This window comes from Heteronotia binoei, chromosome 5, assembly GCF_032191835.1.
Source record: "Heteronotia binoei isolate CCM8104 ecotype False Entrance Well chromosome 5, APGP_CSIRO_Hbin_v1, whole genome shotgun sequence".
NCBI lineage: Eukaryota > Metazoa > Chordata > Lepidosauria > Squamata > Gekkonidae > Heteronotia > Heteronotia binoei.
In genome coordinates, this window is record NC_083227.1 from 120,797,404 (window position 1) to 120,941,582 (window position 144,179).

Consider the following 144,179-nt stretch of genomic DNA (forward strand, 5'->3'; position numbering starts at 1 on the left):
TTACAAAAGGAATTATTAAAATGAGAAAGTTGGTGGATCTTTCGACTGAATACATTAGAACCTCAGGGACTGAACCAAGAAATGGATTTCTCTTGTTATCTGTGAAAATATCAAAACTGAAGTATTATGGAGTATGAGTGTATGAGCAGCTATGACTGATTATCACAAAACTCTATTTGCATAGTTTGACTTTGTATTCATGTATGGAGAGATCACATGAATTGCTAAAGGTGAGTTCCTATCCTGAATGTTTAAAAGCTACATGGGGAATTAGTTTTCTGGGTAAGTTGTCTACTTGTATGTAGTCTGTAACATATTATTTTTACCTTAATGTTGTTAACAAGTGTTTATGGAAGCACACAAGGAGAGAGTGGTTTTCTGAAACTGACCTTGCACGCAACTTTTACAAACTTACCAGCTCCAGCTGAAAACATCAGAAGTGAATCTGGACATGGTTTTTGGACTTTGCTGGGAGTCTCCCAGTTTCTCCGGGATTGTAAAATTTGATGGAATTAATGACATACTTGACATTATTGTATAATTTGATGGAGCAAACCATATACTGGATATTATTTAAGAGTTACATACAGCTTTTCCGAAGGTTTATTACAGTTTTTGATAAGCAATATAGTTGCAACCTTTATATAATTAAAAAAAGAACAATAGACACCTTAGTCCTATAGAACTTAATTGTGTCAACACCACAGTTTTTGGGCTGTGATCCCCTTTTTGTTTCTCTTCCCTCTATTGGCTGAGGCTCCTCCCTTGGGGGGGGGAGAAGGGAAAGAGCCAGAGCTTGTTTTGCCAGGCTCTCTTAATTGCACAGCAGAGAGACTGAGCCAAGCCTCTCTTTCCTCCATTGGCTGAGGCTCCTCCCCCTCATTCCCTGGGGAGGAAGAAAGGAAGAGGGAGAGAAAGAGCTAGAGCTTACTTTGCTTAGTTCCCTCAATCACAAGGGAGAGATACAAGGAAAGCACTTATAAGACCAATAAAGTTTTATTCAAGGCATTAGTTTTTTGCCTTGCTACAGAGGAGGGTGAGGGAGAGAGAGAGAGAGAGAGTTTTGTTGAGCTGTTATGCCAGGGCTCTGTTAAGTGCAACTGGGTTCCCCTTCTCTTTTTTCACTGTATTCATGCACTCATGATCCAGTCTTTCTCAGTAGGAAAGCAATGTGGATGATTTAGATGAGGAATAACAAGCAGCCAGTGAGGTGGATTAGGCTGAGAGCGTGTGTCCAAACCAAGTTCACCCAGCACATTTCCTTTGCAGACTGGGGAATTTAACCTCAGTTTCCTATATAAATAAGCTGTACTCTTGCCACTATACATTGCTGTCTCTCTATTCTTGCACTGCCACATAGGAGTTGTAGTTATTTCTCTGGGGAAGACTATAGTTTTGTAGACAAACACATAGCCCTCAGTCTGTGTCATGGTGCCTTCTCTCGTACTTGATCAGCACACAAAGCAATTTATGTACAAAAGCTTGCAATGCCCAGCCATTTCATGTTTTCCCCTGGGTCTTAGGCTAAGAGCATTGAGCATGAGATTTCTCTAATGTCAATAACTCAAAAGTAGGTTTGCAGCTTATATACACCTGAACAACATACTCAAGATTGCTACAGCACAGATGTCTCCAGTTTTTGATGGAATAATTTAGAACAAGAGGTGTCAGTTATCAGAGACAGTTAAATGAACAAAATATTGCAAGACTACTAATGTTTTAAGCAGATTTCTATTTTTTTGTAAACCAGGGGCTTTCCCCAACGTTGTAGAAAGACCTGTCTTGTCTGTTAATGGCTCGTTTCCAGATTTATGTATACACATTTGCCACATAATAACTGGATATATTAATGATATTCAAGGTATCCAAGTATATTTGTGATTCCTATGTAAGTATTGAACAGATAAACTTTAACTGTTTCTCTATGTAAATAATCATGAACATCAGGTCAATGTATGGTGTAGAGTCAGGGCTGAGCCTGTACAAGAGGGTGGTGAGATTACACGTGCTCCCAATTCAGGATATCTTATTTTTTCAAAGGATTTTCCCACAAAAATCTTGGTAATTCAAGACAGGACACTTTTACATGTCATCAGAAAAGACACAATAAAAATTTATTTTAAATATATTATAAAAGAAAGTCCATTCAATTCTTAGAAACACTGCACTTTACATCCAAATGATTTCCAGTTTATCAAAGCTACTACATTAAAGTGCTAGACAACCTTACCTCCCCCTAACACACTTGGCCTTTGCTTCAAAACAAAATAAATACACTGATTTATGCAGCACATCCAATTTCAAAGAAATTGTTAAGCGTGAAGTTCAAGGTGTGAAGCAACTTGTAAATTCTCTGAAGACTTCCTCAACAGGTCAATCTTTTTCTTTCTTTCCCCAGTAGAACAAAGCTAGACAAGTGCACCTTTAAGACCAACTAAGTTTTATTCAGAATGTAAGCTTTCGTATGCTCTTAAGCAGACTTCATCAGACATATGGGAATGGACGCAGCAATTCTTAATATAAATTTGCAGTGTGGAATGATGGGAATGTTTTTAGCAGATAAAAAGACTCAAATAGGATCTGTGTTTCTTTGTGGAGGAAAAAATGGCTGAAAAAACACTAGGTGATAAAAAGCAGACTGCTGCCGTAGGAGTGCCATAAATCTAGGTAACATTCTGGCTTTGTTAGTTTAAATAGAGAGCATGTTTACTCAAGAGATTATAACATCCATATAGTTTGCCATAGGATGGGTTGGTATATGCAATAAGACAAACAGCCAATATCCCCCATTTGAGTATGTCAATGCAAAAAAAGAAACACAAATTCTGATACACTGTTCTAAAAGAGGAATAATATAAGTTAGCCCTTAGAAAAACAGGGTGCATTAAAGTATAGTGGAAGGTGGGTTAGTATATGTTTGTCTCATTACATATACTAATCCACCTTCCACTATAATCTGCCATAGCTTGCTTTTTTTATGGCAGAGGTAACCAATTTGTGCCAGCTGCCATAAAAATATTCAAAGCCAAAGTGATTTCACAACTTCTGTATGGCATCCCAATCTGGACTGGATCTTATGAAGGTGCTATCGAACGTGTCCAATCCAAATTCTTGCGTAAAATTCTGGGCATGCCAAAATGTGTCCCATATGCAGTTATCTGCTTAGAAACTTGCATGTCTTTAATGGTTAGTGCATGGCTCATGACCTTCAAATTCTGGCTACACTTGCATTACTACTCAGAACCGGGGAGCCATATCTCTCAAATGCTCTTTGAATTTAATTTGTCAAATTGGTCAGCACAAATTGAGAGAAAAATAAAAGCAATGGGTTTATCCCTAGAACTATTGTCCATGCTGTCCTTCACCACCGCAGTCCAACAAATTAAAAACAGGTTGCTAGATATTGAGCGCCAAGATCTATACAGTCTGGCTAAGAAAACTTGTTCCCCACTGAGTTTTGAGATCTCTCTTAGTACTGGGAAAATGGCCTCATATCTATCCATCTTGCAGGTGCCACAGCAGCGTAGAGCTTTTTCCCTTGTCAGATGCAACGCCATGCCCTCTGCCATTCTTTATGGCAGATTTAACAAGACAGCCTACTCAGTCAGATACTGTCTCTGTAAGCAAAAATGTGTGGAGTCAGTTACTCATATTCTTTACTGTAATTTGTATATAGATCTTTGTCACAAGTATTTACATCCTCTTTTAGTTAGCATGGTTGATTGTTCTGATGCACTTAAGGTCTATAATCTTTGGAACGATACTTCACCTAGAGTCACTGAGAAAGTGGCCAAGTTTCTTTATTCTGTTTTAAATGCACGTCAGAGGATCTCATAGAAATAATTTATGTTTATGCTTTTGCTGATGTATATGTATGCAATCGTTCCATTTTATCTTTTTTTTTTTAAACTAATTTGCTCTGATATATACATCTATATATTTTATGCCAATAAAGGCTAACTTGACTTGACTTATTTCTCTTTTAGAACAGTGTATTAGAATTTGTATTTTTGTTTTTTTGTATTGACATACTCAAATGGGGGATATTAGCTGTTTGTCTTATTGCATATACCAACCCATCCTATGGCAAACTATTTAGATGTTATAATCTCTTGAGTAAACATGCTCTCTATTTAAACTAACAAAGCCAGAATGTTACCTAGATTTATGGCACTCCTAAAACAGCAGTCTGCTTTTTATCACCTAGTGTTTTTCCAGCCATTTTGTCCTACACTAACACAAATCCTATTTGCAATTCTTTTTATCTGCTAAGAACATTCCCATGATTCCACACTGCAAATTTATATTAAGAATTGCTGCCTCCATTCCCATATGTCTGATGAAATCTGCTTAAGAACATATGAAAGCTTACATTCTGAATAAAACTTAGTTGGTCTTAAAGGTGCACTTGTCGACTGCTTTGTTCTATTGCTTCAGACGGCTGCCTACTGGGATCCTTCTTTCCTCAAAACATACTAGGTCACTGCATCCTACTGCAAGAATGAGCTAGTGTTTTAGCTTGTTAGATACATGGTAATGTCATGAATCTAGTTCATAAAATCTGGGACAAGAAAACAATTTTGTCTATTAGAATTATAGGCCTGATTAGCTCTAGACCAGGGGTGTCAAACATGTGGCCCGGGGGCCGAATCACCCCCCCCCCCCCCCCGAGCAATTGGCTGTTTTTTGCTTCCTCTCTCTTGCTTCCTTCGGCATCACAGCTTGGTTTGCCAGGCTTGCTCAACTGCACAGGAGCTACAGAGTAAAGCCTCTATTTTCTCCATTTTCTGAGGCTCCTCCCTTGGGAAGGAAGATGGGGAGGGAGAGCTTGCTTTGCCAGGCTCTCTCAATTGCACAACAGAGCTACTGAGCCAAGCCTCTCTTCCTTTTATTGGCTGAGGCTCCTCCCCTTCCTGGTCCCCTGGGGAAAGAAGGAATGAGCCAGAGCTTCCTTTGCCCAGTTCCCTGGATCTCATGGGAGAGATACAAAGAGAGCACCTTTAAGACCAACAAGTGCTAATGTTTTAATCACGTTTTATTTTTTAAAATCTTTTATTGTGTTTGTCTGTGCCCTTTATAAAGTTTATATCTCTGCTACCTGGCATTAATTACATTTTATGACACACATGGCCTGGCCCAACAAAGTCTCATGTCAGATTTGGCCCTCATAACAAATGAGTTTTACACCCCTGCTCTAGACTATGCAAATTAAAACTGTTTAGTCTGTTATAATCTGGAACCTTTTAAGAACAGAAGCATTCAGATGGCTCAGAATAGAATGTGGTTTCAACAACCCATTACCAGTGAGCCTCCAAATAGACAAAATTTGATCTAAATGGCCATCTTGTTCTATTCATGATTTGTATGCTGACAAACAAAATGGTTAGCAATTCTCAGCATTTTTAAAAAAGCCATGCTAAATATGTCTGTGACAGGGGCTATCTGTAAATGTGGGTCTGCCCCAATCATGAATAAAGTGGGTTCAATTTTAAGAGAGAAAAAAATCTACACTGGAGAATGGTGATGAACCCCAACCATACAAAGCGCCCACCTCCAGGTCTGTCATCATGGTGTTAATTTTCCATCAAGAAGGCTCTGGGATATGGACCAAAGACAGAAGAGGCTTAAGCTCTGTAACATTTTCTTAACCTGAAATAGCCTTTTGGGCCCTTCCATTTGCTCCTCTAGGAAAACTGAAACATACAGATAGGTTATTTGCAAGTTCCTGCCATTAGGGCAAACAGTAGCTCCCTGGGGACATTTCAGGTAGGGAAAAGTCCCTTCTCCCTCTGGTCTTGATCAAAATTGGGTCTCCAAGTACCTGAGATAGGACCTGGGGCAGATACATGGGGAACATGAAGACTTTGTAATGTACGAATCAACTCACACTGAGTAAGACATAAAGCAATTTACTATGAACAGTTTGCTATTTTCATCTGTAATTCTGTTGTATCACAATTTGGTAGCAAAGCTAGAAGTAAAAATAAGAAGCTTAATTTGGTAAAAAAAAATTACATTTATGGTGAAAATATGTGTTTGTGGCCTGTTATGATGATGATGCATCTACCATTACACCTCTTGGCCTACGGTAGCACTCCATTGTGCTGAAACTGCCAAACACTACTTCACACCTATTGGTTTTAGAGGGTTTCAGATTCTGAAGCTGCCCTATAATCATTTAAATGAAATAACACAATTGTGAAAAGTAGTCAAAGACCTATGAGAATGGAACTTTCTCACTGCTCCTGCCAAGCAGTTGACTAGGTATTGGAAATTTATCTAATGACTCAAATTCCATGGAAGCTATTGTCAGCTGTTTATCCATTTAACTCTGAAGACATACAAGTGCAGAACACCAATGGGAATGCCTGTGTATGCTTCTATGCCACCATCTTGGATCAGCAGTCACTCTGGAAGAATTCTGCCAGGATTAACTCTATTTGTGTGTGTTTCTTGCTTGTTATTTCCTTTCTCCATACTGAATGATGAAAGTGAAATATGAAAACCCACAAATATTTCCTGTTTTCTAACCCAAATTTAAAATGGAACATTTAAACAGAAACATTTCCTCCCACACAACCCCAAACCACATTAATTCCACCCTTCACTGTACCCTCTCACTCCATTCTTATCCAGCAAGGCACTAGGAAATTGTTCAAGTTTAGGAATTTGCTGTACATTTGCATTTCAAAAGGCACTTCTTTATTTTAATGATGCTGTTTAATTTGATTTTAATACTGATTATTCCTTCATTATACCACAGAGAGCATGAGATTCTAAACAGGGAAATCTCCAGCTAAACTACTGAGCTGGCTTGTTAGGATTTACTACTGATAGCTACATATTTCAGTTCATATACTTCAATCACACCCCTGGAAATGTGAGGAGCCAAACTGGCTTAGCCAAGAGCCACTTCATACAAACTGCTTGCCCTATGGAATTATATTACTAGGGTGCATTTCACACATCAACCAACCATGCCAAAAACCAAATTGGGCCTGGCAAATCTGGACACATTGTGAGAAACAGTTGTGTAAATCAACATTGTATATTTCTTTCCACCAAAGCAGCAGCAGACGTTAGCAAGAAAGTCGATCCTAAAAAAAAGGACATAAGAATTTTATTTCCAGTTAAATTCATTTCTAGCATTTATCCACACGACCATTTTACACATTATGCTCATCAATAAAACGAGTAATTACGGATGGGTTTAAATGCAGATTCATTTCTCAACCAGCAGGTGGCTCTCTGACAACTCTTTCCACTAAAGTCAGGCCCTCAAAGCATTGCATGTATCATAATGCAAAGAGATCGAGGAATGCTGCTCAGCCAAATCAGTGGGAAATGTTTTTAAAAGCTCTGTAAAAAAACAAATATTTAAAACAGCTGCTGAGAAACTCCTAAGATTAATGTTTCACTCCTTTCTTAATTTCTCATATTCATGAGTTCCAATATGTCTGTTATGTAATGAGAACTTCTGTAGGGTAGTTGCTGAGAGCTCCAAGTTAAAATCTTGTTTCAGGACCTGCAGGCAACATGGAAGAACCATAATTAATATTCTTATTTTTTTAACATTAAAAAAGCTATTGTGGTTGTTTGCAATTCAGTCTGGGACCATGGTGCTAGGGAAAGGAAGGAGTTAAATTATTTTCTTCCTGAATTATTTTCTTTCATGAATCACTGCTATTAGCTGCAGCAGCAATAAAAAAATGTGTGCCTATAATGTCATATGGCACTCAGGAGTTAGGTAAGCTGGTGTCATTGCTTAATACTGATCCATTTTACAGAGTTTATTTTATCCCCTGCCGCCTGCAGTTTCAACAATGACAACAAAACTCTTGTCTACAAAATGGCTAATGGCCATGAAAAACACAATTATTGAATAAAACATAATTTTAATTGAGTTCTTGACCTCAGCAGAATTGAAGGCTGAAGGCCTAACTGGCAGTAGCTGATAGGAAGAGGGAACTGTAACCTGGAACTGGATACAGAGACAGTGGATTCTTGCGAAGATTAGAAATTGAGTGAGTAGTACACACTTTAACTAACACACACCGAATAAATGCTGAGCATTATTCATTACCAGTATGATGGAAAAAACTTCTAGAAGTTGAAGGAAAACTATATTTGTTCTGGGCTTTACTGCATTTATATACTATTTAGGTATCGTTTACGACTTGCACCTTTAAAGGGATTTCTAGTAGTTGGATATTTGCTGTGATCAATATAATGAGTTACTTTGACTCTTGATTCTGTACAGAAGATACAATTGGACTGAGAAATATTTTTGACCCACTTCTTAACTTCAGCAGATTCTTAGCTGAGGACTTGAAGGAGGAAGAATAATATGTGATAGCAAGAAGGATTTCTGGAGAAACTGGGCAATTTAGAACGCAATGCAAAGCAGGTTTACTGAGAATCCTACTCAGGTCCATTCAGTGGGCTTACTCTATCTTGGAAGTGGCTCAAGGGAATATCTTGAATAACTTAGATGGGAATGCTGGCGTGTGGGAGTTGGTGAACTAGGCAACAGCCTAGGGCACCGGCTCTCACAGGGGTGTCTCCCATCCCTCGCGGCATGATCAGCTGCACCCTTTGGCCCCTCCAATCCCACCTCCCCCCACCTGGTGCAATCACCTTGGTCCTTCTGCTCCCACCTCCCTCCCGGCATGAGCGCCTCGGCCCTTCCGCTTCTGCCTCCCACCCTCCTGGTGTGATGAGCTGCACCTTGGCCCTTCTGCTCCTCGCCCCCCCACCTCGCCGAAGCTCCCTGCACCCTGACTTCACTGCTGTCACGCACCCCTGCATCGGCAAAGTCAGGGGAGGCGGTGTGGCAGCGAACGCTCTCAGAGCTGGTGGGAAAGAGCGGGAAAGAGCTGAGAATGGAGGAGCCACGCACTACGCGCAACCTGATGGCGTCACTTCTGGTGACGTCATTGGTCCGTGCATACATAGAAAAGAAAAAAAGGGGCAGGGGGCAGATTTCGGCCTGGAGTGCCAGAAAGGCCACCGCTGGTTCTGGGAATGCGCAAAAACCTACCCAGGAAACTAAAAAGAAAGAAGAATCTCCAAACCCCTCTCAACTAAATCTATCCTTTACTTCATGTAAATGAAAATCTGCTCCTGCTAAATAATTACACAGAAATCTGAAGAAGGTAAAAAACCCCCTATGTTTGTGACTTCACCTGAAAAGGAAAGAGCCACATGTTTTACAGACATGCACTTAGATCCTGATATGAGAAAGGGAAGGCAGAGATCTTAAAAATAGGACAGTAAAAGCACAGTATAGCAGCCCATTCCAACTTGCCAGAAAATAAGGCTATATTGACAAGGTGTTGGAAAGTACAATGCAATTTTTCTGTTTCAATAACCCACATACTTTAGAATATCCTCTGTATGATCATAATGAGCCCACTTGTGGGATAGGGTGGGGTATAAATAAAAAATAGATTAAATAATTCAAACAGAGGATCAAGCTCACATTCTATTCCAATTCTTTACACGAAAGATGTGAAGAATACTAGATTCCTGTTCATGGCTTTTCCCACAAAATAGTAATAGATTTCACGTGTTTCATTTTCATGATTAACCCTCCAGAGATATTCTTCTGTAAATGAAAACACAGTTGGAATCATCCCTTGAAAACCACAATATAAGCTGGCAACCAGCCAGAAGAATCTGTGATTCCCTTCCTAAATAGGGAATACATAATATGAGCTAACTGCCCTTTTGATGTTTATAGATTCTTCAGATCCTAGATGCGATATTAAATGAACACATACAGACTGCTGAAGTGCCCAAAGCTTTATGCACCCTTCAACACTTAGCAAATGTATGAAACAAGGAAGTAAAAAATTCTAATTTTGTTAGGACTGCAATTGACATAAAACAATCAAGAGTGCTAGAACTATCAATAGCTTTGTAATTTCCTTCCTATGGCAGGAGAACATGCTGCATATCCAGTTGGAAAACTCTGTACATGCATGGAGCATTTCCCTCTATTGAAAAGAACAAGAAATAATTTTAGTATGCACTGAGCTTTTGAATATAGCATTACAACTTATTTGATAGACAGTGAAAGGCTAGTGAAGTAATAAAACTAGAAAATGCAAAACACCTGTTAAGAGAAGAAAAGCATCCCTCAGTTTCTTAGCAATTGGAAAATTATTAAAATAATACACATGAAAAAATAGCCACAGGAATTTTTTCACTGCTATCTATAGATTTAAACTGAATTTTTGATTCAAAATGCAGGTTTAGTATTAAGAGAAGGTATAATGGACACAGAAATCTTACTGAAGTTGGGAATTCAACAAGGATGATTGATCGTTTATCCTAAAAATGTTGACAGAAGGAACAACCATCAGGAGTGAAAAAAAAATGATTTTAAAAAGCCATATTCACAGTAAAGAATTTATATAAAACTGATATGAGGTCTCAAAGTAGTTTCTACCGATAAGATGTTTGTCCAACTCAGTAAAAACACAGGATATAACTGCATATAACACAAAACCGAAGACGTTGTATATTAGAATACTGATCTGGCAAAGTGAACAAAAAAATCTGACAATTTCAAAGAAGTGGGTTAGAAACAGAAGACCTAATTTCTGGAAGATATTAAACTACTTTTCAGTGTCAAGTAGCACCAAGCCAATGTGGGTAATCTGAAAAATACCCCAAATGGTAATCTGAAAAATTCCACAAATGGTAAACATACAGCCTTAGAAGTGGAAGCGTAATATTTCAAGAGAAAAAGGAATTACACTGATAGGAGCAACACATATAGCCTCATTAAAATAGAGTTACACTACAACATTAAATATGACTATCTGAATGAAAGTCATAATGATGTCACTTGGAATCCTTTCAGTTAATGATCTTTAGAATTTTAGCCTTAGTTTTATTTGTGTGATTGGTTCTTAAGTGCTGATGAACTAAATTGGTAATTACTCTTAAGACAGCTGATTTGTCTAATTTAAAACTATACTGAACAAGTCATGTTGCATGCTACTGCTGAGTGTTATAGGTGACATTCAAATAAGCATTTGCAGGAGACTTGGCTCAGTAGCTCTGCTGTGCAATTGAGAGAGCCTGGGAAAGCAAGCTATCCCTCCCCCACTTCCTCCCCAAAGGAGCAGCCTTAGCCAATGGAGTAAATAGAGGTTTTGCTCTGTAGCTCTTGTGCGATTGAGCAAGCCTGGTAAAGCAAGCTGTTATGCAGAAGGAAGCAGATGACAGCCAGTTGCTCAGAGGCCTGATTTGCCCCCCCCCCGGGCTTCAAGTTTGACACCCCTAAGAGGGTAGAATTGGGGGGGGGGGCAGTTTCTAGGTCCATGTCAACAGGAGGTCCCCAATGTCATGGTGTATTCAGAACACATCTTATTTACTTTACTTTTAATGCAGTTCTGCGCTGCAGCCACTAGGGGTGCAGGGAAGGCAAAGCACAGTGAATAGGAGTTGGTCTGATTCTGCTGGCTAGACATTATTGTAATATTTATTATGAGGCTGAGGAAAACCTTGCTTATCAGATCCCACTAAATCTATCAACCAAGCCAGCACTAGGGAGCAAGGCAAGACCAGCCAGAACAGCTCTCAACTGATAAGTCTCCTTAACAAGGTTGTTGTTTCCAGCAGTCTGTTTTCCTTTTACTTTCCTTCCACCCAGCTACATGGGTTTTTCCTCTCAGCCAGATCTTGTGGCCTTGTTAGCATGCTGCAGAAAATAAAAGAATCTTTCCTCTTTTCATATTTTCTCTTCCTCTTTTCCACACTTTTCTCTTTCCTTCATTTTGCTCTTTCTTTGATGATATAGCTTAATTTCTCTCTTCCCCCTTCTAATCCCCATCCCTTTATTTGTCAGTGCTGGTCTCAGTTTATTCTCATCACTAGTGGGTAACTCAGAATGTACTTAATAGTAGTGTAGAAGCAAACCCTTGGTAATATTATGAACAAAAGCAGTCAGGGGGAGTTGATATTTTCCCATGATCTATAAAACTAGTAAAAGGATATTCCCCTCTCCTGCTTTTACATGCATGGTAATGTTAATCTGTACTAGTGGTTACATATGTGTTACAAAAATTAGAACGCCTCCTCCCCATTAGATTTAATTTAATTTTAAACACTATTCAGGCAGCAGGTTGCTGTTGTAATGGTGGGACATCTAATACTCCTTTGTAAATAACACTTTGCTACTGTAGGCATTAAGCTTCATGTTATATGACAAATAACACAATCTTTTAAGAAAATGTCAGCTAAATCAATCTCATGGACCAGCCAGGGCTCAGTGACAGTGAGGACTCCTTAGAGGAGGAGGGGCCCTGTGTAGCCAGCCCAGAGACAACAGAAGCCAACCAACAGGAAAATGAGGTGTGGGCATGCCCAGACTTGCAGTCAAGAGCTGGTTCAGAATCACCTTCACCCTCCTGCTCTAATTCAGTAGGTGAAAGTCAGTTGTCTACTCCCAGCCCTCTGAGATCACCTGAAACCTTGAACTGCTGATATCTGACATCTGAACCACACTGGACACCTCCTTTGGTCTGGTTATCTTTGAAAATTAGAAATGCTGTAACCTGACACCAGAAGCCAGCAAGCCAGCCAGTATACCCAATGATCCCAGTACTTCTCATTCAGCATCACCATGTCACATTCTCAGGGCGCAGGCAGGCGGGAGTCCAAAGCCAGTCCAAGGTCAAAGTCCAGGAAGTCAAGCAGAAGCCAAGTCACCAAAGCAAAATCACAAACCTGAATCAGAAGTCAGTGTCCAAAGGCCAAAGGGTCAGGGTGCCAAGGAATTCAAGCAGGTCAGGATGTGGAATCAGGAAGGAGCGTGGATGCAAGTCAGAGGATCAACTTGTTGCTTCCACGAGGTTGCCAAGTCCTGGGTGTGAGTTATATGGGAGCCTTAATCAGCCTACTCCCTGGGTGGCCATGACTTCTAGAACTCAGGGCTGAGAGATCTGAAGCACCGGTGTGCCTCATGCCTTCGCTCTGAAAGTGCTTTTTGGAGCCGGCTCCACAATCTTGAGATGGGAGGGGGAGAGTTTGGAGGAGATTGATTGTCAACAGCTGATGCTGGTGCCTGGAATGTGGGGAGAGTGATTGATGGGCCAGCTGCTGGACATTCGGCTGAGGAGCTGGTAAATTCTTCCTGGTCTGTTAACCCTTCCAGCTCATGACACCATCCACCCTGCAGGAACCCCCCCCCCCCCCCACAGATGAGCCAGGCCGGTCAGGGTAGGCCATGTGGAACTGCTGCACAAGGTTGAGGGCATGTAGGTTGTCTGCGGGTTCCCATGAATGGTCCTCGGGGCCATAACCTTCCCAGTCCACAAGGTACTGGAGGTCCCTGCAGTGGATTCGGAAGTCCAGGAGCTGGTGGAACTCGTATTCTTCCTCGTCATTGACCAGGACGGCTGGAGGAGGCAGTTGGATGGGATCCAGTGGTATAGCAGGAACAAGGAGGGACCGGTAGAAGACTGAGTGGATGTGGAGGGTGGCCGTAAGCTGTAGCCGGAAAGCAACAAGGTTGATTTGGTCCATGATCAAGTAAGGCCCTGCGAAGCAAGGATCCAGCTTGTGAGACCGGCCAGGATGATGCAGGTAGCAGGTGGGGAGCCAGACATGGTCCTCGGGCTTCAGTGGTGGCCTCACCTGTCGTTTTCGGTTGACGGCTATCTTGTAGGCTTCTTTGGCCTGTTGGAGTTGCTCTCGAAGCAAGTCCTGGAAGGACCGGAGTTCCTGCAAGTGAGTGTTGGCAGCAGGGACTGCTATGGAGGGCAGGACTACTGGGAAGGAGTGAGGGTGGTACCCATAGGTGGCTGCAAATGGGGTCTGTTGCATGGACGAGTGCACGGCGTTGTTGTATGCAAACTTGGCCAGGGGTAGCAAGGTGGCTCAGTCATCCTGCTGGTAGCAGGTGTAGCAATGCAGGTATTGTTCCAGTGTGGCATTGGTGCGTTCTATCTGCCCATCCATTTGGGGATGGCACGCTGAGGACAAATGCACCTGGGTGCCTAAGCTGGAGTGCAGGCTTGCCAGAAACGGGAGGTGAACTGGGGGCCATGGTTTGAGATCAAGTGTGCCGGGAGCCCGTGGAGGCGAAAGACGTGCCTGAGGTAGAGCTGGACTGTTTCAGGAGCTGTGGGCAGCCTGGGGCATGGAACAAAGTGAGCCATTTTTGATGTAGAGGTTCACCATCACCAGTATGCAAGTGTGCTTGTTGGACCGGGGGAGCTTGGTGATAAAGTCCAGGGAGACAGTGTCCCAGGGTCCTGTAGGCGTGGGTAGGGGATGCAGAAGCCCTAGGGGCTTGGCTGGTACATCCTTGGCCTGATGGCAGACCTCACAGGAACTGACATAGCAGACCACATCGGCGCAGACGCGAGGCCACCAGAACTCCCGTGTGAGCAGATGCAAGGTCTTGTGTTGGCTGAAGTGCCCCACGAAGAGGAAGTTGTGGGTCAAGTGGAACATGTCGCCCCGGAGGCATGTATATGTGCCCACAGTGCAATAGGAGACCTTGGCGGGTAGCGAGGTCGCTGGCCGAGCCGTTTTGCACTTTCTGGCGGCGTTGCTGGACCCAGGGGTCTTGGGCCTGGCTGGCCTGGATGTCCGCAGCCAAGGTCGGGCAAGTTGAGGTGGCAGTGAAGACCGAGGGTGCAAGGATGAGCCCAGCTGGGGTCTCTTCAGTCAGAGGTGCAGCCTATTCCGGTTTTCGGGAGAGGGCATCTGCTTTCCAGTTCTGGTTTGGTGGGATGTAGGTGATCCGAAAGTCAAACTGTGAAGAGGGACCACTGGATCTGACACTGAGTGAGGCGTTGGGCAGTCTGTAGTTGTTCCAGGTTCCAGTGATCAGTCAGAACCTGGACAGGGTGGCGGGCCCCTTTGAGGTGATGCCTCCAAACCTCAAAGGTGGTCTTGATGGCCAGGAGTTCCTGCTCCCAGATGCTGTAGTTGCGCTCTGCGGGCATCAGCTGACGTTAGTACGCGCAGGGTTGCAGTGGCTGGGAGGGGTCCTCATGCTGGGACAGCACTGTGCCTAGGGCCCCACTGGAGGCATCGGTCTTCACTGTGAATGGCAGCTGCGGGTCTGGGTAACGCAGGAGCAGCTTGGTGGTGAAGCAGGTTTTCAGGGTTGTGAAGGCATGATCTGCCTCTGGAGTCCAGTGAAATGGCTCTTTGGGCCAGAGGAGCCAGGTCAGAGGCGTAGTTATGTCAGCATAGGCAGGGATGAACTGGCAATAATAATTGGAAAAGTCAAGGAACCGCTGTACATCCTTGTGGTTCCACAGCGTCTGCCAGGTCAGGACCATCCCGCCTTTGTTTAGGTCCATCCGAGTCCCATGGGGTGAGACAATGTGGCCAAGGAACTCGACCGCCTTCAGGCCGAAGGCACACTTCTCCAGCTTTGCATAGAGACCATGGTTTTGTAGGCGTTGCAGGACCTGGTGGACATGCCCTGTGTGCTGGGTGGGGCTTTGGGAGTAGATTAAAATGTCATCTAAATAAATAGTTACAAAGCGGTTGAGCAGGTTGCAGAAGATGTCATTCATCAGCCTTTGGAAGACAGCGGGGGTGTTGGTCAGGTCGAAAGGCATCACGAGGTACTCATACTGGCCATAGCGGGTCCCGAAAGCAGTCTTCCACTCGTCTCCTGCATGGATCCGCACCAAGTTGCATGCACCCCGGAGGTCCAGCTTGATATAGACCCGGGCTCCCTTGAGGCGATCCAGTAGTTCCAGGATCAGTGGCAATGGGTAGCGGTCCCGGATGGTGATTTTGTCCAGGGCTCAGTAGTCATTGCAGGAACGGAGCTCACCGCCCTTTTTTGACAAAGAGAACAGGGGCAGACAGCGGGGACGTGGATGGCCGGATGAAACCCCGCTTCAGATTTTTGGTGAAAAAGTCCTGCAGGGCTGCTAGTTCTGGTTTGGATATGGGGTAGAGCTGCCCCATGGGCAGGGGTGCCCCTAGCACCAAATCGATGGCACAGTCAAAGTCGGTGCAGGGGAAGCTGTTCAGCCCCCTTTTCCTTGAATACGTCGGCAAAGTCCGTGCAGGCCGGGGGAAGTAGGGAACCAGCAGCCAGGGTGGCTGGCCGGGCCTGATGAGGGCAAGGGTCCTTGAAGTTCAGCTCCCCCTATGTCCAGTCCACGAAGGGGTTGTGTTTCATGAGCCAGGAGAGTCCCAGAATGAAAGGAAAGTTGGGCTAGCGAGCAATATTGAATTGCACTTGCTCGTGATGGTTTTGGAGCGTGACTGGGCGGGTCTCCTGGGTCACTGGACCGGAGAAGGTGCCCGTCGATGGCTTTGACCAGGGTTGGGGTTTCTTTGTCCTGCACCGAGATCTGGTGTTGTTTCACAAAGGCCACATCGATGCAACAGCGGGCGGTCCAGGAGTCGACGATGGCGTAGACAAACAGCCAGTACCTGTCCGGCAAGCCGAGTGTGACCAGTATGAGGAACAAGCCCTGGCCGGCTAGGTGCCTCAAGTCAGGGGGTCCACTAAGACTTGGGGCTGGTCTTTTGCTGGAGGCGGTGGCGTGATACTGGGCTGGGTGCCCTTGGCAGGGCAGCTGGAGGAGAAGTGCCCCGTCCCTCCACAGCACAGGCAGAGATTCTGTGAGAGGTGCGGTGCACTTTCCTCGGGGGTGAGCTGCGGCCGTGCAGACCCAAGTTGCATGGGCTTGGGGTCATCAGTCCTGGGACTGGTGTGCATTGGGGTTGTCACCATCGTTGACCGGCAGGGCAGCTATGAGGGACGGGCGCTGCTTCGCGTTTGGTGGTGGCTTTCCAGGCGGCCATTGATGCAGAGACACAGCATAATTAAGCCTTGCAGTGTGGCTGGTCTGTCTACTCATGCCAGCTCATCAAGGGCTTTGTCAGCCAGCCCCTCCGTATACTGGTCCATGAGGGCAGCCTTGTTCTATGCCAGGTCTTGGGCCAGGAACTTGAACTCGGTGGAGTACTGGGAAAAAGAGTCTCTACCCTGTTTCAGGGTCTGGATCTTCCAACTGGCTTGCTGGGGGTTAGCAAAAGCTATGGACATGTGATCTAGGAAGCCCTGGTAATTAGTCAGCAGAGGTGATGGGGCTAACTTCTCTGGGGGAAGCACTGGGAATGTGGGCGGGACAGTGGTGGCTTGCTGCTGTTGCAGGTGAGACACCTTTTGGGTGAGGTGGTGTACCTGGGTGAGCAAGGCTGCTAGCTGCCCAGAGCCTCCGCTTGTCTCCTCATCCATCTTGTGGAGTGAGTGTGTGAGTGGAAGCAATCTGTCACGTTCTCAGGGTGCAGGCAGGCGGTTCTAAAGCCAGTCCAAGGTCAAAGTCCAGGAAGTCAAGCAGAAGCCAAGTCACCAAAGCAAAATCGCAAACCAGAATCAGAAGTCAGTGTCCAAAAGCCAAAGGTCAGGGTGCCAAGGAATTCAAGCAGGTCAGGATCTGGAATCAGGAAGGAGCGTGGATGCAAGCCAGAGGATCGACTTGTTGCTTCCAAGAGGTTGCCAAGTCTTGAATGTGAGTTATATGGGAGATTCAATCAGCCTGCTCCCTGGGTGGCCATGACTCTTCTAGAACTCAGGGCTGAGAGATCTGAAGCACCGGCGTGCCTCATGCCTTCACTCAGAAAGTGCCTTTCGGAGCTGGCTCTGCACTCTTGAGATGGGAGGGGGAGAGTTTGGAGGAGATTGATTGTCAATAGCCGGGGCTGGTGCCTGGAATGTGGGGAGAGTGATTGATGGGTCAGCTGCTGGACATTTGGCTGAGGAGCTGGTAGGCAACTCTTCCTGGTCTGTTAACCCTTCCAGCTCCCCCTCGTCAGGGCTCATTACACACCACATAATCAATTTGCCTCTGCTTTTGTGCTAGGTAAAGGTACAAAGGTAAACTAACTGATTTACTTACTAACTATTGTGATAAAGTTTTTGTGAATGACAGCAACTTCATCAGATATGCCCTATATTACTACACATATGTATGTGTGTACAAATATAAAATTACAAAGTTAGACACATGATCAGGGTCATATGGGAGGATATCTTTGTCTTGGGGGCCCATGGTGGCTTTCAGCAGTCCTGTAGCAATTTGTTTATAAGAGGCCTAAACTGCTGTCACTTGGTTACAGGGTTATCGCACAGGAGACACATTTTTCCTCAACCTCTTTCATATTTTGGCTTGACCAGAAGTCATATTATTTGTTAAGTATTCATTAGCATTAAACTAAAATTCTCTTTAATAGGTATAGACGTGGCACCTAGAAATAACTGAATTAATGACAGGCTACAAATGGTATACAGTGATAACACCCATCCCCCAGTAGGCTTCTGTATGCTTTGTTCAAGTTGCCAAGCACATTTCACTGATATTTTTCTTTCTTTTTAAAAAAAAAAAACCACCCTGATCAATTCTTGATAGATATTGCTTGTACTGGTAAAGATTAATTCATTATCACATTCTGAGTTTGGAATACACAAATTCAAATTACATAAATTAACATAAATATTAAATTTTATGTATGTTATTCACATTGCAAGGGTAGGAGTTATAAATTTCAAATGTATTCAGTGGCTGGTGGGAAAGAGTAAAGATAAAACATTAGACGGGAGCATGTACAATGCAAGGAGACAAGGAACTCCACGTTGAGATTACCTGTCTTGATCATTAGTAGTCAGAGAGAGAAAAAAAAACAAAACTGTGATCACACACCTTCCACCGCTGCTGCCTGCTGCACAACATTTAGATAAGAAACTGAGATGACCCAGTGCCAATGCTGCCTTCATTAAGCATTTGTACTGGAGAGATGCAATTGTCATAACACTTACCTTTGGCTGTGGTCTGGAACCTTGAGCTTGGCTTTAAGACTGTGTACTGCAGAAGTCATACAACAACTTTACATCTCCCAATTGAACAATACTAACTTGAAGCAGAGTCGAGTGTGAATCTATGTATCCATTCCTATAGGTTCTGAATTAAAGATCTTGTGTGATTATGGTACCTCAGATTCCTAGACTTCTTGCTTAAGGGATTCAGTAATCCAAAACATAAAGGTGCAGCATCATTAAAGTAAAGACTGGCTCAATAGTCACATCCTCTCCTGAGTTTCTCCTTTTTACCTTAATTTTTTTAAATTATTTTTTTAAAAAAATCTGTCAGTTCCCCTGTAAAAACTATAGCTGATATATATATATATATATAATATACACATATATACAGTCTTTAAAGATCAAGGTTTTTGTTAAAGTTTTCCAAGACTGTTGAGTTTGTGTGTTCAAATATCCACTGCTGTGTTGGAGATGAAGGATTGCATGTGTTCATGAATATTTTTCGGTCACTTTCACTACAGTCCATGCAGCTGCCACTTACTGGGTGGTAAAGGGTCTTGTCCTGAAAAAAACAATTAGAATTAAATTTACTAGACCGAAGGATCTCCTAGGTATTCAGAAAATAGCTTTAAGGAGAAATGTTCTCTGCTACTTCACTACTTGTCACCTAGCAGCAATTATTATTTAATCCATACTTCTCACATGCAGAGTGTTCCATAATACCTAGTATATAATTGCTTTGCTTTTGTAAGCTGCCACATATCACTTTGAATGAACTTTTACAACTGAAATATAAAAGTGTACTAATGAATACTGCAGTTTCCTAGAGATCCAAACTCAACTGTATAATATCACTAGGAAACATATTTTAAGAAATACATGAATCAACTTGCTTTTGCCTTACATACTTTATTCCTCTCTACTGAATCTTTGCAAGACTGGCATAAAAATGACCATGCTATACCCCACTCAAACTCTGATGCATGTTTTGGTGTATTAGGAATGCCAGAGTTTTTCACAGCATGCTTAAGGCAAACAACTTTTGCTGTCAGTGATAGAAATGTTACTATACCATATTTTCCTATGGCTAGCAGTAAGTGATGATAGGATTCTTTTCAGCTGTAGCTATTGCACAAAAATACTGCAATATGGATAATAGTATCCAGCATTCACAGGTCATTATGATGGCTTGATATATTCTAAGAAATGTGAGTGCAAATACTCACTTTTCTGTATTTCCAGAGTTGATTCCCTTTCATTCCATGGCAGTCATAGAGGGTCACTGGGCTATTGTGGGAAATTGCATCAAAACAGAATTTCTTTGTGTGTTGGGGATCTCCTGGACGAATGTCTTCTCGCCAGCTGAATGTGAAAACCTAGTTTGACAAGACAAATCCTCAGAAAAAGTGTTGGAAGACCAAAAACACAAAAGTTCTTTATATCTATCCTCCTCCTCCAGGCTCAATAACTACTTTCCTTAGCTTGGGATAGGTAATTAACATTATATCTCTAGTGTATAATAATTCTGTCCCATACACAAGTAGGAGAAACAGGCATAGCTAGATTTTTAAGCACTGAAAACAAGATTATACTCTTTATGTGAGTCTACTGGATCTCCATTAAAGAGAAAGATAGGGTATAAATGAATCACATTTCTGTTAAATACTATATTCTAATTGCATAGTATTACCCAGTTTGCATTTAAGGTAAAAACTGAATGCAATGTTAACCCCTATCCAGTATTCTGAGAGGGTAAAATGAACACACATGGGCAAGGAGATTGGGATTGCAGCAAGCAAGCATTGTACCTGATCGAAGCGTGTCTTCAATATGTTCTAATGATCTTGCATGTGTAAACATATACATGCACAGGCTTATTTCTGTTCAGTCAGAAACACTGAAAAACAGATTCACCAGTTGTGTGGACCAAGTCATATCCTTATAAATCTAGATATATAGTCCAAAAAAAAGAGACCACTTTACAGAATGAAGTGGAGCTTGCTGGTGCAATCTTCATCCATCCATATAAGTAACAGTTTATACACCAAAACAAGGCCTGAAAACCCTGCTCTTTATCTTGGGGTGGTAGAAGATGGGAAAGAAAGAAGATGAATAATTAGTCAGAGATCCAAAAATGAGAGAAAAGAACCACTAGTAGCAGCCCTGGCAAATTTGTTGAATGACTACTTGTAAAGAACACAGCTTACAAGGCAGTAACTTGTTTTCTTGGGCAAAAAGCTTTAATAGAAAAAGAAGCTCAAATACAAATTTTCAGTCTGACATCATTTTCTTCAAGTAAACCCTACTGGCAATGGAAATGACAGCCAGCAACAATGGGAGGGATTCGTTTTAAAAACATTAGCCAAAATAGTTCAGGAGGAGAATGAAAATCTGACAGTAAAGCTATAATGTAACTGTAATCTCTGCAACACCAGCAGTTCTGTAATATGGGACTGTTAGAGCTCAATAAGCGTACATTCAATCACTTGGAGGACAGCAGGGAGATCTCTTCAATTAAAGTTGTACCACACTGGTTCAGTAATGAGCTTGACAATCCAGCACAATAAGGATGGAAGTAATTGCTTCACATTGCCACTGTTAGTATTAATAAAAACAAAGGAAACTGGTCTCTCTTTATGAAAGAATTATGGCTAAAAAAATGAAGCAATTTCAACATTTACAGTCAATTCAACGAACCACCCAATATATAATTGCAAATGGAACTCTCTGAAATACCCCCAATATTTTGGGGCCGTGTTTCAAAGTTAATTGGTTTAAATTTCAGTTTCCAGTCATCCCAATTAATATGCAAAAACCCTTCATTTTATCAAACCGATTCCTTATCCATGAAGAGGCAGCACTTTCAATAGATGCTCTGTTTACCAGATCTTCCTTTCTCTGCTATGTTTAAACAAACATTTTCACACACTATGTTACAATAAAGCTGCCACTTCTGGCACCTCATGCATCTAAGAGGGCAGAAATAGCTGACTGGTCAGCTTCATCTTTTTTTACTGCATCTATTGAGGCATTAATCATGTGGCAGGTGATAAAAAGTGATTACTGAATGTGGTGATATTTATTTATTTAATTAGATTTCCATCCCACCATTCCTGCAAATGGGCTCAGGGTGGGTTCCATCATATGTTAATAACAAGTAAGATCACAACATTTAAAATTTACAAATTAAAACCCTCTAAAAATTCAGCATAGTCATCAGTGCCTCAACAGACAACAGCAGATGGAAATAGTCATTTCAGGGCCTTAGGGGGAGGCTGAATAGCAAGGGGATACCCACTTGCCTCAACTAAAGGCCTGGTGGAGGAGCTCTGTTTTGCAGGTCCTTTAATAGGTCCCACAGGGCCCTGATCTCTGGTGAAAGCTCTGGTGTAGTCAAGGCAAGGCAACTTCGTGATCATTTTTAAGTCATATAATAAAACCTTCCAATGTGCTTTGGCTTGGATCCATCTGGCTGTTCTGCTCAATCTTTGCCAATTCTCATCCCTGATACAGACATCCATTCCACATTGCCTGTTCATGCAGGTTTCAAGATCCAAAATACAAGCATTTGAGTGGTATACACACAGGTACTGACATTCAAAGCCTTAGGAGGCCTGGGACTGACATAGCTGTGGGACCGCCTCTCCCCATATGAGCCCTGGAGATTATTGTGATCAACCAACCAACATCTCTTGGCTATCCCTGGCCCAAAGGACGTCCAGCCTGCCTCAACCAGGGCCAGGGTTTTTCAGCCCTGGCCACAATCTGGTGGAATCAGCTCCCTATGGAGATTCGGTTCCTACCGGACTTACTACCATTCCCTAGGGCCTGTAAGATGGAGCTATTCTGCCAGGCTTTTGGTTGAGGCAAGCGGGTGTCCTCATTTCACTGCTTATACCATCTATTGTCCTCCCTTACAATGAACTATTAATTTGCCATCTTGACTATTAGATTCGGGCCAACATCTATGAGATCTATGTTTTAATCTATGTGGTATTTTATCTTGATGCGTTTGTTTTTGACTAATTATTTTAATAGTGGTTTTAACGATTTTATTATGCCTGTAGTCTGCCCTGAGCCCGTTATGGGAAAGGGCAGAATATAAATCTACAAAATAAAGAAACATAAATAAAGAAATAAATAAAAAAGCTGTGGGAGGCCACAGGACCCCTTCCAAGCCTATTTTGGCCTTTGAAAGAAGATTCCTTGAGGCCGGGCCCGGTGAGAGCTGCAAGCTCCAGGTTTGGAAATTTCTGAAAATTTTGTGGTGGAGTCTGAGGAAGATAGGTTTTGGGGAGGGGAGAGGCCTCAGCCATATATAGTACCACAGAATCCAGCATCCAAAGCAGTTATTTTCTCCAGGAGGTCAGATCTCTGTCATCTGGAGTTCAGTTGTAAGATCTCTAGGTCCCACTTGGAGGCTAGCAACCCTAGGCCTGGCAACAATCTCTGGATGAATTGATACCACCCAACTTGCATGACTCAAGTAGGCTTGGCTACTTGTTATTGTTCAACAATTGCCACCTTATGAAAGCCAGTGTAGTATAGTGGTTAGAGATCCAGGTTTTAACCCCTATCTTGTGGAAGCTCCTTGGGTAATTCTGGACTAGTCACATACTTTCAGTCAAATCTACCTCATGGGGTTGTTTTGAGGATAAAAAGGAGGAGAGGAGAACAATCTAAGATGCTTTGGTACACCACTGTGAAAAAGTGGGGTATTGATGAAGTAAACATAATTGAAGATGGAGGCAGATTAAAGGTAGGTTGGTGAATGGCTGAGAAGGAGAGAATGAGGCAGGGAAAGAGAGATGATATGGGGTTGCCAGCAGGAGGGAAAGAGGAAATAGTGTGGGGAGGGGGATACAGAGAGAAGTGTGATGCAAGTCCTTGATGGTTCCCTACAATGCAAGTGTACCTGGCCAAGTGCCTGGCACCACACAAGTGAGCCATAGTTTTCTGGGGTAGAGGCTGCCAGGAAGGGGGGAGGAAACTGAAGACTGAGGAGCAGATGAAGGTAGGTTTGTTGTTGGGTAGGAAGGAGAGAAGGAAGCAGGAAAAGGGGAAATGCTGTGGGGACCTTCAAGGAAGGGCAAAAGACGACAGGGGGTGAGGGGGAAAGGAGATGCTCCCTCTTCAAGTCCTTGAAGGTTGTGATGTGTAAATGCCCTGGGGATGATAATGATTTTAGAATGGTAGCATAGTTTCTTGAGTGAGAGCCAGGTAGCAAGTTGGAACCAGTCTGGAACTGAGATTTAGGGTTCTTTCACACAGTTCTGGGATCTCTAAGGACCACAGGTTAGGCACAATCTATTCCTGTGAAATTTAAAAACTTCACTCAGTCAGTGAAGAGTTGTGATAACTTCTATGTCTTCTGCTCATTTTTTTTCACTGTCTTGGAGGATAGGCCTATCAGTGGCTACTAGCCATGCTGACTGACACTAAATCTCTGAATCCCAGTGCCAGGAGGCAGCATCAAGGAAGGTCTTGGCCTCTGTGCTTTGCTGTTGGCCTTTCAGAGGAACTGGTTGGCCACTGTGTGAGACAAGACTTATGTTCTTATGAACATTATTGATGAATGGGCATATATGACACCTCCTGGACACCAGCTATCAGGATATCATCATCTGCTTTTTTACACTTAGATCAGGGGATGAGCTTTTGCATTGCCTGGTAACACAAGGTCTATCCATGACTAAAGCCCCCAGTCTGTTCACAACCAGGAAGAAGATTTTTGTATTTAGATTCCATTCTACTTTGTCTACTGTCTGGCAACTGAACCAGTTTGCCTTGATAATAGATCACCTAACATGTGTTCTTCATACAGCTTAAGTCAGTTGAGACTTAGCACAGAGGATTCTTTGAATATCTGTGAAGACGGTGTCATCATCCTCCCCTCCCCCACCCTATCTGATCTAATGGGCTTTCATGATCACATTGCCTATCCTGAGTAGGACAACATGACACCTTCAAAGACTTGGAAGGAAGTCCATTAGTGCCAAAAGAATGGCTTGAGTACTGTATACTGTTAATGTGTCCTCCCTGAAAGTGGCACAGAGAGTCACTCCTCCATGAGGGCATCCACAGTATGAGGCTGACTTAGAGGGACTAAGAGGGCTATACACTCCCTTCAAAGTGAAGCCTCCTCAGTGTGGGTCTCTGAGGTGTTCTATACTTATTATACTTATTCCTACCAAGAACTTCAAACCTGTTTATGAACAGCATGTTTACTTGGTACCTAGGACATAAGCTATGCTACATTCCACTCCCTAAACAAAAATCCTTTTATTGCTACTACAACGCCCTATTAGAAATCTATTGAAATACTTTGGTAGTTTCTACTTTGGAAAAAAATTAAAATTAAAAATCTGTTATCCAATCCTCCATTTAAGCAATCCAAGAATTAGCTTATTCTACAAAAAATAAAACCCACATACCTGTACATTGTTCCATGCGGCTTCTCCTCTGCCTTTCACACAAGTTTCAATTCTAAGTGGTGAACCCACGGCTCCATGTTTGGTATCTGTACAGAGACCGGTCCCTTCATTACGGATCTGCAAGAGTAAGTCAGTTATTAGTTCTGCAGGGATCTTTTGTGCATACTGGAAACCATGAAAAATGCTTAAAATATTCTCTTAAACTGATATTAATACAAAGATGTAACCTGTTTGTAAGAATGACAACCTTTAAAAAAAGCTAAAGTGAACAAAAGGTTCAGCAATTGAGAAACCAAAGATGGAATCCAAAGCAATTTAAAAAAGGAATTCAATCAGCATATTCAATACAAATAAATCAGACCTGATAATCATTTAATAAGCAGGTAATCATGAAGCTGGTGTCCCTGGCTTGCTTCAGAATAATCTTTTTTTTTTTTTAATTGGTCAAAGCTTATCCAGTTCTTCCAAGCCTACTGCCAGGGTTCCCTTATCAAAGTCTCAAGTTGTATGCACCTTGAGTTTAGTACACATGGATTTCAGCAATTTAATTGAACTTAATACTAGGGAGTTCTGAAACAAAGGCAAAGGTGCTTTTCAGTTAGGGATATTAACAAAGCCTACAAAAAATGCTCCAAAGCATTTTTGTATTGTATTGTATTGTAAAAAGATGTCCTGACTGGAATCACTGCTAATACCTTGTTCTGGTCAGATTTCTATATTTAAATGCCTTACGTACAAAAATCTTCACTTTGTTACAGGCTGTTAGTCATTATGGCTGTCAGCCAATATAACTGCAACTAACTCCATATCTCTTTTCCCTCTTCCCACTGTCGAACTGAACAGGAGGAATGCTTACGTCTTTCTCAAATATGGCATCTTATTCTTTTCCCCTTCAGCAGAAAATGGTATTGAAAGACTGTGATATTACACACTGATATTTCTAGCTCTATCTGAAATAAAATTAGAGACACACTTGCTCAGTCCAGCAAGCAGTCCTGTACAACCAAACATAAATGAAGCTACATGCATAACAACGTGCTGCCTACACTCAGGGATGGAATCAGCAGGTACTGGAAATCCTGTTGTTAGATCTGCAGCCACACTCCAAGGCACAGTTGGGTGGGGCTTCTTGGTTTCATCTGATATTGATGAGTTTCTTGAATGAACCAACCTCTCCCCAGGCTGCTGCTGGAGGCTCCACTGGTGGGTAGAACTTTGGCAAATCCCAAGCAACTTCACTCATGAACCATTTGAAACTTTTGCAGTTGAGATTATTACGAAGTTCTTTTTGAGCAGTCACATCCCCTGCAGAGAGATGCCGATATTCAGGTCTTCTCTGGTAAATGTATTCTGCATATTCATCCATCCACACCTCAGCTACACGTTTCAGGTTCTACACAGATGCCAATATTTTGGCAAGGAATAAGTGAAAGCATATCCATTAGTTAAATTTGAACTAGACATATAAAAGAAGGCTTTAAAAAGATTCTCACACTATTATTGCAAGTGAAATTGCTGTATTAGTGGTACATATGAATGTTAAGAGAAGTAATTTACGGGCTTAAACATCAAATTTCTACTGCTATTGTCATAGGGTCCAGTTTCTTGTGGTTGACAGGCCAGCCTGTAGATTTATACTTCAGTAATATCTACTTGTCCATTTGACCTGCCACTTTCCAGAAGGCAGGCTGAGTGCTATCCTGCTCAGTTCCCTCTTAAAACTTGTGGAGCCTAGAACAGAACAGACAATCTAGTTTACCTATGATGGGAAAGCAGTCATCACATGTGCCTAATGTAGTTTTTGCTTTTTCAAGTCTGAGCTGAATAAATACCTGGAAAATACCTTATTGATATTATTTGACTTTTATTCAGCGTGGCATGGCAGTACTGAATCACAGCTTCCCCTGGCCAGCAGTTTAACCAGGGAGGAGAAAACAAACATAATTAAAGGGACCATCTCTTTAAATGCATTTCATAAACTGCGGCACAAGTGAACCCAGAAGGTTCACTCTTCTGGGTTCACCTGTTCTATGGCTTGCAAAATGCATTCACAGATTCACCAGTAAGGAATATCAAGGTGAAATGGGACACATAATTTAGTCAATCAGAGACGGCAGGGGTTTTTTTGTTGTTTCTTCCTTTTCCCACCAGAGGGAGCCCCATCTGTTTTAAAGCACACATTTTTAAGAAGACAAATAAAATTGTTATTTTTATTTGCATTTTACTAATACTGGAAGGGCAGCAAGAATTTTTAAGCAGCATCAGCTATGTTCTTCACATGCGGTTATACTAGCAGTTCTCCCCAAAACTGGAAACTTTATCTTTTTAGGTGTAAATGTTATGTTAAGACATGCATCTATTCAGTGGGGGCTTTGTAGCTGACTGACATTGGCAGATTTAATTTCAAATGCCCTGCCAATTACATGAAGTGTAATTTAATTACCTTATTGTCCCTTTATTGAGGGGTGAGTTTTGCAGAAAGTAATAGAGAAGCAGGTTTGCTGTGTTAACAGGTAGCTTCTTTTGGCACAATGCAAGCTAAAGAAAAAGATGAGATCTTTTCTTGAAAACTTTGTTCCCTGGGCTTGGTAAAGATGCAAAAGGAAGCAGTGTGAAGAGCTCTTACCCTTGCCAGGCTGACTCCTGTTGGCACCTTATAAGGGACATATTTTCTGTAGATATGGCCTACTCGGGAACAAGGAATATCTTCCATGCGACCCCCACACATCCAAACCTGTGAGGCAGTAGGAAAAAAAAAATACAAGTCATTTTATTTTTTTAAAATGAAATCAATACCTTTCAAGCAATACATAATAATTCACTGACAAACAAAACTTTATGTTTAACATAAATACATTCAAATCTCATCTGTGCTGCTACATCTGGCCATTGGCTTTCCCAGCTATATGTATCTGATGCTGTCTAAACATGACTTGGGGTGTGCATTTGGTATTTACTGAGCTGAATAAATACCTGGAAAATACCTTATTAATATTATTCAACTTTTATTCAGTGTGGCATGGCAGTACTGAATTACCACTTCTCCTGGCCAGCAGTTTAACTAAGGGGCAGGAGAAAACGAACATATTTAAAGGGACCGTCTCTTTAAATGCATTTCATAAACTGCAGCAAAAATGAACCCAGAAGGGTCGCTCTTCTGGGTTCACTTGTGCTGCAGCTTGCAAAATGCATTTGAAGGGACTGTCCCTCCAAGTTGTGTGCAGACTGGCTTTGAGGTAGAAAGATCCTAGGGTCGGTCCAATATGCAAGAAGAGGAGGAAGTGTGTCAAGCAGCCCCCCTGAAAGCTACAGGCATCAAACCAGCAGCAGAACTCCCTGGGGTGCCCCTCTTTCTGCCTTTCTGCAGATAGGCTTTGGGAGAGGGGAGGTCCTAGGGTCCATGTACAAAAGAGGAGAGACTGTCTCAAACAGCTGCCCTGCAAGCTAGAGGCATCAAACTGGCAGTGGACCACCCCAGGTTGCCCCTCTTTCTGCCCTCCAAGTTGTATGCAGATTGGCTTTGGGAGGGGGGAATCCATGCACAAAAGGGGGAGGGAGTGTGTCAAACTGTGTGGACGCAGCTGCCCTTGAAGCTGATCCGGAAACTACAGTGGGTGCAGAACATGGCAGCTCGCCTGCTAACTGCATCACCTATACGGGTCAGCTCCCTATAGAGATCCAGGCCCTACCTGGCTTATTAGCCTTTCGTAGGGCCTGTAAAACGGAGCTGTTCCGCCAGGTTTTCGGGTCAGGTGGCGGGCATCTGGCGATTAGATCGGTCGGCCTCCCCTACTATATATACTGTATATCTTACTGCGCTGACTTGCTGCACAGTCCAGCTGCACCATCTCATCAAAACTGTTCTGCTGAGCTATTTATGAAATAATTGTAATTGCTTTTATTAATATATGATTTTAATGTGATTTCATTATGTTGTGCTCCGCTCTGAGTCCCCATGGTGGAATGGGCGGAATATAAAAAAAACTATTAATAATAATAATGACCTCCCCCTGCAAGCTACATCTCCCTGGGGTGCCCCTCTACCAGTCCTCCAAGTTGTGTTTAAACCCCCCCCAGGCAGGAGAAACTGAATATATTTAAAGGGACAATTCCTTTAAGTGCATTTTGCAAGCTGCAGCGTAGTCAACCAAGAAGGCTTCTGAAACACATTTGAAAATTTTTAAAGTGTGGTACAAATGATACTTTCTGTCTTAAGATATACTGTAGACCTGCAGTTAGCTACAATCCTAACAAATCAAAATTCTTCTTTTGTACTAAAAATTGAGCATCAACTGATTACTTGCAGAATTATGGCTCAATTAATGTTCTACCTACTACAGGAGACATTGAACCTATGCCAACATTCTATAAGAACTTTCATACTAGATTATATATGGATATAATTTTTGCCAGCTTCAGTTAGTGAAGCAGATCTACTGTTGAAAGCAGGCATTCCAGTAAGCTTAAACATGAATTTAAGTGCTTCAACCAATATAATGTATTTAATCTGTTTTAAAGTATCACAGGCATTTATAAACAGACTGGCTTCTCAATGACTTAAAGTCTGTCTGGCCCTGGTTGCTAAGATTAAAAAAAACACTTTAATGTTCCAACAAAGGTTTCATTAAGGCCATTGTTGGTTGGCTGCCACTACAACCCCAACAGCTTCAGATTTCCTGCTTTTATTCAGTACAAGAATCTCAATACTGAACTGACCTTTAAGTGCCTTTTCAACATAAATTTAACTATTACGGTTAGCAGTGCTGAAGCATTTGCTGCTGACCAGCATTTGCTGCTGATGGGGGCTTTTTCCTATGAGTTCGTCAGTTCCAAAAATGTGAAGTTAGAACCTTCAGGAAGACTGCTTTTTATTAGCAGTTACAATATTGAGGATATATTTAAACAAAAATACTATGTGATCATTTTTTTCAAAGTCACATTACTACTACTGTGACTGGACAGATTCTGCAGAAAACCTGTCTGTTTATATTAAGCTATTGACACTGTTCTTTTTGATGTTCCACTAGCCCCAAACTATTTTATGCAATGTTTGATATGATTCAACAGAAGTTCATTATTTCTGTCTTACCTTTCCTCCAAAGAGCTTGGTGGCTACATGCAAGCTCTAAGCATTTTACTTTCACAACACTACTGTGAGTAAAATTAAGTTGGTCCAAAAAGCAACTGGTCCAAATGTGCATGTTGGGGCAGTGTGGTGATTTGAACCTAATCACTACACCATACTGGCTCAGAAAAAGCTTATCAGACAAACGGTGAAAGGACTGACAACTTTGTCAAAGCCAAGCATACTTAAACTTTCAGTGTCCTGAGCTGCACTGGCCAATACTTGTCCAAAACTAACTCCATAAACTTGATCTTTTACACTAGTTCTAATGGCTGTAGTCCAGACAGTTTGGTAAACTGCTAAATTACATTAGTTCATTTAATAGCATCTCAATGTGGGTGGCATTTCTCACTCTCTTGCTCTACTTAATTTGCAAAACAGTAACTACTTTATCTGATTTAAACATTCAAAGCAGCTTATAAGTAGTATTTTTTTTGGTTGTTGCCAAGCCACAGCCGATTTATGGCAATCCTGCTTAGCTTGTGAGATCTGATAAGACTAGACTAGGCTGGGCAAGGAGTATACTTAAGAATGTACAAGTGCATTACAAGTAGGGATGGGCATGAACTGACTTGATCCAAAGTTCATGATGAACTGGACCAGTTCCCTGGTTCGTGAACTGCGATTCAGGCAATCAATCGTTTTTGAACTGTCCACAAACTGCCATGTTTTTTGCGATGGTTCATTTGGTTTGTAGGTCTTTTTAAATGCCTTCCCTTCAGTCTTGGAGGCATGCCGCTGCTGTGGTACAACTTGGAAAGGAAAGAAGAAACATTTAAAAATCCTCCCTTAATTCTCCAGAGTTATATCACCTCAGCGGCACACTTCCACATGTGAAGGGAAAGCAAATTGTCTTCCCTTCACTCCTGGAGGTGTACTGCCACTGCAACACAACTCGGGGAGACATTTTTAAAAAACCCTTCATGAACTCAAATTGCTTCGGTAAATGAAAAGGTTATGGAGGTTCACAGACTGGTTCATGAGACCTCACAAACTATAAACCACCATGAATTTCCATTTTCCTGGTTTGTGCCAATCCCTAATTGCAAGTTACTTCCCTTTAGATAGAGACTGTTGAAATAGTAGTGAGCAAAATTATTTTCTAGATCAATAGTTTTCTGTTTCATAATTCAATTTAGGTTGAGACAGCTTTTCAAAATAAATTAAAGGCCTGGTATGAGAATGTCCACCACAAGAGTTCAGAAGCCAGTGACAATGATTAATACAGAAAGGTGGAGATGTCTGAAGACAAGGACAGCATCAGGAACTGCAGTAAAAAACCTATCATGTACATGTAACCTCTATTAGAGGAACAAAAAAACTGAGCTAAGTTAAGACCCACCCACAGTAAGAAAATACATAATATACTTCTGACCTAACACATCAGCCATTGCCTTATGATTGTGAAAATGCCATACCACACACACATCCAGAGCAAAAGAAAAACAAAATTGTATCATTTCTACTCAACATCTCATACATTATTCTATTCACTTTTCTCTCATCCACGGGTATCCCCACTTTCTGTATCTGCAAAAGAAGTTAAAAGAGTAAGCCCTAACAGATCTGTCTTGCCTGGCCACAATTCCCATGCTAGTCTATTGCAGCAAAAATAAACAGGAGTCTTGTAGCATCTTGGAGATTAACAAAGGTTTCTTCTGGTACTAGGAGTAAAGCCTGTTGTAAAGAAAAAATACAACGGGCTCTAGAAGGAGGCTCTGGGCAAGTGCCTGCCACCCTTGCTGTCTTCCCACCCACCCAAGTAAAGGCATTAACTCCCACACCTCAAGGGGAGCTTATCTGTGCTATCTAAAGAGCAGTTGTAAATCTGAGTGATCTCCAGTGGTTCCTTCCATAGGCCCTACCCTCTACAGGCCTCCCCCTTAAATATCCATGAATTTCCTAACCTGGAGTTGGCACCCCTATCTCCTTCCCTTTATCTGCCCTTCTGACTTCAGCTTTCCATCTCCTTTCCCCTCCCTGCAGCCTCTACATAGGCTGTCTTTCTCTACAGTGGGGGTGGGGGGGAGCAAAGCAGCTTACATCATTCTCCTCTCACAACCCTGTGAGGTGGGTTAGGCTGGAAGTCTGTGACTGGTCCAAAATCACTCACTCAGCTTCCACAGCAAGGACCTGAGTCCGGCAGACCTCACTCAGAAGCCCTAACTCCTATGCCCTCCTCAAACTCCACCACAGTATCTCCAGGAATTTCTCACCAACCTGGAACTGGCAGCCGTAGTCAGGAGTGACCCCAATGAGTTCTGCCTCAGAGGCCTGTAGTGAGACCTTTCAGACCAACAGTATATCTCTGACAGACTGTTTAACAGGGAGGAGTTGTCAGCCATTACATCAGCTTACAGCATTCTCCTCTAGTCTCCCCCCTTTGATCTGAACAACAAAAACCCCGGGAGGCAGGTTAGGCTAGTATGAAATCACCCAGTCAGCTTTTACAGCCCTCACCTGGAGATTGGAAACAGTGGTTCCCCAGGAAAGGCCTTCCTTAAAAGCCTGCAGTGATACCTTAGGAATTTCCAACCAACCTGGAAAGATATAACTAAACACCTCTGGGAGGGTGTTTCCCAGACTTGCTGTCATCCCACCCACCCAAGTGAAGGCATTCACTCCCCGTCCCCAGACTTCTTGAGAAGAAGCAGTACTGATCAGTAAGCTCCCTGTCAGCAGAAACTGTCTCCCTCTAAGGTGAATGGCTTTCTGCTGGGGTTCTTGCCTGATGGGGCCAGCGGTGGGTGGGGGAGAGCAGAATCAGCCAATGGCACAGCAGATACAGTGTGAGCCAATCCTGTGCAGGCTACATCCAACAAATTCAAATCCTCAGAATTGCCACCACGGTTGTGCTTTTATTTATAACTCACACTACTGTTTCAATAGAATCCAGCCCAATTCTTTAGATGCTTAGGACCAGGGCTTTTTTTGAGCAGAAACATAGTTCTGGCTGGCTTGGTGTCATGGGGTGTGCCAATGAAGGTCTGTCTGTCTGCATATTGGGCAGACCCTTGACTGATCCACAAACTGCCTCTGAGATGAAATGCTGCATGTAACACTTGTGTCTGCTGTCTGGGAATATCTCCAGCAGCAGAGGGCAACCTGCAACCAGGGATGGGGAGGGGAGTAATTTATTCACATTATTTATAATTCACCTTACTCACTAGGATTCAAGGCAGATTACACAGGGTGAGTCAATACAATCAACAGATGGGACATTCAGTAAACAATGCAGTAGGGTTGGCTGAGATAATATATTTAGATTAAAAAACAGATTTGGACTCAAAGCTCTTCAAAAGGTAAGCTGCTTCTATGCCTCAAATTCCTCCTTTCAACAGCTGCCTCAAGGCAAAAGGTTGAATACCTTTTGAAGTGACTGTGGAAATTTTAAAAAGGGCCTCAATATACAGCACCCCTTTCTAAGTGCCATCCCTGAGCACTAACAATCAACATGGGGCGAAGAGAAGCACCCCTCCAAAGTAATCATTGAGGAGAGGGACTGCCCCCATTATTTTGTGGAGCGAACATACATTTTGCTTTAGATACATGAAAGCTCCTTTGCAGATGAACTTAAATTATTGATATAAATACAATTAGGTGAGAGACTAGCATTACAGCATGACAAAAACTATTGTGTAAAACTCCAAAGTACTTAGACAAATAGAGTAGTAACAGCTATTAACAACTCATGTCATGTAATGGAACATGTTATTCTATGATCTCAGAAGACTACCTTTAATTTAGAGATTACAGAATAACTGTCAAATAAATACAGAATAGAAAAAAAAAATGGACCATACAGCAACTCTGCCTATTCATTGGGTTATGACCAGACTATGTGGGTTCATGCAGATATACTGCAAATATTGTTCCCCTCATACTTAACTAGCCCCACTCTATGTCTTTAAAATATTCCTCATACTTTCAGCTGATGATCTGTCATGAGAATATAAATCTAATTTCAAAACCAAACGTCCCATTCATTTTCACTTCTGCTTTGAATCATTATATTAGCAAATCCTTTGTGTAGTGACAGAATTCATTACAAACCGAAGATATAATCAGTTCTCCTCCTAAAAGGTGAGGACAGCAGAAAGAGAACATATTATGGATTAGAACCAATTTTTTTTTTAAATTACAGAGTTGAAGAAAAAAAAATCTGGCATCTGGAAAGAAATTCCTGAGATGACAACCAGCAGACATATGGAAGGAAATCACTACAGCATTTTAAATCAGGATTTGGGGAATGTAACTATTTTGGAACAGAGGAAATCGTTGATTGTTGGGCAGCTGAAACAGTAGGCACAGGAGACTATTTTCTCATTATTCTATGAATAATAGGGTTTAATTCCTTCCCACATTAACCTTTGCTAACCAAATGAAAACTGAGATTTCAAACACAGTACTACATCCAGTGATTTTATCTGTTTTCTTAGAAGCATAAACAACTGTATTTGAGAGAAATTACATGACCGTTACCATCACATTCCTTTCAAATTCCTAGGGTAATTTTAACAATGCTTGTAAAATATGAAGTTGTAGGTATCAGCGCATCTTGTTCATGAAGAAAGAACATTATAGTGCTTCTTACAAGCAGTAAATTACACTACCTGAACACCACAGTATAGCCAGAAATACAAAATGGAATATACAGAAATTTAGTCAAAACTGCACCAAACAAGAAGTACATCTTCCTCTTATTCCCTATCTTCTAGTTGAGGACATAAGCAGGACCGAATCTACATGTTTTTTGAGAGGAGGCAAAATTAAAAAATGGTGTCCCCTTATGGACCCATTCTATCTTATGGTCCCATAGAATAAAATGGACTCCGTACATAATTTGGCAACCCCCCCTCCGGCAGTGCCTGGGGCAAGCGCCCCTTCTGTCCCTCCATAGATCCGGCCCTGGACATAGGGCAGCTGCTGAGGCACTATTTCTGCAGTTCCACAGCAGAAAAGCTTTCCAGGTTTGGTAGTATAAAGCATCAGATATTAACATCAACTAGATTCATGTGCGAACTTACAAGACAGGGAACATATCTGCACTCAGAAGCAACTGGGTTCTTCTAGTGACACCAGATATACAATCCATATTAAATGTGAAGGAGAAAAGCCTGGTCCATAACAATGAATTGCTGAAGGGCAAAAAGGCACACTGCAGGTGAGGTCAAAATGCCATTTTGTGCACTGCCACTGTGATGCCATCGTGGTCCTGGATCACGATATTACCAGTATCTGATTCCAGGCAAACAACGGGAATATCTGTTGGATCAGATGGTAGTTTGGCTGCCTGCTTAGCCAGAACAGATATCATGTCTGCATGTTTGTCTGAAAGGGTGCCATGACAGCCCAGGTTTAGTCCCTGAGAATCGGTACACAGGACTCCTGCAGTGGAAGGATTCTTAATTGTGTCTTCTAAATGGTGCTCCAAAGCACCTTCCATGTTCCACACCCCATTTTGTCTCATTTTTTAAATAAAAAAATCTGTGCACATGCAAGGGCGGCAAGAGGAACAGTAGCCATAAAAATGACCCAGAAAGAATATTGTAATGTTAGAAAATCAATTCTGAGTGAAACAGCCACATCTCACAAGACTTCTCTAGGAGAACATGCATTCTGCTCTTTGACCTGACCATCCCTTCTTTAAAACTGTATGGCTTTGACCACTGTATCCATTAAACAGCATGACATGTTATTTGCACTTGCTATTTTTCTTTGGAACAAAAGCAAGCACCATGGGCCAACTTTTCTAGATAAAGGTAGCAAGATTCATGTGAGCCAGAGTCAGAAGCAAAGCTATCCTCCTACAAGAAAAGTATAAATAAGTACCAACAGGAAGTATAGCAAAAATAGCAGGCTGCTGGTGGGAAGTACATTAATGTGAGGGAACAAGGAGTACAAATGAATAAGCAGAAGAAAGCAACCCTTCTCAGTGTCCACTAAATCCTGAGGATCAGATACCATACTTTAAGTCTCAATAATCTACTTTAAAAAATTAACCTCTTGCAGCAAGATAAGCTATAAAACGACCTATGCAAACTTTATGCCAGACAGAATTGATAGACTTCAAAGTATCTAAGGGGCCAGTTTACATACCATTTATACATACACAAAAGTTGCTCCAAAGCATCAGATAGCTCAGAAAGATGCTATTCCATAGCTCAAGTGCAACCAGCCTAATTTCTCTGACCAGTCTGGTTTTGTGGATGGCAGCGTAGCTGTTCTTGCCTGCACAGGTTATACTCTGGAGACAGGATAGGCACTCAACTATGCATGAAAAGAATGGATGTGAGTAGAAAGTTAAAAACCATTCTTGATCTTGTCATTCACTTTCTTAAACACTGTTTTCAATTTAGAAAGACCAAGCTTTAAAAAGTCCTGATCTGACCAAGCCTGTACAAAGTAGCTAAGAATGCTTGGACTGCATGCAGGAGATCTGTAGGCCTTGCAGATAGTGGCTTGAATTCAACAAAGAATCTCCATGGATGGCAGGGTGGCATCTTTTACCAACCACTTCTCCTGTGGCAGACCCCCCGCCCCAGGGATTCCCTTTTCCCTAGGAGCAGCATTTGTCGGGAGCATTTGGGATGCACTGGGAGGTGGGAAGTAGGGAAGATGAGTTCTATTAGTATTGCATTGAAATCAGGCCTAACATTTTGATTATTAAGGGATGCTTTTGTACAAACACAAGGCAAACCCCACTAATGATGGCTGCAATGATGAAAAATGATGGACTGCCTTGAATATAAACAATAATTACAGCTGATTTTTAAGATAAAAACCTGAAAATTTCTCCAAACTACATTTGATGTTTCAGTACATTACTTCAGTGTATTATTTATTTGTCTTGTAAACTATCGTTATAAGTATACGTAGGCATCATTATAGGTATACATAGGCACTAACAAAGATGTCTATGAAGATGCCAAGGTCTCAGATTGTATTACCAGTTACTACTGACTATCTCAATACCACTTTTATTTGATAGGTATTCATATTTTTGTTCTTCCACATGAAAGAGAACTTCGTATTTGACTGTTAATTATTTGCAAATGAAATTATTTACTTGAGAAAAGTTACAAAAGCTGGAAAATGTACCTGAAAATAGTAAAAGCTCAGGTAACATTTATTTTTTATTCATGCTACCTTGTTTTGAATTAAAATCAAGATACTGTATAACCAATAACAATACATGGTAGTTAAAGACCCTAAAATATTGTTAAAACATTAAAAGACTATATTCATCCAATTAAAACAGTAAGTTCACTTTTATTCAACTCATTATTTTAAAAATAACATGTTGGATTCAAATTGTGGAAATAAATCCTGCCATTTCCCCTTTCCCCGCCAACTGCACAAAAATGCTGAAAGATAGGGGAACCCATACAATAATATGCCACATAGTACAGAAGATGCTATCAAAAATGAGAACTTTTTCCTGCATGACAGGACGTGTGTATATTGTGTACATCCCCCCACACCTGGCCACTGAAAGCTGGAGAACAATATACAATATTGAGTGAACAGTGTCTCGATGCCCTGGGACTCCCCCTCACAGGATATCCCCATTTTGATCTCTGTACACATGCACATCTTATGATGTGCCTAGCAATGAAAAATGGAGTCTGGATCAAACTAATATAAAAATTACAGTGAGTCATGCTGAGAGTGTGAAATAAATGCAAAAGCATTGCCTCCATTATAATCATGCAGAAGCCATATTCGATGGGAGTCAACTGAAGGGTCTTTTCCCACCAAGGACCTAAGAGGCCCCTCCTTGATAATCTGGCCTTAATGAATGATCCAAATAATCAAGACAATGAGCAATCAAGACAATGGGTCAGCCCTAAATATTTTCTCCTTATCTTAAGTGTTGGACAGGAAGATTTCTTTCCCTGCTCCATCATGTAGAATACTCCAGCCACCAACACTTACCTATCTATCCTCTCAGTTTCTCTAAAAGAACACTTCTCCTTGATGCTTCTGCCTTTAATACAAAAAGAGAAAAACTCTGCTCCACAATGTGTACACACACACACACACAAATTTCAAAGTAGCTCATCTGTGGAGAAACTGACTTTTCATCACTCCCACATTCCAATGCCAGCAGCTTTTCCCTTCTTCAAACTTAGCAAAAATGTATAAAAAGTCATCCCTCGGTCCATCCAATTTGTAGCAGGTTTTGGAACCCAGTCTGTTACCTCAGCTTTTCTATCCTGTTCTGCTATGCTTCTCCAGTCTGGTCAGTTTTCCTCTCTGGAACTGCCCCACCATCTTCAGGAAGCAGATTCTTATGTCTTTGATTCATTAGGAAAGAGTTTAAACTGTATTTGGTACTTCATATATGCATTTATTCCCTTTCTTTAGCACCTCTATTTTTATTTACTTGATTTAACTTAGTTCTCCTTCTGTTAATTCAATACATTTCTTATTCAAGAACATATTCCCCTTCATTTCTTTTGAGCGTTGGTCTATACCTTGACCCTGGTAGACACAGGTTATGATCTTGGTACTTAATATCCCACATGTTTTCTCTTTACTAGCAGGAGGACAGTTTTGCTAGCTACAGGGGCTGTATGTGTAACAGTGATTTGGGTAAGGTCCACTTCTATGACCTCATTCTGTTTGCCTGGATCCCATCAGTGGCAAAAAGTCACTAGACTTTCTACAAAGTCTCAGGATATCTAAATCAGGATATGTAAAATGATTTTTTAAGAGAAAAAATGTATTATTTAAAAGTTTTTAAAATCTAAACATTTGATTTTTAACACTTCAATTATATAAAGCATTTCTGATTTAAAATAAAATTGGAATTTTAGACAGTTCTGTTAAACCCACATGTATTATCCCTTTAAAATGCTAATCATGGCTGTCTATCAAATAAATTGCATTAAAAGCTACTTTTCTAATTCTTGTGGGAATTTATTATCATGGGCTTCCTGCTGTTCCTGGTGACTAGCGAGTCATCTCTAGTGCTAGTACTGAAAATATGACTTTGTATAGCCAAGTTCATCCACTAAGCCCAGAAACAGCCATCCTGCATCTAATTGATGGGGGGGTTTTCTGGAAAAAATTGAACTGGAACATTTTCCAGAAAATTATCTGACACTCTAAATACTGTATTGACAATGACATCCATTCATTGTTGTTAATTTAACTGATCATTTACCACGGAAAAAGCACTAGAAAAATTTCCACCTCTCATCCCTACCAGCATTTGGGATCATCCACTGAGCCCATCTGGGTGATTTATGCCCGCTTTTTGTGCACAAATAGCACAGGCTTTACTGTCCATTTCATGAACAAACACTACCTTGCCCAAGTGGGCAGCCGTGTTAGTATGAAGCAGTAGAACAAAGCAGGAGTCAAGTTCACCTTTAAGACCAACCAATATATATTCAGAATGTAAGCTTTCGTAGTGCTCTCTTAAGCACACTTCATCAGACGAGGGGGTCAGGTATTGATCCCTGATCCCCTCGTCTGATGAAGTGTGCTTAAGAGAGCACACAAAAGCTTACGTTCTGAATAAAAATTGGTTGGTCTTAAAGGTGAAACTTGACTCCTGCTTTGTTCTACTACCTTGCCCAGTAACTACTAGCCCTTGCTTCTAGAAATATGTAGACCATTTGCCTGTTAAGCATACAATCTTATTTGTATTCTTGCAGGTGTACAGGGTATGGGGTACCAAAACAGAAATCTGCCTCTTGTCTTAGCAGGTATAAATCTGTAGTGCAAAAGACATTTTTCTGCATGACCAAGGCTTTTGGATTATGCTACCAGGGTTCTAGAAGGGCTCTACTTAGTTGTAAATCAAGGTTTCAATTGTCTTAATAAACTAGGATGCACATATTTTTCTTGCATCCAGAAGACTAAAAACATGAGACAGTGGAAGGCTACTTTTTCGAACAGAGTTTCACAATATGGTTATTACTACCTGTGCTCCTACCCCCACCAATGTTTTTTGACAAGGGGCAGGAGCCTGGAGATGGAATTCTCTTGAAGTTGTAGGCAAGTTTACACATACAGGCATTCCCTGATCATTCTAGGAATTTGTAGGAAACACCAAGACTGCCTGAGAAACATATATCAAAATGATGTACCCTCCATGACAAGACAGCTAAACAAGGAAGAATGCTGCAGAATCCTACATAGCTTTATATGGAAAAAAAAGAGAAAACAACAAAACCCAAAACCTCTACAAAAGCCCTCAAAGTCATTAGTTCAATTAATTTTTCTATCAAGTATAAGCTAAATTGTACATTACTGAAGTCTACCTAAAGAAAACTGGCCTGAGTAACAACAAGCAGCAAGGAAAAGCTCAACCACAGAAGTCTATCAAAAAACACTCCATGATAATGTAATCTGTGTAGAGAAGCATATCCATCCTACAAGCTATATAAAACAAGACATCTGAATTTTCTGTTGCCAGGCACACATGCACTAATTATTAAACAAGAAAGTTCCCTATATGAAAGTGAAACCCTGATTATGTGTACACTTCTTCAAAGATTGAAGAGTTTCCGCTATCAAAATGCAATAATCGATGTAATCCATTTCAACAGTGAGCTTCATTTTATAACTTAATCTCTCTCCTGGAACTGCTAGGAACTCATGGCTTTCAGTTTCTTATATTCTTATGCCAATCTAATTTCCTAGCAAGAAAGATTAATGAAAATACTTGATTAAAATGGGTTTCAAACATGAAATATGAAAAACTTCTCACTTATTTGGATTATTTAGAAGATGCTTAAAGTCAATTCTCTTTGTACTCCATTATCCATAGGATCTCAGCAACTTCTTATATGAAGCTTTTAACTGACTGTGACGTTTCATAGCTTCATAAATTGTTACCCTTTTTTGCTATGAATGGATCTTTTGTTCTTACAGATTCAACAGAATAATGAAATTTGTCAGCTACCCTTGAATACATCAATTTATTTCTGAAAATACACTGAGTCTCTTTCAGTTAAACATCATTTTCCATTACACAATATATGAAAGAGAGGCTAGGATTAATTACAGTGAATTTAACCTAACGTAAATTATCATTGTTGGCTTGGAATAAAATGCACTATGTCAGACAGAATAAGCAGACAGATGAATGGTCTTATTTCCTTCAATCAAGCAGTAAGAGTCTGCTTCAGGATCTCAAAGATTTCAAAGGATTTCAAAGCTTGTATAGTCACTGTCATCACTCTTTTAAACCACTGTTTCAGAAACAGTCCAAATTGGAAAAGATGAATGCTGATTCTGCCCCCTCCTGCAGAGCATTGCATTATTAAACTATTCCTTTACATACAACAGCAGAAAGGGTAAATGGAACAACTGTAAAGGAATCTCAAAGGGCAAACAAAAACCTTTCAGTTTGTCTTTATTACTAAGCTTTGTGTAGATAAAACAATGGGAAGAAAGTATCATTTGTTGTGTTTTAATTACCAAACAAATGTTATTTGATGGATCCTTACAACATCATTAAGTAGTTCAAATTTAGAAAACTATTTGAGGAGGACAGAGAACAAAATTACAACAATTTCATCAAGACTGGGATGTGTTACTATCTGAAAGGTTATATCATCAACTGTGTATTTTGTCCACATCTGATTGATTCCTGAAACAGTGTGGGTTGTTCAGCTGGACACAGGACCTGCTAATTATCTCCCAGAAAGTACTCTAAAACGAAGGCAAACATACAAAATCATTGCAAAAAAGGAGCTGTATTTTAACTGTAGTATATAAGATGTGCCTGAAAACAGTTGGCAGAATGTACCAAAAGATTCAGAATTCCATTTATCCTGAGTAACTAACTCTAGTCCAAGGGTGGTCAAACAGTGGCTCGGGAGCCACATGTGGCTCTTTCACACATATTGTGTGGCTCTCAAATCCCCCACCGCCTTGTTGGTCAGCCTGGAGCAGGCATTTGTCTCTTTAAATCACTTCTCCAAGCCAAGCTAGCTAGCAGCTTGGAGAATGCATTAAAAGTTGCTTTCTTTCCACCTTTCCATCCCTCATCTATTTTCCTTCCTTCCTTCGACTTTAATTTCTTGTGGCTCTCAAATACCTGGCTTTTATTCTGTGTGGCTCTTACATTAAGCAAGTTTGGCCACCTCTGCTCTAGTCAGTAAATCTACAGATCAATGTGATTTAGTCACGATTCACCAGCAGATATTTTGCCCTCGAGGCAAGATGGTTATACGTTTTTACCCACATGACATCCAAACTGATTCCTCTCCTCCAAGTACATTTTTTTGTACTGCATTCTTTCTACAGTTATCATGACAACCATCACACTTATTCAAATGATAAGGAACCTTTCCCTAAACTGCATAGGTACTAACACTATACTTCCTTGATGATTTGTTATGTCTGTGGAGTGGTGTGTGAGACTATGTAGTTCATTGGAGCCTTGAGGACTGAGCTTGGGACACAGAGACAATGGGAAGCAGAATCCAAATCCTCGCTTCCAAGGACGAATCCCGAATACCTCTGCTGGTTCAAACGGTCCAATGGTGCGTTAGCGCAGGAACTTGACTGTATATAGTTGGCACGGTTGGCCCAGTTCTCCAGTTTTAATTCCTTGCTGATAATGCTGTAATCACTAATAAAGGTGGCTGATTGCCAAGCAAAATGTCTCTTTGTGTATTGAACCCAGTATTTAACATGATTCAAGAAAAATACTGAATTCTTTGTTTCAGTACATGCTGTGGATTCAGATGACTTCAGTTACAAACCCAGTGGCTATATCACCATGTTCTCTGATTGAAATTGTTTAATCTGAGAAACAAGGAAGAACTTCAGCAGTATGTCATGGGGTTTTTTTTCCTTAAGAGAGAGGAATTCAGTCTCTTGAATACTGATTTACTCCTCGAAGTTCTATAGGGGTCTGTACACAAAATGAACCATAGTTTTGCCAATAATCTGAAGTTACCATTCATAGTAACTAGACTCTGGTATTTGGAGTACGTACATATCCTTGCATAGGTATGATGTTATGTGTACTTAAGTACAGCACAAGCTTTGTTATCTGGCACCTGAATATCCAGAACACTTGATTAATCCATATCACCCAGAGAACAAGCATCTCCCATGCAACCACTACACTCCTGCAACTTCGGGCGCTTATGCACCCCACTCCCACTTCTCCAGAGATTTCTGATATGGTCAGTTTTGTGTAAAAATTATTTAACTGATTGTCTAGCCAGTTCTGTACAAATTTATACAGACACAAAAGAATCCATATTAGGATCCTCATTACAGGCACTGGCCTCTAATCAGTAGTTTTCTTGTAACCTGGCAGATGTTCCTTATTCTTGACTTCAGTTCATAATAGCATAGTGTTCATTAAAAAAAATGCTACAGACATTTTTATTTATAAACATATATACAAGAAAAATCTAGAAACAAATAAATTGCCACTTCATGCCTGAGAATTTTATCATCAAACTTCTTATTCTTAAACTATCTGAAGACAGTGTATCTCACCTTAAATGATATTTCATACTGTTCTCCTCCCCATATCTCCAGGCCTGCATCATATCCTCCCAGCTCCCAGAACCAGTTTCTATCCACTGCAAACAGTCCTCCAGCCATTACAGGAGACCTTAAAGAAAAATCACATTTCACATTACAAGCATGTTAACAAAGAAGTCTTGAAGAATTATATTAGCTGTGCCAGGCTGATCCTCCCAAATTTTGTTCAATATTATTCTACCACTGCATCTTGGTTCTTTTAGGCTGTCTCCGTCTCTTTTCAGCAAGCCTTTATCCTGTGAAACCAAGGAAAGCTTTGCAGAACTTCTTTCAGAAAACAATCACTGCCAGCCTTCCAGAAGGCAAAAAAGATCAGTATGGAAAAATGTGAAGCTATGCTTTCAACAAAATCCCAGTGTATTGAATATTAATGCTATCTCTTGGTTGAGTGAGCTGACAAGAAACCATAAATCAATCCTAACATTTCCAGAGGAGCAATTATTACACTAATAGTTGAATAGCTAGCCTTCAGTTTAATGATGCAGCATTCTGACCCAGGCATAGCAACAGCAAAATTTGTTGCATACCAGAAAGTTATTTTTGTACAGCATAGCAATAATTGTAATTCGTTAAAGTTATTCAATAAACATCCCTTAGCAATATACAGTAACTTACAGTGTTGTTGCTTGGCACAGTAGCAGAGCATTAAACTAGATTTCTGTGACCACAGCAATAAGCGATATTATATGTCACACTTTATAATAGTGTTAACCTTCTATTGGTGGTAGATTTGTAAAATACATTTCATGAAAGAGGTCACATCTCTAGAAATGAATCACTACCTACACAGAACCAAAGGGCAGTTTCCATCTGGTCAAAAGCCAGGAGCCTAACATTTCCATAGCAGCCTAGCTTGTTAGATACCCACTGATGCATTGTTTCAAGAACTTACTCAAAAGGGTCACTGGGGTCAGGTTTCTGTAATTCAGGAGGAATTGGAATCCGTTTGTAATACATCTCCCAGTCAAATGCTCCTCTCATTGCATCCCCAGCTTGTGTTTCATAGCCAAAGTGGTCATGGTCTATCACATCAATCATTGGACAAACAATAGTCTTGCGGTTTCGAGCAATGCGGTCTGTGGATCACAGAGAAATGTGTTAAGTTCATACTTTCTCTCTTTCATCTGTAGCAAAGAATGACTCTATAGAACAGTAAAGTTCAGCCCTGCATAAAGGCATCACTTAGAATGGTTATGGAATGACTACATTCAACTTTCTTCATCTTGTCACCACAAACATACTCAGTTTTGTTTGAAATGTAATAACCTTCCTTCCAATATCAAAAACTTTCTCTTGTTTTTGAACATAAGACTTCAATTTTATTTTTCCTCTTCAATAACCATTGTGGTATAGTGGTTAAGAATGGTGGACTCTAATCTGGAGAACCGGGTTTGATTTCCCACTCTTCCACATGGGTGACCTTGGGTCAGTCATGGTTCTCTCGGAGCTCCCTCAGCCCTACTACCTCACAGAGTGTCTGTTGTGGGGAGAGGAAGGGAAGGAGATTGTAAGCTGCTCTGAGACTCCTTTGAGTAGTGTATAGCAGAGCATACAACCAATTATTCTTCTAAAAGGAGGATTTAATTACAGTAACTGTTGCCTAGAGAAGGGGTGGCCAACGGTAGCTCTCCAGATGTTTTTGCCTACAACTCCCATCAGCCCCAGCCAGCATGGCCAATGGCTGGGACTGATGGGAGTTGTAGGCAAAAACATCTGGAGAGCTACCGTTGGCCATCCCTGGCCTAGAGCATTTTTGAGAGGCTTTTACTTTTTACTTTACTTATTTGAACTTGTTCATACATTCAAGAAAGGGTGCATTGGTTGATAGTTGTATTGAACTTCTGACAGTGAAACCCTGGACTCTTAGTTTCTCAAACTGGTATGATATTCAAGAATACTCCAGCTCCTCAAGGATCAGAGCACTCAGAATGTTGCAATCCCACTTATGTAAGGAAAATAAATGTCTAACTGGTGGGAACATATCCTTGAAAGCTGAGAAATCTCATAACTGAATGAAGAGAAAGGAAGTAATGAACTGAAGAAGATCAACCAAGTGGGGAGAAAGAAACAGAGATAAGGGGCTAATTGGAAAGGGGGCTGTGGAGAAAACTTACAGAGCTTAGCAAAATGTACTATATCTGCAGGAAAGAAGGCAGACAGAAGTGCTATTGAGGCTAAATGATGAGGACCAAAGTAGGCAGTAGACTGAAACAGACCTCAAGAAATCGTGGGTAGCAGAAACATGGAGTTGAGGAAAGGAGGGGGGAACAGAACTGGAGCAAAAAGCCTAGTAGATGGTCCATATGGGTCAGTATTGTCTACTCAGACTGGCAGCAGCTCTGCAGGATATCATGTAGAAGTCTTTCATATCACCTGATGTCTAGTCCTTTTAACTGGAGACTGAACCTAGGTCTTCCTGCATGCAAAGCAAAGGCTGAGCTACACACTCTCCCTTACTGGCAGGTGGAAAACTTTGTAGGAAGTGGACTTGGAAAGGGAAATGTGGAGGGACTTGGAAACTGTTTGATATTGATCTTGACATGAATGTAGTACCTTTAACACATTCACAGACTGGGAAGTATGCAAGTTATGGATTTATAACACTACGATCAGGCAAGAATATAACGACAGCTACAAATGGGAGGTGGAAATTAAAAAAAATCAGATTTTGAAATAACTAGCCAAGTTATTTAACTGCATGGTTCGTGTTTGTATGTATATACAATTACTGAAAATGTATGCATCTAAAAAGTCTATTTACTTGGTGCCAGCCAAAAATAAAACATGTATTCAGGTACCTTAAATAAAGCTTAAGTATTCATTGATCCAAAGATTATTTTCTGTTCTATGTAACAATCTACTATCTGTTTGGCATTTAATACGTATTTAAAATATTTTACCCTTTAAATGCCACTACTGATTGTTTCATTTGCCTCAGATACAGCATGATACTTAGCCCTCATTTTATTCAGTGAAACAGTAGTTAACCTATCTTTTGTACAAGTTCACAACACATTTAAAAATCTAATGTGCCACTCAATCCTAATGTGCTTTCAAGTTCTGTGCCAAATTTAGGCAGGAAATAATTCAGACAAACTTGGCAAGATAAAGAACTGTATCTGCTTCCCCTCGAAATTATAACAGCTGAACTAAGTTAGCATAAGACTAGTGCATTCCTAAACATCTGGGACTTCTTTCATATACTACCATATTTACTCCAAAGCAAGACAACTTGGAATATAAGTCCATCAATGTAAAAACATATACACTAAAATTATTAGTATTATTACTGTACATAACTGTTAACTTGAATGTCAATTTAAGACTTAATTGCACACATGGGAAAAAGTAGACTTTCTTTTAACTAAACAGGATATCTTTATTGCTTAAACTTAATTATAACAACTTTACTTGCTCTAAATACTGCAAATGCTTTTGAGTTACATATTTTCTAAAGTCAGAAAGCTAACATGAAAGCCATACAGTTTCATATATTAGAGGATCATTAGAATTGGCAGATCATAAATTACAGGATCATTAGAACAACCAGCCATTGAAAAAAATATTTTGGAAAGCATTCCTGAAATAAAATAATGTCTATTACTAATATTAATTTTGCGAAGCTTGTGTCCTTTTTCTGATTAATAGGTAATCTTGGCTTATCCAGACACCCCTTGTAAGTAAATTCCTGTAAAAACATATACACTAAAGTTGTTTATCATCATCATCATTATTACTACTACATCATAATTCTTCAACAGAGCACTGGCAAGCACCCAACATGCTGCAAGATGAAGACAACAGGAACAAGTATAAGCAAAATGGGTGCCAAAGTTTTCTCAAGCTGGAAATACTACAGTTAATAACATGTACAGGGGAAGGAAATGAGTAACAACGAAAACCAGCTTGATAAAGTAAATAAATGTAATGATGAAGGCAAATTGCTTGGAGGATTAGAGCTTAATCTCTGACTGGTACAGCAGACTTGCATATACCATTTCAAATATACACATGGTTCATTTAAAAAAAAGGAAAGGGATTTATTTATCTGGCACAAGAGGAAGTCTAATTTCAAAAGCAGTTCAGAATAAGGATAAGAGGAATGCCGATCTAAGCACAGAGCTGACACTGATTTTTGTGGGAGCCCCACTGATACAGTAGTCTCACAGGTATCATAGCAGTCATCTCAGCTGGTCCAGACCCTATAAAGAACCAGCTGTCACAGCTTGATGGTTGTATCTACCATAACATATTTGCAAAACTGCAAGGGAGAAAAAAGGAGGGACAATGTAAGAGATTATCTGAACTCCAGGGATCCTGTGCCACAGCCCTCCCTTATTCATGTCAGGCTATCTGTTATTTTACTCAAGGGTGGCATACAATTTGGATGATAAACAACATTAATCTCAAGCCAATAAGAGTTTTACATGTTCTAATCATGCATCACTCTGCCACTTTAACATGATGAAAAAAACAACTAACAGTATTGTCCAATGTTTATTTGAAAATGGGTCAAGGAGATATAAAGATTATCAGTTAATCATGGTACATGTGACATCACAATTATTTTGTTAGTCTCTCTGTGACAATAAAAGAGGATGGGGGGAGAGGAAAAGTCTCTTACTAAAGTAGAATACCTCTTCAAAGGAACCATCTACATAGTTTCAACTGTGGACTTTTCTGCACGCCTTTTTCCAGTCAGTTCTGGCCCCATTCTGCTAAAGTTTATCCCCTTATTTCCACATGCATTTTTGTACTTTTAGTTTTCATTCTGAATTTCTGGTTATTCCACAAGTTTTTTCTGGTTCTTTTTAAAACACTTTAACTTCAGTCTTTTTCTAGAAGCCAATTTTGAGATGGCTTTTGCTCGTGTGTAACATTTCAGTCAGTTTTCTTTGTCCCACCCACCTCCAGCTCACCTTTTCAATGATTGGACTGTTGTCATCATCAAACTACTCCTTCTCTTCTCCCCTGAAGATGAGTACTTTAATTTTATTTTTTAAAAAACAGCCCTAAAACATTGACATAGCGTTATAATGATAGGGCTTTTTTGGGGGGGGGGAGCAGGAACGCACAGGGATGCAGTTCCAGCTGGCTTGGTGTCAGGGGGTGTGGCCTAATGTGCAAATATGTCCCTGCTGGCCTTTTTCTACAATAAAGCCCCGTGTGAAACAATGGTGACACTGTGTGACCTAATATGTAAATAAGTTCGTGTTGGGCTTCTTCTACAAAAAAAAGCAAGTTCTCTGAATTTCCAGCTTTCATTTTTTTTAAAAGCCTCTAGCTTCTTTCCTTGTGGAGACCTGCCTTTTCACTTTTATCTGTGAGGAAAAGGGATAGAGACTTACGTAAAAAAAAATTCTCTGTATTCACAACTTTCTTTTTAAAAAGTGAATTCAGAGAACCTGCTTATGCTGTCATTACAACACTGTATCAATATAGATATTTTAGAGTCATTTAGGGGCACTGTGATGCCATCAATGACAACACTGTTGATGACAGCAACCTCCTTTGAAAATCCTCATTATTTAAGGAACATGCAGAAAAAAATAAACTGACTTCACAACTGTGACAATGCACAGAGAAGGCAGATGTTCAGAAGAACTGTGCCCAAATTGATTCAAATGTTTGTAGAATGACTGCCAAAAAAATAAGGAGTAAGTCAAGCATGCAGAAAAAGTTTGAGAAATTCTTAATCGTTGTAGGAATCTAAATACTATTAGCCAAGTGTGCCCCCCATCTACAGATACTTAAATATGTAGATTGGGGCCCACTGACACTACATTTGAATTCCCTTAAATTCCCTGTGGCATCAGGACCTGGAGACTTACTGGTTTCTAATTTCCCCAATAGGTCTAGAATTTGATGCTTCATCACCTCAGTTTAACTTCTTGAAAAATATTAACTGTACCAATGAACTATAGTCCCTCTTTTTCCCCTTCCCCTGATGACCCCTCTCTAAACATTTTGTCTCAAAAAGGCACAGCAAATCTATTTAAGACTGAATTTTAGTATTTGTATGGAGTGTCTCACTGCTTTCAAAACTTTTTTTTTTGCAGGCTCAATCTGAGGAGAAGGGATCAACTTCTGAGTTTTCAAAAAGTTTGAAAATCAGTTTTTATTCAAACAGAGTTCCTAACTCTCCTTGGAGATGGAATGATACCTCAGTCCCTCTCCTCTCTCCCTCTTAGCTGTTGGGAAACAGTTTTTAGCCTAACAGACATTAGGCAAAATGGGGACTTGCATTTGGTTGGATTCTAGCCTCTTTATTTGGAATGAAGGGAGGAAAGGGATGCATACATATAGAAACCAACTCTAAGCTACAGATAGACCTATTTCATTGACTTAATGATCACACAAGGTTATATTGTGGATTATTTCAAGATGATGGATGGATATGATATGCAATCTGAAAATATCATAAACAACATAGCAACAACTGTCCAGTGACTGACAGATTAATACACATTGTTTCAAATCTTCTCCTTACCTAATAGAGGTGGCAACCAGTTTACATTGGCCTCACAATGAGAATCCAAGAAGGTGATAACATCTCCTACTGCTACAGAAGCCCCGAGCATCCGGGTTCTTATCAGTCCTTCTCTTTTCTTGGTTCGGAGAATCCTCACTTTGGGAACCTGTGCCATATAGTCCTCCAAACGCTTTTTTAGGTGTTCTGCATGAAGGAGTTGAAAGATTTATAAACTAGTTTCTGATTACATCCCCAGATTCAGAGGCATATTTCAGAACATGGAACAGCATTCCTGCATTTTTACATTTACATTCCTGCATTTTATATATCTTGGAAATGAAACATTGTACTTATCTGAAGGTCTTTTCAGTGGGTGAAGACATCCAAGCTGGTTAGGTCACCCTCCTCTTGCTCCAGAAAAGGCTTTGTAAATTTTTGTATGACTTTCCTGGGCTGGAGCAAGATTGACATTCCTGTCAACATACAACCCAGCTCCATATCTACATCCTCACATTTTCTTGTGGGCCAAACGCAGTAGTTACAAGTTCTCTCTCTCTCTTTTTGAGGTAGGAAACAGATTACTTTGCCCCACTGAAGAGAAGAAACCTTCGGATAAGTCCAATGTTTTCTTCTCCTTCAGTGAAAGAAGTCATCCAAGCTGGTTAAATACCAAAGACAGCAAAAGGGTGGGAAGACAAAAAATTAAATACAATACCTGCACATCCTCAATCTACCACTTGCTATAGGACTCTTGTCCAGAAGGCTGTCTTAACAGAGTTCAACTGGTCAATCCTATAATGTCTCACAAATGTAGATAACAACAATGTTCTGAAAATCTCCTCTACCAGCAGTCTCACTGTGGAATTAGCACTAACATTCTATAGCTCCTTAAACCCAGAATCTTTTATGCCTTATGAATGCAGAGCTTAATCCAAGAAGCCATAGTAGTTTTTGATGCCTTTCCCCTCAGGTTTGCTGAGCTAAATAAGAAGTCTGTAAGTTGAAAACTTGCTGTTCTGTTTATATATGTGCACAGGGCTCTGTATATAATTTATACCAAACCTTTTCTGTCGCATGAGAAGATTTTCAGCAGAAGGAAGGAAGAATCAACTGTTGGCTTAAATGATAGGCTAAGGCTACTTTTGGTACAAAGGAAGGATCTGTCTTTCATACTACAGTCTTTGTGGAAAATAAGACAGCTCACATTTGACTGACGAGGCTTCCAGTTCCAAAATCCTCCTGGCTGATGTCATAGTTACATGAAAGAAATTTTAACTGTAGACTTTACAGGTTCAAACAGTGTAACAAAAGAAGCAGACTAAGTCCGCTCTTCAATGCTTTCCACCTTTATTTCTTCATTCACCACTGTTGCTTACATCCACATGCATGTATTTCCCTCACCTTCCTCTCCTGCTTCCTCCAAAAACCTGCTTAAATATCCCCGCCATGCACCTGTTGGTTCCCAACCCTTAAATGGGCCTGTACCTCCCAGTATCACCATCATACACCCCCTCCCCTTGGGTGGCTCTTGCTCCACAGTGGTTGTGGTCCAGTGTGAAAGGAAGTCTGTGTTTGTGTGTAGTCTCTCTGAGTGATGCTGGACATAGAATGAGTATGACTGCAAAGCCAGTATCCATCTCTGAACCCTGTCATTCTGGTCTCTACGATTTTTGATCCACTTGAGATGGCATGATCTGTGAAAAGGGTAAATGTGTTGCAAAACTGGTAGTACCGAAGGGAGGTAACTGCCCACTTGACAGCCAACGGCTCTTTTTCTAGTGTGGAATATCTGAGCTCTCAGGGTAACAGCTTCCGACTCTGTCTTGTTCTTGGGCCAAGACAGCCCCCAGACCCCATGCCTGATGCACTGGTGTAGAGGCGAAAAGGACGAGTGAAATCAGGGAGCCTGTAGGACCAGAGGTGACACCAGGACAAAGAAGAACTTCTCCAATGTCTTCTGGCAGTGCCAAGTCCAAAGGCAAAGACAAACAAGTCTGAAAGGGGCACCACCAGTGAGGCATAATGGGGCACAAATCTACTATAGTACCCTGCCAATCCCAGGAGCTGCCTGACCTGCTGAAGGGCCTCGATCTTGGAACTCACTGGCCAAATCTGGCCGAGATACTGACGTTGGGGGTGAGCAAAGGTGCATTTTCTTGTGTTAAGGTGTAGGTCCACTTTTGCAACCAGACCTAGCACAGTGTCCAGATGTTGGAAGTGGTCTGACCACGTACGACTGTATATTACCACAATGTCTATGTAAGCTGTGGCATAGCCCTGGCATCCTTCCAATAGAAGATCTATCTATCTCTGAAATGTGGCAGCCACCCTGTGCAGGCCAAACGGTCACGAACTGGTATAGGCCCATGGAGTGGCAAACACCATTTTCTTCCTATCCTGTCTGTGCAAGGGGACCTTCCAGTAGCCTTTTGTCATGTCAAGTGTGGTGAGGAAATGAGCTTGACTTAGCTGTTCTAGGAGCTGTGGGACCCAGGGCATCGGGTATGCATCGAACCTTGAGATCTTATTGACACTGACAGTGCAAAAACTGAGGCATACCCGAATACTTCTGCTCAGTTTGGGGACCAAACACTTCTGCCCTGACTGTCAGAGGAGGATTCACCTGGGCCCCTGTCGCTCGAAGCACCACAATAGAGGGGTCACATTCCATATATGTTGTACTCCGCCCTGAGCACTATGAGGAATGGGCGGAATAGAAATATACTAAAATAATAAATAAATTTAAAATATGGTCAATCCCATGGGAAATGCCCAGGCTGGCCACAGGTGAAGTACAAACCCCAGGTTGGCCCTGCAGTGGGGTGCTTCTCTTCCACTCTGTCAGTCTACTTTGGGTCAGTTGTCACCTTTGCCGTATCCTCTATATTGGTTGTGTGTCCTTCAGGAATTGGGAGCAGTGACAGGGAAGGGGACTTGAAGCCAAGAAAGCCTCATCCCCCACCCACATACAACAGCGTGTGGTCTCCCCCCTCACTTTTCCAAGGACATCTTGTCATTTTGGCCATGGCCCCTTCATATCTGGGGTTTTCTTGCCTTTTTCTTCTGAGACCACCAGTTTATTTTCCAGTGCAGGAAATGCTCACGGTGTCCCAAAAAATGTCCCAAAGCTGGGCAGCCACTTCCAAGGTGACTGGTTGCTGGCGTAACACCTGTACTTGGCACAGGGAGGGCATTATTAGGACCAGCTGCTCTACCACTACCTTCTCTAGGATGCACTCAGCAGAGGCCGTCAGCCTTCAGCCACTTTCAAGCCAATTCCTTCAAGGCATATGTGATCTCAAAAGGGCTCTCTCCCTTCTTTAATGTGTAAGAGCAGAACCGTTGCCAGTAAGTTTCAGGAGCACCATGCATCTTTTTAAAAATTGCCTTCTTCACCTTGTCATAATCTGCAACATCAGCAGGATTCATATTCTGATATGTCTCTGGATGGGCTGGTCCCATCAAGAATGGTCTCAGGATAGTTGCCCACTGTGCCTTTGGCCAAGTGGCAGTGGTAGTGGTTCTTTCAAATGTACCCAGAAACTCTTCAAAATCATCAGTGACCTCCATTTTTGGGATCTTGAAGGGTCCCAATGGGGGATTGTCTGGAGCTGCCAGTTTTTGCACCCAAAGGCAGGAAAACTCCTGCAACCAGCAGTCTTGCACCGCTTGTTGATGGTCCATAACCTGCTAGATTAGCTCGCCCTGTGCCATGGCAGGCCATTCACCAAACTGGGTCAGGTCCAGGAGGGCGGCTGTCAGGTCTGTCATTGCTGGAGAAGGTTGTCTGCTTCTGAATCCTGGACTCCCATTTCCTAGAACTGTAACAATAACTGCTATACATCTCTTTAATTTATTTGGCCTCAACCCTTGTTTCCATCGCTCATGCAGGAAAAGGACAATTATCCTTATAGGATGACTTTAAAGGGTCTATATTTTTCTTAGTGGTCCATTTTCTGAAGGCAGATCCAGTATAGTTATATATAAGCCTAGTTGCTGGTCTTCTCACCTGCACCATGATATCCACTATCTCCTTTGGGAAACCAGACTTTCTAAACATGCCCACTCAGTCTTCAGGTTGTTAGCTGGAGCCAGGCTGCATCCGGGTGCAGGACAGGTCTCTGTTACAGAAATCCTGCCTTGAGGCTAGTTGTCATGAGGCAGTCACTGACATATTTACTAGTTCTGAAAACCCCAGGCATCTTGACCAGAAGGGTGCAATGAATATCACCTCCACTCCCTCTCTCCTCACTTTGTTTAGGACCCTGATGATAAGAGGAGTCGGAAAGAAAGTGTATAATAGGCCGCTTGTCCATTTGTGTAGTAGAGCATCCTCACCCTCTCCTTGGGGTTTGAAAAACCTCAACAGGAACCTGAGCACCTGACTGTTGTTGGATGATGCCAATAAATCCATTATTGGTATCCCAATATGAACCATGACTTCCCGAAAGGCATCATGATTCAGAGTCCATTCTCCTGGAGCTAGGTCCCTTCTGCTCAGCCAGTCTGCTTGAATGTTCAAAAGACCCTGAACATGTTGTGCTTTAAGACTCATTAGATGCAGCTCTGTCCACTGAAAGAGTAGCTTCGCTTCATTGTAGAAAGAATTGCCTTGGTGCCTCCTTGATTGTTGATATGTACCTTTATTGTCATGTTGTCTGTTCACACTAACATTTCTTTGTCTTGAAGGAGGTCCTGGAAGGCCACTAGAGCTAGTCTGATTGCTCTTATTTCTAGCTAATTTATGTGGTTTGTTTTTTCTGTATGATTCCACCTGCCCTGGGCTACTTGGTTCAGGCAGTGTACTCCTGCCCACCCTCTTCTGCTGGCATCTGTGGTTATTACCAGATGAGGGAATTGTAGGAGACTCACCCTCTTGATCAGTTTGATTCCCCACTCCTTCACTTGCAGCTGCTGGAATGGCCTTAGGTCAACCACAGCTCTCACAGAGTTGTTGTTAAAAGAGCAGCTTCTGTGAGAGCTCTCTCAGTCCCACCTACCTCACAGGGTGTTTGTTGTGGAGGAGGAAGGTAAAGGAGATTGTGAGTCGCTCTGAGATTCAGAGTGTAGCGTGGGGTATAAATCCAATATCATCATCATCACCAATTATCTCCTCAGGGCACATATTACTTATATCTGCTTGTAATGCTTCTTGCTGATGTCCCTCTGGTGAGGTAGAAGTGTTCACTGTAGAGGCCTTGTGTGGAAGTGAGCCCACAGAACCAAGTAGTCTATAGTTGATACTAAAAGACCCAGAACTGCTGATCATCTAATGATGAAGATCTGGGAAAGGAAGGGTCATATGCTAAATATGAACCAATAATGCTGACACCATCTTGGATTTTAGGATTGTAACTGCAAGTGTATGAAGTGATTTTTAATGCCTTCATTGTATTTCTATTTCAATACTATGTATTTTAACTGTTGTTAGCCACCCTGAGCCCAGTAGGGGAGGGCGGGATATAAATATAATAAATAAATACAAAAACTTACATAGCCCAGCCTGGAGCAAGAGGAGGCATGACCTAACCAGCCTGGATGACTTCCCCCACTGAAGGAGAATGTTATATTTACTTGTGCATATGAGTAGTACCATAAACTGGAAAAAGACTGGAAGTAAAGCAAATGGTAAAAATGAAAAAAAGGTTCTGAAAATAAAGATGCATTAACATCAGCGGCATCCTCAAAACCACTTTATGGGATTGAACGAGAAACCTGTATTCAACAGTATGGGTTGGACCTGTATTTGCGTATTGACTGTGTGACAACATGTATTTGTGTATTGACAGATACTTTCAAATATTCAAAACCATCAATATAGTTTAGTAGCTGGAATAATGAACTAGGACTGGGGAGGCAATTTAGTCATAAAACTCTCTGAGTGATCTTGGGTTAGTCATTCTCAATCTATCTCACAGTGTTGTTGTCAAGATATAATGTATTCTGCTCAAAGTTTTTTTTTCAGAAATAATAAATGATAATTTTTAGATGGGACTAGGGTCATGTTTCATAACAAATCACTTCATCTCTTCATTCTAGTTATAAAATCAGGCTAAAAAAATAAGTTTACTTTGGCAGTTCCCTTTATCAGGCAATACTATATTACACATTGATCAATAACACAAATTTGTTGATCAAAGCCATGCAAATATGTGCAATTGAATTCAAATGCAATCACCTAACTGATAAGCATGCAGGAAGTTCCCCCATAAGTGTGCTATTAATAATGCAAACAACCCTCTTCACCACTGCTTAGTTAATCAATTGACTGCAACATAAACCTCATACACTTTTCACCCCAGTTCACTTGATACCACAGTTGAGATGCTGCTTCATCCTCACACTGTGTCTTAGGCAAATTGCTCTCTTTCAGGCTGATCTACTTGATAGGACTGTTGAAAGAATAAAACTACCCAATGTGTTCCTAGAGAAATTGTGGTAGTGTAGTGGTAGTGTAGTAATGAGCAAATCACATCATATAATTTTAATTTAAGTATTTTTATGTGTTTTATTTAAATTAATTTGAACTCTTGGTTTTAAAAAGTGACAAATAAATCCCTAAATACTGAGTTCAATACTAGTTGTTGCAGTGTAATCCAGTCTCCTCCTCTGTTTAGAAATCTAATGTAAATGAGTAAAGGTAGCTGATAAATACTTCCTTTTTTAGCCAACCTTCTTTACTTCTTTATACAGAAAGAGAACAGTTAAAAGTTGTAAAGATCATAGAAAAGAATTTGTGAGGCACCTGTACATTCCTCCCAGTTGTCTGAAAAGCAATAATAAGAATGTCACAGGATCTGGGAGATGTCTATTCATTCTAAAGGGAAATTTATTCTCATGATGCATAAAGTGAACTAACAATTTCTACCTTATTTTCTCCTGTTTATCTAAAAGATTCTATTGCAGATATTGAGTCTCAAAATGTTTTGTAACCTCAGTGTACAATGAACTTTCTCACATAAACTTTGCCCACAAAGAGTCAAAATCCAATGTTATTATTGCAGCTGAAGGAATATATGTTAATTTATTTCAAGTCGAAGTGATTTTATATTACCTGGTTGCAGAGTTTGTTTTTATGAACTTCAAGATTAAAAGTACCTCTGTCGCTGAAATCATCCACCAGCACAATTTCAGCTATCAGTTCAGGAGGAGAGCGATTCAGAACACTGTGCACTGTTCGAAGAAGTGATGACCACCCCTCATTGTGGAATGGAATTATCACACTGGTGTTGGGGAGTTTTTCGAGGTACAGTTTGTTATTGCAGCTGGAAGACAGATGACAACAGTTAACTAATAGACATGAAGTATTAGTAATGTAAGATACTTAAACATTGATATATCATAGGTATTGTACAGTCATGAAGAAAAGCACTTGCCTACCTCATTTTAGGTAGAGAGGTATAATCTCCCCCCCCCCAAGTTACTGACTCTCATTCTATATACATAAAGTAAAAAGTATCCAAAAGTCTCTCCAAAGGGCCAGTTGCCACATTCACAACAATTTGCTCTTTTGTAAAGCTACAGAAGATGCAGGAAGAGTTGTAAACTGAAGCAACTCTGCATCCTTCTTCAGTTGTTTAAGATCTGGCTGCAAACAGTGAGAAAAACATTATTAATTATAGGATACTGTGGAACTTGTTTATGTAATGTCCCACACAACATAATAAACTGTCCAGAGCGTACCTTTAGTTAGCCAACTAACAGCCCAAAATGTAAACATTTACAGCAACGTTTATAGTGCATAAAAATATCGTTCACCAAAATACCACAAAAAATATCTGGTGGCTTAACCTTGGTTTCTTGCTTATATTAAGTTATACAAAACTTCACTTTGTTCATGGCTAGCCATGCAAATAACAAGAACATTTCCTGGAGTAGGTGGGGCTAAAAAGCCCTTCTTTAACACAGTTTCATGAGTTTATTTCAAGATATATGTATTATGGTGTATATATTAAAAGAATTCCCCAAAGTACTTGCTGAAGACTTTACTCAGGAATAGCCAGATACCCAGAAAGAACAGTCACAGCATCCCCTAAACCATCTCAACCTTGTGACAAAGTTAGAAGTCTACCCATACTTCCTAAAATCATTCTTAACTTTTTTTAATTCAACAACTTAACCCTGGACAGAAAAAGAATTGCTTGATTAACCACATGTAGGCTCAAACAAGACATCAAATTAAGTAATAGAAAAAAGGATGCTGGAAGCTACAAAGAAATAGACATTTATACTTCATTATGTATTTTCCTTTGGCAGCTCAGGAACATAAGAATATAAGAGAAGCCATGTTGGATCAGGCCAATGGCCCATCCAGTCCAACACTCTGTGTCACACAGTGGCCAAAAAAATTATTATATATATACATACATACATACACACACACACACACACACACACATATCTACACACTGTGGCTAATAGCCACTGATGGACCTCTGCTCCATATTTTTATCTAAACCCCTCTTGAAGCTGTCTATGCTTGTAGCCGCCATCACCTCCTGTGGCAGTGAATTCCACATGTTAATCACCCTTTGGGTGAAGTACTTCTTTTATCTGTTTTAACCTGACTGCTCAGCAATTTCATCGAATGCCCACAAGTTCTTGTATTGTGAGAAAGGGAGAAAAGTACTTCTTTCTCTACTTTCTCCATCCCATGCATTATCTTGTAAACCTCTATCATGTCACCCCGCAGTCGATGTTTCTCCAAGCTAAAGAGCCCCAAGCGTTTTAACCTTTCTTCATAGGGAAAGTGTTCCAACCCTTTAATCATTCTAGTTGCCCCTTTCTGGACTTTTTCCAATGCTATAATATCCTTTTTGAGGTGCGGTTTTGAGTACTATAGTAGCAAACACATGGGAGAGAATAGATGAAAATTAAGATGTATTTTTTTTCAATTTATCCCATACTACTGGCCAGCCCATTTTAGTTACACTTTCAATGCTATGGATTGGTAAAAATGTCTGGAGCTCAACACTGTCTGTTTACAAAAAAACTGCAAGGAGCTGGGCAGGGAATGGAGCACTACAGAACATTTAATCTCATTAAGACTGAGAATACATAAAGTATGAAGTTGCAGAAGTATGAAAAGAAAGTTTTATCATCCCACCCCCACACTTTTTGATGTTAATTGGATCTCCCCTTTTGTTAAGACTTTCAAATGTTAGAACTAGTTTGACCTAAAATAACTATGTGCCCTTTCCTACACTTTCCAAGGTAAAGAATAACCAAATGCACAACAGCAAATGAAGTAACCACCAGCCAAAAGCTTCCCGATGCAAACAAAATCAACAAGTCCAACAGAACTAATGCAGAACTAGGGCATCCCAGCAGAACCACAGGCCAATGTTGCAAGCCTAACACAACCAGCATAAAACTAGAGAATCCAAGTCAATGTCAAACCAGAGAATCCAGTCAAACCAACTAGACCTGGGAACACTTTTGCAGCCAAACAAATGTCAAATCAGAGAATCAACATCAATGTCAAACTAGAGCACATCAGTCAATGTTTAACCGCATAATCCAAAACAAACCAACTTAAGAAAGGGACACTATTGCAAGATCCAACAGAACTAATTTCAAACCACAGAATCCAAGACAAACCAACCTGGCAAACCAATATCAAGACATGGCAATATGAGGCTGACACATACATACTGTAAATTGAAGAAAAACAGTCCTGTAAGCCTTACTATGCTAGCCCCCAATATTCCTAGATACTCCTGAATGTTTTGAGACCCACTTCCCAGTATTCAAAAAAATCCCTAATACCATACAGATACCTCAATATATCTGAAAAATACTGGTGAGCTATTTTTGGGTATGTTTGAAAATCATCCCTAGTTACAGCTTAGGAAAAAACACCATCACCAGGAGTATAGTACCATTTTCTGTCAGCTCACATGAACAACTAAGTACATCCATACTATAACAAATCAAATAATTAAAAATATAGTAGAAAAAGGCATTTGCACTCTTAAAAATGGTAAAGGTAAAGGTAGTCCCCTGTGCAAGACCAGTCATTTTCGACTCTGGGGTGACACTGCTTTCACAACGTTTTCATGGCAGACTTTTTTTACGGGGTGGTTTGCCATTGCCTTCCCCAGTCGTCTACACTTTCCCCCCAGCAAGCTGGATACTCATTTTACCGATCTCGGAAAGATGGAAGGCTGAGTCGACCTGAAGTTGGCTACCTGAACCAGCTTTTGCTGGGATCGAACTCAGGTTGTGAGCAGAGGGCTGCAACTGCAGTACTGCAGCTTTACCACTCTGCGCCATGGGGCTCTTTGCACTCTTAATCACCACCTAAAAAGCATATGTACAGGCAAGATGTAACATATAAAGCAACATAAAGTTGTAGTTGTTGGTAGCTAAGTATGGCACAATTTTTGTTTCCTGTTTTAATGTTTTAGATAATTTATTCTGCCACAAATACTTCTGACAAGAGTGACAGAAATGGTCAACACTAGCTGCTACAGTATTTTGAGGCAAATTACCAGAAAATCAATTGAGGAACCAACAACATTACAATTTTTATATCTTTATTAATAAGGCAAGGTTGTACTCACTTTGGGTGTCTTATATCTGGCAGGGACCGATTGAGAGAAATTTTATCACTCACAAAGATATTAAAGCCATTCTCTCTGTATGCCTGGTCTACTCGCTCAGCATCACTCATGGGATATGGTTTTCCTTGCTCACCATTTCCTATAGACAAAAAATAAAACAAGTTGATTTCTTAATATTTATCATATTAAGTGGACTACAATTCAACCATATATTTCAGGAATCCACTTTTTGCCAGCCATTTCTTTCTCCACAACTCTACACAATGGGTTGGATACTGGATAGGACTTCTGTGAGGTGGAGGAATGGGCATCATCACCAATAGTTACCCCTCCTGCTGCAAACTTCTGACTGCCCCCTCATGTTCTTTGGGGGGGGGGGTGTCTTCTATTCCCTAGAAACAGTATTTGAAGGGCATTTTGAGTCACAATGAAGGATAAGGATGGTTTGTTCCACTGACAGAAATCCTTTTTATCAGCAGACATGTTTCCTGAGACACAAGTCAATACTTGTTACAGTATTATTTTCTAGAAATATACTGTATGACTGCTGTTAAACAGCTAAGGGGTGGGTGGTGGTACAGTTTCAAGAGCACCCAACAACACCAGCAACAGATGTCTTTTCAAACATTTTTTTTAAATATGTCACACTGAAACATTAAATCTATTACAAAACAACCTAGAAAATCAGCTTATTTTACTTATACTTAGTGTTCTTATAGGCATAACAATTTTAAATACAATCTAACAATTTAAAATATTAAACTACAATAAAATGTAATTAAAAGTCAGCAACAATTTTGTCTATATAGAAAATATCAGATATTATATGAACATGTGCTGTCAAATTTATCCTTATGTATATGTTCAGAATATTTATGATTTTCTCTATTTGAGATTCAGTGTTTCATGCTAAAAGATAATCTTACTAAGCATGATAGATATTCAGATTCTGTTTAGAGCAATTTGAATTGTGCACCTATATCCAGAAAGAGCTCAAGGTAATTCACAAAAACAAACAACATCAATTCCCTTTTTCTGGGAGAAAGCTGGTCCCACTTTAAACATATGCTAAAGGACTTTGAATACCTATGGAGGCTCCCTATCTTACATTTCCTGAACCCCATCATTTGGCTCCAGGTAGCTTTGGCCTAGCAATGTTCTTTGGTACCCAATCAATCATCTCTTTGTTTCATCTCTGGCTACATCAACCTGATTAACTGTATGTAACCAATTCTTCTACATAGTTCTCTGTGTTCCAGATACCAAAGATTCTATGAGGTCCAAAGCTCTGAAACTGCTGCAGATGATGTTGCCAGCACAGAGTTTTTTACCTCTACTAAATTTCCCCTAACTGGTTCTGCTGTGGATGAAGCTATTGTTATGCTGTTCTTGTGATGTGCACTAGGTACAAAGCTGCAGAAATGGTCAACCAAGAGAGCGCTGGCCTTGGCTGTTACTGCTTCTGTTACTTCTTCCCCACTCACAATAAACTTATTTCCCCCTCAGTCTTAGTCTCTCTTCCATGGCTAGGATCAGGCATGAGAGCCGTCATTTTGCACTGCCAGCTCACTCCTGACACGTCTGGGATGACTAGGTTTGTTTTCTACAAGGCAAAATGTGTAGACAGTGTGACGCAGCTTTTGTCAGGGGCTGCAGGGAGGAAGCAGCAAGGATTCTTTCCGTTAACCTTTCTCCATTCACAGTTCTTAGGATCTAAGCTACTATAAGATTCACTGTGGTAGGAGTACTGGGTTTCCTTGCTCAAAATATACATCAGGAACACTACTGCCAACAGGTATGAAGCCTTTACCTTTTAAATTGTGCCTATATAAATTTAGACTGGGATTCATAAATTTCATTCATTAATCTTTACTAGTTATAATTGCTAAAGATGGGATCAAACTATGTGTGCATAAGTATGTCTCATGTACATACCTGTACGTTCCAAATCTCTCCTTATAGCATCTCTATCATGCCAGTCCTTTCTCCTGTGCCCATTATCAAAGTGGATATCTTCTTTTTTCCTTGTATGAGAACCCTTTGAACAAATATTAGAGCTATTATAAAAAGCACTCTACGCCCAAACTGAACTACTGATAAAAATTACATTTACAAAATATTCATTTCAAGAACATTTCACTTCTATAGCAACACCAAGTGGTAGGTAAGTGACTGAGCTGTGAACCAGGAAGTCCTTAGCTCAAATCCAGCCTGTGCCATAAATTCAATTGGTTCATATTCATAAAAAATTAAGCTTAAAACGCTATGATTAAAAAATAAAGCAACAAACAAATGATTTCTAATGGGAGATAGATTCAAACAGAGAATTTTAAAAGAGCCAGAAACAAAGTAAGAAGCCATCAATACAGAACGTAATGTTTCATGGCCACTGCAGTGGAGAAAGTGTCAGCTTGAAGCAGCTGAACAGGCATGTAAGTCTTTGCTTGCCTATCTCTAAAAAATAAAATGGGACAGGGATACAAATGTGCTGAGAGTCATATTCTCATGGATAGGTGATCTACACCTTTCTTCAAGGCCAGGGACAGAGAGTGATACCAGGGGAGAGGGTGTGGCGGTATTTATTTTGGGTAGGCCCTCCTTATGATCCTAACCATATTCTTTATGATCTTAAACATACACTTAAATATAGTCTTTATGAAATTGGCAACAAGAGTCCTAAGCTTTTCAGCAATATTAAGCATTCATATTTCTCTAAACAGCAATAATTGCTCCCAGCAGCTCTAAACCGTTGATCTCTGATGCAGTTATAGCATTTGGCCACCAGAGGCTCTATCTTTCAGGAAGAACTAAGCTATCTAAAAGCTTAAGTAGGTTACAGAGTACAAGTTCAGCCACTATGGCTGCCATTGGCATACACCCAGCAACTAGGTTTAGGGAACTGAGGCGTTCCCAGCCATTATTGTTTATTATTTACATTTGGTTGCAAAATTGGTGACATCAAAAGCACAACTGAATGACACAAGTAGCTGTGTGTATGAGGTCACTGCAGCCTTTATAAGCCCTCCACTTTTGAGCAAAAGCTGCAGACTGCATCAGAGGCAGGGACCTCTTTGTCAGTCTAGCCCAGAAATTAACAATCCTTGTTAATTTCTGTTTGAGGCTTCAGACACTGAACACAAAGCATGGCTCTGATAGAATGGGATTTGGGACTTAGATTTTAAATGGGAAAATGTAGACTAATAAGGCTAAGTCCTATTGGGACGTATATTTTTCATTATTGCTTTAATTGTATGCTTTATGCTTTAACTGTGCAAACTGTTTTCTGTTCTGCCTTTCTAACCATATATCTGAAGCCTTCTGTCTAAAGAAGAAACTGAAATGTATTAATGGTAACTAAACTGTTTGCCTTCTGTCTAAGGAGAAACTTGGAGTCTAATAAACTTTTTGCTTTGAGAAACCTGGAGTCAGAATAAAGCTTATCTACGAGGCCTTAAAACTTAAAACTTTGTTCTGCTAACTGCAGGTTTTGATCTTGGTGCTTTATATTGTTGAAGGTACAATAGAAATCCCGCAACAGAGGGTCTCCCATGACTCCCATTGGATTGTGGGGTCCCTCAGGGTGTGATTTTTCTCCCTGATGTTATTTAAAATCTACATGTGCCCTCTCAACCAAGCTAATCTGGGAGTTTGGGCCTGGGTGCCATCAATATGCTGATGACACCCAGGTGTATCTGTTAATCGACAGCTGGCTGCACTTGACCCCAGACATCTACAAGCAGGCACTGAAAGCTGTAGCTGGTTGGTTAAAGTTGAATCCATCAAAGATGATGGTCTGGTACCTGAGCTATGGGGGTTAGATATGGGAATCTGGCTCCTGGCCTTGGATGGGGCATCAATGACCCCCAGCACCCAGGATTCAAAGCCTAGATGTGATCCTGGATCTTTCACTATCAATGGATGCCCAGGTAACAGTGGTTGCCAAATCAACTTTTTTCATCTTCAGAAGGTTTGGCAATTAGTCCCTTAACTCTCATCCCATGACTTGGCTACAGCAATCCATGCAATGGTCACTTTCAGTATAAATTACTGCAACTCGCTCTACAGTGGCCTACCCTTGTATTTGATCTGGATATACTCAAAACATATAAAATGTACAAATGGCAATGTATTAATGTCTTAAATCAATGTAACCATAACTGGAATTAGGAATGTAGAAGATCAGGAATACTGAGAGTAGGAATGAACTTTCCATATACATCAATTGTGCTACATTTATATGAGACTAGGACACCTGACAGCTCAAGTCTGCCAAGTGTAAATGACTTAGAGGATTAGTGAACCAGAGCTTTAACAGTTACATTTCAGAACAGATGCATTTGGCTTTGATTTCTGTCAATGTCTATAGGACTTTGCTATAAATAAGCCCTTATGTTTACTATACCAAGTTAATAAATTGAAGTGAAGTATTTTCCTCTATAATACTGGTTTGCAGTCTGAAAATTATTTTATCTCCTTACTTTATTTAAAGTGAGATTTCAGCAGACAGGCATATTAGGTCTGCTGCAAATTACTTAACAATCTTTGCTAAAAATATTGCTAAAAGAATCTAGGTGTATTCAATAACCAAACATCTTATACTCAGGGGGGTTTTGTTAGAAAAAGCCAAACAGGAACTCATTTGCATATTAGGCCACACCCCTGACACCAAGCCAGCCGGAACTGTGTTCCTGCTCAAAAAAAAGCCCTGTCCTAATTTCTGCTGTTCAAGTGTTGCTAGTTCTGTGTTGGAAAATACCTGGAGACTTTGGCTATGGATCCAAGAGATGGCAGGGTTTGGAAAGGGCCTCAGTGTGGTACAATGCCATACAGGCCATCAAAGCAACCATTTTCTCCAGTTGGAGATCAGCTGTAAAAGTGGGAGAACCTGGAGGCTGGCAACCCTAAGACTTATTCCTATAATTGTCTCTTGTTTTACTGTTTGGAGTGTCTGGTGCTTAACTGCTAAAAGTTGAATTTAATTAGATGTTTATACCCCTCTCCAAAATTTGCCATTGTCATTGTCTTGTGATTATTAGCTTTAGAATCATTGGAAGGTATACTGGCTACCACTTTTTTCTTTTTAAAAAATAGATAAGCTGTTTAAATATTACCATATCTAGTCACATCTATATGTTAGAAAAGCTAATCACATGGCAGAAACTCTAGCAAGCTGTGTTAAGAGCTACAGAGAGGCCTCCTCTCCTTTCCCATACACTTCTCGACAAAGCCAAATATATATGTTGACAGTGCTTAGGGCATTTCTGGAAGAGACACAATAGTGTAGTACTTGGGGAAGTGTGAATAAAATGCCAAAAGAAAGAGGTAATCAAAAGTTAGCACTGTGGCACACTGGCAGTGCAGTATGGCGTTCTCTCAGAGATCACAATACCAGGAGTTAGACATCCAACACAATCACCTACTACTTAACTATATATATCCCTAAACACTGATATTCTTCTTTGATTGAAGGGAAAGAGGAAATAGTGGGGGAGAAGAAAATGAAAGACCCCCGCAACTCCTTGTAAATTCCCTGCTTGTGCTTTCCTATTTCTCAACTGATTCCGGCAGAAGGAGAAGCAGTACATCATTGAGCCCTGCCCAAAGAACACATTGCTTCCCATGCCTCTTGGCCACAGAAGTCAAACCTTTAAATGATTAATAATTTCAAGTAAAAGGAAAACAAATAGACTGTGTGTAGTGCCAAACATTCAACTGTAACCCTGGAATGAATTCTAACTTCCACAAATGTAACAAGTTTGCAGAAGTGGATCTTCTTGCCTTTCTTTTCTTAGTCCCCTATGCATCCCCAAAAGCATTCAATGAGGGTCAGGAAACTCTTCTGAATATGATATCTGCAACTGGGTTCTAGGGGGAAAAAAGCACAAAGGAAAAATGCCCAAAGAAAAAAACACTGATATAAATGCTCATGGGAAAAAAAAACCCCATGGAAACATGCCTCCATGGAAATAAACCCACATGGAAAAAAGCCCATAGTGAAAATAACCCACGTAGAAAAAAGCCCCCATGGAAAAATATGTTAAAGCATAATAGGTTTTTATAATTGTAGATAACCATTAATAATATTTTGTTGTTGAAGTCCAATTCAAGAAATACCTGGGAACTTTGGGAGTGGAGCCAGAAGCAAGGTTGTGACAAGCACAACTGAACTCCAAAGGGAGTTCTGGCCATCAATTCGAAAGGGACCACACTCCTTTTAAATGCCTTTCCTCCATAGGAAATAATAAAGGATAGGGGCACCTTCTTTTGCAGCTCAAGAATTGGACCCCCTGGTCCAAGCCTTTTGAAACTTGAAGGGTATTTTGGGGGGAGGCATTAGATACTATGCTTATTTATTTATTTATTTATTTTATGATTTATATCCCGCCCTTCCCAACAAGTGGCTATGCTGCAAATTTGGTGCATCTACCTCAAAAAACAGGGGCCCCCCAGAGCCCGAGATACCCATGGATCAATTCTCCATTATACCATTTTTTAAATTAATTCCAACTATGTTTATTGACTTCTTCCTTCCAGATACTTGCCAGAGTCAGTCCTGCTTAGCTTCTTAGATCTATGAGGCCTTAACTACCTCTGCTATTTAAGAAAGAGAAGCAGGAGAAGGAGGCAGGGGGGAAGCTGAAAGGGAAAGTATCATAATTAACATAAGAACTCTGCTGGATCACATCAATCTGTACAATTGGGGACCAGAGATATAAAAGGATCAGCCTGGTGTGACCCAAAACATTTACTATCCAGATCCTGAATAAAGCGAGACTTTTTACTTAGGTAAGTTCACTTGGGGGCGTGCTGAGGGGGCGGAAATTAGATATTGGGAGGAATTTATTTAGAAGTAGCATGGTTTTGATTTAGTAAAGCATGGTTTTTCAAATTCTGTTTCTCACGCATAGGTTTTTGGGAAAAAATAAAAACCAGTATGTCTGCAGAAAGGTCTTCAAAGCAGCCTGGCATCCTTTTTGTACTTCTTTAGAATGTATTTTGAGAAATGTGTGCTCCACATGGTTTACTTCAGTGGTTCCCAACCTTTTTAGCACCAGGGACTGGTTTCCTGGAAGACAATTTTTCCAGGGACTTGGGGGAAAGCACTGGGGTTCTTGCCACCCCAGGTTGCCTCTCCATCCCTGCCCCCCATGGTGGTCTCTAAATGAGGTGTGAGCTGATCAACAGGGGTCTTTAAATGAGGGGGACGGGAAGGTTACTGCCACGCTGCCTCTTTCGCTTCCCTTGCAAGGTGAGGCAGCCTCAGAGTGAGGCTGCGCTGCCTCTTTCCTCTGCCCAGGTCCCAGGGCAGAAGCATGTGATCATCAATACTTCTTCTAAGCAATACTTCTTCTAAGCCAATGAAGCATGTGATCATCAATACTTCTTCTAAGCTATGGGGTCTTGTGAGCAAAAATTCTTCTTTGTGAGCTACTGGCATTAAAGTTGTGAGCTACTGCATGAATTAGTTTGCTCTGGGGCCAGGTTGTAAGCTATTGCATAAATTAGTTGCGTAGTTTGCTCTGGGGCCATTTTTCCTAAGCTAAGACAAAAATGTGAGCGTTGGAAGCTTAAAAACTGTGAGCCAGCTCAAACTAACTCAGCTTAGAGGGAACACTGATGATCATTTGTCTGTGGTTTAGTTTTTTCCCCCTAATGCACAGGCAGGTTGCTTAGAGGTGAAAAAGAGGAAATATGAGGCTCTACATGACATGGTTGCTACTTCTGTGTAACAATACGAGCAAGTGGAAGATAAACTTAATTACTTGGCTTATTTGCAATGAAGAATTATATCTGAGTTATTATTGTTGTTAAATAATTGTTGCTTTTACTATTAGGGTTAGATAGTCTTTTGTCATGGTCACTGGGTGTACCACAATGTATTAACATTAAAAAGTTTGACAAATTGTAAATTAATAAAGGTATTTAATTTTATTTAAATATATTTCTATGTAGAGTTTAATTTCTGTTATTGTTTTTCTTTCTTAATAAAATTCATTGATAACAAAATGGTCACTTTTTGTTGCCTATGAATATGACATACGTACTTTAATCCAAAAATAACAACAAAATACTATTAATGGTTATCCACAATTATAAAAACCTATGGTGCTTTACATATTTTTCCATGGGGGCTTTTTTCTATGTGGGCTACTTTCACTATGGGCTTCTTTTTATGGGGGAATGTTTCCATGGGGGCTTTTTTCCTGTGAGCATTTATGTCAGTGGGTTTTTTTCTTTGGGCATTTTTCCTTAGTGCTTTTTTCTGGTTACAATGCAACTGATGGTGGCTGTAAGAATTAAAACTCAGGCTAGATGCTTTACTCTCCCCACTCATGCAAAAGCAAGGGGAAAGACGATTATCAACTGATTCCCTTTCCTTACTACAGACACTTACGCCACATCTTGTTCAAGACGCTCAGTAAAGGCTATACAATGAGTGCCAGGCCGGGGCGGGAGGGGCCGGGCAGGAATGAACGTAGTAAAATGTGCCATCAAAAAACTCTGTTCAATTGCAACAGTTACATTCCAACATCACATTATTAACTACTGAATATAAAGTTGCTAGAAATAGAACTTCAAACAATTTCAAAAGCATATAATCAGAACATTGTAAAATTCATGTAACTGCTGTGGTCTACAGTGAAGCAAGAGTTCAATGAAGTTTCTATAGCAACATGAATTATTTAAATAATCCCTTTTCATTCTCTAAAGATGACTGCAAGCAAAATGATGATACACATGTATTTAACTGTCATGATTTAATCCTCCAGCCTACATAAGGGAAAGGTCTATGGGACTGGCATAATAATTTATTCATTGATTCCAATTACTGAAAGTCAAGGCATGACATTCATGAAGGGCAAGTAAGAAAATTCATTTTATAAAAAAAAAAAGCTTTGATAATACCACAACATGGAACTCTTCAAATCTTCCAAAATATAAATTATTGCTTCCAATGAGCTAGCATACATAAAATGAACCCAGTCTTTTAAAAAAGCCAGTTCCTGAGCACAGCTGAGGCAAGCAGAAATATCAGCAATTACTCATTCAGTGCTGTGCAAAGTTGTGTGCCAACTTAGCATTAAAAAGTGTCTAGAAAAAAATCAGTACATCAGATCTGTGATGGAAAAACAGAAGTTTAAATGTATGTTTTATATTTCTCTCTTTCAAACACGCATTCCCATCCCTCCAAAGATGTAAAATTCCTAGAAAACTGACCTCTTTTTCAATGTACATTTCCATCTTAAACCTAAGGTTACTTTGAACAAACACAGATCAGTTCCAAAGCCATCACAGTACTGAAAATATCACTGCATTTATTTTTCTTTATCTCTTAGGGACTGTTTCACAGCGCCTGAATGGCAAAAGCATTCAATGCTTTCTTGTTGGCCCAGCAGAGAGTGGCACACCAAAAACACACAAGAGTCTGCATTAGCCCAGCTGAGTGCAGGAACTGGGTTTATGGGTAGCAACTCTAACATGGACAGTGAGAAATGTTAAGGCCAATCAAGATTTTTTTAAAAATTGTGAAGTATATGGTGTGCACATGTTCAGCTTATACTGAGTCAGACACTGATCTTCTAACTGCAGACTAAATCTGAGGTTTTCTGTAAGCAAGGCAGATACTCTACCACTGAGCCATGGTGCCTCACCTTGTGTGCATCTGTACTCATATTTTTTGTGTGTAATGTGTATCTGTACTCATCTATATTTACTTTGTCATTCCATTAAGGATCCCACAGCAGTAGACTTTGCCCCTACCCATCCTGCACTATAAAATCATGACAGTTTGAGATAAGCCAGACAGAGTAGCCCAAAATCACCCAGTAAGCTTTGTGGAATAATAAGGATAAAAATCTAAGAATTTCCTGTGTAAATTCAGTACTAGGTAACACATCACACTGGCTCATTAATACCACATAGTGGCCAAAGATTAAGTCATCCTTTTATAAAATCACCTTCAGTCCCAAATGTAGCCAAAACCATCAACATGATTAAGAGTAATTAAGCCAAGTTTACAGGTCATAAATCAGTTATGCTTTCTATTTTCTTTCTAAAATACACTACTATTGATATCTGTTGTGTACTGGTCATCCACTAACCTGAGTCATGTATTCAGACTAATGATGCATTGCCTCACTTTGGCCACAAACATCACACCAGTATTTGCTATCTTTTACTGGGGCACACAAAGAATAGAATGTGCACTAGGGATGGCAGTAGATCAATTTATTCAAGGCTATCACCCTGACCTGGATAGCCCATGCAAGCCCAATCTCATCAAATCTTGGAAGCTGAACAGGGTCAACCCTGGCAAGTACTTGGATGGGAGACCTCCACAGAATACCAGGACCTGGAGGCAGAGAAAGGCTGTATCAAACAACTTCTCTGAACATCCTCCATGCCCCACTACATGCCAGAAGTCGCCATGATTTTCAGGCATGTATGCATACACAAAAAAGATTACAAAAACTGATTAAAGGCTACAATTTCTTTTGGTCTTGATGCATTTTAAGGGTAATTTTATTAACCCTATTTCTATTTAACTTGTAGTTATTTATGTGTTTTTAATAATAATTTCTATTGTAAGCCACCTTGAATTCTGCAAAGTAAAAACACAGCTAATAAAGATTTTTAATAAATACAAAAAAATTCAATGAAATAAAGAGAAAGGAGAACTACAGAAGTAAAAGGAGAACACTATTTTAAAGCAACATAGATCACTCAATATACATGCAGTCTGTACTATTTCAGGAAGAGAAGTGGCTGAAGAGGGTGTGCCTAGCCCTGGAACTAGAAATTGCAGTACAATTTCCTGCTTCCAAAGACCTCATGTGTCAAGGATGTTCGCCTGATCCACATCAGAACCACAGCACAGACAAGTAATTAATTTTCAGCTTCAAGGCATCGAAAGCTTTCCTCTGTCAGTGTAACATGTCAGAAACACAGAACGCAAGGCCATGATATTTTCCTCACCACGTGTGGAAGCTACAGATAAATGGATCCCTGTTTGGCTGCATATACGTACTGGTAAGTTTATGAGCAGTGACCACAGAACGAATGACGACCTGTAGCCTCTGTTCCCATGAACGGTATAGGTATATTGTGAAGAAATGCATTGTTCTTTAGAAGTTTGAAATGAGCAAAACCTTCACTGAGTTTTAAAAGGTTTTTTTTTTCTTTCTGGACAGAGACCAGCCAGGGACAGGGGAGGTTAACTAAATTGCTTTCCAGTTGTACCTCAGTCCACCTTCATACAATTGCTAACAGAGCTAGCAAGAGAGGTAATGAGTGGGTCAAGCTCTCTCCTTTCCCAAGCAGGGACCAGAGATTTTTAGGAATTAAATACTAGAGAGATTTCAGGAAGGGAATTTCTGAAAACGTCAAGAAAAACTGCTCTGATCCAGACTGACCTGGTCAGTGATTGGGGAAGAGGGGTGATAAAACTCAGGGGAGCAAGGAAGAAGGTTTCTTTGGTGCTGTCCATCAGAGCACGCAGAACTTTAACTGAGGTCTGGAGGGGGCAGCTCTTAACCATGTGCAGGCCTGAAGAGCTAGAAGAAGCTGTAAGGTAATGGCAACTCTGTAAAGAGCTATAACATTCCAAGCTAAGGAGCCTGCTCTGTATTTTTAACGTCTGATAGGGCATGTATAAAGAGAGAGGGACAGAGGATTTGTGTTTCACCCATTTCTTTCGAATCTCTTGCTCAATCCGGTGCTGTGCTAAAAGTATGTTTGTGAACATTTTCTCTTTAATAAATACTTTATAACTTTTGATGCTGGTAGTGGTTCTATGTACCACACAGACATCCACTATCTTGGACATGCTATTTTAAAACGGACACTAGGGGGAAGACAGTCAGTTGGCAAGTGGCTATTCCTCCAGAGGTGCCCAAGGCAGTAAACAGTTCCCATGGTGGTCAGGTACAAGTCAGAGAGAGACACAGAGGCAAGACTTCAGAACTTGGAAGAGAAGCTGGGAATCCTGACCTTCCCAGCAGGCAATTCCTTGCAAAGACCAGGTGGTGGCAGTGGTTACTGAAGAAAAACTTCTCCAGGTGTTGGGGAAAACCTTGGAGGGCAGGGTGGAATAGGGCCTGTGAGTGCTAGCCACTCAATTTTTGTGAAGAAGTCTGTTTCCCAAAAAATATTCTGATTCTACATTAAAATGATCCATCAAATATAGAAACCTTCTTTCACCTGCAATCTCTCACTCCTATACAAAAATGAACTACTGAATTAGGTTTAACACCTGGCTAGATAATAATGGATCCAAATTCTGGACTCAGACCATCGCCCTCAATGGGAGATTAGACAGTCCAATCAACATTATTTCACTGAGCCAGCATGATATTAAGTCCTTGTTCTGCAAATACTGTGAATGTTAGTTGAGGAAGGCAGTGGCACATGGCAAAAAAAGAAGACACTTTTCTAAACCTCTCCCCCAAACCCTCTTGAATTACACAGTAAATGTAAATATTTCAAACCCTACCCAAACACAATCATATTCACTCATTTGAAAGAAGGGGGAAAGCAGAGGGGGAAGGGGGGGGGAAGTAGAGACATATTACTATTCTGAAATGGGGGCTGGCCAAAGAAATTTCCCAGCAGCAAGATAGTCATTAATCCAGAAGTGGCCTTGGAACTACACAAACCAGAGAGAAGACTGCCGTGACTTAATTAGCGATGCAAGCAAAACCTCAGGTCAGTATCCAGGGAAAAGAGCATGTAGATATAAAATGCAGGAGTATAGCAAAGGGGCTGACATGTAATACAGGAATAAGTATAGTGAAGGAGCTGAAACACAGTATACAGCAAGACTGGGCAAAAAAGCAAAATGTGACTTGGAAAAAGATTTGGGTTCCAATGATAGGACATAAAAATACAAATGATTAGATTTTTTTCCCAGGCTTGGGGGAAAATTTGCATGAACTCAGAGTGGAGTTTCCTGATTGGATGACAGTATGGCGAAGGAATTCTTGTTTCACAGAAGAACTTTCACATAATGAAAATAGGGAAATTCTTGAGGCAGGAGCCTGGTCTGGTGTTATAAGGTGTTTTGATTACCTCATTGGAACTAGGGACATACAGTCAATTATCTAAGGACCAAACTTAATTAGCAGAGAAGGAAGGTTGAGAACATCTTTGCCAGCTGTATGAGATCAGGGCTGAACTTCTGTTCCTCCTCAGCTGCAGGAAATTAGCTTGTATATGACCAGATGCATAAGAAAAGGATCCCCATGGTCTGTCACCTGTGAGCTGACCTGGTGAAAACAGCTTCAGCCCAGGGGGACAGAACATCATATTGTCTGTTGTTTTAAACTATATTTTTGCATTTATTTTGTAAGCCGCTTTCTCAGATGCAAGAGAAAAGTGGGGCATTAATGTCTAATAAACACCATGCAACTGGAATTTCATTACTATGGAAGAATGTCAATGCAATCAGAACATACAGCATTAAGAGTATGTTGACTAATGATCAAGCCAATATCATTAATGCAAGCCATTTTTCCCTGGGTTTCTCATTAATTTCAGTGAGCTGTGATACAATCAGGCTGGGTGCCTCCATTCCTGTGCCCATCTTCTGCCAACTTTCATCCACTGTCCTGCAGATGACCAAAGCAGTTTTTCATGGGCCTCACTTGAGTGAAAGAGATGAATTGGTCTCAGGATCAATTTGGAGAAACAGATAAAGACCACCAAAAAGGAGGGTTAATTGCAATACCACAAACATTCAAACTGAACTAATACTCCACATATTACAAGTCCTTTATCTTATCTCCCCCCATTCATTCTTCAGAGAACCAACTGTTTTATTTCATATGCTGCTGAAAATCTTTGAATTAAAGTTGAAGCAAACATAGAAAAACTGAAGCATTTCACTGAGTTGAGATAACAAGGTTTGCCTATTTTTTTAAGGACTACAGTTTACAGCTGACTACAACATTTCTTGATGAACAAAGTCTGAACAATCTCAGTCCTATCAATTAATGAGTACTCAGTTTGGGAACTCCCAGGAATTTATTATCACAAATTCTGAAAGCATCTAAGAAGTACACGTGAAACTAATTCCCAGTCAGAAAATGGAGATGCATGTGATTTTAAAACAGTAATCACTGGTATGCCTTTCTGGCAACAATGTGGAAAAGTGATAATAAAACATAAAAATCCAGGGTTTAGGCTTTATGCCTTAGCTCCATATAATCTTTAAAACAACACATTTATAGTCCATTCAAAGTTTGCCAAATCTGACTTTTGGAAGACATGATCAAAGGTCATTAAAGAGTGATAATCTCTAAAATATCTGAATCTGATTATAATTCACCGGGAAATAAAGTTTTATGTTGTATTGAAAAGAGTCAAAACCACATGTTTGGTTTAGTTTGTATGAAAGGATCCAAGTGTATGCTTCAATGAAGTACCATTAAATGGACTTAATTAACCAGACCAAAGACTTTTTCCCAGGATGGTTTAAAGTATATCCATTCTTCCTCTGCATTGCTATTTCAGAAACAAAGATTAAACGAGAAAGAAATTGCTATTCCTACAAATAGAAACTGGCTAGTAACTGCAGCGACTATTTCTGCTCAGCCCAAGTCTCCTCCCTTCACTGAAGTCCTCTACTACTGAGATGGATTGTGCATGAAGCAGGGATTTCATTGGTGCTGCTTTTTGTCCATATCAACAGGAATAGTAGGTCTCTTGGAGGGATTTTTGCAAAGTAATGTGTAGGCATAATTTGAGTAATTTTGCATTGAGCCACTACAGTTACAGTTTCAAAGAACTTTCATGTTTTTAAAAACAAGGAGACAGACAATTTAGCCAGAGTTTAGTCAACAGCACTCAAAAATGAATACAGAACATTCAGTTTAGTAGTCATGCTCCCATAGAGGGAATTAGATGCACAACAGATGTTTGTGAATGCAGAAAAATTAGCTGAGCATCTGAGAAGGTGGCCACTCAAGCAGTAAGCATTTCACTGTCAGGGGAATGTACAAAGCAGTATACAGCACAGTGAGTGGGCCAGTCTCCCCATATCCAATCATTAGTGAAGGTGGACAAATTTCTTTCAAGGAGTTTACTATTATTCTGGCCTTATTATATCTAGTGTCACTGTACCTTCTCTAGATAGGATCCTTGATGGCAAACAGCAGAGCTGAGTCAACCAGTTCAGTGCCTTTAATTCCTACATGTACAGGAACCCAAACAGGAAAGTGTGACAGGAAGTAAAGGATACAATCTGCAACTAAATATATCCAAGATAGATATATAATGACTCTCATAATTCAATAATACAGACTTGTCTAGGAACTTGACAGTTCAAATTACAAAAAGTTTGGCAATACATACAAATAACTCAGTCAAAGCTTTTCTTAGCTACCATTTGATGCTTGTGAATGAATAGTGCTGTGACTTAGAACCATAGTTCTAGATAGTGCTGTGACTTAGAACCATCTGTAAAAACTGTTAGATGAATGATGTTTCAGGTACCACTAGTATCATTCTAAGCATGTAAACAACATCTGCAGAGGTCTGGCCTAGGGCGAGAGGAGTTTATTATTCAGTAGCAAGTAAAGTTGTTTAAGAAGAGACTGTAGTTTTAATGCAAATGGTGGACAAATGCCAAACACATTTTACCACTATGGAATGAACAAGGTGCCACATGTTGAGTGGCATTTAGCACCATATTGCTGGGACTATAGTTCGCCGAGGTTCAAGTGGTTCTGCATTTAGGCTATGCACATTTTGAGCTCCTGGTAATGATAATTTCTTCAAGGCAGACATTCATGCACAACTATATACTATAATCAGACTGGAGCATGCCAAGGTCCTGTAAAAGCTCAAAGATATACCATCTGCTTCCTGTGAAGAAAAATCACTGGGATGATCACTTGGACCAATTTTAGTGTTGGATCAGGGCACAATATATATCCTAACCAAAGTACATATTTAATCCTACCTGGGAAAACTTGTAACCATTTAGCATTAGCCATCAATATATGATTAAGGGCTAGCTGCAGCTGTTTTCCTATCAGATCTAGATTATGAACATACCTGAAGTCATTTACATAGACAGGAAACAGAAGTATTATCATTATCTTCATGGGGAAGAGTCAATGACAATCCATTATTTGTTATTACTATTTTACAATAATTATACAATAATAATAAATAGATGTATTTTGCAAATTATTGAAAAATCAGAACCTTACTAAGTGCTTGATAGTTTTGAAAGCAGCAGAATGCATCTAAATATCTCAAAGATCTCAACAGACACTTCCTCCCACAGAATATAGATCTTTGGTTTTGCATCATTTTGACTTACTGAGAGTCTCCATTCTACTGGAGCCATTTGTAGGAGGCTTCATACAATGGGTAGGGGCAACAGATTCCAAATCTAATTAATGAAGATTACTTGCTCAAAAAAAGTCTATCCTGTCATTTACATGGCAAGTACTAGAAATAGAAGGAAAGTGGCTCCTCTCGCTTTGTTCTTTTCATCTCTTCCTGCTTTCTCTAATGTTCCACTGTTCAAACTGCAATCACCAGCTTGATAAATTCAAGAACTCACAAGGTTAGTGGTTAACAATGGTAAGAAGGGCCAAGTGACCAAATATATTTTTTTGGTATTCTGAATACAGAAAGGATAAGTATTCATTTCATATTCTATTATAACATTATCACCTAGTTTGATTCTTTCATTACTCCATACGAGATAATCAGTATTCTCATTTTGTCTTGATCTGTTCCCACTAATCTGAACACACATTTTAGCATGCAAGGACAGAGGCTAGGGTGAGCCTACTTTCAATCACCACTTGGTTTAATCTCAGCCATTGCCCCATGAATATCACATCGTCGATTTTAAAGGATAGATATTGTTCCTCTTGGGTTAGAGCCATCTATCAGAAATTGTCCACGCTTGGCTTTTCACCTGAATCTCCCCAGATAATGTCAAACAGAGACTACACGACATTGAGAGACAGAATGATATTGCCAAGGTCCTGGATTATCTAGCTCCCCTTCAAAGGAGATATGTGCTAGCTCCAGCCCCCTATCTCTCAAATCTAATAATACCATCCCACAGAAGGGCCTTTTCTATGGCCCGTTGCAATATCTTTCCTTCAGCAGTTGTTGAGGGCCGCTTCAAAAAGGTGCTTATGGCTGAGCAGGTTTGTCCCTGTGGTGAAGATAAAGTTGAAACGATTTACCATGTTTTGTTTGGGTGTGGCCTATACCTAGGCATACGAGCCAGGTACATTTATTCTTTGTTGGAGGGATGTCTTGGGTTTTCTGATTTCAAAATCAGAAATATGCTGTTATATTTTAACCCCCAATTCACAATTAATTGTGCCAAATTTATGGCGGCAGCTAGGAGAATTCATGAGGATTATGCAAAGAAGGGGTCTTGAACTGACTGTTTTTTTGAATATTTCCAAGCTTGTATTTTATCTTTTCTTAAATGCCTGAGTATTTTGTATACCATCACAAATGCTACTGAAACTGATATAAATACAGAGACCATGAATAAAGTTGCCAAATTTTGTTCCCATGCAACCAAATTGCATTTTATGGTTCTTACAAGTCAATGCTGAGGTAACAGATTGTAATCGTAACCAGTGTATTCCAGTTAGTGTTTTTCTGGAGCTGTATAATCTTTAATTTTTTTTATTATATATACTATATCTATTAAGCTAGAAGATGTTTGACCACTACTGTATTATTTGTCATATCTCGTTATTCATACTAATGTCCTATATTTTATTTTCACATTTATTTTTTATATATCTTACGTTTTACCTATTTAGGTCCATCTTGATTTTTACAATTTTTCTGTGGTTGTTGTTGGCCTACATTGTAAGCCAAAATGCCCTCAAAATGAGGATGGGGAATTGTCAGGTGGGCACCTGGCTTAATCAGGATCTTTTACCTGTGTATACAGGATGCCACGTCCAGAAATTAATGTTTAAAAATATTAGGGACTCTAAGTAAAACAATTAAAATTTATTCCAGAAAAATATAGGCTTCCATACAAGATAAAATACTCATAAAATCATACATATAGTCCTAAGAAAAATAGAGAGAGAGATAGAGAAACACATGGGTAGATGAACAGGGTGATATTTACCGATCGTAGTCTTTAAGGAAGGCTCCAATGGAGACGAGCGAGGAAATGGGAGAGGGGACCAGAAACTTGGCCTTAGAACCAGGGATGGATCTAGACAGCGGAATTAGGATACTGCTAGAAGCACACATGTGGGGAGCTGTGTTACAGGTTATATAGACTACCTTGAGCCCTTAGGGGATGGGAGGCACAGGGGTGGATGACAGGTGGTCAGCTGGTACATGACCTCAGAAAAGGGGAGGCTCTGCAGTGACCATAAGGGCTGGACTTCTGCAGTAGCCAATAGCAAGTTAATTGGTGGCACCTAATTGGGTGCCCACCACTGATCAATGAACAAGCTTGGTCCAGGGGTACCTGGTTGGACTTTCAGGTTGCAATGGACCAGGGTGAGGTTCCAAAATGGGGAAAAGAATGGGGAAAATTACTGGGTGGAGGTGTGCTTGAGTTTACCAAACTTATCTAAAAAGGTGGCAATAGATGGCTAAATTGCTACCTAAGGTAACACCCGATTTACACAAAGGAACTTGGCTCTGGCTGAAGATGGTCTTCCTCTTGTTCAGTCTTCTTCTTGGCACCAGTCTTTGTCTTGAGTTCCGTTAGACAAAGGCTTAGGCGGTCTGGCAGGATCCATGCCTAAGAAAAGCTTGATTGCCTTATGCAGAAGTTGAAGCAGCTGTTGGATACGTGAGTTTCTTGCTTTGTTGTAATGGAGTCAGGAAAACAAGATGGATTCTGGTGGTATTAGCTTTTGGTTCATGGAAACAGGCTGGAAACTGTTTGCCTGTACAGTTCATGGTGGCGTGGCTTCTTCCACTGCAGCAGCCAAGACTGGGCACGCAAGGAGCAGCTGGAAGCTCATCTGTAGTTCTGGCTAACACCCATCCAGAGATGTAGAATGCTGCTGCAAAGCTGAGGCTTATAGTATCCACATAAGCCTTAGAAACCGTGGGCAAAGTCCACTTCTTAGAGCAGATGTGTGCGAGTTAAAACTCCAGGCATCCTGGCAACCATACTGGTGATCACGATGTCCATGTGTACAAAAAGTAGGGGCTTTTTCTTACCACATTGTGCTGTGTATTTGGTCATGAACCGTAATAAAGCAAACTGAAACACATTTTAGCATGAAGTATTACTTCTGCAGGCTTGGAATAAATAAATACTGGCAAACAGACAACTAATTTTAATTTTGAAAATTCTAAATATAGATTTATTTTCCAAATAATTCATGTCCCTGAGAAGTAACTTTAGGTGCAGTTTAAACTTTTGGCCTTCTTTTAATGCCTGGACACATTTAAATGCATGTAGTATTTACAGAGCTTTCATATAGATCTGAGCTATGTAAAGCACCCAGATTCCCAACGCCTGAATCAGGGGTGTCAAACTCATATTTAATGAGGGATGGATTTGACATGTTACTTTGCCAGGTCGGGCCATTTATTCCATAAAATGTAATGCCAGGTACCTGAGATATAAACTTTATAAAGAACACAGGAAGCGCTTTTTTTTGTAGAAAAAGCCCAGCAGGAACTCATTTGCATATTAGGCCACACACCCCTGATGCCAAGCCAGTCAGAACTGCGTTCCTGTGTGTCCCTGCTAAAAAAAAGCCCTGGACACAGTTATGAACTGAAATGTTCTTGGTTGCCCTGGCGGATGACATGGATCAGGAGACATACAGGTCAAGTGTAATTCTGTTAATTCTCCCATATCCATTGATGGTTTTCGATACAGACCAGAGCTCATTTTAAAGGCATCTCCATGGCAGTGATGGCAGCAAAGAAACAATATTCCTCTGCCACCACTGAATCTACACAGTGCAGACCTGCAGACCTTTTCTGGGTGGTCAGGGACTATTGGGTTCTTGCCAAAAGGAGGTGGACTATTCTGTAGTATGCTACAATCATTTAGTTAATTACTTTAAATAAAAGCTCTTGAGTCTATTCTGACTTGGACTCTATATTAGCTACAACAGGATCAGATAGCCCCAAGGTGCTGATTTGTCCAGTTGTGTGGAATACCTTTCAGTTTGTGCAGTTTGAGGATCTGGACAGGATTCTCAGAAGTTTGAAACTGAACACCACCTTGTATGATCCTTGCCCTTCTGGCCTGTTTAAATCTGCCACCGGAGGACTGGCAGGCTGGGCCATGGAAACAGTAAATACCTCCTCGTTGGGGGTTACTCCTGCCTTTAAGCAGGCAGTGGTGCATCTGCTGCTAAAGAAACCTACTCTGAATTCAGGTGAGTTGAATTACAGTCCAGTCTCAAATATACCATTCTTGAGCAAGGTGATTGAACAAGCTATAACTAGCCAACTTTAAGGATCCCAGAATGAAGCAAATTCTTCGAATCCATTTCAATATGGTTTTAGGAGCAGTTAGGGGACTAAAAGGGCCTTGGTTACCCTGATGAATGATATGTGTTGGACATGGATAGCGGGAATGCAACCCTGTTCATTCTCCCAGTTTGGTGTAGTGGTTAAGTGTGCGGACTCTTATCTGGGAGAACCGGGTTTGATTCCCCACTCCTCCACTTGCACCTGCTAGCATGGCCTTGGGTCAGCCATAGCTCTGGCAGAGGTTGTCCTTGAAAGGGCAGCTGCTGTGAGAGCCCTCTCAGCCCCACCTACCTCACAGGGTGTCTGTTATGGGGGAGGAAGGTAAAGGAGATTGTGAGCCGCTCTGAGACTCCTCGGAGTGGAGGGCGGGATATAAATCCAATATCATCATCATCTTCTTCTTCCCAGACCTCTTGGCATCTTCTGGATTGCCTTTCAGGACTGAGAGGCACCCATCCTACCTCAAGAGTAGGTTTCAGAGTGTGGTGCTGGGAGACTGTTTCTCTGCCCCTTGGCCTTGTTACTCAAAGTGCTTTGGGTTTCCTTTTAAATGGGGAAATTAGCAGGAATCACCCAGGCAGAGCTTTTAATGAGCTAGGATCTTTGACCGATGATACAGAGTTCGGGTGAACAAAGAGGAAACTCCACTCAGAAGTGCAATTTAAAATGTTATACTTAAAATAATGTATGTGTTGTGATACAATCACTCTCTTTGCACATAAATTATATAGGCACACCCACAAGATCTAAGAAATAAAGGGGTGAGGAATAGCAGAGGCCAAGGGAAGAACACACACAGGGATATACTACCTTTCCTGAAGCTGAAGGAAACGAAGAAGATGGAGGCAAGCATGGCCAGTGTAGCCTGCCAAAGGGATCCGATAACAGGGTGTATCAGGGGATGCAAACTTGTCAAGGGTGCCAAACAGAATGCACACCTCAGAAATTATAGGGTTGGGAGGTAGAAGTACCTCTACAGGAGCTCGATGGCTGGGTGAAGAGCGTTGATGGCCATATCGGGAATTTACAATAGGTGTCCAGAGGTAAAACAAAAGGTGAAAATTGTACCTTTATGGCCACTCAAGAAGGGCAGTTAGGTGACAATTTAGTTTCAACATTCCCAGGAGACAATGCAATGATACCACAATGGGGTAACAAAGAGAATACTGAAAGAGACAGGGTAAAGATGAGTCACTGAAAGAGGGGAGACATTGAAAGAATTATCTATTCACACCAGTGTATTCCAGTACTTTTCCATTGCATCCACTGAAAGAGATGGGGGAGGCGGGAGGTCATTCAGAGGCATACCATATCCTATGCAGCCCAGCCTCCAATATGGAGTTTTCCTGGTCTCCATCTTCGGGCCTTTCAGGGACACATAGCCTAGATTGAGGGAGCCCTATGTCTTTAGGGCTACCCTCTATATTTAGCAGCGCTCTGATATCAGCCATATTGATACAACAACACACTTAAAATAATGATGTACAGTATAAATCATTCTAATCACTATTAATTAACACAATTTCAAAAATAAATTTGTTTTCTATAATAAGGATTTTTTGGAACAATATATTTTCCCATTAAATATGTTACCATAGGGTACCAAATACTTACAGCATGTTGTTCATATTGGTCCATTGTTTTGTTATATGGACTACCTTTTCTTTTTTGTTGTTGTTGTTCCGTCGCACAGTCGAGTCAGACTCTTTGCGACCCCATGGATAAAGTCACGCCAGGCCCTCCTGTCTTCCACCATCCTCCAAAGTCTGCTCAAATTCGTGTTTGTTACATCAGTAATGCTGTCCATCCATCTCATCTTCTGCTGTTCCCTTCTTCTTCTGCCTTGTCTTTCCCAGAATCTTCTCCAGGGAGTGCTCCCTTCTCATTTGGTGGCCAAAGTATTTGAGCTTTAGCATCTGACTTTCCAGGGAATAGTCTGGGTTGATTTCCCTTAGGACTGACTGATTTGATCTTCTTGCAGTCCAAGGGACTCTCAAGATTCTTCTCCAGCACCACAGCTCAAAAGCATCTATTCTTCTGCGCTCAGCCTTCCTTATGGTCCAGCTCTCACAGCCATACATTACTATTGGGAATACCGCTTTGACTACATGGACTTTTGTTGGCAGGCTGATGTCTCTACTTTTTATTATACTGCCCAGGTTCTCCATAGCTGTCCTCCCAAGGAGCAAATGTCTTTTAATTTCATGGCTACAGTCACCATCTGCAGTGATCTTGGATCCCAGAAATGTGAAGTCTGTCACTACTTCCATGTCTTCCCCTTCTATCTGACAAGGTGTGACGGGGCCAGATGTCATGATCTTAGTTTTTTTGATGTTGAGTTTCAAGTCTAGTTTTGTGCTCTCCTCTTTCACCCTCAACAAGAGGTTCTTTAGGTCCTCCTCACTTTCTGCCATTAGAATGGTATCATCTGCATATCTGAGGTTGTTGATATTTTTCCCAGCAATCTTAATTCCAGCTTGTGCTTCATCCAGGCCAGCATTCCGTACTTTGCATATAAATTAAATAAGCAGGGTGACAATATACATCCTTGTCAAACGCCTTTTCCTATTCTAAACCAATCAGTTGTTCCATATTCCATTCTGACAGCTGCTTCTTGACCCTTATACAGGTTTCTCAGGAGACATGCGAAGTGGTCTGGTACTCCCATCTCTTTAAGCCCTTGCCATAGTTTGTTGTGATCCACACAATCAAAGGCTTTAGTGTAGTCAATGAAACAAAAATAGACATTTTTCTGATACTCCTGTGCTTTCTCCATAACCCATCAAATGTTGGCAATTTGATCTCTAGTTCCTCTACCTCTCCGAAGCCCAGCTTGAACTGCTGGTAGTTCCTGATCAACATACTGCTGAAGCCTAGTTTGTATGATCTTTAACATGACCTTGCTGGCATGTCAAATGAGTGCGATGGTGTGATAGTTCAAACATTCCTTGGCATTACCTTTCTTTGGGATTGGAATATAAACTGATCTTTTCCAATCCTGTAGCCACTGTTGTGTTTTTCAGATTTGTTGACATAATGTGTGCATCACTTTAACAGCATCATCTTTTAGGACTTTGAATAGCTCAACTGGGATACCATAATCTGCGCTCACTTTGTTGTTAGTAATGCTTTCTAAGGCCCATTTGACTTCACACTCCAGGATGTCTGGCTCAAGGTCAGCGATTTCGCTGTCATGGTTGTCAAGGACATTGAGATTCTTCTTGTATAATTCTTCTGTGTATTCTTGCCACCTCTTCCTGATCTCTTCTGTTAGGTCCCTACTGTTTTTGTCCTTTATCATGGCCATCTTTGCACAAAACATTCCCTTGATTTCTCCAATTTTCTTGAAGAGATCTCTTGTCCTTCCCATTCTATTATTTTCCTCTGTTGCTCTGCATTGTTCCTTCAGGAAGGTCTCCTTATCTCTCCTTACTGTTCTCTGGAAATCTGCATTCAGTTGGGTGAATCTTTCCTTTTCACCTTTGCCTTTTGCTTTCCTTCTTTCCTCAGCTATTTGTAAAGCCTCATCAGCCACTTTGCTTTCTTGCATTTCTTCTTTGGGATGGTGCTGGTTGCTGCCTTCTGTACAATGTCACGAACCTCTGTCCATAGTTCTTCAGGCACTCTGTCTATCAGTTCTAGTTCCTTAAATCTATTCTTCACCTCCACTGTATATTCATAAGGGATGTGATCAAGGTCAAACCTGAATGGCCTAATGGCTTCCCCAGTTTTCTTCACTTTAAGCCTGAATTTTGCAATGAGTAGCTCATGATCTGAGCCGCAGTCAGCTGCAGGTCTTGTTTTTGCAGACTGTAAGGAGTTTCTCCATCTTTGACTGCCGAGTATATAATCAATCTGATTTCTGTGTTGCCCATCAGGTGATGTCCACATGTAGAGTCACCTTTTAGGTTGTTGGAAGAGGGTGTTCACTATGACCAGCTTGTTCTCTAACCATTCTAACCATTGCTAAAACAAAATGTAATCTTAAACTCTTCAAAGTTCATCATTTTTCTTTTTTTTAAAGTTACAAAAGTGTTCTAATGTGTACATAAATATAGGGCAAACCTGGTTGTCACCACAGCGAAATGCTAAAACTTCTATCCCATACCTAAGTAAATGTTACACTTCTACCAAAAACCAAGAGGCACTTATAATAAATAACTAAGGAAAATAACAGGCACCAAAATTAAATTTCTAGGCACCTTGTCAAACTGTGTCTTTATGTCCTCATATTTTTGTTTATATACCTCTAACATACACTGCATAGTCATACATGAGCAATATTTTGACAGTTTCAGGGATGAAAAGAAAAACAGCTGACAATTCATATTATGAACTACTGTGGGTTTGATTCCTAGAGAAGTACAGGAATAACCCTCATTTAACAACTAGATGAGAGTGTTAGTTCCAACACAGATATTATGGGCATATACAAATATTCTAACGTTTGAGCAAACCAATAGAAAGAGGAAATACTGCTAGAGAATTCCACATGAATACACATAGTAGTTTGCAGCATGCTGATGAATCAGAGGTTAAACAAAGTGGTAGTTTTCTTTCATATGCTTTGCATTTTAATAGATCTGTTCTGTTCTTTGTAGACAAGCACTGAGAGACAGCAGGCAGAAAAGGGAAACAACCTCCAGAAACTTTCCAGTGTCAGGCTTCTCTTATCTTATCAATGCAACAGAATGTCTTTGAAATTGAAAGATGAAGAAGGAACAAGCGTATAGCTAAAACTCTTTACTACAACTTTTTTTTCATGCTGATGTCCTTCTGGTTAGTAAGGAATGATGAGTTTAATATAAGTCATTATGTTTAACAGAGATATCAGAATATTTAGCGAGGTGTGAATAAGTGCCAAGTATTAGGGTGATTTTCATTCTAAGGCACCTTAAGCAGGATTCTGAAGAGAGGGTGTAGAAATATTCTAAATTAATTTACTCATCAAACAGCTGGAATTTTCTGCTCAGTATATACACCTTTTTATCACATATTGAGTGAAAGGGTTCCAAGTATAACACAGCTATTTAAATAATAGAGTGAGACTATATCAAGGGTTAATTTAAATCAGTAGTCAGAAAGACTTGATTTATTCATTTCTTTACATAAAATTCTGTTATTCTTCATATAACTAATACATATTTGTTCCAATTCGGAAACCTGAAAACTTTGATATAGTCTTTATTTTTATAAGGTAAGCACTATGCATTTTAAGCCATTCATTAATTTGTATTTAAGGTTAATTTTGAAGAACAATAGAAAATGGAATGATATGATCTGGCTAATATGGATACCCGTGAAACCACTTGGAAGATGAACTGTAAGCCAAATTGCCCTCAATGAGAGGTTGGGGAATTTAAAAGGTGGGCAACTGTGGCTCAGTGGGATTCAGAATCTATGTATACAGGATGTAACTTCCAGAGACTCTCACTGGATTGACAAAGGACACTAATTAAGCAAAATAATTATGCTTTTATTATAGAAAAATATAGAACACACATACAAGGTAATGGATACATATAGCACACATGCAGACCTAAGAAAACAGCAAGAAATGTACAGGGGTAACACAGGGATGGACAAGCAGGGCGATAATTACCGGTCGTAGTCTTCAAGGAAGGCTCCAATGGTGACAAAGAGGGAGATGGGGAGGGGCCCTCAACTGGTCAGGTATCGGGGGTGTATCTAAACAGCAGGACTGGGGTACTGTCAGATGCACACTTGTGGGATGTTGGTTCAGAGGTTATAAGGGCTATTTTAATTCCTAAACTATGACAGGAAGGGCTGTCAAAAATGATGATGGAGGAGCAGCAGCATCTGCATTTGGGGTGAAGAATATAAACAATATTTTCAAGCAGGAAATCAATCAGGTCCATACTTGAACAAATTAATTTTTATAGACATGGGGGAAATCTGCCTTTTTAAAATGGCCTGCTTTTGCTCCAGGGTCTGTTTTATGAATAGGAGTTTTTAAAATGCTGATTATGTCCCAGAGCTTATTTTTAATGGCATGTTGTTGAGGGAGATTTGACTATCTCCCTCTATCCAAAGGGTTGTTTTGTTTCATTTGGTATACCCTCAATAACCCCAGCTATTGTTATTTTAGATGTAAGCTACTCCCAGCCAGACTCTGAAGAGGCAACATAGAAATATCCTAAATAGAATAAATATTGAGGTAGGTACCCCTGAACAAAGTTTGTGAGTGTCTAATATGAGATCTGAATTTAACTATTCGTTCATGAAGGGACGGTACTTCATTCCTAACAAAACCAGCTTTAATATCACTGATTTTGTTGCCTATTTTGATTAAAACAAACAAGACACTGTCTTTTAATGCCAGTAATATGAAGCTGCAATTCACAGAAATTTTACATTTGTTCCAGCAAAAACTATGTGGCCCAGAATAAATGAACATCAGAGTCCAACAGCACCAGTATCTGAGACTGTGCACATAACAAATTGTACATCATAAAATGTATTTTATTTATGAATTGTTTATGTTCACTGAACAGCCTAATTATTGTCTGTGATCTGCTCTGAGCACATTATTGGGGAGGGCGGAATATAAACCTGAAAAATAAATAAATGTGACCAATATTTTCTACAATGCATTATGCCTGACATAAGTATTTGGGGACTTGGGGAAACTGACCCAAATAGTTTCCAAATAAATAGAAAGACAAACATGAACACTTTGATGCTCATTTTACATATTTACAAGGCAGAAAATATTAAGAAAAATTAGAGAAGAAAGAAGTTTATGGGAATGAATGTATCAGCTAATTCCAACTTGAAACATTTACTAACTTCCACAATAACACCATCATTGGGTTAGTCAAATAATTTACTACCCAATCTAGAATAAGTGTACATGAATAAAAATTAAATTCACTATGATATCCCAGGAAGAGTTAGTTGGCTCCAAATGTGATTTAAGAAGAGGATAAAAATAATTATTCCTTAAAAGTAAAATGCACAATGAAGTTTGCATTTCTACAACAGAACCTAGTGGTCAGGGCTATACAATCACAGAACTTCCAGGAGTCTGGTCAATCAACAGTAAACTACAAGCCAGAGATTAATTTACACATGTAAGATTCAAACAATTATAAAGCAAACACAATTTAAGAATCAGTTGAGTAAGAACAACAACAAATAGAGAATTCTAGAAACAAAAGTACAGCTGCAGGGAACAACTGATCAGAAAGTACTATACCATCTAGTACAGAGGTAGCCAAACCGTGGCTTGGGAACCACATGTGGCTCTTTCACACATAATGTGTGGCTCTTGAGGCCCCTACCACCAAAGAGGCATTTGGTCTCTTTAAATCACTTCTCCAAGCCAAGCCAGAGAATGCATTTAAACTTAAAGTTGCTTTCTTTCCTCCTCTCCTTCTCCCATCTATTTGGAACTCTCAGACATCTGATGTTTATTCTATGTGGCTCTTATATTAAGCAAGTCTGGCCACCCCTGATCTAGTAGGATCAAGCCAAAGTCCAAGTAGTTCATCACGGAAGGAGCTAGAGAGTTTTTAAAAAATGAAAGCTGGGTCCTCAGAGAAACTGTCAAATCTTTAGTTACAAAAGGATATTGATATTATAGTTTGAAAAATGCAAAAATTCTGTGGGAGGGGGTGGCTACTTTTAGCACCAGAAAAAAAACGAGCATGGTTTGAAAGGGACATAGCGCTTCACATACAGTTAATAAACCTATGGGTGGCAGAGCTGGACCTCTTTTAGGCTTCTCCATGGAAAGACAGATAGGAATCTGGGTGACTTGCACTGACCATCCCCAACAGTCAGTTGCACCCTGCCCTGGAAATGCTACCCTTCCCCTCCAGCATCATGTCAATGGACCCTTTTTCTTCATCTGTAAGCATGTGTTCTTTTTCAGTCTTTTAAAATTCCATCACAATATCATCAGTATGAGCATGTGCAAAATATAAAAAGTGGGGGAGGGTGCTGTGGCACCATCAATGATAACAACACCCTCCCTTGAAAATCCAGATTATTTAAAGCAGGGATACAAAATGTCTGGCCCACAGGCCACACCCAGCCTGCCCCGGGCTTTAATCAGGCCCATGGCTCTTTTCTCCCCCTTCTCCTGCCCTCACCCTTAGAAACTCTGAGGCTGCTGCCGAAGTTTCCAGCTCCTTCTGACTTCAGCTATAGCAGGAAGCTCTTCTGGGTTTGCTAAGAAAATGTGGAATGGATTTTCCATTAAGGTCTCTGATAGTTTATCTGGGTCCAGAGTCCTTAATGAAAAATCCATTCCACATTTTCCTTGCAACTTTATGTGCAATGTGTTTCAATTAAATGGAGCTCAGTTTCACTTTCCAACATTCCTATGGCCAGATGAAGCTGTTGCTTCCTGGAGTTGTGTCCTTGTAAATAAAGGGTTGATGCTTTGAGCAAGATTCTCTCTGCTGAATGGAGCCTAGTGATTACTGTAACCTGGGAACCACCAGCCAAAGGACCATTCCCAATCTGAGTAGACCTGGGGTGGGTGGGAGAAGCTTGCAATTCCCACCCATTTCATGCTTTCCTAGGCTCAAAGCATTTTATATTTTTAGTTTCTGCTGTGATCCTTGTGCTTTTTCTTTATAAGTTTTATTTTTAAAATTGCATTGCCAAATCCCACTATTTCCCCACCTTTCCATTTAAAACAAAATATTGCAAGTTTTTAAGGCATATTTGTATTTTAAGAAAAAAAAATTCTGTTGTCTGTGCCCTTCATAAAGTTTGTATCACTGCTTTCTGGCATTATGTTTTATGACACGCCCAGCCCCACAAAGTCCTATTTATGTCAGATCCGCCCCTCAGAATAAACAAGTTTGACACCCCTGATTTAAAGCATGCACAGAAGAACCATGCCCAAACCAATACCAATGCCTGTGGATCAACTGAGCGCCAAGAAAATCAGGAATAAGTCAAGCCTTCAGAAAAGGCCACAGTGGTATTGCTTGTGGTAGTACCTATCCATCGTAATCTGATTTGCAAGCCCACAGTGTAATTTTTAATCCATACCAGATGTTAAAATATATTGCAATATGTCAGACAAAGTTTCACAGATAACGATTTAAACACAAGGATATTGCTTAATCTTACTGGTAGAATAAGTCTGCTGAAAATGCTAACATATCTCACAGATTTGAATAATAAAAAAATTGGTTCTAGGACATTACTGAGAACACATTTGCATTTTTACTATTATCAAATGTCACAATAATCAAAATGAGACAGTATTGTTCGTATACACCGCAAAAGCCAGACAAATCTATAGTACAGTAACATATAAAACTGCATTTTTGATAATCATAAACCTTTAATGTTGAAATGTTTTATTTGAGATTCAGGATATTGCTGTTACACAGAGTTTAGAAAATCAGTCACAGTTTAGCAGCACTAATATAACAAACTTCTCCCTCATGCAGGGCCGGTTCGCCCACTAGGCAAACTAGGCGGTTGCCTAGGGTGCTGGGAGGTGGGGGTGACAAATTGAGTTCCTCCCTTCTGGTGCCCATGGCAAATGCCTAGTTTGCCTGCCTCCCCCCCACGGCCCCCACCCTTCCCTTCCGCTTCCTGCCCCCCACACGATCAGAGCGTCAGAGTCAGCCTGCCCTGCCGCTGCCCGCCATTCGCAGAGCCATGCTCCATCACCCTCCCCTCCTCCTAGCGCACAGTGCCTGGGCTTACTGCCTTCGAGGTGGCTGGCGCAGTATCTAATCCTTTGAAGAGCCTGCGGAAGGAGACTTCGCTACCCCTCACTTCCAGTTCCTGGAAGGAGGGGAGAGAAGCCGCCCTTGGCAGGCTCTTCAAAGAAGTAGATACTGTGCCACCAGTCACATCGAAGGTGGTGAACCCAGGCACGGAGCACTCGGGGGGGCGGGGATGGAGCGCGGCACTGCTTTGCAGCACCACAAAGGGCGGGTGACAACAGCACGGGGGCGGGGGGAGCAGCAGGCAGGCAGCCTGCCAGGGGCACCATGCGCTCTCAGTCCAGCGCTGCCCTCGTGAGGACAGAGATGAAAACATATGATGAATTTACAAACTTTATGATCTGACTATTTTGCCAAAGCTTTCAGTAATAAACTCATCTGCAATAAGCAGTACTACAAAATTGGTCATGAAATCATATTCTGTACTGCTTTCTTAACACAAAACTCCAATATAAATTGGAAATCTGCTCCAAATATAAGTCAAATCTCCAGAGAAATGTCAGTGGTAGAACATCTACTTGGTTTGCAAAAACATCCCAGCTTCAATCCCTGGCTTCTCCAGTTAAAAGAATCAAGTAGCAGGTCATATAAACTTCTGAGACCCTGAAGAGCCCTTGTTGAAGAATCATCTCTTCTTTCTCTCCCTTTTCCTAATAGATCCAGAATCTTTAGACTGAAGTACATCTTGTGTTGTTTATAGAGAGTACCTAGTTAATGTAGGTTCTTCAGAAATGAATAATAATAATTGATTTTGAAATGCCTTAAGAACTTCCTGATAGTTAGAGCAGTTCCTCAGTGGAACAGGCTTCCTTGGGAGGTGGTGGGTTCTTTTTCTTTGGAGGTTTTTAAACAGATGCTAGATTGATATCCAAAAGCAATGCTGATTCTGTGAACTTAGGGGGAGTTATCTGTGAATTTTCTGCATTGTGCAGGGGGTTGGGCTAGATCAGGAGTGGCCAACGTTAGCTCGCCAGATGTTTTTGCCTACAACTCCTGCCAGCATGGCCAATGGCTGGGGCTGATGGGAGTTGTAGGCAAAAAACATCTGGTGAGCTACCGTTGGGCTAGATGACCCTGGAGGTCTCTTCCAAATCTATGATTCTAAGGGGAAGCAAGTATGAAAACAGATGGACAAAGATGAGCACAGGCATGAGATGACCAGAATAAGAACCCAAGTTTAGTATGTACAGATAATGACTAACCAGGTTTGTTACTGACAAGCCAGCATAAACTCTCAGCATTTATTGTACATATTTTTAATAGTCAGTACTTTACTCTTGAAGAAGTTACTTTATGTTTGTGTGTCATGGCACTGGCAAAACACCTTTGCTCCTTTCACTCCCATTAAACAAAGAATAATGTCATGTCAAACAGTACAACAGCCAGTGTCTGGATATTTCCTTCTGGGGGGGGGGGAAGTGTGTCAAGGGCCTTGATTGCTTTAAAAAATCATTACGTGAAGTATAACCACCAATATTTTGTGTAACTGCGGACCTGCTTCTAGGTAATAAAATTCACAACCTAACCAGCCTGATCTGAATAATGCTTTGACATATATTCAAATAATTTCAAAGGGATTTATGCCAAAATTAAACATGCACAGATCTGGAACCATAGACACAAAATAATATAAGATGACCTGAACTATGATGAGAGCCTTCCAGCAAATAAACTTAGTTGAGAATTATATCTCATGCTCTCAAGTCTCTTTAATAAAACAGTGGCAAACTGACAAAGATGTCTACATGTGAACTTGAGGGGGGGGGCAGACAGAGCCCTTAAGCACAGAAAAATGTCCAGTAGGAGCTCCAAATCTCAGGTAGTCTGGAGAGCCTGCCCACTTTCAATATTACCATATTGTTTCCATCGTATGCTTTTCCTTTAAGTTGCTTTTTTTTCTTCCAAGAAAAATGAATGTATGCAACTCTGCCTTCTGTCCTCTAATTATAAATCTTACTCTGTTATTAATGGAAAAATTAGAACCAAAAGTTCAGTATGAGAATAAATCCTGCCCAAGAAACAGAAAACACTGACAACTCAGTGGCATACAGTAGTTAAGACTAGTATCAGGAAGACCTGAATTTTGATCCTCACGAAGCCTCTGCAGATACCATATTGCTACACAGAGAGGTAAATTATCAGTCACACATTTTTGGAGCATGATTCACATAACAACTTTATCATCTGAACAGGTACACCATTAGTATGGATTTTTAAAATACAGACAGTTTCATTTGCACCAATCAGAACCCAGGAAAACCAGAATTCTATTTTGCATAAGCAGATGTACCTGCAGGGAAATCCACAGGTTTCCACCATATTCAAATAATATGGTGACAGCACATATTGGGTGCAGTCTGGGGACACCACAAGCTGCCCAATAAGCACACTTGTGGGCTCCCAGGTTTGCATGAACAGAATACCAACATAACATCTGGAGAGGGCTACTGCATTAGGAAATTCTCTCGGTAACCTTGGGTCACTCACTTTCAGCCTACTTCACAGGGCTCTTCTAAGGATTAAACAGGATAAGGAGAGCACCCATGTACACGCTCGAAGAACAGTTCCTTAAAGGCAGAATCCATCTATAGATAGGAAGGGCATGAGAACAGCTGTGCAGAGAAGCTGACAGCCTAAAAGGGCAGAGTGTGTGTGCCAAAGCTTAGCTTTCACTCATAAGGGTTCAGCTTTAATCACCTCTCAGTGCATCGGCACTGGCTATCCAACACGACGCATCAGTCCTCTCCCAGCCTTTAGCGTCTCATTCCCTTTACCACATTCAGAAATGCTCCAATCTTAGGGTTCTCGTGGAACCCTGAATTAGCCTAAGAGCAGGAATCGACACTCCCGCCTGCCTCCCCTCCTCCATCCCTCAGTCTGAGGAAGCTCCGCTTCATCAGCCCCGGACTTCCTCGAGTCTTGAGGGAGCCTCTCCGACTCAGCTCCCTTCCCTATTCAGCCTCTGCTTCTACACACAACGGCCCTTCTCACCCCGCGGAGAAGCGGGGGGAATTCCTCTTTCCTCGCCAAGCCACAGAAAGGGGCAAAAACAGCAACAGGGGTGGGAGGAGGGGAGGTCAACCCTCTCCCGTTGCACAGCTCTTCTCCCGGTGCCCACCACTGGGGAGGGGGATGCGCCTCCGCTCTCACCTGCGCCTCCCCACGGGCTGCTGCCACTACTCCCGGCGGTGCTGCCACCACAGCAGCTACTGCTGCCGCCGCCATTCCGCGGGCTCCCCCCGCGCCGCCGCCGCCGCCGCCACCTCCTGTTCCGCCGCCTTCTCTCTCACTCCCGCTGTCCAGCTGCCGCTCCCGGTAAAGGGACCAGAGCCCCACGTTGGGGAGAAAGACAAGGGCGGCCAGCGCCAACCCCACCACCTGCAGCAGCCGCTTTTGCTTCCGCCGCATCCGAGAGGCACCGCCTGCGCCGACCGCGAGGAACGAGCCCGAGTCCAACTTTCCTCACGAGCTGAGGCGGCGGCAACCGAACGACGCGCGAAGCCACCGAGCGCCAACTCCGGCAGGCACTTCCGCTCCTCTCCAGAGGGGAGGGGAAAGGTGGGGGTGGGCGTGGGCACGCCCACCGCGAGCGAGGAGGAGGAGGAGGGCCGAGGGAGGTTCGCGCAGGGCTCCACCCACATCCCCAGCCTGGCCACGCCCACCGTCGGTGGCGGTCGTGAAGTGGAAGCGGGAGTGCGGCAGACGTTGGTCGAAGCCAGCCGCGCGCGAGGGATTCTGGCTTTAGGCTCCCTCTTGAGTTAGAGGAACTGCAAGAGCCAGCAGCTAAGGGGAGTGGCAGGAGGGTTGAACTGGCGCGAGCCTGCTTTTTCTTTCCTTCCTCGCCAGAGACTAGTGGGTAAACGGTGTGCTGTTTAAAATAGCAAGGGACAAACGGTGTCGGGAAAGCAAGACTCCGGTCTTAGTAGCAAGTGGGGTTATATTCAGAGCAAGCTTAGGCATGTCTTCTTAGAAGTAAATCTCACAATGGTTAATAGGGTTTTACTCGGGTTTATAGCCGTAGTGTTGGAAGGGATGAGGGTATAGTAGGCTGAGAAATAGGGTGATAGTGAAGTAGCTTTCAGGTGGCTGAGAATTGCGCCAAGGATAAGGGAGAGGCTGTTGTGCATTTTTGTTTGGGAGTAAGCAGGTATCCCCGAGGCTTATTTCTCAGTAAGCATGCATAGGATTAGCCTATAAAAGCATTTTATTGAGTAACCATAGGGTTGCCAACCTCCAGGTGGCGGCTGGAGAGAAAACAGTTCATCTGGAAAAAATGGCTGCTTTGGTAAGGAGTGTATGGCATTACACCCCACTGAAGTCCTTACCCTCCCCAAACCTTGCCCGCTGCAGGCTCCATCCCCCAAATCTGCAAGGATTTCCCAACCTGAAGCTAGCAACCCTAGGATAGGAAATCATCATTAGCAATATATTTACAAAGACAAGTTATACTTAAAAAAAAAAAAAATCTAAAGCCTGTGATGGTGCTGTGGAATAGTAAGTATAGCTGTAGTGGCCGTAGAAATGAGCACTGAAGAAGGAACAGGTATTAAGCTTTATTAATTTATATTATTTGATTTTTAGCCCACGCTTCCCGAAGAACAGGCTCAAGGCGGGTTACATCATAAAAACAATCAACAGTAAAAAAACCCCAATTTAAAATATATAAAATCTAAAATTACAGAGAACAATAGGTACTAAAATGGCATTGCATGTGCAAAGGAGGAACTGTACAACCTGATTTGCATGCATGCTTACTACGAAGCAAGTCCCGCTGTGTGACATTTACATGCCAGATAAAAATTCATAAATTGCAGCCATAAAATAGTTGGTATGGGGATAATATAGAAATGAACAAAATACAAGTTACAGAATAGAAAGCAAAAAGTGTAGCTGAACAAAAGACGCTGTTATATTCACAAAGAGTTAACTTGCTGTTTTGAAATGTACATTTAACTATGCTTTTTTTGGTAAACACTCCTTTTGTTTGCCAACTGCAGCAGTTTTTTTTCCTTTCAGATTCATTGTGTGCTTCCTAGAGTTCAATGGCTGAACATTTTATTTTGTCTTTATAGACTTCTCAGTAATTATAGTCATAACAAGGGAATGAAAAGGCTGCTTTTCACCACCATGGCTAGGAGACATAAATGGCTTTAATTATCATAAAATTATAATGCTAAACAAGTTAGTGTCTTTGAATTTTAAAAATTCTAGCTAAACTCAAGACAAAATAGCTCACAATACAAGGTAGATCATAGTTAGAACCTTCACAAGAGGGAATTTTCAGCTCTTGAATATTAGTAGGATGGAGTCAGAACCACAGTTTTAAAGACACAAGTTAAAGTTAGAAAGCATTTTAAAAAATTCATTAAAATATTTTTCTCTTGCCTCTCACTCCCCCAGCCATATTTATGCCCCTTTTCATCTTATAAGGATATACACAATAATAATGTTTTGATAAATTATTCGGGTGTACATTAAGCATGTAAAAAACTAATGTCCTAACAGTAAATATTGGTTATTTCCAAATAAGTATGTTTAAGATAGCACCTTACAACTTTTTTAAAAAATTATCTTTCTACTTAATGTAAGTGCAGATGATTGAATTAAAAAAAAACCCCTTTTAAATCACTATGAGTTCTCACAAAGTAGTGTGAATCATCAATTTTTAATTTATGATTTTTTTAGATATGAGCAATGTCATACAATTCAAAGCAGATTAGAAACTGTATGCATTTAGTAGCAATAGTGTAGCAGAAACAAAGAACATTCCCATTGGAATGCAGGGGTAGGCACTTTCTAGTCTTTAGTTTAACAAAGACATATGTGCTAATGTACTTGGAAATCTTTAGGCATTAATAAATATTGATTCTTGCTACAGTCAAAACTATGTAAACGTGTGTCCTGCCAAGAGAAAAGCAAACAGTGTCAGGATGTTATGGAGATGATAAAGTCAGGCATGCAAGAAATGCTACATGTGTCATTTGAACAGACTTCACACAGTTATCAGAGCCATTAATTTGTTGCTTGGCATCCACAGTTTCCTAGCAAATTGGCACAGCTGACTAGTATCAGCAGCCCACCGTTCAACCAGATTCTGCTGTATCATAAACAAATCCAAACTTAGTCGTTATGCGGCATTTCAAAAAACTGGTTCCCCTCTCCAAACAAAGAAATGAGAATTAAAATTAAGAACAATATACCTATGTAATTAGGAAGAGGCACACCAAGCAAAACAGTCCACGGACAGTGTAGCTATCTGAAATCTTAACAAAAGAGCATCCTGTTGCAATAGCAGTTGAAAGAAAGGGGACTCTTACAACTACAATGGCTACTGTCACAATTTTATGTGATTTTATTGTATTGCCAAGATTTTTTTAAAAAAATCACAAAGCTTATTGTGCCTTTTGTTCCTTCCCCCACAAAGAAGTCAATGCATTTTAACAGCTCATAATCCACTAGGTGGCAACATTCCAACAAATGTTAAATTGATCAAATGCCAGGCAAATTATCCCCTCCCCCAAAAGGGGGGGGGGAGATGAAATTGCAACATTTGCATGTTGATCTGTAGTTTAAGCATAGCCTTAATCATAATTTATTTCTTCCTTAAATTTTTATATTCCCATTGCCAGTAGTGTATTAATGGGAGACAGCCCCACATATTAGTTCTTAATCTCTCTCAGGATGCACTGTGTTCTGTTTGTCATTACTGTATCTTCACTAGAGCTGGAGCCTATTCTGCTTTTGTGTTAGGCAAATATATAATTCTTAACCACTTAAGTTGTATAATGGTAAAGAAAGACTTTCAGTAGGACAGAAGTGCTGAACTCAAATAACTTTTATATTTTGTATGTTTACTAAGCTAAAAAGGCTGCATCAGTACCGCAGAAAATATTTTTGTAATAATTTTAAGTTGGTTCATTCTTTTAAATGCCTTTTGTTAACTCTTTTCACCTACACCCAGTACTATGAACTCTTTCCATCTCTGTGTTACTGTTACTCTGATGTTCTTTCTCTGTTAACTATCACTTTTCTTTTTCTTCTCCACTGTAGAAACTTCACCAACACCATATAGCGTGCACTGTTTTCTCTGCCCCTCTCCCTTCCTTTGTTGCCATCCTTTTCTGTTTCCCCACCTCATAGGTAATTTCTCAGTTACCATATTGTCCTTTGTGCATTTGATAGCACACACTCTTCTTAGATCACTCTAGGTGTTTTCCTGCGTACTTGTGTATATTGTGATCTTGTGTATATTGTGATCTTATCTTTTTTCTGTTTTCCTGCCTATGGCACTCTAGTCTTTTCTCTTATTCCATAATTTCTCCTATCCTATATTTTTGCCCTCTTTACCTACCTTAGAGGTACACTTGCACTTCCATCTCCTAACGTTCATGATTTTAATTTATTTCTTTAGTAGGAATAAGGCCCATTGTGAGGGAAAATACAATGGGCTCTAGAAAGAGGCTCTGGGCGAGTGCCCCCCACCCTTGGTGTCTTCCTCCCTTCCAACTACCCCCCAACCACCTCTTCCTCTCAACTACCCCCACACCCTTGGCACTCCAGCATTCCCCCAACCCTTGACAGTCACTCACCTCCACCCTTGCTGTCTTTCCACCCACTCACCAAGACTTGGCCTTCACTCACCCCACCTCCTTGCTGTCTTCCTACCAACCTACCAACCCTTGGCATTCAGTCACCCCCCCTTGCTGACTTCCCACCCATCCTGCAGCTGAAACAGATGCTGGTTCCTCCCCCCCACATGTGTGTGTTCTCATGTCTGTGGTGCCTGAAAGCCCTGAAAGAGGCCCAGAATGGAGATAGGGAAGAATAATTATGGGGAGTGTCGGGGAGGGGCATGATGACAGTCATACAGATGCTGAAGCTCAGCATTCCTTTTGTTTGCAGTGCATTGTTACCACCTTTTCCTGTCATAATCACCCTTGTGACATTTAGCATCAGCATGAGTTTGTGATGTGATCTTTTTTTTTTTGCCTAGCATAGTTGTGTAATGCTATATCATAGAGCATGGGTGTCACACATGTGGCCCACAGGCCAGATCCAGCCCTCAGAGGGCTCCAATCAGGCCCTCCAGCAACTGGCTGTTGTCTACTTTACTCTCCCTTGCCTGCTGTGTTCAGTTGCCATTTTGTGTTTCTCCCCAGCGATCAGCTGGCCAGCAAAGCAGCCTTTCTTGGCTTCTTCTCTCTCCCCCTCCCTTTCCCCAAAGGTAGGAGGAGAGAGGAGGAGCCTCAGCCAATGAAAGAGCCTGGCTCTATAGCTCTGTTGGGTGATTAAGTTTGCCAGACTCAATTAATCACCCCGCAGAGCTACTGAGCCAAGTCTCTCTTCCTTCCTGGCTGAGACTCCTCCCTCCCCTTGTGCCCTAGGGGAAGGAAAGAAGGAGCCAGAGCTTCTTTTGCCCAGTCCTCACCATTGGGAGAAATAAAAAGAGCACTTATAAGACTAGCAATGTTTTATTGAAGGTATGAACTTTTTGCCTTGTTACAGAGAGAGAGGGAGGGAGGGAGATTTGTTGGGCTTGTTATGGGTGCAGCTGGGTTCTCCTCATCTTTTTCATTGTATTCATGCCCTCCAGTCTTTCTGAATAGGAAAGTATGTGAACTATTTAGAAGAGAAATAACAACAAGCTAGCATTAGGCTGAGTGTATGTGTGTCCAGCCCAGGTTTACCCAGCAAATTTCCATTGATTTTTTTTAACATTTTCCTTTGATTGGGGATCTTGAATTTAGGCTTCCCAGATACCAGGCTGATACTGACTATTGTACATGGCTGTCTCTGTTCTTGCACTGCCACATAGGAGTTGTATTATTTTTCAGGAGAAGATTATAGTTTTGCCGACAAGCAGATAGCCTCTCAGTCTGTGCCATGGTGCCTTCACATAATCTTGACCAGCACATGAAGCAACTTATGTACAAAAGCTCACAATGCCCAGCTGCTTCATGTTTTCCTCTGGGTCTGAGGCTCAAAGCATTGACCATGAGATCTGTCTAATGAATGTCAATAAATCAAAAGTAGGTTAGCAACTTATAGATGTGCACACTTGAACAGCATATTCAAGATTGGTACAGCACAGACATTGTCTGCAGTTTTTGATGCAATAATTCATAGCAAGAGATGACATTTATTAGACTGTAAAACAAAATATTGCAAGAGTGCTAATGTTTTAAGTTAAAAAAATGTGTTTGTCTGCACTCCCTTTATACAGTTTATATGTCCACTACCTGGCATTACATTTTATGACACACATGCCCTGGCCTGACAAGGTCTCATTTATGTCAAATCTGGCCCTCATAACAAATGAGTTCAACACCCCTGCCATAGAGTATGCACCTCAAGGTGGCCATTTTCTGTAGGAGAACTGATCTGACTTCAGTTTTCCCTCCTTCCCCTTCCCTGCAGCCTCTACCTAGGAAAAGTACAGTCTTTCTCCACAGTGTGCATCAAAGCAGGAAGGAAGCAACCTCAGCAGGATATAATGATACGGACCTTACCCTGCAAAGCACTTACCTGGAGATTGGCAGCAATGGTTCTCCAAACAGAAATGGCTGGTTTGGAGGGTGGAGTCTATGGCATTGTACCTATCTGAGGTCCCACCCCTCCTCAAACCCCACCCTTTCCAAACTCCACTCCTCAAATCTCCAGGAATTTCCAAATGTGGAGTTGGCAACCCTATCTCCTTACCAGCCAACTATCAACCTACCTTTATCTACCCCTCTGGCTTTCCATCTCCTCCCCCATCCTTGCAGCCTCTACCTAGGAAAAGACAGTCTTTCTCTGCAGGGAGGAACAAAGCAGCTTACATTTTTTTGACCACTGTGTGACAGAGTATTTAACTGGATGGGCAATTGGCTTGATCCAACATGCCTGTTCTTATGTTATCATTCTCCTCTCCCCTTTTTGATCTGTGGAAGAAGAAGAAGACTGCAGATTTTTACCCCGCCCTTCTCTCTGAATCAGAGACTCAGAGCAGTTTACAATCTCCTATATCTTCTCTCCCCACAACAGACATCCTGTGAGGTAGGTGGGGCTGAGAGTCTCTAACCCTAACTCTCACAGCAGCTGCCCTTTCAAGGACAAACACATAGCCCTCCGTCTGTGTCATGGTTTCTTCACATGTTCTTGACCAGCACAAGAAGTAACTTATGTACAAAACCTCACAATGTCCAACCATTTCATGTTTTCCTCTGGGTCTTAGGCTCAAAGCACTGACAATGAGATTTCTGTAATGAATGTCAATATATCAAAAGTTGGTTTGCAACTTACAGACACACATCTGAACAATACCTGAATAGCATACTCAAGATTGCTGCAGCACAGACATTTTCTCCAGTTTTTGATGCAGTAATTCAGAGCAAGAGGTTCAGTTATCAAGGACTATTAAATAAACAAAATATTGCAAAAGTGGTATTGTTTTAAGCATGTTTTAAATTTTAAAATTATGCTTATGTCCTTTATAAAGTTTATATCTCTGCTGCCTGGCATTACATTTTATAACACACATGGTCTGGCCTGACAGGGTCTCATTTATGTCAGGTCCGGCCCTCATAACAAATTAGTTTGACACCCGTGATTTAGCTGGTACCAGAAAACCAGCATCAAGGGGATCTTACACTGAACTGGAGTTGCAAGAAGCAAGAGCAGTTTCCATGATTAGATGAATTTCACCAATCATGATGTCTTCCAACAAAACCTCTTCTGCCAGCCTCAGAGCATGGAAAGAGTATAAATATAGGTAGAAGTTGTTTTCTTGGTACCCTAGATGGGAACTTTGTAGGCTCTAAACTAAAGGTCATCATGACTGGAAGGCAGTGTAAGTTGTATAGCATAGGTGTAATATTTTCATTAAAGCAGGCATTTGTGAACATCTTATTCTGTTCCCCTCACCTTACCTCTTTTTGTTGAGTTCAGCTGCAATGGCATACAAGCCTTCACTTTTCTAGAAGTCTCAGATGCAAAATGACCATACACTGTGAGCAGATGGCTGAAACAGGGCAGAAAATATACTTGATCTCAGGAACGTCCATGTTGTTTGCTAGCTGGGTTCCAGTGAAAACTTGCCAAAAAGCTTTTTACCTTATAACTGCTTTAGAAGACATGCAGGTTAACTAATGGAAGACCAAATCTATGGATTATTTTGTGAGAAAGGCTGAATCTTTTCACCCCATTCCCATTAGCCCAGATGTTGCCTGCTGTCACAAGTTAGTATAAACGACTCTATAGTCATGTTTGTTGTTGGATGTTTTAATCATAGTGCATACTGGTACAAGAATCCCTGAGTCATCTCCCCTGGTGCTCCCCTTTTGTGCTGGGTTGGGGCTTGAAGAGCTCAGTACTCAGAGTCCATCCTCTCCAGCCACTGCTGCACCTGACCTTAACTCCCTCAGTGTCAGCCCTCAGCTGTTCATGCTTAAATCCAGCCAGCTCCGAATGCAGTCCTGCCTTCTTTTCAAGCACCTGCATCCCCAACCCCTGTTTCTCAAACCTGCTTAAGTACTTGGCCTTCAGAGCTTCTTGCAACTGACCCCACAGCAAGTGGTGGAGATGTCCCCCCCGCAAGAGGGACTGATTCCTGAAAGAAAGTCTGTAAATGTATCACCTCCATTTTTTGGGCAGAAATATATAGAACTTCATATGAGAGTTGGATTCCCACCTGCCTTTGGAGTTGGTAATTGGAGATTTCCATTTAAGGATGTTTTAATCTGCTAAGGGCGAAGCAGACATTGCCCCACTCCATGGTTGATGGGCTTGGGCAGGCCTTAAGTGTTTGCAGATAGATGTGGCAAAGGCAGTATATGATGAGTATTTGGAATTTATCAAAGAGCTACAATTGGCCACATGTTGTGCAGACCTGTTCTAGGAGCATTTAGATTGCAGAGTTGCTGCAGCTAATGATTCTGTAGGCATTTTTATTGTATCAAGAATTTGCCTTAGCTAGAGGACATTATGGTCAAAAATAATGTGACACAGAATGTAGTCTTATAGATATACAAAAAGGAGCACATTCTTTCTTTGGAAGACCATCCTTAAATAGATGTGTACCCATAGGGAACCTGCGGGGACAGGGAATTCCATTACACCTGCCTTTCCTTCCTCCCCTATCCCTCACTATAATCTCAACTGCTTTGCCTACCCACTCATTCTTGGTGCTTTTAAATTGTTGCCATTCCTTCTATCCCCCACCCCACCTCATCTCACCCTTGCTGCTCTATCTCCGCTCCTTGGCTGCTCTGCCTAACCAACCAACCCTCCATCATTTACCACCTGTCTTGCCTTTCCTTCCTTCCTTCCGTTTTCCCCACCACACCTTCATTGTTGCTGCTCTACTCTCACCATTGCTACTCTTACTACACCTCACACCCACCCACACCATTGTTGATACTCTGCCTGCCTCATTTTTGTCACTCTGTCCTGCTACCTTCCTTGCAGCTGAAAGGAGGGTGATCTAGCCTCTTTGCATGTATCTCACCACCTCCAGGCTTGTTCTGGCTGCAGTAAAGCTGGTAACAATGCAGAAAGCAGGTACACAGGGGTTTTTAGTTTTGATCCAGGTACAGGTGTGGCATTGGCAATGCTGGGAGCCACAGTGGCAGTGCCTGGAGACCACAGCAGCAATGATGAAAGCAGCATCAAGCCTGGGGCATTGTCAGGGAGGATGCCAAGTAGTGTGGTGGCAGCCATAGCACATGCATACAATACCTCCCCCTCACAGCTGACCCAACTGAGAAATGGTGTCTGCACATGTGCAGACAATGCTCCTCTGTTTGTGGGAATGGCACCTCCTCCATTTTCCCCTGGTTTGCAGATTTTTTGGCAAACATGGGGAGTCCCCGCAATGTTCCTTATGTGCTAATGGGACTGAATGATACATAGATTTAAGATCAGCAGATGGCCCTTCCCTCTCTATTAGATATAAGATATGCAAATGATGGCATTAGAGAGATAGTTACTGCAGAATGAGCTCCTTTGATACATACTTAAGATTTAGATATGCTAGTTTCATTATGGCTAATGTACATTGAATCCCCTGGAATTGCTCTGGAATCTGCACAGCATACAGTCTTGCTGGACACATGATGTTTTAAATGTGTGTTTTATCTCAAATGGAGGAATCACTCATATGCTTCTTTGCATGGAAAAACTTGCAGCACTGAAATAAAGATATTTGTACACGGATTGTCTCCTTCATAGTACATAGAAAAATTATTTCAGAAAGTCTTCTTTTATTTATAGTTATGTAATATTGTATATAGCATACAAAGAAAACTGATTGGTTTGCTAGCACTAAAGGAAATATATTCATAAAAACATCACCAAGTACATTGGAATACAGTAAACATTAAATTAAATTAAGGAAGCACCCTATTCTGTCCAGTGGTAAGAAATATTTTTCATTTCCACAAGGCATCTCTAATGAATTAGTAATTCAGATAGCTACCCTAATTAGATTTTAGAATGTGTTGATCGAGTTCCAAAATGGGTTCCATTTCATTAATTAAATGATGCAGGAGACAAGGATAACTGTCTAATCTTGGGATCTTTTCCAGAAACTAGCAATATTAAAATTGTATTTTAGAGTGGATATGCCATGAGATCTTCTATGGAGCAATTGAGTTTTGGAATAAGGTACATCTGTCACATTCTATAAGCCAGTAACATTCCACAAAAAGGAATTTCTAGAGTTCCTAATTCAATATTTGGTTCTGACCACTTCATTCCTGATTGGCCATCAGGTTTCACTATGGTGATCAATATAAAGGAAATTGGTATATTTTGCCCTCAGTCTAGTTCAGCACTCCAGACAGCTCCTAGGTGACATTGTAAGCCAAAATGCCCTCAAAAGAGGTTGGGGAATTGACAGGTGGGCACCTGGCTTGAAAAGGATCTAGAATCTATGTATAAAGGATTTCACCTCTAGAAGTTATTGCTTAAATTTACCAAGGACACTAATTAAGAGAAACCATCAAAACTTTATTACAGGTCATGGATTTATACAACACTTATACAGTCCTAATAAAAACAGAGAGAAAAATATAGAGGTAACATAGGGATTTACAAACAGGGTGATAATTATCAATTGTAGTCTCCAAGGAAGGCTCCAATGGCGAAAAATGAGGAACTAGGGGGAGGGGACCCTCAACTGATCAGGAATCGGGGGTGGATCTAAACAGTGAGAATGGGGTACTGCTAGATGCTCATGTGTAAAAAGTTGGGTCAGAGATTATAAGGCTTCCCCTGAGCCTTTAGGGAATGGGAGGTACAGGGGCAGATGACAGGTAGTCAACTGGTGCATGACCTCAGAAAAAGGGGAGGCTTCACAGTGACCATAAAGGCTGGACTTGTGCGGTAGCCGATGGCCAGCTTGGAGGGGGCATCTGATTGGATGCCCATTCCTGGCCAATGAGAGGACTTGGCCCTAGTTACCTGATTGGACCTCCAGGTAACAATAGGGCAAGGGGGAGGCTCCAGGATGACCATCAAGGGAAAGAATGGAGGGAAACTCCTGGGGTGAGGGTTATTGAAAAGCTGTTAAACATATCTAAAAGGTGACAATGGATGGCCAGATTGCTACCTAAGGTGACACCTGATCTACACAAAGATACTTGGCTCTAGGTGACGACGTTACTACTCTGCTGGCACCATCCTTTGTTTTGGGTTCTGTGGGACAAAAGTTTAGGCAGTCTGACAGGGTCCCCTCCTGGGATGAGCTTGATTGCCTAATGCACAGGTGACATCTGTTGAGTACGTGAGCCTCACGCTTCTCTGTTATGGAGTCTGGCACTGCGGAAAGGTAGTTGCTGGTGCTGTTAGCCTTTCCCTAGAGATTCTGTGGTCAAGACTGAAAACCACTTGCTTGGACAGCTCCTGGCGGCATACCTTCTTCTGCTACAATAGCCGAGATGGGAATCGCACGGAGCAAAGGGAAACCATCTGTTCTCCTGGTTAGCACTCCTCAAGAGACATGGAGTGCTGCTGCAACGTTGTGGCTGTTAGTACTCATAAGTCCCTTCCAGTTTGGTAGACAAAACCCATGTCCTTCTGGCAGATGTGTGTGAGTTGAGTCTCTAGGCACCCTGGCAACCAAGCGGGTGACTACGATGTTCTGGAATTAGGGGTATTTTTCTCACAACATGGGCGTGACTCAGATGCATTTCTTGGATTGGAATAAGTCTCCCAGCATGAATCACACTTCAGTTGTATGTCAAGACTTCAAATAGGAAAATGGCTCAGTGGCAGAGCATCTGCTTGGGAAGCAGAAGGTCCCAGGTTCAATCCCTGGCATCTCCACTAAAAAATGGTCCTGGCAAATAGGCGTGATAAACCTCAGCTTGAGACCCTGGAGAGCCGCTGCCAGTCTGAGTAGACAATACTGACTTTTATGGACTGAGGGTCTGATTCAGTATAAGGCAGCTTCATATGTTCATATGAACTCCATTTCTTGCTCTGCATGACACTAAAAACTGGACTTCCTCTAAAACTGGTTTCTGTCCAATCTGAAACTAAATTATACTGTATACAAATTGGTAGAGCATCGCCTTGGAAGCAAAGGCCAACACAAAAACCAACGGGTTCTATTATGTTTTTAACGAAACCACCTATTTCCAAATGCTTGGCTGAATACAGAAGCCTGACACTGAAAGTCTGAGAGGTTAGGTGCCAGACAATTTGATTGGGGAAGGGTGTTCTGTTAATTAGGCATGACCACAGAAAAGACCCTTTTCTTTGTGGCTACCCTCCTCACTTCGGAAGATGATGTGACATGAAACGGTGTTGAATATCATGTTCCATGGGTGCAAAAATCACAAGATCTCCTCTGCTGTTTCCCTGGAGCTAATTCTGATCCAGGAAAGATTGTTCCTGGGGTTGAGGGATTAGTGTGTACTAATAGCTCCACTAGTAGGGCAGCCATAGTGGGAGGAGGAAGGGGATGAAATTACATCCCATTCCTCTTCCATGAGCAGAGATCCACTTTCCCATGAGAGAACCCAACATCTTCCCTTCCCACTTCCCACTACAGTCACCCAACCAGTATTACTATTAGTCCATCCAAACCCCTGACCCTAAATACATTTTCCCAGGACTGGAAATGGTTCCCAGGGGATAGGGGAAGAAGACCATCAGTGCTTTCCTTTAGCAGTTCACAGAATCTAAGCCAGGATCTCCAAAGATCTTAACATATAGGCAGTTTTTCTGTACCTAATCTCTGAACATCTTGTTTTGTCAAAATAATACCTAAGTCAGTTTTATAATAGTAGGGTATAATATTCTGCTGGGCTCATTTAACAAAATTATTTTTTCAAAAGAGCAGCAATGAATTCTTCATTATTTTCACCAGCTTGAATTTGTCTTCCTAGCCTGTTTGGATTCTAGTAGTTAGGACCTACATTCAAATGGTCCAGTAATATGAAGTGAGTTCCATTCATAGAATTAAAGTCACATTTGTAGTACAGAACACTGATCTCATTATAGAAACAGACATAATTTTTGGTGGTTCTTCTATATCCTTCAAAAGACACAGCCTAGCCATAAGTCCCACTGGCAGCCCAGCACTGGCACTGCCCAATTTGCTCCATGTGAGCTTTGCACAGCATGAGCACAGAGGAGACTTATCATAATAATAATAATACTTTTTATTTATATTCCGCCCTCCCTGCAGAGCAGGCTCAGGGCGGCTCACAACACGTAAATACAATGTACAATAAAATCGTATACAATAATTACAATTTCAATTATAAAATCATCCTTAAAATCATTAAAACTTACATTAAGATTAACATTATGGTGCTATAGTTAAGATCTTCCATAAAATCCAGTGACTAAAACATAAAACATATGCAGCAGGACTTTCTTGGCTCGGTATTAAGTGAAGGCTATTTTAAAGAGGTGGGTCTTGCAGGCCCTGCGGAATTGGTCTAAACATCGCAGGGCCGATACCTCCTCCGGAAGTTGGTTCCACAGTAGGGGAGCTGCTATGGAGAAGGCCCTATCCCGGGTGGTCTTCAATCTGGCCTCCCTTGGCCCAGGGATATTCAGCTGGTTCTTTCCAGCTGACCTCAGCACTCTCTGGGGTTCATACGGGGAAAGACGGTCCCTCAAGTAGACAGGTCCTCGGCCATATAGGGCTTTAAAGGTAATAACCAGCACCTTGTAATGAACTCGGTACACCACCGGCAGCCAGTGCAGTCCGCGCAGCCCCGGCTGTATGTGCTCCCATCTTGGGAGCCCCAACAACAGCCTAGCCGCTGCGTTCTGCACCAGCTGCAGCCGCTGAGTTTGGCACAAGGACAGCCCCATGTAGAGGGCGTTACAGTAGTCCAGTCTCGAGGTGACCGTAGCATGGATCACCGTTGCTAGGTCCTGGCGCCCAAGGTAGGGGGCCAACTGCTTCACCCGTCGAAGGTGAAAAAACGCGGACTTGGCAGTGGCCGCTATCTGTGCCTCCATTGATAATGAAGGCTCCAAAAGAACCCCCAAGCTCTTGACCCTATGGGCCGCTTTCAGCGATACACCGTCAAAAGCCGGAAGGGGGATTTCCCCTCTCAGGGCACCACGGCCCAAGCAAAGGACCTCTGTCTTCGTTGGATTCAACTTCAACCCACTCAGCCTGAGCCAACCTGCCACGGCCTGCAAGGCTAAGTTCAGGTTTTCCGGGACGCAGTCAGGCTGGCCGTCCATTAGTTGATAGAGCTGGGTGTTATCTGCATATTGGTGGCACCCAAGCCCAAACCTCCGGGCAATCTGGGCAAGGGGGCGCATGTAGATGTTAAATAACATTGGAGAACTGCACCTTGTGGCACCCCGCACACTAGTGGGTGCCTCCGGGACAGCTCTCCCCCAATTGCCACCCTTTTTCCCCGACCATTAAGGAAGGAGGAAAGCCACTGTAAAGCGGACCCCCTGATCCCTGTGTTGGCAAGCCGGCGGGCCAGTAGCCGATGGTCAACCATGTCGAACGCGGCCGACAGATCTAACAACATCAGCACCGCCACGCTGCCTTGATCCAGATGCCGCTGGAGGTCATCCACCAAGGCAACCAGCACTGTTTCCGTCCCATGACCTGGACGAAAGCCGGACTGGTGGGAGTCTAAGGCAGAAGTGTCATCCAGAAATCTCTGTAACTGTGCCGCCACTGCCCTCTCAATAACTTTACCTAAAAATGGTAAGTTCGAGACCGGTCGGTAATTCACCAATTCGGCTGGGTCTGCTGTACTTTTTTTCAAGAGAGGGCAGACCATGGTCTCTTTTAAAGATGTTGGAAATTGCCCTTCCAAGAGGGATCTATTTATGATATCCCGTACAGGATATCTTAGCTCCCTCTGACAAGATTTAATTAGCCAGGAGGGGCATGGGTCAAGATCACAAGTTGTAGGGCGCACAGTAGAGAGAATTCCGTCGACTTCCCCTAAGCTAAGTGCATCGAAGTGATCCAAACTAAAATCAGAAGACAGGCACGGAGCCTCGGGTTCCAATACTGTATCCAACGTGGTGGGAAAGTCCTGGCGGAGCGACGAGATCTTGTCTGCAAAAAATTTCGCAAAAGCCTCACAGCCTATTTCCAATTCTCTTACATTTGGTCTGCCATGAGGCAGAGTAGTCAAATTCTCAATTATCTTAAATAATTGTACCAGGCGCGAATTTGCAGACGCAATCCTGGCCGCAAAGTATTCCTTCTTTGCGGCCTTGACTGCCCTCTCATAAGACTTCATAAACGTTCTGTAGGATGTTCTCGCCGCTTCGTCACGAGTATGCCGCCACCGCTTCTCTAGTCGTCTGAGTCCCTGTTTCAGCTGCCGTAGCTCCAAGGTGTACCATGGAGCCAGCCTACTACGGGGGCGCAGAGGACGCCGGGGAGCAATCTCGTTGATGGCCCTGGATAGCCTGTCATGCCAAGCCTCTATCAGGTCATCAAGGGAATCGCTGGGGGGCCAGCAATCCCGCAGAGCCATTTGGAACCGTTCCGGGTCCATCAGACTCCGCGGGCGAGCCAAAATAGGCTCGCCGCCCATACAGGGTTGGGGCGGCGCACCCACACGAGCCTTGAGGGCTAGGTGATCCGACTATGGCACCGCTTCTACAGTGATATCGTCCACCAAAATCCCGGACGCAAAGATCAAGTCTAACATGTGCCCGGCTTGATGTGTGGGGGTGGTAACAAATTGGAAGAGTCCCAGTGTTGCCATGGAAGACACTAGATCCATCGTCCAATTGGAGGCCGTGTCATCCGCATGGACATTGAAATCACCCAAGACCATAAGCCTTGGGAACTACAACGCCCAGCTCTATCCACTCCAAGCATCTCCAGGCACTATCACTGTGATGTATGTTTATCAATAGCTTATTGTTCTTAAGTTGTCACTGAATTAATTGGAGCCCTAGCACCCGGGCTCCAGTTCCGGTCGCCATCTTTACCCCCCCTAAGGGCATAACTCATGGGCATAACTCTGCATCTATTTGTTTGAATTTGTAGTACTTGTAATAGTGAAGGGTTGAGATGGCAATGTGGGGCTGCTTTGCCTTGTGTGCAACTTTAGCCATGGTTTCATTTTATTAGTGTTTTACAGGATTTGACCACTAAAGGCAATGCCTTTGACATGACAAGACAGACTATTGCAGGAGCTACTTGTTGCCTAAAGGACAGTGTTGCTTCATATGTTATTAATTGTTTAATGTATTATTGTTCTCTCTGATATCCTCTAAGACAGTTCTTCTAGTTCTGAAATTTGATTTTAGCAAAAGTAAAAGCGATGATTAGGAATGAGAGGCGAGGTCATAAAATATTTTTTGGAAATATCACCATCTATTACAAATACTTCAGTAGATCAAGATGGGTAGCCATGTTAGTCTATCTGTAGCAGTAGAAAAGAGCAACAGTAGCACCTTAAAGACTAACAAAAATAGCAATAATAATTCACTGTTCATGGCTCGATCGAGACCTGAGTTCTCCTTTACAACCAAGGCTTGTTTGCTTAACTGTGTACCAAAGGTTCCTAATAATCTACATTCTGTCATTTTATGTCTCATCACTACTGCCTGAATTGTGTTTGCAAGGCACTGGAAGCAAGTTCAGAACTGACCATTCAAAAAAAAAAAATTAAAGACTTAACCTATTAAACTGACAGTTCCAAAGAATGCAAAAGACACACAATAGACTGAACTGAACTGATCTGGAAACCAACAATGTAAAAGTTTGTTAAGTAGAGTCTTTATTTTCTGTTGTATTTTTCTATTTATTCTCTGTATGTATAACATTCTTTTTAATAATTTTTTTTTAAAAAGTGTTCATTTTATCTAAGGAAAATAAGGAATATACCTAAAATACAGCAAAGGAGATGGTCACACAATGGGTGTGATCACACTCGGAATTTGCCACGACTGTCTCTTGGCTTTGAAAAAGAAAGTGCTCTTTGATGCATGCTGTGGTAATCATATGGGTCCCACCCTGCTGCTGGGAGAGGCACAGGCCACACATGCGCAACAGGAGCATTCAGACTGCTCCTACACAAACGGAGTGCATGCATCGTTCAGACAGCCAGGAAATGTGTCATGCATGTGCTTCAGAGAAGTTTCTGGCGGCTGTTTAATCCAGTCTAAGCCTGTCATATGATGAAGTAGGTACAGGCAGGATGCGGGGGGCAGATGTGTCATGTGATCAAGTCTGAGGCATGGCTAAATTGGGCCAAATCTCTTGTGATCACACTCAATGTTAGGACATGCCTTAAATAGTAAAGTTATGCTACAGATCCTTCAGAAACCTTCAGATAGAGCAGTACCTTGCAGAAGGAGATATTAGTTCATACTGGGAAATATTTTTTCCTCATCAGGCACGTGCTTAATTCCCAACTCTTTGATGCTCAATAGTCAGTACAACTGAACCTGCTTTTGAGAATGTTAGCATAGGAGAAATTGACCAGGCCCCTGTTGATTGTTAGGACATGACATGCTAAAAATAGGGTGTGACAAAACGAGCCTTTACACAGGATGCATATTATTGCAGGATTTTCTTACTGATCCTGTCAGCTTAAGATTGTTTACAGTCATAAAAACATATCCTGAAAGTCAATGTCTGCAGCTGCCTTGGTTTACTTTTAACAAGCCCTGGCTTAGCTTGGTGAAAATTAATGCTCTGTTCTCTAAAGCCTCCTTGCCTTTTGTGAAACAACATCTCTAGAGCCAGTGGTCATTTTGTAGAAAAATTAGGTGGTGGAGCTCATCCAGGGGTTGTTATGCGGCTGCACATACTATTCAATGGACAAGGAGGTGGAACTCTCAGAAAGGTGCAGGAGCTGTGCTCCTGTGAGTTCCCACTGAATCTGAGGCCTGTCTAGAGCTAGTTAACAGTGTCTTGAAGGGACAAGGACTCATTCTCTTTTCAAAAAGTAATGCAATCAAAATTTCCATTTTAGTCTATTGGGAAGACAGAGGAGTAGTGAAAAATAGTCCAAAGCTGTGGCATGTATCAAAGCAACAAAACTATTGGAAGCGCTTCCTGGAGTGTATTGCTGCCCCTCATATTAGCCCCATGTTTTAGAATATCTCCTTTGATAGGCAAAGGTTGCAAGCAGCTATGTAAAGGTAAGGACAAATGGACGAGAGGCGGTGGTGGTTATTCATGGAAGGCTCAACTAGGCAAGAGAATTCATTCCACATTGAACTAACAGTTGTGCTGACAACACAAAAACAGTTGGCCCTTCTCCACAAACAACATTTTCTTTCTTCTTTCATATGATCTAGACACATAACTCTCTGTCTATTCTATATGTGTATAAAATACAAAATAGGGAGAAGGCGGCAATCATTGCAGTGATTCCCAATATGATGCAGAAAAATGAAAAGCATGCTCAAGATACTGGTTTGCATCTCACAGAGGATTTTCGCTGAGGGAAGTAATCTCGGTCCACAGAGCTCAATGGTCTCACCTCTTCCTCCTGCTGCAACTACTCTGAGAGAACGGGAGCATTGGCAAAAATTTCCAGGGGATCCAAACAATTAATTTAAATTAGCCTAAAGGAAATGTTATTGAAAAATAAGTTTCCTTTGTCAATGGGCCTTGCTTTCCAGCGCCTGGTATCAAAATGTATACATATGGCTGTGAGATCTTGGCAACAGAGTTCCGCCCCCTCCCCCCCATTAGGAAACAGAAATAGTCTTTACCACCTAACATTCTAATAAACCTGTAAGCCAAAATGCCCTCAAAATGAGGATGGGGAATTGTCAGGTGGGCACCTGGCTTAATCAGGATCTTTTACCTGTGTATACAGGATTCCACGTCCAGAAATTAATGCTTAAAAATATTAGGGACTCTAATTAAGTAAAACAATTAAAATTTATTCCAGAAAAATATAGGCTTCCATACAAGATAAAATACTCATAAAATCATACATACAGTCCTAAGAAAAATAGAGAGAGAGATAGGGAAACACATGGGTAGACGAACAGGGTGATATTTACCGATCATAGTCTTCAAGGAAGGCTCTAATGGCGATGAGCGAGGAAGTGGGAGAGGGGACCTGAAACTGATCAGGAATCGGGGATGGATCTAGACAGCGGAATTGGGATACTACTAGAAGCACACCTGTGGGTAGCTAGTCCACAGGTTATAAAGACTGTCTTGAGCCCTTAGGGGATGGGAGGTATGAGGGAGGAAGAAGGTGGTCAGCTGATTCATGACTTCCCAAAAAGGGGAGGCTTTGCAGTGACCATGAGGGCTGGACTACTGCGATAGCCAATAGAAAGTTCATTGGTGGCACCTAATTGGGTGCCCATACCTGACCAATGAACAGGCTTGGGTCCTGGGTACCTGAGTGAACTTTCAGGTTGAAATGGACCAGGGTGGGGGTGCTCCAAGGTGACAGTACAGAGAAGAATGGGGGAAATCACTGGGTGGAGGTGTGCTTGAGTTTATCAAACTTATCTAAAAAGGTGACGATAGATGGCCAAATTACTACCTAAGGTAACACCCGGTTTACACAAAGGAACTTGGCTCTGGACGAAGATGGCCTTCCTCTTGTTCAGTCTTCTTCTTGGCACCAGTCTTTGTCTTGAGTTCCGCTGGACAAAGACAGTGGCGGTTAGACAGTTAGCCACGCCTGGGGTGGGTCGACTGCCTGCAATCACAGGTGACATCTGGCGAGTACATGAGCCATTCACTTCGCTGGAATGGAGTCTGGCCTGGTAGGAAGATGGCTGCGTGTAGTGTTAGCCCTCCACAGTGGATTCCATGGTCAGTGCTTCAAAACCGTTCGCCTGGATAGCTCCTGGCGGCGCAGTCTCCTCCGCTCCACGGCCGGGATGGACATCATACAGAACAGTGGAAAGCCCTCTGTTCTCCTGGTGGGCACTCTTGTACTGGTCTTGAGTGCTGTCATAGCGTTATGGCTGTTAGTACTGCATAAGTCCTTTTCGCCCCTGGATAGGTTCACTCACACTCTCTGGCTAGACGTGTGTGAGCTACTTCTCCAGGTGCTCTGGCAACCAAGTTGGTGACTACGATGTTCTGTAAGGGGTTTTTCCTCACAAACCAGATAGGAGAAAGTATAATATAAACTATATTGGGTGGAATGGGATGGGGATCTCCCAAAAGATGAACAAGTGAATTTATGATGCTAAAAAGGGTATTGAGTAGGCTCCATGAAATTGCAAGAGTAGCACTATTGGCTTTGGAGGGTACAAAAGCTTTTTTGACATTCCCTTTGGCCTAAATTGTATTGATTCATAGTAACATGAAGAGTCTAGTGGGATGTAAGGACTTTCAATAGGTAGCAAGGAAGAAAAACGGTGTCTTTACCAGCATGGAATGCTGGATTTCAATTGTAATTGAGGGGATGGTTGCTTCAGTGGACTGAAATATATCTTCAACTTTCTGAGTGCCTTCCACATTTGATTTCTATGCATATTCTGTAGTATTTTGGACGATCAGGTGAGTAATCTTAGAAACAAAACAAAAAATGAAACTGGCATGACATTCAGACTGATACTACTTATCCAAAGTATCTTTAATGCACAAAAAGCAGTTCAGAAGAATAGTTTTTCAAAGGGGACAATTTCAGCTTTATTTCCATCCTATTTCAGATATATATTTCCAAGGTCAATAACCATTGTTCAAAGAAGCTTATTGGATTCCATTGCCATTCACTTTTGATTTGCTGACCCAGAGAAAAAAATGTAGCTTCTTAATACTCATCTTCCTGAAATAGAGTAGATGTCTCAAAAGCATCATTCTGTGGATGGTGCATAGTAAAAGGGACAGAAATCAGAAGCTGCAACACAGTAGATGCATGTGTGCATACAAAAACTGCTGTTCACAATAGGACCTTTGTATAACTGAGTACAGACATTCATTTCATTTCCCCCGGTACATATTAAACCTGCAGGTGGTCAGTAGATTCTTCTGATTTCTAAACTGCTTTTCTAACCTTAGCATAAACATATGAATGACCTATCAAGCAAACTGTTGACACAAAAGCACATGAGATAAAAAGCATGTAAGGGAAACTGATTGTGGTTGTGAAAAGGAGACGAGCTTAATGCCTTCCTCTGCATAGTTTCTTTGCTCTTTTCTGCTTTTCATATTTTATTTCAACAGCATAGATTTGAGTAAATGTTACATTATTCTCAAATGACTGTAGTTCAGTCAGTAGATTCAGTCAGTCATATACTGGCCTCAGTCCACAGTGTGTATATTTGGTACCTGCAGAGACATGTTATAAAAGCAACAGCCATGCCAATGAGTGGGGAGGTGGGGGTGATAAGAACTAAATTCCCTCCCCATTAGCTCAATGTTTTTTCCTGATAGCCTAGCCACTGGGGAAGAGCAGAGGATGAAGAATGCCATACTTGTGCTCAGTTCCTCTTCTAGCTTGGCGTACATATGCAGAAGCCTCTTGTTAGTGATGTATATATGACCCTTAGTTAGGCATGTCTCATATTCCTATCACAGAATTAGGAACATTTCTCTTTTGAGATACAGTTTTAAAAGGAGATTTATATCACTAGTGACAAAAGATATGGAAGTCATATACCATATGTTCCAATATTTCCTGGATGGAAATTAAGGGAATATGAGATTCTGGAGGAGAATGAAATACACAGAGCAGGACATTCTGTCTCCCCTTTCTGCTGCAGTGCCAGATTTTGTTCCAGGTGAGTCAGTGGACCTTCCTGAGAAGCATAGGTAGAAAAGCAGGGTCTGCAGCAGGATAGGAAAATTAATGGAAATCGTTCCTGGTAGTAGAGGTGCTCTTCCATTGTTGAAAACAGTAGGATATATCCCAATGCTATTACACCAAATCTAAGCATGCCCCACCACTGGACACAAATTGTCCAGAGCTCCATTCTGTTCAGACTGCAGAAAACAGTGGAACTCCAGATGATTATTTTGGCTTTAGGATGTGACTGGGGTCAGGTTTCTGTGGCAATAGAGAAAGGTGGGTTGACGACAATGGAGAAAAGTGGATTAATAGTACCAATTTATCATTTCCACAACTAGAATGCCCCTTGTTACGTCAAACCCCAGAATAGATAAAGACAGGAATCTTAAAAAAACCCAAAACCCTCTGCTAGGGTTAAAAGTAGCACAGGAGACATTTTTGGTCAGAGAAACCATGAAGGAGCAAACTGTTAAATGTCCCTTAACCATTCACCACCATTGTAGAGACCTCCTTCCTGTGGCTGTTTTTTTAGAGCAACTCTAGATGTTTGGAGCAGTAAGAGAACTGCCACATCCCTTGGTTGGACCTTAGTAGATAACTGTAGCAAATATCCTTTTAAAGAAATCTAAGCAGGCCTTGGATTCAGCAGGAGCTCACAGGAGCACAGCTCCTGAACTTTTCTAAAGGTTTCCCCTCCTGCTCCCCACCGTGTCCATTGAATAGTAGGTGCAGCTGCTTAACAATCCCTGGATGAGCTCCACCACCTATTTTTTTCTACAAAGCAACCCCTGAACCTAAGAATGTTTTAACAGTGTGTACAGTGTCACAATGGATCTTGTAATGCTTGTTATAGAGCAGCTGCAACTCAAATATGTTCAGCAGCATTATTATCTGACCAGGCAAGGCCAACCTATCCACTTTGTGGACCTAGGTGAAGACTTAGGATGCCAGTCTGAGGAAACAGCAGGGCAACCTTCTCTGCAGTGAAAGGCTGCCATTTGCTGGCACACTCAGGCTCAAATCTGCACTGAGATTCCTCAGTCCAGTGGAAAGAAAAATGGAGTGATGATGGAAAGCAACTTCACTTGTGGTTGTACTTGCTGTCATGACACTCTAGGAATTCCCCAGCTCTCCAGGTTTTATTTCTGGATATTCAATCAGAAGTGATATTGCAATGTAGAACAGCATTGCTTTCCACCACCAAAATACTCCTTTTGGTTACCACTGTGGTAGTCTGGACTCAGCTGTGGCCTGTTAAGGGAGTGCTACTGACCAGCAGACAAAGATGGGCATCTGGCTGGGCCACTGCCATCATGCTGCTGCACCAAGCCTACACCCTCAGGTGGGGGAGAGCTCACAAAGACACATACTTCCTCTATTCTTCTTTCCTTTCATCCTTTCCTCCTATGTGCAGGTAGGGCTTGTACCCAGTCAGGCCACACTTGGCAGGCTAGCTCAATGGGCTTACTTGCTCACTGTCGTCCCACCCCCCATCCTTCCTTTTATTCTTTGGGAGGTTTGGCCCAACCAGGGCAGACTGGCTTGGCAAGTGGTTGAGCTCATTGGCTGGCTGATCCTTCCTCCTTTGGAGAGGAAGGGCCCAAGCATGAGTGGCTGACTGGCTCCCTCCATCCCTTATTTAGGGAGGTAAGGTCAGGAGCAAGCTTGGAAAGTGTGGCTTTTTCCAGGACTGTTTTCCCCTCTGAGTTCATTCCTGAGATGACATTGCTGAGGATGATGCAACTGGATTGCTTGCCTTCCCCAGCCCAGCACTTGTCTGTGAGCAGGCAAGCACAGCAGCCCTGGGCATTACTACTGCTCAGCAGAGAAGAAAGCAGCCTGATGTGGGCAATTTCCTCACAGCATGAAGGGAGCAAGATAGTTGCTTGGGTGCAAGAAAATTGCCTAGGGTGCCCAAAACCATTGGATTGGCCCTATGAGCTGGTTGGAATGAGTGGTATGAAAAGGAAGCATTTAGGCTTAAATTCTTTCAAGGAGTTCTTGTGCACTCTAGTCTGTGCCATGGAGTGCATTTCCTCTTTTTCCAAAGCTTGTGTTTGTGTGAAAGCCCACTGAAAACTATCAATATGGTCCAAATAGAAGTTTTTTAGGAAAAGGAAATGTGCTTCACAGCAGACACTATTGACTGCACATGGAACTCATTCATAGGATCCAAGCTGTAGTGTTTAGACTGTCAGGAAAGAATCACCTCAACCATGGTTTTGATCCTCTCACATGATTTAAAAGCAAAGTGGGTTGGCTGCCATGATTATCATTAAAACCTCCCTTTAAAGCTCAAAATATATTTTAAAAATGTAGATGTTAGCATAATGTTAGCATAAATCTATCAGTAATTGATGGGCAAACATTTAGGAAGTTTCCAAATTTTCTGGAATTTCCACATCTAATATCTTCTGTGTGCAAGAGGATCTGGTGATGAGTCTGGCTCCTCTACCAGCAGTAAGTTCACTCAGCACATTTTACTGAGATAGTTTCATGCAACTCCAAAAATAACATATGAATTCCAGTTTTGGGGAGAAAGGTCCTCAAGGTAAAACATATCCCAATATTCGGGCACAAATTTCTCATGGAATTCCTCCCTCCCTTCTTCTTCTTCATCTTCTTCATCGTATTTTATTGAAAAATTTGAATGGGTGCAGATATAAACTTAAATAAGTGCTGCAATAAAGTGAGAATAGATAATTACAACTTTACAAATGTGTATTTACATAACAATCAATGAAACAACCGGAGACTATTAATGAAAAGCTCGAAGGTGCAAATAGTCATCAAAATAAATAGATTGAGATCTAATGTATGAACTGAGATCTGACTGTAAAAAAGGAAGCTATTTAGTTAGGAGCAGAGTTCCCTCTAAGCTGAGTTAGTGTGAGCTAGCTCACAGTTTTTTAGCTTCCAGTTCATATATTTTTTTCTCTGAGCTCAGGAAAAATTGCTCCACAGCAAACTAAGTTATGTAGTAGCTCACAGCTTTAATGCCAGTAGCTTACAAAGTAGAATTTTTGCTCACAAGTCTCTACATCTTAGAGGGAACATTGGTTAGGAGAGAACTAATTTCTACTGACTGGTACTGAGGCCATCCCTTGTGAAAAGGGAAAGACATGATTGTAAAAATCTGCATAATTGATTCAGAGAAAGACTTGAATATAGGGTATATAGTGGAAGAGGCATAGTGGTTATTCCCCTCCCCCATATAGGGTCATGTGCAAACCCCACAGTGGGGGGGATTGAAAGGCTGGGTTCACAGATGGAATTTGGGATGGTCCTGTAGTGAGCTCAGCATATCTGGTTCTTATTGTCTTGATAATTAATTTAATCTTTAACTTAATAAATTAGCTTAATAAGAATTAGTAGAAATAACTAGAACATTAAAATTCAGGTTTTAAAATTTATATTTTAATAAAAAACATTTTTGTGTTTGTTACACGTACTAATACAGATTATGGCAGATTGGAAAATAATGGTTCCATAGCATTTTTGGGAGCCTATCTTCTTCTCAAATAAGAATTCCATCTCTGACTGACTGCAAATTTTATACAAGGTCCAGAAAATCTTTCTGGTGGCTCTATTCAGTCATACATTTGTGGCTTTTCTAAGGAAGGAATGACTTGCTTGGATTGTTTAGTCTAGAGACAAATTTATCTGTACTTGGATGGCACTGTTTAATTTATTAATCTGAGTCAACCAATTGGTCACAAGTAGTTAATGAGAAATAACAGTGTAATCAAACAACAAGCATTACTGCTTAATTACTGCTGTAGTATTTTCATTTGTGTGTGTGTTTCTCTGTGTGTCTGTGTGTTTGAACAGAAATTCTAATGTGGAGCTTGTGGTTTCAAGCGTAAATAAAATAAATAGAAAGTGAAAGCAAGAAAAGCTTTTTACACTTTCTGCCCTATGAAGAATAAGTAAAGGAAATGAATGCATCTGCCAAGAAAAAAAACCATGAAACCTTGCTCCATCTCAGCAGTCACCAGCTGTGCCAATTCTGCTTGGGAGAATTCTGAAGCAAACTGTATGGGGTTGCTTAGTGAGATTGCTTGCATGTTAGTGTCTCAAAATGTTCCTGACAGATCTGAGCTCTGACGAAACAGAAAGTTTGAAACCCAAGTGAATTCTTTCTCATTAACACTCCCACATCAGTTCATAGAAATTCTCCACCACCTATTATATGCAGGCTTTTTGTTTCACTTCTAAATTTGATAATTAGTAATGCTGGATATGGGTTATATCCAGGCAACTCACTAGTGACATCCACTTTAGCAATGGCAGCAAGCCACCACTGTAAAAGCAGCTGGGTCTTTTCCTTACGGACATTCCACCTATCTCTGAGGCACAGACACCATAGCAAGCACACCAATGACCATAAGCAACCCCAGCAACACCTACCCATCACACAGCAGCAGATGTCCTGTTGAGTGGCACACACGGGTGCAACCAATTACTATTCACTGATCCAGCTGCTGCTGCCCTTTGATGCCACTCCCCCCCCCTTTCCATTGACAGCCACCGGACAGGTAGGAAAGACTTGGAAACAGTGCAGCTCCAACAAAGGTGTGTGGCTTAAGCATCGCTGCTCCAAGCCCATAAAGAAAGAGCACCAAGCCCAGCATTCCCACCATTGGGCCAAGAGGTTATAAAGGAAGAATGCTAATGGCACTGAAAATTCTATTGCAGCCCCCCTTCCACCAGTAGTCATGTAGGGCCAGGCAAAGAACATTACATAAACAGGCCTGGCCAAAAAAAACAAAAGCAAAACTAGGATAGCATAACTAGGACTCCTGGTCTGATCCCCGCATGGGGAGAAGACAGTCACAGGGAAAAGTGTCAGAGCTGATGTTTTACCCCTATATACTGCAAAAGGGAGAACAGTAAGGTCCAGCTGATGAGTTACCTTAGAGACCCATCATTTTGGCTGGGACACCCATTCAAACTCCCTCCATTACTTATCCATGGCAGCAGCTCCCTTGTGCTCCATCCACCAACAAGCTGCATGGTTTCTCAGATACCAGTAGTGCTGTAAGAGAGTGTGAAATCCAGAGACCACCCCCTTCCATGCTAGAGCAGCCACAAACACCCTTGGACCATCCATTAGCCTGTTCCCCTTGCAAGCTGCAGAAAGTGTATATGGGAAGAGAGTAGGATAGACAGGTCCAATGGAGCAGCTGGTGGGCGATGGGGCATTAATCAGAAATGGGGTAAGCCAGAAAGTATGCCATAGCAGAGAGAAATGCCAGAAATTAACATGACATGCCTATGTGACCCAGAAGTAACATAGGCACATCAGGGGTGACACTCTGGTTTTTGGGTAAAACTCTATGGTAGAATTAGCTTCTATCATATAGTTTTGCCCAAAACCCAGAGCATAACCCCCAGCACCTCCAATGTGCCTGTGTCACTTCCGGGTCACATAGGCATATCGTGTTAATTTCTGGCATTCCTCCTTTTTTGGAGAGGTAATTCTCCCCTGCTGGCCAGCTGACTGGCAGTAGAGAGGTGGGGGCTGAAAGTGGGATACCCCTGTCCCCACCAGGGGGGTCTGGCATTCCTAGAAGGCGGGTTGTGACCAATATGTGTAGCCAGTCCTTAAAGTGCCACTGGACCTCTGTTGCATTGTGCAGAGGTTAGTTCTATTTCATATACTTTCCCAAACCAGTTATTTTAATGTGATTTTCTCTTTGCTTGACACATATGATTTAATCATGTGTGTTGGTGTGCAAAGCACAGTATTGCTTTGCTAGCATATATGTGTGAGGGTTTTTGCAGAAATATAGTACTTATAGTAATCAAGATTTCCCAACGTTTTCACTTGTGTTCTTTCATTCAGGTTTCTACTAATGTGTTTTAATATATTTTGATTATTTTCCTGTGGTTGTACTTATGTTACTTTTATATCGTGCTTCAGAATCCCTGATGAAGCTACAGCCAAACACTTTGGGCTTAGTATTCTACCAATGAATTTTCACTGTCCCACCACACTACTGGCATTTGTCTTTGCTTTCTCTTCTTGGCTGGTGTAGCCCTCTGTATATTTGCTGTATATTGTGCAATTGAACATAACAGCAGTCCACTGGCACCTTATAGACCAACAACAGCAATCACAGCATAAACATCACTGAGCCAGAGCCCCACTCCCCAGACATGTGAAGAGGAAATCACCCCCAGAAGCCCCAAGTGGAAATCACAGATGGAGGCAGGAGGAGGTAGGGTAGGGTAGGGAGGGGTTCAGACAGGGCCGGCACCCTAGGCAAGGCTAACTTCTGTCTGGCACCTTAGGCAAGGCTAACTTTAAATGTTTTTAAATGTAATAACTTTGTTCCGATTTTATTGTTTTATTGTTTGTTGTAAGCCGCCCTGAGCCACTTGTGGGAAGGGCGGGATATAAGTTACCAAATAAATAAACAAAATAAATAAAATAAATAAATAAACTTCTGGCACACACACACCCCCCCCCGCACTGATAACATCACTGAGTCATGTGGGGGTGCCCAATTTGGTGCCCCCAGAAAGCCAGTGCCCAAGACAATCGCCTAGTTTGCCTAGTGGCAGGGCTGGCCCTGGTTTCAGAACAAGTCCCCATCCTAGGGATAGAAATGTAAACCCTCTACACTTCATTGAACAGCATATTTATTTATTTAGAATATTTCTATGCTGCCACTTCAGAATCCTGTTTGAAATGGCTTATAATTAGAAGTCACAATATTTAAAAAACAACAACAACCCAAGGCATTAAAAAACAAGCCATTGGAAATAACCAGCAGAAAAATATCCATGAAACAGAAGCAGCCTATTAAAAAGCTGTTAAGATAAAGCCCTGGGTGAAGCAAAACAAGTAAGGTAGGTGCCAAGCAAGCCTCACAGGTGATGTGCCCCATTTCTAGTCACCAGCCACCTCACTTCTGAAGGCAGGGGCATAGCGAGCAGGGCTTTAGATGCAAATCTTAACTGGTAGGCTGGGTAGTATGGAAGGAGATAGCCCTTCAGGTCCCCTGGCCCCAAGCTGTTTAGGGCCTTAAAGGTAAGAACCAACATTTTGAATTGTGCCCAGAAACAGATAGGTAACCAGTGCAGATCTTTCAGCACAGTGCAGATCTTTCAGCACATACTATTCCTGTACAGTTGCCTGGCTGTGATATTTTGGACTAATTGAAGTTTCCTAACCATTTTCAAAGGTAGCTACAAGTAGAGCACATTGCAGTAATCTCAATTGGATGTGATCAGAGCATGGATCACTGTGGTCAAACCAATAGGGTTGCGAATCCCCAGGTGGGGGCAGGGGATCCCCCGGTTTGGAGGCCCTTCCCCCGCTTCAGGGTAGTCAGAAAGCAGGGGGAGGGGAGGGAAATGTCTGCTGGGAACTCTGTTATTCCCTATGGAGATTTATTCCCATAGAAAATCATGGAGAATTGATCCGCGGGTATCTGGGGCTCTGGGGAGGCTGTTTTTTGAGGTAGAGGCACCAAATTTTCAGTACAGCATCTAGTGCCTCTCCCCAAAATATCCCCCAAGTTTCAAAATGATTGAACCAGGGGGTTCAATTCTATGAGCCCCAAAAGAAGGTGCCCCTATCCTTCATTATTTCCTATGGAAGGAAGGCATTGAAAAGGTGTGCCGTCCCTTTAAATGTGATGACCAGAACTCCCTTTGGAGTTCAATTATGGTTGTAACAGCCTTGATCTTGGCTCCACCCCCAAAGTCCCCAGATATTTCTTAAATTGGACTTGGCAACCCTACAAACCAATATGTGTAACCAGTTTTCAAGGAACAGCCATAGCTGGTGAACCAATCATAGCTGATAGAAGGCTCTACATGCCTAGGGTTGCCAAGTCCAATTCAAGAAATTTCTGGGGACTTTGGGGGCAGAACCAGGAGACATTGGGGGAACAAGGGCGTGACAAGCATAATTGAACTCCAAGGGAGTTATGGCCATCACATTTAAAGGGATAGCACACCTTTTTAAATGCCTTTCTTCCATAGGAAATAATGAAGGATAGGGGCATCATCTTTTGGGGCTCATAGAATTGGACCCCCTGGTCTAATCGTTTTGAAACTTGGGGGGTATTTTGGGGAGAGGCACTAGATGCTATACGAAAAATTTGGTGCCTCTACCTCAAAACATAGCCCCCCCAGAGCCCCCAATACCTGCAGATCAATTCCCCATTATTCCCTATGGGAATCATTCTCCATAGGGAATAATAGAGTGCCCAGTAGACATTTCCCTCCCCCCCCCTTTCTAAAGCAGGGGGAGGGCCTCCAAACCAGGCAATCCCCTGCCCCCTCCCTCTCTCACACACACAAATACTTACTGGGTCTTTTTCCTGCAGAACTTTACTTGATCTGAAAACTAAAGCAAAACAAAGGGAGGGGCTGTTCTCTGAAGCCCTTCCTGTTTTCTGCTTCCTGCTCAGCCTTAAAGGCACATATTTAAAAAACGGACCTGCAGGAACTCTAAAACTACATGGTGATTGTGGGGGGCGGGGCTTCCCCCGCCGGCCAGCTGGCTGGGGGCGGGGAAAAGCCTGTAAAAACGGGGGATCCCCCGCTGGGACCTGGGGATTGGGAAGCCTATACATGCCACAGAGGAGGCCTATGCCAGAATCCAGTAGCACCCCCAAGCTACGAGTCTACTTCTTCAGGAGTTGCAACGCCCTTCCAGAGATGGCTCTGCAATCTCCAAACTTCTCCATTGACCAGCAGCACCTCAGCCTTTGTCTAGACTGAGTTTCCATCTCTCATATCAGTTATCATCCATCCTATTATCTTCTCCATATGCCTATTCAGGGCTTCCACAGACCAGCCTGCCTTAACTGTAAAAGAGAAATAGAGCTGGTTGTCATCCACATATTGGTAGCAACTCACTCCAGATCTGTGGATGACCTCTTCTAGCAGTTTTATGAAACTTTAAATGGCATGGAGAATAAGAGGGAACCCTCCAGGACCCCATACCATAAATGGCACAGGGCTGAGCAGCAATCCCCAAGGACTGTTTTGTGGAATCAGTTGGACAAGTAAGAGTGGAACCAACAAACCCCAGTACCACATACTCCCAGCCATTCAACCTCTCTGGAAGGATGCCACAGTAATATGGTATTGAAAGCCATTGAGAGGTCCAGGAGAATCAACAGGGACACACTTCCCCTGCCACTTTCCCAGCAAAGTTCAGCAGTCTGTGCAATCAAGCCAATTTTCATCCCAAAGCCAGACCTGGACCCAGATTGAAATGAGTCTAGATAATCTGTCTCCTCCAAGACCTCCTGAAGCTGCGTAGCCAACCCCACTTGAGTACATTGCAAAAGAATGGAACATTAGCCACTGGGTTTAATTGTTTAGGTATTTGGGTCCAAGGATACCTTCTTCACTAGGAGTCTCACAAGTTCTGCTTTCAAAGTGCTTGGAAGAAACTATACCCTCTAATAAGTGAACTTAGTCAACCTAGCTTGGCATGACACTATTAGGCATGATCAACACAGGTCAAGACCACACTTTGAAGCTGCACACTCTGGTGGTGGGCCTCACACTTTGAAGCATCTTGTCCACTTCATTAGGCCTCACCAACTGAAACTCATCCACACAGCTAAGGCCAGACAACACTCTACTAACAGCCTGAGACTGAACGAGTCCAAATGTGGTGTCTAAGCTGTGGCAAATGCAAGCAATTTTGCAAAGGAATCACAGTGAGATTGTATGTTTTCTGGGTCAAAATCCTCTGGGCTTGGGATAAAAGCCCCTTCACAACCCAGAAGAGCTTTGCCACTGGGATGGCACTGGGCAGACATAACAGTGGTAGAAAAATAAGCTCACTTCATTGCCATCACTGCAACAGATAAGGCATAATGATATACTGTCATCTGTGTCCAGCCACATTCACTTAAAGTTTTTCTCCACTTGTGCTCTATCCATCTACCAAACTGTTTCATCAGTTGAAGCTCCTCAATAAGGGACATTCAAGACTACATTGAAGAAGAGAGAACACTCAGGCAATTGTGTCCACAACCCAGCCATCTCCTTTTTCTACAAGTCAACCAGGGCTGCAACATAAGTGCCAACTTTGCTGACCAGAAAGTCCCCAAGAGACATCAGAAACCCTTCTGGATCCATCAGTCTCCTGGGGTGGACCATTCTAACCATTATGGAGGTTTCAAGTGTCTATGAGTCTACATTTCACCAGATAATGGCCAGTCCATGACAAGGGCAGAATGGAATATTCCTCCATTACCAAACCTTATATATCTTATTCCCAGAGAAAACCAGATCAAGTGTATTTGGAGGTACCAGAATGTTCTGGGACAGTTCCATGGTTGTCATGATGGCCATGAAGTCCTGCGCTTCTTCTGTTTCCCTTTCACACCTTCTTTTAAAGTGCTTAACTGAAACCATACATGTTATAGTCTGCAACAATCCCTTTATCAGGGAGAAACCCTAATTTTACTTTACTAATTGACTTGCAATTTGTTGCAACCAGCCCCTACTGTGGGGTGTTCCTAGAATGGGTTGAGCCTTATAGCTACACTTTCTAAACACAGCAGGATCAAACTATTGTGTGGAAACATATGGGTAGAGGGGAATCAACTTTTAAACCCCAAACAAAACAGTCTGTAATAGAAGCAATTTAAGGAAAACCCTTTTAAAAAGCTGTACTAAGCAGCAAGGCTTTGCACCAATTAAAACAAATCTTCCCAAATAAGCAGGGCAGGGATCTTGCCTCTGTCAAGATCCTTCCACCCTGATATAGTCATGGGGGAAAGTCAATGGGACGTTGTCTAATGATCTCAAAGGCTATGAGGTCATCACAGAGCTCACATAAGAGCTCCTACAATGTGATAAAAAGTATCTGTTATTGCTTTGTCTGCTATCTAAATGAACCCTTTATCCTCTGCAGCAGGAGCTTACATGGGAAAGAAGCAATTGTAAAGCTCAGGCTGAGGCTGGATTGGGTAATTGATATTACATTTCCTGGATGGCAAAATATGCTTAAACTTCATACAGTGTGTTGAAGAGGTATAGCACCAGACTGAAGGATCAATCCTGTAATCCTATTTCAGCAAGTCAAGTTAGTTGACTGAAAGTCAATGGGCTTGCAATGGGTTAAGTGCAAATACATCAGCTTCAATGGCTTGGGACCAGCAGTCAGAGTTTGGCATCATGTAGTTTCACTCACTGTTTAATCTGCTTAAACTGTATGAAAGCCAGCCTAAGTTCATTGTGCTGCTTGCTTGTGTTTCTGAATAAGGGAGAAGAGCAACAATCGTGGTTAAGCTCAGCAATTCTCACATAGTTTATTTCTTTAACATGCTACATGTTGACCTTCTTCTCTGAGAGTTTCAATTATCAGGCTGGACTGCAGAAGCTCCATTGCGGGCATAGCATACAAACAAATGCAGCTGCAGGAAGAAAGGTTCCCTGGGCACTTGAGCACTTCAGTTTCTCTGCCAGTGATTCATTTCTGGCAAACACTGATGAACAGCATATGCAGTTGTGGGGGGTGGAGAGGGGGGGGGAGAAGAAACATAGCCTCGAGCGGAAACAGCATTTCCAAAGCAGTTGTAAAAATTTTATGCATTTGGAAGTTAGATAAAGAGGGAGCAAATCCAAGCAACCCAGTAGTTGCATGATGATCCTGAGACTACCGTGTAAAGCCATTCACTAACCTATATTCAAATGTAACATATTTGGATCTATTGGTTTTGAAAGAATTGTGATTCACCTCACCTGAATCCATCCTCTCAGCTGAATCTCAAGTACAGATGCATACATGTACCAGGCTCAGACCAGCAAAACATAACAATCAGAATACAGGATTCAAGTGTTAGAGTATATATCCAAGTATCAGAGAAGCATACCAGTTTTTCTACTGTATTCTTCATAACTAGCAAATGAATGTGTGAAATAAATCCACTTTGCATTTGGTTCATGTGAGGAGAAATAATCTGCAAGAACATATATCTGATGGTAAACACAGGGCTGACGGTCCCCTTGGCCACCAGCATGGGATGGGGACATAGAGTTGCCAGATACAAGTTGGGAACCTCCTAGAGATTTGTGGATTGGAGCCTGGAGAGGACAGGGACTTCAATGGGTCCAGTGCCACAGAGTCCACCCTCCAAAACATCCATTTTCTCCAAGGGAACTGATCTCTGAAGACTGCAGATGAGCTGTAATTCCCAAGTCCCACCTGGAGGCTGGCATCACTATTTATGTGAACTGGCACACACAAAGATCAGGCTTCCTTGTAACTGAAGTATTCCTGATTTCATTAAAATATATAATGAAATAAATTTATTTTGGATTAACTTCAGCTACTGCAAAGAAGGATTATTAAAGTAATCAAGGCTTGAATTAAGAGAAAATCACCATAGATTTTAAAATAGCAGGGAAAGTGAATCGAATTATTTGCAATGTTAATGGCTGTTTTCCTTTGACCCTGTCAAGCTGTAAGTTGTAGCTATTCCCCATTGAATTGTTTACAAAGAACAACCTTCACCTCTAAGATATAGACATGGTGTCACAGCCTGTCTTCTCACAGAGGAAGACTGCATAGCTCTAAATGAGATATGGACCCTGGAGCCTTTCTTCTTCATGTTGTATCTCAAATGAAGGCCTCGTTGTGACAAGAAAATGAATTCCTTATTGGGAGATCAAATGAAAGCCATTGTCTGCTCTTGTTCCAGTTACATGGTCACATCCATGCTTGAAAAATAACTGCACAGATAAGCATACTATTTTCTGCCATTTGGTTGGTTCTAATTAAAGGTATGCCCTGCCCTGTCTAGTCCAAAACAGCCATATCTCATCAGATCATGGCAGCTAAACAGGGTTGACCTTGGCTAGGATTTGGATTGGAGACCTCCAAGGAATACCAGGATCATTATGCAGAGGCAAGCAACAGCAAGCCACCTCTGAATCTCTCTTGCCTTGAAAACCCCACAGGGTTACCATAACTCAACTGTGACTTGATGACACTTCCCACCACTGATGAAAGTTATAGTGTTTTTGAATTTTGGTTTGGATCAACGCAGATTCCTGCAGCCTCTTTCTACCCAGGTTTAGGTTGTGATCACACACGCTAAGTAATGCACTTTCAATCCTCTTTCAGTGCACTTTCCAATTTGATTTTGCCAGTTCACACAGTCAAATCCAGCTGAAAAATGCATTGAAAGTGGGCTGAAAGTGCATTATTCAATGTATGTAATTGCAGCCTTAATGTCATAATGCCCTGAGCTTGCTTCAGTGGGGAGAGCAGGATACAATTATAATAAAATAAAATAAAAACCTAGAGGAGACCTTATGATGTTTAAGCCCAGCCATGAATGTTTTGTGTGTGGATGGAATGATGCCTGAGAGTGGCTTACATGGCTGAACTCTCACTGTACATGAACTCTTTTAAGAATATAGAAACATTTCTAGATTCACAATGCATCCACTACAGTTGCAGAGATGATATAGAAATCTAGAAATCATTGTGAATCTAGAAATGACTGTGTTTATGGATGCTTACTTGGAACTGCCCCAGTGAGTCCAGCAGGGCTGGTTTCACGCCAACCGATGCCCTAAGCACAGCCCAACAGTGATGCCCCTCTGCCCTTCCATTGCTTAACCGTCAAGACATTAAGACACAATAAGTGCTGAAGGTGAAATAAGAGATTAAAAATTCAGTTTTCTTCCAGGCTATCCCATAGGGCAGACCCCAATCTATATTAAATATAAACTTTTAAAAATATATTTCTATTTGACACTAAATAGCAGTAAGCAATATAAGCAAAAAAACCCTCTGTGGTGCCCCCGTTCCCTTGGTCCCTTAAACATGTGCCTTTTCTGCTTAATGGTTAATCCAGGGCTGGAATTCAGTGTAGTTTACTGCCAGCTCGGTTTGCATAGGACTGCAGCCTAAATTTTGAGGAGTACTTCTGTCCTCCACAAACAAAAGTAAAATCTTTTTATCAGGACAAACCAAAACACAATAAAATAGTAATAAAAACATGTTCTTGTTTCGGGATATTTTTTGCCTTAGGCCAAAATGGTGACCTACAATGTTGTCTTCTTTTCTCCAAGGAGAAATACAAAGAAGAACTGAACAATATGAGAAAATACCTGTTTTCAGAAAAACTTGGTTTAAGAAACTTGGAGCATAATCAGTAGTTGCCCTCATATTAGAAGGGACTTTTTGTGCTTTCATGTAAATAAGCAAGCAAGGTAGCAAATGTAGAAACAAACTGGGTAAAGAGACAGAATCAAATTATACAAATAACACCAGGGAAATACTTTTCCATCAGCTGTTATCCTCACAGGAGCTGTCATGCCGTTTGCCTGAAGACAGACCAAGACAGGTGAGAAAGAATGAAGCAAGTGATGTTTTCCAGTGAGTTTAATATGAACCCAACTATTCTCAGGAAGCTCAAATTGTAAGCATTCTTTGCAAACCAGAAGAAAAATTCTTTGTTCCAGCTTGAGTTTCCATCTTCTAAGAATTTTCTATATAGTACAGTAGAAATTAGGAAAAGATGTCTCATTGTTAACCAGGTTTGCAGTTGTGAGCTAATGTTTTCGTACATGTGTGGCTCAGGCTGGAAGAACTGGAGAGGAAGTATGCCTATAAATCAAAGAGCTCAGATAAACTTCTTACTATGCTATTGAGCTGTCAAAAAGCAGAAAAGCTGGCAGTGGTATATCAAATTCTTTCATTTTGTGTTGAATTCCAGCCAGTATGAGAGGCACAAACAATGTAGGTTTCAATTCAGTGCCACAGTCGGAGTGTTGATCCATCCGCCCCCCCCCCAAACTAGTATTCATGAGCCACAATATCTCCCCCCCCCAAAAAAAAAAAAACAAAAAAAAAAACTGGAGACAGAAGCTTTGGGGCTGATAACCTTTACCTTTCCCCATTTCTTTTCTGGGAAAAGTGCTCAGCTGTCACGTTGCATTATCGTGACCTAAGGACAGCAGTTAACAGGGATGAATGTAGAGGTTGCTTCCCATTCCCTGGCTTCTGTTGCTGAGAGAGAGAAGGAGGGGTGAATGAATGAGTGAACCAGGCACTGTCTAAACTACTGTGAGAGAGATGATTCAAATTCACTTGGTATGGTAACTCAGTCTAACAGCCTATGTAGTAAGAGTAATGAATTGCTGTCATAAACTTATGCAAGCATCCTATCTGCTTGGGAATATATCACTCCTCAGTACCTTGAAGACAGAAAGCAAATAATCTAATTAGGAAGACAATAAATCATTCTGTGGCCCCACTGCCAAATGCTAGAATTAAAGCTGTGAGTTAAGGAAGAGGTTTTGCATTCGACAGCCATGATCTGCAAAGCCTCCTATTGGAATCTTTCTTTTCCCTCAAAGTATGGAGAGGCAACTTCACTCCCTGTAGGCACATAATTTGTGCATCCCAAATTTGGCTTTCCTACAGCACTGAGCTTGCCCTTGGCTGGAAATGCCAGCTTTCAAAACAAATAAAAGTCAGAGCAAGGCTCATTAATAGCAACATGCAGAAATACTAGAAATTAGAAAGGAAGGGGGGGGCATCTCCCTGGGGGTAATGTGTGGATTTTAGTTCTTTCTCAGAGGACAAAAATACAGGATTCTGTACATTCTACTTATTTACTTATCTACTTACCTATATTTAGATAGTTTTCTTTTAGGGATTCTCAAGAATTCTTACTGGTTGTGGTTTTGTCTACATAAACAACAGAATGAGGTGGCAGTGAGGTGGTAAAGATGGCAAAATGAATTTACCATTTCAGATTTCATATGGGTAATGTATTTTTGAACAACTCACTATATAAATTAGTAGAGCACGAAGTGAGCCAAGCCAGAACTTGTAAAAATTCAGGTGTAGGATGGATTTAGTCATCATACAGTGGGATGCTCTATGGGACAGGGAGGGGCTGTGGCTCAGTGGTAGAGCATCTGCTTGGCATGCACAAGGTTACAGGTTTAATTCCCAGTATCTCCAGTCAAAAGATTTGGCAGTAGGTGATGTGAAAGACCTCTGCCTGAGTCACTGTAGAGCAGCTGCCAGTCTGAGTAGACAGTACTGACTCAGATGAACCAAGGATCTGATTCAATATAAGGTAGTTTCATGTGTGTTCATGTGAATGATGAATGCTAAGCACTGAGCAAGCAACATTTTTCAATGTGTTGAAATGGCAGGATTAAGTCAGATACGTAACAACTGACTTAATGTGCAGCAACCATAGACTAAAGAGTTTATGATGCAGTGTGAGGCTAAAAGTGCTCATGAACAAAAACATTCAAGTCCTATATCATATCTTATCAAAGTTCAAAGTTCAGACCTTTATTGGCATAAGATATCATATCTTATAAGAAACATGGTAGTACCTGCAGAATGAGGCTGGCTTTCTGTGGAATTCTAGGGTTGGTAAATGTGTTGCAGAATTCAATCTTGATAGCTGAAATATATAACTGAAGGATTAGCAGGTAATCTTCAGTGGAACTAATAGACACACAAAATTTGATTTGATTGTAACATTTTTTTATTTGATTGTAACAATTTGTGCATCCCAATTTGGCTTTCCTGTAGACTGAGCTTGTCCTTGGCTGGAAATGCTGAGTACCAAATACAAAAGGTTAAATTATAATAATATGTTAGTGGGGGATGGGGGTTTACAAACAATAAGGAGGGATAACTTTTCTTTTAAAACCATTTAAAAAGCACTTGGAAATATCTTTTCTTGAGTCTTGTCCTTCCTAATATTTACATATTTATAATTTTTATTGTCAAAGTAAACTAGAAAGTCTATGGAAAGAAACAGGACAGGGAGAGAAAGCGAGAATGTGTGAGCTGCCATCAACGTGAAATTACCTTGTCATGAAACAATATTGCTGGAAAAGTGTGATAAATCCTGAAGATTACCTCTGAAGGAATGCTGGGACATCTGTTCAAAATAAGTAGTTTTGAGTTTTTTTACTAGCTGTAAAACATGTTTATACAAGATATACCTAGTAAAAGAGTTAAACATGATAGAGGAAAGAACAGCAATAAATGACTTGGTAATTTAGGCTGTTGCTGTGAGCCTGTGGTCCCTCAAGGTTGAAAGAGCTCTTGAATTAACACAGAACTCCAACACTAACTCAGCCTTCCATCCTTCTGAGGTTGGTAAAATGAGTACCCAGCTTGCTGGGGGGAAAGTGTAGATGACTGGGGAAGGCAATGGCAAACCACCCCGTAAAAAGTCTGCCGTGAAAACGTTGTGAAAGCAACATCACCCCAGAGTCGGAAATGACTGGTGCTTGCACAGGGGTTCTTTCCTTTTCCAGCAACTCTAAGAGTTCCCATTATGTAGAGAAGGCATATCCATGCAGATGCATGCAATAAGATGTATGAATGTAAGGTGAACTTTTCCATTGTGAGGAATAGGAAACCACATTCATATTGGAGTTCCATATGCAATGTTCCCACTAAGCTGTGAAGCCTTGTGGGCAGAAATTCTACTTTGTGAGCTACTTGCATTAAAGTTGTGAGCTACTAGCATTAAAATTGTGAGCTGCTGCATAAATTAGTTTTCTCCAGGGCCATTTTTTGTGAACTAAGACAAAAATGTGTGAGCCAGAGGCTAAAAAACTGTGAGCCAATTCACACTAACTCAGCTTAGAGGGAATACTATCCATATGCCATGTTGTTCAGATGTCCAAATCTAAAGTATTTATCTCTTCTGCTGTTTTTATAATGCTTCAAGAAGTGAAACAAAGTGCTTGGGTAGCTTAGTTCACTGACCTAATATTTCAGTTGCTTTGTGACTGTCAGCTCTCTTAGTGGTTGGCAATTTGGGTGACAGCTAGTTTGGTGTAGTGGTTAAGAGTGGTGGACTCTAACCTGGAGAACTGGATTTGATTTCCCACTCCTCAACATGAAGTCAGTTGGGTGATCTTGGATCAGTCATAGTTCTCTTAGAACCCTCTCATTTCTACCTATCTCATAGGGTATCTGTTGTGAGGAGAGGAAGGGAAGGTGTTGTAAGCCACTTTGAGACTCATAAGAACATAAGAGAAGCCATGCTGGATCAGGCCAATGGCCCATCCAGTCCAACACTCTGTGACCCTGTTCACACAGCGTGTTAAGTCCGTGTTAAACTGACCCGGTTCTGTTCCGAATATCTTTGTTCTGGATATTATCGATCAGACTGCCATACTACAATTCGAATCACTCCACGGTGAAACCATCTTCTGCCGTCCACATGACAGCACCATGCAGGTTTTCTTTGTTTCCTCCACCATTAGGCATATAAGAGCATTTTGTGCATGCACACATGCACATGCACATATTATGCGCATATGCACACATGAGCATAGGTTAAAACATGTGGTTATGCTCATATCACTAAGTAGTAAAAAAAATGGCGACTGTAAACCAGATGTCTGAGGTTCCTTTTGCTCTGGAATAGCCTTCAGACATCCGGAAGTTGGTTAATATCGCAACAGAATATCCAGGTGGAGAAAACTACAAGGTGAAACCAGACAACGCAAAAATCACCACAAAGGAGCAGGTAACAAAATAATCCGGTTTGGAGAAGGATTGGAGGGGGGCGACAACGATTGACTACTGGGAGGCAGATGTTGCTGTCTGATCAGCCACTTTTAATCCGGTAGGAAACAGCAGAGACAACTGATTAAACTGAGCATCTGAACAGGCCGTGTCACACAGTGGCCAAAAAACCCAGATGCCATCAGGAGGTCCATCAGTGGGGCCAGGACACTAGAAGACCTCCCACTGTTGCCCCTACCAAGCACCAAGACTACAGAGAATCACTGCCCCAGACAGAGAGTTCCAACAATACACTGTTGTTAACAGCCACTGATGGACCTCTGCTCCATATGTTTATCCAATCCCCTCTATGCCTGTAGCCACCACCACCTCCTGTGGCAGTGTCCATATGTTAATCACCCTTTGGGTGAAGAAGTACTTCCTTTTATCCATTCCAACCTGACTGCTCAGCAATTTCATTGAGTGCCCATGAGTTCTTGTAGTCTTTATCTTCTCTATCCCATGCATAATGTTGTAAACCTCTATTATGTCACCCCTCAGTTGATGCTTCTCCAAACTAAAGAGCATTTTAACCTTTTTTCATAGGGAAAGTGTTCTAACCCTTTAATCATTCTAGTTGCCCTTTTCTGGACTTTTCCCAATGCTATAATATCTTTTTTGAGGTGCAGTGACTAGAATTGTACACAGTACTCCAAATGAGGCTGCACCATCGATTTATACAGGGGCATTATGATACCGGCTGATTTGTTTTCAATTCCCTCCCTAATAATCCCTAGAATAGTGTTGGCCTTTTTTATTGCAATCGCACTGCCTCGACATTTTCAGTGAATTATCTACCATGACCCCAAGATCTCTCTCTTGGTCAGTATCCTCCAGTTCACACCCCATCAACTTGTATTTATAGTTAGGATTTTTGGACTTAGCCATGTTGAACCTCACTTGCCACATTGATGCCCACTCGCCCAGCTTAGACAGATCCCTTTGGAGTGCCTCACACTCCTCTCTGGTTGTTACCACCATGAACAATTTAGTGTCATCTGCAAACTTAGCCACTTCACTGCTTACTCCCAACCATTAATGAACAAGTTAAAAAGCATTGGACCCAGTACTGAGCCTTGTGGTACCCCACTGCTTACCACCCTAGACTGAGAAAATTGCCCATTTATACTCACTCTCTGTTTCCTATTAATTAGCCAGTTTTTGATCCACAAGAGGACTTGTCCTTTTACCCCATGACTCTTGAGCTTACTTAGGAGCCTTTGATGAAGAGCTTTATCAAAAGCTTTCTGGAAGTAAAAATCTATTGGGTCCCCTTTGTCCACATGTTTGCTCACCCCCTCAAAGAACTCTAACAGATTAGTGAGACAAGATCTTCCCTTACAGAACCCATGTTGAGGCTTCCTTAATAACTTTTGTTCATCGATGTGCCTACTAATTCTCTTTTTAATAATGGTTTCGACCAATTTTCCTAGTATTGAAGTCAAACTGACTGGCCTGTAATTTCCCGGATCCCGTTTGGAACCCTTTTTAAAGATGGGAGTGTAATTAGCTACCAGTCCTCAGGAAAGGAGGCAGATTTTAATTAAAGATTACATATTTTTGTCAGGAGATCCACAATGTCACTTTTGAGTTCTTTTAGAACTCTTGGATGTATGTCATCCAGACCTGGTGACTTATCCGTTTTTAAATTGTCTATCAGTCATAGGACCTCCTCTCTCATCACCTCAATATGACTCAGGTCTTTCAACACCCCTCCCGAAATCAGCAGTTTTGGCGTGGGCAAACACTTCTCATCTTCCACAGTAAAGACGGAGGCAAAAGATGCATTCAGCTTCTCAGACATTTCCCTATTCTCCTTCAGTAATCCTTTTACCTCTTGGTCATCCAAGGGCCCCACTGCTTCCGTGGCTGGTTTCCTGCTTCTAATGTATTTGAAGAAATTTTTATTGTTGGTCTTTATGTTTTTTTGCAATATGTTCCTCATAGTTCCTTTTTGCCTGCCTGATCACAGATATGTATTTGATTTGCCACAGTCAGTGTTCCCTTTTATTAACCTCACTTGGACTAGCTTTCCACGGCTTAAAGGAGTCCTTCTTACCTTTTACAGCTTCCATTACTTTGTTAACCATGCAGGCCTTTTTCTATACCTATTTGTGTCTTTCCTGACTTGCAGTATATATTTTATCTGACCTTCTAGGATTATAGTTTTAAATAGTCTCCAAGTGTTCCCATGGGGTTTGACCCTATTTACCTTTCTTTTCAGTTTCCTCTTCACATGCCATTTCATATCAGAGAAGTTACCCCTTTTAAAGTTAAAAGTGGTAGTGTTGGTCTTTTTGGGCAACTCCCTACCTATACAGATGGTGAAAACCACAACATTATGGTCACTGCTCCCAAGCAGTGCAATCACTTTTACATCTCTCACCAGGTCTTGGGCATTACTTAGGACCAAGTCCAGGATCGCCTCTCTTCTGGTAGGTTCAGTGACCATCTGCTCCATAGCACAATCATTGAGAGTGTCTAGAAACTCAATCTCTTTCTCCCAACCTGAACACTTATTGACCCAATCAATGTATGGGTAGTTAAAATCACCTATTGTGACACAGTTTTTACATCTAGCCACTATCTTTAATTATTTCATCATTTTATAATCATCCTCTATCTTTTGATCTGGTGGGTGATAAACTCCCAGAGAAGCTTCCTTTTTGGCCCACTATTTTGACCCAAAGCATTTCTAGAAGCAAATCTAATTCTCTTAACTTCTCAGTCTTACTGGACTGTATACCCTCTCTGACAAACAGAGCCACTGCACCTCTAACGCTTCCCTCTCTATCCTTCCAATATAATTTATATCCAGGAATCACCGTGTCCCACTGATTCTCCTCATTCCACCACATTTCTGAAATACCTACAATGTCTATATTTTCTCCCAACACTAAGCATTCCAACCCTCTGATTTTATCTTGAACACTTCTAGCATTTGTATATATCTATAATTCCCCAGGCAACGTAGGCCCACAACCTTCCTCTTGCTGCCTTGAAACGTTGCCAGGCAGTCCATACTGTTTGTTACCATCTTAGTGGACAACTCTAATCCACTGCCCTGTAGAAAAGTAACAGCTAACCCATCATCTCTTTCAGATGAGTCATCCTGAACCAGACAATTCATCTCCTGTCAGCTTTCTCCCAAGATTCAGTCTTAAAACTGCTCTGCCACCTTTTTGATTTTAAGTGACAGCCGCCTGGTTCCTTCTTGGGACAAGTGGAGATCATCTCTTTTGTACAGCTCCTTTGTTCCAAAAAGCATCCCAGGGCCTAACAAACTTGAACCCTTCCTCCCTACACCATCGTCTCATCCATGCACTGAGACTCCTAATTTGTGCCTGTCTCTCCTGCCCTATGTGTGGAACAGGTAGCACTTCTGAGAAGGCTACCTTTGAGGTCCTGGCCTTGAGTCTCCTGCCTAGCGGCCTAAATTTTTCCTCCAGGACCTCACAACTGCATTTCCCTGCATCGTTGTTGTTGACATGTACCATGACCACTGGCTCCTCCCCAGCACTGTCTATCAGCCTATCTACAACACGCATAATGTCTGCTACTTTCATACCTGGCAGGCAAGTCACCATACAGTCAGTACGTGGTTTTGGCACCCAGCTGTCTACTTGTCTAAGGATCAAATTACCAACTACCAAGAACCCCCAGTCCCTCCCTACCCAGGGATGTTTCCTTGGTGCGAAAGGACACCCATTCACCAACTGAAGAAGAGGTCCCTTCTGAGGGCACATTCCCCTTATCCTCAGCAAGGTGCCCTGTTCCCTCTCAACCCTCATGCTTCCTGGCAGCAGCAGGGATGCCACTTTCAGAGTGGGACACATCTAACACATTCACAAGAGTCCTCTCCGAGTGCCTATCTGACTATCTCTGCTTCTCTAGGTCAGCCACCTCGGCCTCAAGGGTGCAAACTCATTCCCTGAGAGACAGGAGTTCCTTGCACTGAGTGCATACCCAAGACTTCTGTCCAGTGGGCAGATAGTCAAATGTGACACTCAGTGCAAAACACTGGAAAGCCCCCAACCCCCTGCTGGCATTCTGCCTTCATAATTGCTTTTTAAATAGACAATCCCCCCTTCAATACCTTTTGTGTTTATGTATTTTTTGTAGTAGGGACTCCTTTGCATATTAGGCCACACACCCCTGATCTAGCCAATCCTCCAAGAGCTTACAGGGTTTTTCTTACAGAGCCTACTATAAGCTCTTGGGGGATTGGCTACATCAGGGATGTGTGCCCTAACATGCAAAGGAGTTCCTGCTACAAAAAAGCCCTGGATAAGAGTGTTCAGATTATTGCAGTTTACCCGTCCTTCTAGTCCCTGCTCCAACTAAGGGGTCCAAGTTACCATGCTACAAAAATGTCTGGTGAGAAACTGCTGCTGGTTAATACCAGGTAGGTTAAAATGGAAACTGACCATCATCTAGCATATGGTCTCTTACCTTGAGAACTGTCAGGCTGATGTAATTCTGGATGAGAAGGCCAACCTGGATGGTCAAGACAGGTGGAGTTAATGTATCCTACTTCCATCTGTCTAGGTTTTTTAGCTCAGCAGAAATTAAGGTTTAAAAGATGTGGAGGACTCTATTTCCCTTACAATTTTTTCTCCAGAAGTCTCCAATTTTGGGTTGTTTGTGCCTGTTGTTGGGCCCACAGATGAACAAGGGATTCTGGTCCTACTGGCCAACAGCTTCCCTGTTTCAACCTGCAGAGTTGGTCTTGAGATAGGTGCTCAAGGCACCCACATTTATTTTTTAGCATCCACTCTGCAGTATGCGTCAGGACATCATGGTCTCTATGACATCACTAGGTCTAACTCAAGTCATATTCCTAACAGATTCATTGGGGCATGTCTTCAGTTTGGCATTATATTCTTGGCATTGAGAGGATGATTGGGAGTAAAGAAAACCTCAGAAGTTCCATTATTTACAGTTATTCCATTTTTCTTGGCAATCTATCTCCTATCTGCAAGAATAGCATTCTATTAGGAGGATCTTGATGATCTTGAGGTATTTGCTGGTTTTCTTGATTTTTTGACTTGCCATTCCATAAAAGCCCTGGTTGATATCTGGAATAGATGAAGAGTTAGTCAGTTGATACAATCACTCCTGAAGAGTTGCTTTCATTAGTTATTACATTTCCTGGCTCTCTGACCTGTTCTTTGGTGCTTCCATATTTGAGTATTGTAGTATGCTTCATATGGGGACTGCCATTAAAAAAATCTCAGAAACTTCAACTGAACCAGAATGTGGCTGCATGGTTGTTGACAAGGCAAACCACTCTCATCATATTATACTTTTTTCAATACAGCTTCCCTGGATTCTGTTTTGTTTCTGGGTCTAACACAAAAATGCTGTTTTGATCTACAAAGTTCTACATGGTTTGAGACCAGGAGACATTAAGGACAACTATTTCCATCATTAGGTCAATTGGACAGATCCTGTTGCATATTCCACCATCACAAGAAGTTTGGAGGATGCCAACATAAACTTCCTTGGTTGTGGAGCCAGGATTGTGGAACTCTTATGACAGTGAGCATATTTTTCACTATCCACCTTAATTCTAAGAAAATGAGTAAAGACAATTTTGTGTGAATTGGTGCTATCTTTTGTCATATATTGCTGAGTTTGACTGGGTTTTGTTTTACATAATTCTGTTGGTTTTCATTAGGGTTACCAAGCCTCAGATGTGATAGGGGATACCCCACCCCAGGCCCCAGAGCCAGTTGTCACTTAGATCAGTAGTGGGAGAATTTTTAAAATAAATGTTGTGCCCACATATCCCTGCCCCTAAACCTCCCAACCAGTTGCCAGGCATGGCCCAACAGCCATATAACAACCCTATGAACAAACTGAAAGCACAATGACTTTTGTGAGCTGAATGTGATGCAGGCATGAATCTACTAGTTCCCTAAATAAGTGACTTGTTGGTTACTCTAAGAGACCTGCAAGTCAAAATGGAACACAAATAATGATGCATCCAGTGCCAAGAACAGTGCCAATAAAGCCATGCTGCCATTTTAGGTTGTCAGCAGAATCCTTTTGAAAGTAATTATTCCACTCTACTAGGCCCAGATTAAGCCTCAGTTGGAATTCAGTCTAATTTTGGGCTCCATATATTTTGAAAAAAAGACACTGTAAAACTAAGAAGACTCTACAGAGAAAAAAGCCCTCAACATTTTCAAAAGAAAGATCTGTGAGGAAAGTTTGAAGGTACTAGATATTACTAACCTAGATGGTGGTGGACATTTTTTTAGTTACAGGAGCACTTGAATAATTCAGGTTTTGCCAGCAATATATGAGAAGTCAAAACAATGTTTACTGTCAAACAAGTCCATGCTGAGTCTTGGCTCTGCTTCACACATGATGGATGTTACTTCTTTGTATAATCCTGCCAGAAGTTTTCTATGCAGGGCAGGGCCTTCCCATAACAATCAAAAGCACAACCATCCCTATATCAGGAAGAGCTAGTAAATGTCTTACTCGAGAGAAATACAATTTACCTACCTGCACTTCATATGGTTGTGCTGGGGGTGAAACTGGTTTTGATCTTTCTGTTTTAAATAGAAGGGAAATGTTCCACAGCCAAAGTTGGCAAAATCCATGTCATCAAAGGGACTCTCAAGCATTAACCCTCAAGGAAAGGGGAGCAATATAAAACACAGAAATGAAAAGTGGAGTGCTTTCATAGTTTGATTGGACACTGGTTTTTCTGAATCTAATTTTTGCTCCCCACAGACATCTCATAAATGTGTAATTTCGGCTGTTCTCACAAGCCCACAGGGTGCTGCAAAATGAAACTGACTCCAGAATGTAATAGACCACTTTCAGAAGGGCTGGGCAGGGGGAGCAGCAGCTAGTTCTGATCAGAAACAGTGCTAGATGTGTCTGTTTTGTTTTTTTGCTTGTGAAATAAAATATTTTTATTATGGAAATGAGAGGGACACACAAATGTTGTGATCTGACTGAGGGTTAAAATCAGGGTTCCCATGAGATAATCATCCACTAAAACTAATATGCAAGATCTAACATCTCCAGATGGATGCAGACAACTGTTGATATTTTTAAATTTTATTTACAATATTTCTCTATTACATTCTTCCCTGCCACACACACAACAAGCTTGCACACATACTGTACATGTGTATAGGACCATTTGATACTCAGGAAGACACCCCTGTACTTATTCCCAAGCCATACACCCCTGGAATGTGATATTGCAATGTAACCCTAGAATATTAATTGGATACAGCAATGCCCATTTGAATTGGAATGGTCTTTCTTGCACATAAGGGAGACAAATCCAGTTCCTTTTTAGCACAAGGCAGGTTATAGTGTGGTTCTGGTTCACAAGCCAGAACAGCAGGTGGCCAGCTGAAAGGTTGAGAAGCGTCCACCTTTCTGCTCCTGGGAATGAAAAAGTTTCGAGCACAGAAAGTGACAAATGTGGGCACAGCTATAACAATTCCTTCACTCTTTTGGAAACCTTTAAAGTCCTGTTATCAAAGCATAAGGAAATAAGAATGACCCAAAAAACCTCCAACACAAATAAATGGCTTGTCTGTTATTCCTCAGGCAAGACAGCAGGAACACGAAGGTTAGAGGCTAAGTACTCATCTTGTTGTGAATGTGTGGTATAACCTGTAAACTGATATCACATTTTTGACTTTTAACAGAGTTTCTATTTTTCTTTAATTAATTTCTAAGGCCATCAAAGTCAACCAGTCCCCTGACCACTTGATGGATGCCCATCCATGTTTGACACTAAGAGAGAAACCTATCACTTTTGGGGAGCTTCAAAGGAACCAGTTTTGGGAAAAACAAGGCCATAAAGTCATTTGGCCAGTGTAATTAAAATTCCTATGTTGGGGTATGGATCTATGATACGAATGGTCTCTGATTGGATATTACACATATGACACTCTGATTTTCTATTGGTGTGACGCTCTGCCCCCTCATTGGGTAATGGAATTGCTCTATGTGACGTAATTTACCCTAGAAAACAGACAACCCAACCTGTCAGGTTTAGGAGCGGGTTCAGAGGGTCCAGAGAGTAAAACAGCAGAGGGAAAAAAAAGAAGGAAAAAGGGAATCCCTTCATCCTCTCCTTCCTCCACCCCCTCCCTACCCTCACCCCCCCCTTCCCCTCAAGAGAAATCTCCCTCCAGAGGCCTTGCATTTCCTCTGACTGAGTCTACCCTACAAAGATCTAGGTATTGTATCACCTTCCCCAATCCATACTGATTCAGCTAACCTCTTTGGAAATCCTCTTGTATGCCTGAAATTGTTTGATTGAGGTGTAACTATTTGAAACCTATGCTATAAAAAAATCCATTATTAACCAAAGGATTTTCAGTGGTCTATCTCCGTATACATAGACATAGATCCCATTCACCTCACCTCTCGTAGGCCTACCATTTTGAGCTAAGAAATATTAATATTCCCCAATAAAAAGTTGTTTGAGGTGTAACACACTATGCAAGGAGGGATAAGAGAGTGAGGCATGCATTCACTTCACATGAGCACTGCACAGGGCAATATCATATACCGTGTTTCCCCGAAAATAAGACAGTCTTATATTTGTTTTTTCTCAAGAAGACACACTAGGGCTTATTTTCAGGGGATGTCTTATTGTTTATTAAGTATGATACAACAATCTACATTTATTCAAATACAGTAAAGTCATCTTCTGGACCATTGTCATAACTCTCCAGACCCGGAATTCCATCCTGAATTTTTTGCGACGCCCATCACTAGCTCTTATTATCGGGGTAGGGCTTATATTTAACAAATGCATGGAAATCCTGCTAGGGCTTATTTTTTTGGCTAGGTCTTATTTTCAGGGAAACAGGGTACTTATAGAGGGAGAACAGGCCATCTCTACTAATGCTTTCTCAATGTGCATTCATCTTACAGGTTCAATACCTGGCATCTCCAGTTGAAAAGCATCATGCAGTAGGTGATGTGAAAGACCTCTGCCTGAGACCCTGGAGAGCAGCTGCCAATCAAAATACACACTGCTTGATAGACCAATGGTTCTACAGCTTCATATGTTTACCTATGTATGTGCAAATGTTCCTGTAAATTAGTAAATAGATGGATTCTACATTGTTGAAATTTTTGCACATGTTCCCATCCTGTGCCCATGAGAGGTGCATGCACAGAGAACAGAGCATGCCTATTACTTGGGTCTAGTAGTAGACGCACACTCCTCTACATCTTTACAAGGTATGGTAAATACTTTATGTAAGGAGCAGATACACAATGAAACTTTATAGTCTTTACAGTTTTCAGTACAGTCTTCTGCTTTTTTCCTT

General features: G+C 41.5%; 2 protein-coding genes and 1 long non-coding RNA gene across 3 annotated transcripts; all 3 read right to left on the reverse strand.

Annotated features, from left to right (window-relative positions):
* Nucleotides 1-2,089: 2,089 nt before the first annotated feature.
* LOC132571511 (uncharacterized) lies at nucleotides 2,090-4,611 on the reverse strand. Its single transcript, XR_009555396.1, has 2 exons — nucleotides 4,450-4,611; nucleotides 2,090-2,378 (listed from the first exon to the last, which is right to left on the reverse strand). It is a non-coding gene; the product is annotated as an uncharacterized LOC132571511 (long non-coding RNA).
* A 13,542-nt stretch (nucleotides 4,612-18,153) lies between these two features.
* On the reverse strand, nucleotides 18,154-94,698 carry GALNT10 (polypeptide N-acetylgalactosaminyltransferase 10). Its single transcript, XM_060240277.1, has 12 exons — nucleotides 94,279-94,698; nucleotides 62,879-62,981; nucleotides 60,944-61,082; nucleotides 57,477-57,643; nucleotides 50,397-50,582; nucleotides 44,799-44,982; nucleotides 43,859-43,976; nucleotides 27,878-27,985; nucleotides 26,423-26,644; nucleotides 25,252-25,368; nucleotides 20,044-20,193; nucleotides 18,154-19,379 (listed from the first exon to the last, which is right to left on the reverse strand). The coding sequence occupies exons 1-12, from the start codon at nucleotides 94,534-94,536 to the stop codon at nucleotides 19,212-19,214; spliced, it is 1,920 nt and encodes a 639-aa protein (XP_060096260.1). The 5' UTR covers nucleotides 94,537-94,698; the 3' UTR covers nucleotides 18,154-19,211.
* LOC132571512 (ragulator complex protein LAMTOR5-like) lies at nucleotides 35,304-35,828 on the reverse strand. Its single transcript, XM_060238313.1, has one exon. The coding sequence runs from the start codon at nucleotides 35,820-35,822 to the stop codon at nucleotides 35,547-35,549; it is 276 nt and encodes a 91-aa protein (XP_060094296.1). The 5' UTR covers nucleotides 35,823-35,828; the 3' UTR covers nucleotides 35,304-35,546.
* Nucleotides 94,699-144,179: the final 49,481 nt, after the last annotated feature.

Excerpts from the sequence above, each read along its gene's own strand:
- LOC132571512 (XM_060238313.1), bottom strand. The coding sequence starts at position 35,822 with ATGGAAGGTGCTTTGGAGCACCATTTAGAAGACACAATTAAGAATCCT.
- GALNT10 (XM_060240277.1), bottom strand. The coding sequence starts at position 94,536 with ATGCGGCGGAAGCAAAAGCGGCTGCTGCAGGTGGTGGGGTTGGCGCTG. Across the intron at positions 25,369-26,422 it reads CAGCAGCAGCCTGGGGAGAG|ATCCGTAATGAAGGGACCGG; the intron begins GTTGGTTCATTC and ends TTACTCTTGCAG. Across the intron at positions 19,380-20,043 it reads AACTCTGGAAATACAGAAAA|GACAAGACCCTTTACCACCC; the intron begins GTGAGTATTTGC and ends TGTTTTTTTCAG.